General features: G+C 40.6%; 4 protein-coding genes across 5 annotated transcripts; 3 read left to right on the top strand and 1 right to left on the bottom strand.

Annotated features, from left to right (window-relative positions):
• Positions 1-17480: 17480 nt before the first annotated feature.
• Positions 17481-52758, bottom strand: TRAPPC3L (trafficking protein particle complex subunit 3L). The gene is made up of 5 exons (XM_026489218.3): positions 52717-52758; positions 49561-49658; positions 46346-46445; positions 20821-21006; positions 17481-17615 (listed from the first exon to the last, which is right to left on the bottom strand). The coding sequence occupies exons 1-5, from the start codon at positions 52756-52758 to the stop codon at positions 17496-17498; spliced, it is 546 nt and encodes a 181-aa protein (XP_026345003.1). The 3' UTR covers positions 17481-17495.
• Positions 21956-30207, top strand: CALHM5 (calcium homeostasis modulator family member 5). Its single transcript, XM_026489217.4, has 2 exons — positions 21956-22579; positions 26088-30207. The coding sequence occupies exons 1-2, from the start codon at positions 22040-22042 to the stop codon at positions 26475-26477; spliced, it is 930 nt and encodes a 309-aa protein (XP_026345002.1). The 5' UTR covers positions 21956-22039; the 3' UTR covers positions 26478-30207.
• A 5774-nt stretch (positions 52759-58532) lies between the features above and the next one.
• Positions 58533-65430, top strand: CALHM4 (calcium homeostasis modulator family member 4). The gene is made up of 2 exons (XM_026489256.4): positions 58533-61112; positions 64503-65430. The coding sequence occupies exons 1-2, from the start codon at positions 60516-60518 to the stop codon at positions 64884-64886; spliced, it is 981 nt and encodes a 326-aa protein (XP_026345041.2). The 5' UTR covers positions 58533-60515; the 3' UTR covers positions 64887-65430.
• A 10561-nt stretch (positions 65431-75991) lies between these two features.
• On the top strand, positions 75992-99151 carry RWDD1 (RWD domain containing 1). 2 transcript variants are annotated; one of them, XM_044380341.3, is made up of 8 exons: positions 75999-76096; positions 82741-82840; positions 83741-83806; positions 89626-89756; positions 93987-94130; positions 94221-94353; positions 94889-94951; positions 97305-99151. In XM_044380341.3, the coding sequence occupies exons 5-8, from the start codon at positions 94005-94007 to the stop codon at positions 97424-97426; spliced, it is 444 nt and encodes a 147-aa protein (XP_044236276.1). In that variant the 5' UTR covers positions 75999-76096; positions 82741-82840; positions 83741-83806; positions 89626-89756; positions 93987-94004; the 3' UTR covers positions 97427-99151. The 2 variants fall into 2 exon arrangements, with proteins under 2 accessions (XP_026345033.1, XP_044236276.1); XM_026489248.4 differs by lacking the exon at positions 82741-82840 and having other exon boundaries at positions 75992-76096.
• Positions 99152-110150: the final 10999 nt, after the last annotated feature.

Below are 110150 nucleotides of genomic sequence, written 5' to 3'. Positions count from 1 at the left end.
GAGAGTTTTAGACTGTACTCATGTGTAAAAAGAACTGTAATTTTGACGGGTTAAGGAAATGGGATTTGCACGTGACCAGTGACCGGTGGTGAGCATCTCTTTGTCCTTCCCAACGTGCAGTTCTCAGCAATATCAAGATCTTAGTTGTTGATATTGGACTGTAATAGCTAAGCAGCAAGACAACATCAGAAGGCTTGAGACTTCTTTAAGAAGATAAATTGATAGAAAATGTAATGGATTTGAAAATACTGAGAGAAGATGCATGCAAGTCAAGAATTTGAAGATTAATGATTAGAATAGAGAAAGCTAAGAAAATATGAAAATGTTCTATTGTTAACTCCATGGAAAACCAAAAGTTGTGGAGGAAAGGAAATCTCCTCTTAGGGTGCTACACGGTCCCGTGGTCTATAGTGTTTACACAGCCATGGCAGTGGAACCACTGCTATTGGTCTAAGTTCAATTCCGCCATAATAGGAGGGGTGAGGGTAAGGAAGTTTGCCTATATGTGTGGTTAGGATGAAGGCTGTGTGTGAGAAAGCCTTTTATTTCTATGTGGAAGTCAAAAAAATGATGTCTCCCACTGAGAAATGAAGAAAGTTATATAAGAATATTATGTGAAAAAAAAAGGTAGATGCCAGAAGAATCGGTTGACAGGAGTAGAAAGGAGGTGCTGATGTGACTCAGGAAATGGTGGAAGGTAGAAGTGGTGGAGGTCAAGGAGGGGAGGTAGGAAATAGTTTATACTCTTATCTAACTTTAAATTATTTGTGTGAATACATTTTTAAAAAGGACACTTAAAAGAGAAACAAGGGAATTACTAAAACGATCATTGAAACGTATGGAGAGAATCTGCAAATGTCACCAATGTTCCTAATCGGCACTTTCCAATGCCAAAGTCTCTTTCAGGGGTCCTCCAAATATGGTTCTTACATCTACAGAGAGAAATATGTACATGACCTTAGCTTCCACGTAAGATCTTCCTGTGTTTTCTGAAGTGATTAAAAATAATTTTATGACTGGAGCCATTATGATCTGCCCGTTGAGAAGAATTTTTTTGTGTGTCCTGAGTTGACACAAAATCTTTAGTGACCTCTTTAGTTAGTTCTGGTGACTGTTTTGTTTTCTCTATTGATTTAGACTATGAAAAACAATACTCTGGTTATTGAATAGGTTTTGTTCATTTTAGCCTTTCCTCCTCAGAAATTTGTGCAATGTCACTCAGAAATTTTTGAAGCAGGAGCCAGGTTGATTTAATAAATATTTATCTCGCATGCACTGTATGATCAGAGCCTAGTGAGGGGGCCCCATAATCAAATAATTATAATGCCATGAAATTTGTGTGAAGATTCATGCTTGTACATGTCAGAGAAATAGTAGAGTGATAATTTGCCTGGGAGCTGCCTCAGATATTTATGGAATGAGGCAAGAGATATACTGATTAAGGAGTTGAGAGAGGTGAGAAGGGGAGGTTTTAGAGAACCTGAGCCCTGAAGAGGTTTTTGGAAGATGAATTGCTTGCCAGGTGTCCAAGCAGAAGAGCATTGCAGGAACACGGAGGACCACATGAAAAGGCAGAGACACCAACAGCACTGTGTATTTAGGAACAAAATTCCGTTAACGTTGCCCTGAAGGCAAGGGCTGGAGAGCAGAGCAGAGGGCCGGTCACAGACAGCCGTATTTGTCATCACAGGGAACTTACACTTTGCCCTGTAGACGATGGAGTTAGTAAGGAAATTGGTGATACCATTGGGTATAGATGGTCATTCTGGTCATTTTTTTAACTTGGCATTATGAAAATTATATAAACACAGAGAAAAAGAGAATAGTATAATGAACCACTATAAACATAGATATCAGAATTATAAACATTTTAAAAATGTGTTTGTTATGGGGAAGTTTCAAGAATAAACATAAGTAGAGAAAATAATGCAAGGAAGCCTCTTGTACCCATAAGTCAGTTTCAACAATTACCAACTCATTACCCATCTTATCTACATTCCACCACACTTCCCTCCATTCCCAGATTGTTTTGAGGCACATCCCAAATGTCTAAATATATAAGTATGTATCTTAGAAAATAGTACTTACAATGCCTACAGAATGTATACTACTGAGTGTGAACAATGATGTGAACTGCGGACTCTGGGTGATTATGATGTGTCAGCAGACGTTCATCAGTTGTGACAAATGTACCACTCTGGTGGAGGAGGTTAGTAATGGGGGAGGCTGTGCATGTGTGTGTGTGTGGGGGGGGTAAATGGGAAAGCTCTGTACCTTCCCCTTAATTTTACTGTGAACCTAATACTGCTCCAAAAAAAACAAAGTCTTTTTTTTTAAGATCTTATTTATTTATTTGAAAGAGAGAGAGAGCCCAAGCAGGGGGAGGGGCAGAGGGACAAGCAGACTCCCCACTGAGCAGGGAGCCCAATGTGGGGCTCCATCCTGGGACCCCAGGATCATGACCTGAGCCAAAGGCAGACACTTAACCGACTGAGCCACCCAGGTGCCCCTAAAAAAACAAAGTCTTAATTAAAACAAAAACTAAAACAAAACAAAAACCGCCCCAAAAAGAAAGTCCACGATACCATTATTACACCTAAAAAACAATAATTCCTTCATATCATTAAATATCCAGTCAGTATTTAAGTTCCCACATCCCTCATAAAGGTATTACTTCATTCTTTTTTTTTAAGTTTGTTTATGTTCTAGTAATTTCTTTTTTTTTTTTTTAAAGATTTTATTTATTTATTTGACAGAGAGACAGCCAGCAAGAGAGGGAACACAAGCAGTGGGAGTGTGAGATGGAGAAGCAGGCTTCCCGCAGAGCGGGGAGCCCAATGTGGGGCTTGATCCCAGGACCCCGGGATCACGACCTGAGCCGAAGGCAGATGCTTAATGACTGAGCCACCCAGGAGCCCCTATGTTCTAGTAATTTCTACACCCGAAGTGGGGTTCACGCTCAAGACCCTGAGATCAAAAGTCACACGCTCTTCCAACTGAGCCAGCCAGGTGCCCCTAAGGTGTTACTTGTCTGAATTGGGATTCAAATAAGGTCCATAAACTACAAATTGGTGTGTCCCTTAAATGTCTTTTTAAAATATCAATTCTTTTTTTTTTTTTTTAGATTTTATTTATTTATTTGACAGAGAGAGAGAGTACAAGCAGGGGGAGCGGCAGGCAGAAGGAGAGGGAGAAGCAGGCTACCCGCTGAGCAGGGAGTGCAGGGAACCCAACTCAGGGCTCCATCCTAGGTCCCTGAGATCATGACCTGAGCCGAAGGCAGATGCTTAACCGACTGAGCCACCCAGGTGCCCCTAAAATATCAATTCTTTATTGTAGCCATTTGATTCATTATTTTTAAAATTGTTAGTTATGGTAAAATATACATAACATAAAATTTACCGTCTTAGCCATTTTTAAGCGTACAATTCAGTAGTACTAAGTATTTCCCATTGTTGTGCAACCATCACCGCTAACCATTTCCTGAACTCTCTGCATCTTGCAGTACTGAACTCCGTACTCATTAACCAATGTCTCCCCAAGCCCCTTTTCCCCCAGCCCCTGGCAACCTCCATTCTATCTTCTGTTTCAAGCCTTTGACTGCTCTAGGAACCTCACGTAAGTCGGATCATGCGCTATCTATCTGTTTGGCATCGGCTTAATGTGTTCAAGGTTCATACACGTTGTAGCTTCTGTCAGAATTTCCTTCCTTTTTAAGGTTGAATAACATCCTTTTTGGTGGACGCTTGGGCTGTTTCTACTTTTTGGTTATTGTGAATAATGCTGCAATGAACATGGGTGTACAGACATCTCTTTGAGACTCTGCTTTTGATTCTTTTGGGTATATACCCAGAAGTGGAAATACTGAATCATGTTTTTAGATCAATTTTTAATTTTTTGAGGAACCGCCACACTGTTTTCCATGGAGGCTGCGCCATTTCACATTCCCACTAACACGGCACAAGGATTCCAATTTCTCCACATCCTCAACACACTTGTTTAAAAAAAATACTTCTGTTTTGTTTGTTTTTTGGTAATAGCCATCCTAATGGGTGTGAGGTGGTTATCTCATTGTGGTTTTAATTTGCATTACCCTGATGGTTCGATGTTGCGCATCTTTGCATGTGGCCATTTGTATATCTTTTTTGGAAAAATCTTCAATGATTTGCCCATTTTTTTCACGAGTTATTTTTTGTTGTTGAGTGGTAGGAGTTCTTTATCCATTCTGGATGTTACCTGTTATCAGATATATTATTTGAAAATATTTTCTACTACTTCACAGGGTGACTTTTCACGGTTGTGTTCTTCAATGCACAGACTTTTTAATTTTTTTAAAAGATTTTATTTTTTTGACAGAGAGGCAGGGAAAGAGGAAATACAAGCAGGGGGAGTGGGAGAGGGAGAAGCAGGCTTCCTGCTGAGCAGGGAGCCTGATACGGGGCTCGATACCAGGACCCTGGGATTACGACCTGAGCCGAAGGCAGATGCTTGCTTAACTGACTGAGCCACCCAGGCGCTCCCAGAATTTTTAATTTTGATGTACTACAATTTATCTATTTTTTTCTTTTGTTGCCTGTGTTTTTGGTATCATATCTGGATTTCTTAAGATTAAGATACATTATATAGATAGTTTCCAACTCAAATTCTAGACTAAATGGCTTTTTTTTTTAAGATTTTATTTATTTGTCAGATTGAAAGAGAGAGTACAAACATGGTGAGCAACAGGCAGAGGGAGAAGGAGAAACAGGCTCCCTGCTGAGCAAGGAGCCCTATGTGATGTAGGACTTGATCTCAGGACCCTGGGATCATGACCTGAGCTGAAGGCAGATGCTTAGCCAACTGAGCCACCCAGGTGTCACCTCAAAGAGGAGATTTCTTTTTTTTTTTTTTTAAAGATTTTATTTATTTATTTGACAGAGATAGAGACAGCCAGCGAGAGAGGGAACACAAGCAGGGGGAGTGGGAGAGGAAGAAGCAGGCTCATAGCGGAGGAGCCTGATGTGGGGCTCGATCCCATAACGCCGGGATCACGCCCTGAGCCGAAGGCAGGCGCTTAACCGCTGTGCCACCCAGGTGCCCCAAAGAGGAGATTTCTTTTAAAAAATATTAAAAAAAATTTTTTTTAATCTTTTAAAAAAAATTTTTTTTTAATTAAATTTAACTCTATCAAACTGACTTTTGTCTCATTCTTTTCATCCCCCAAATCCCAGGTCCTAATAGCCACATGATTACTACATTTCTTAATACCCCAATATATATCCAAAAGACTCAAAATAATGATACCAACACTACTGTAGACAATTTGATTTCTGAGAGAAGTTTAGGATTTTTATTTTTATTGTTTTTCTGCTCCTTTTTGTCCTTAAGGTATATCCTTCTAAGGTTGTACAATCAGATTACCTTGTTTAAAATCACCTGAATTAGTTCTTCTATGCCACTAACTCAATATGTAGTTAGTTTCATTTATTTAATTTTGCTTTCATTTGTTAAGAACTGCTTTTTTTTTTAATTTAAAGATTTTATTTACTTATTTGACAGAGACAGCCAGCGAGAGAGGGAACACAAGCAGGGGGAGTGGGAGAGGAAGAAGCAGGCTCCCAGCAGAGGAGCCTGATGTGGGGCTCGAACCCAGAACGCTGGCATCACACCCTGAGCCGAAGGCAAACGCTTAATGACTGCGCCACCCAGGCGCCCCAAGAACTGCTTTTAATTTAAAATATTTGTTGTATGAAGTGATTCTATGGTTACAAAACTGAATCACCTAAAGAGGTGTATTTTGAGAAATCTAGCTTTCATCCTTATTGCTTCTATACTGTTCCCTCTCTCAATGGCATCCTTTTAAAAAATGCTTTTGATTGGGATGCCTGGTTGGCTCCGTCAGTTAAGCCTCTGATTCTTGGTTTCAGCTCAGGTCATGATCTCAAGGTCCTGAGAGCTACCTGCGTTGGGCTCCCACTCAGCAGGGAGTCGGTGTGAAATTCTTTCCCCCATCCTCTCCCTCCCTCTCTGCTCCTCCCCTTGCTTGCACTTGCATGCACGCTCTCTTTTGCTCTGTAAAATAAATAAATAAATGAATAAGTAAATAAATAAATAAAATCTTCTAAAAATAAAAAACGTTTTTGATTAACCTTCCATTAAAAAATATATATACGTACACTCTTTTCCACTCCCCTTTTTATTACTTGACAATATAGTCTAGAGGTCATCATGCCGTACAGTAAATAAGATAGTACTCATTTCTTTTTGATAGCAGTATAGTACTCCATTATGTGAATGTACTATAGTTTATTCAATCAGCCCTTTATGGGTAGACATTTGATTTTTATTTTTTAGTTAATACAAATGAATAACCTTGTACAGACATCTACAATTAATATTTTGCCATATTTGATTAATTTTTTTTGTGAATTAGTTTAAACAAAAATACAAATATGCTGTCTTTTCCCAAAGTTGTCTAACATATGTCTGTAAAGAGACGACAATATCCTAAATAACTACCACACCAGTCTCCCACATAACATAATGAAGAAAATAGTGGTGGGCTTCCAGGGAGAGCAGGATGAGAGAATCATGGCTGTGGTGATAAGGCTGAAAACTAAGGCAGTGGCAGTGTGTAGGGAAAACAGGAACTTGATTCAAGAGATGTTTAGAGAAGGGACGGAGGTGTTATTTAGCAAGACTTGGTGATACAATGAGCACTTTTACTTGGCTTTTTTAAGATTACTTCAATTTACCTATGAGGGTGAATAAAATCTCTTTTGATAATGTGTGCACTTTCATTCTATTATAGCCCCTACGGTTTTTAATTTTAGAGCATGTGCCTTGAGGAAAATGAACCCTTGAGGGAGCTAAAGGACAAGTAGAATAAAGAACATTCACCCTATTTGTCATGGAGCCTCTGGCCACACCAGAAAATTAAGGGGCAGAGCAAATATGCAGTGAAGTTGTGATCTCCTGCCTAATATGCTCCTTCTTAAGCAAAGCACAGTCCATGGTTCCGGGTGTGATCAGTCAAGGCACCTAGGAATCCTCGTGGCCAAAAGAGTCTGTAATTACACAGACACATGCCACGTGCTTTATATTGGTATTTCAGAGAACCTTTCCCTAAAAGCTTGACATTAGCAGTAGAAGGCCACACGAAGAAGGCAAAATGGAGGACAATCTTCCAAAGTGGGCCAGTAAGTCCTATAAGTTATCATCTCATTCATTCATTCATTCATTCACTCATTCACTCTGTACATTTGCCACTCAAAAAATATTAGTAAGCATTGATTGTCAGGGACTGTGCCAGGTTCTGGGAACACAAAGATAAATAAGATGTAATCTTTGCCAAAGGAGAACCCACAGACTAATTGGAGAAAAAAGCCATGTGAGAAAATACTCGGCTTATAGGGTAGAGATATGTAAAATGTACTACAGAGACTAGAAATTAGTGGGTAACTCACTCAGTCTGGGGGATGGGGTGAGGAGATGGGCCACTTAGGATAGTCTTCACTGAGTAGCAGACATATGTGGGAGGTGGAACTGGACTTCACTTGATGGATAAGGACTATAGTATGTTCTAGAAGCTATATCCTGTAGACAGGAACACAGAGGTTTGCAGCGTGGCTGCACCAGTATCTGGTTTGTACATTACAGAGAGCACTTGATTCTGGAGTGGAGAGAAAGAGACATGAAAAACCACATCAGGAAGCAACTTAGAGTAGAGACGAGGCCCTAAACTAAGGGGAAAAGACAGATCAAGAGGAGGTTAGGATGTAGAATTAAAAGAGCTTGGTGACAGATTAGATGTAAGGGTAAGAGGAAAAGAGGAGTCAGAAATTAATATGAGACTTCTAGTTTTAGCAATGGGACAGTTATCTAGGGCACTGAGCTTGGAGGAAAAAGAGGTTTTGCAGGGAGGGAGAGGACATGATGAGCTGGCTTCGGGACGCACCAAATATGTGCTTCTGGAACGTGTAGGTAGAGTAGGGAAAAAGAGCAGCTGGGTGAAGAGGCTAAAGAGGAGACGTTTTCTCCTGGCACGACCAGAGAGAATGTCTGCCTCGAGCACAGTGCCAACCATGGAGCCTGCATATAGCAAAATTTGGGGAAGGAAGAGGAGCTGGAGAGGAATGAGAGAGACTTATAATCAATAGCCAGCTGAAATACAAGAGAAGAGTCAGGATAGAGAAATTTGAGGTAAGCACTGGAAAGCGTTTTGACACAGAATTAGACACTTTCAAAGCTGGCTGCCTTTCTTAGGCAATTTGGGCTGCCTTAACTAAACTCCACAGACTTGGCAGCTTACACAACAGCAGACATTTCTTTCTCACAGTTCTGGAGGCTGGGACGTTCAAGACCAAGATGCTAGCAGATTCGGTGTCTGGTGAGGACCCTCTCCTTGGTGGCTGTTCTGTCATATCCTCACATCTCAGGGGGGTGGAGGTGGGGAGAGGTCATGGGTCTCATTCTCTTTTTCTAAGACCATTAACCCCATGATGAGGGCCCCACTCTCAAGACCTAATCTAACTCCAATCACACTCCAAAGATCCCACCTCTAAAAACCATCATGCTGGGAATGAGGACTTCAACATATGAAATTTGGGGGGAGGCAAACATTCAGGCCATAGAACATTTTCTTACTATATCATATTTTCTTCAAGTTTGCCAGTAGAAGAAGGGAAACAGTGTCAAGAGAATTTTTTTTTTCTAGGACGGTAGAGTCTTGAGTATCATTTTAGGCTTATGAGAAGGAATCAAGTGGAGATGGGACAGAGTAAGGTCCCTGATGAGACAGTGGGAACTCGACTATGCCTGTGTCTGTATCAGAATAAGCAATTGCACAGCTAGTATTTATTTATTAATTTGCTTTTACCTGGGGTCTCTCTTGTGACATCATTATCACCTTTCAGGTCTCAGTAACCTTATTAATCTAAAAAAGTAGTACACTTTAGATACCTCCAAGACCATGTTTGGTCCTAAAATTTTATCTTTATAGCTTTTTCTAGAAGGTCCACCAGCCCCGCACTGAAGAGAACTTTCTGAGTTATTGTACATCTCTCTCCCTGCCTCCAAGTCAAATCTGCTGCAACTGTTTCTGCCTCCAGAAGGTAGCTACCAGACACATCATCGAGACGTAGTTCAACTGTGTCCAACTATATTTAACTTTAGATTATAGAGTACGAATCTTTGCCAAGAGACAGTAGGCCCAGTCCACGCACAGAAACCCCATCTTAATCAACTGCTGGGCCTGGAGTAGTTGAATTCTTGGCAAAGAATTGCCTCTTGAGTTGTCTAAACTCAAGCAACTGATTTTGGGGCTCCTTTCCTCCCATTCATTCACTTAGATTTGACATCCTTGTGAGGGACTCCATCCAGCAGGTGTTTGGAAAAGCTTAAAGGCCAGTTTTTCACCTCGAAAGGTGGTTGAAAAGTATATTGTTTAGACCTGGAGCTTTTCCTCACCATCAGACATGCCCCAGGCGGCCAGAAGACAGTCACAGGTTACACTTGTCAGGGACTACTGACGGTGGGGGAGGGGATTTGCTTCTTCCTGTTGGTTGTAAGTGTCTGCAGCAGCAAAAATTATGTCTATGGGCACTTTCACTTACTAGTTCCAGCTTTCATGCTGCTTTCCCTGGGGTGGTTTTATTTTTCCCAAGAGTGGCATCTGCTAGATTCTCTATGAACCCATGGAAAATCTTCCCCGAAGGGAAACAATGTCATTTCTTTTACATCTTCGGGAACATCACCTGACAAGTCTTGGTAGTCCGCTTTTGGGGCTTTCTGTGGTTTTCCTGAGGGGTCATTTCTCAGCGTGGACCATCAGCAGTTTCAGAACCCAGGAGTAGCGGGGACAACTTTGAAGCCACAAATCGACTTGCTGCATGAAGAGCTCTCTAAGAGGGCCAGCAACCAAATCTCTCGCTTTCCTTTGGAGGCGGAGGAAATCCTGCTTGTGATCCAGGTGAGTCTCAGGTAAGCGCCTCCCGTCACCATATTATCCCTCTTGTGTTGGTGTGAGGGTGAAGAACGGTTCATTGGGGCACAGAAGTAGAGGTGATCTGTGTTTTCTCCCCAGGCATGTGTATGCTCACTCAACTGGAAGGCTGGGCTGTTTTCTATTTAGGGTGTGAGTGGGAGAGCATGAGCCAGGGCCTACAGTAGAAGGTATCCTCATCCAGCTTCCCTCCACCTCCATCTCCACAAAGACCCTGCTTCACAGGGAAGCTTGAGGCCATGGTCATAAGCTCTGTCAAGGTCTTCTCCTAACATCTCCCATCCCATCCCCAACCATGCCCCCTCTCACCTTCTTTGTTTTTTTCTTAGGGGATGGGGGAGTCTTTTGTGCCCTTCAGAGCCAAACTTGTTTGATCTGGATCCTGACCCCTTCGACCTCCCCAGAGCCTTGCCTCCTCAGTCATTCCCTCTCTCCTGTATCTTCAAATGCCTGCATTCTTAAAAAAATAAAGATAAAAGAGCAAACAGCCACCCAACTTTACACAAGTATCCTCCATCTCTTTCCACTTATAGTCAAGTTCCAAGAATCATCTTGAAATAATCACATGGTCTCTCTCCCCCTGCTGACTCTTCAGTCCACTCCAACGAGTCTGCTGCCTCCATCTTGCCCTGAAATTGCTCGGAGGCAGAGACCCTCTCCTTACCAAACCCAGTGTCCCTTCTCTGGCCTTTCTTGGCTTTTCTGCAGCATCTAATGCCTCTGACCACCCCGCTCTCCTTGAGACTCTCTTAGCGTTCGCGTCACCAAGTTCTCCCATCTCCGTCTGTGACAGAAAGGTCAGCCTCACCTGTGCTCTTCTTTCCCTGCTGCCTCTTGAATGGTGGTTTGTCGACACTCTTTGTTCCTCGTATTGCTTGAAGTCCATGCTCTCCCCAGATGTTGCTGTCCACATCCACTGCTTTGACTATTATCCATGGACTGATGACTCCAAAGCCCATCTTCAGTCCCGGCCTCTTCTGAGCTTCTGAGGTTGTTGGGAGGTTTCAAAGGCACCTCAAACTCAAAATATTCATGGATTATTAGCTTCTTTCCTAAGCTGTCTCCTCTTTTTGTGGTTCCTCACTCAGCCTCTCAAGGGAGACAGGAGACACAGGGGAACCACTGCCCCCTCCCTCCACTCACCAGCCTGGTCTTCACGCACTTACAGCACCAACAAATTTAGCTCCTTGGTAATTTCATATCCAATGCTTTGTCTTTGTTATCAATATAATTCCTCACAGATTGTTATGAAAATTAAGTGACACACCACACAATGTGCCTAGCACCAGATAAAAATCTTAATTGAATCCAAAACCAAGAAAGCAGCATTTCCAGGTGCTTCTACTGTTTGGTATATACAGACCACAGGGAATTAGCCTTTCCTCCTTTAAGTCATTAAAATCTATGTGATTTACACGCTGCTTGGAAACACCAAGTCATTAAGAAGTCTGCCGGCTTGAAAGATTTAGGCCACTGGGAGTTTCCAGAAATCAGGATTGTTCTGACTTTGGAATCCTCGGGTGACTCCTGATGGGATTTAAGTTTCTAGTAAAAATAGTTGAAGTACGTGAAATGTATGAGTTTTGTTTGTTTTTAAAGTGCTACGACTGATTGAAAATGTCTTCTCCTTACGGGGTCTCCCTTTCCTGGGACTTGTGTGCCGGGTAGGCGCACACCATCACACATGGTTTCTAGCCTCTCTCTCCTGTGACCCTCTCCTTTCGTGAGGGGAGAGCCATTGCAAAGCCAAATTTATTTCACTGAGCACTCAACCATGTGAAAAATGTAATAAAAAAGCTGATTCTTTTTGGTATTCTCCAATACGTTGCAAATTATCTAGACCTTTCCCCTATTCATCAGGCAGTGAACTTTGTCGCAGGACTATAACAGAAGCACAGCTCTACTTGCTCAAAGAATGCAGTACATTTATTAGCTTGTGTAATAGGCAGACTTTTCTTCTTTCAGTCCGTTCACCCTTGACCTCTACCCTGCCCTACGTCAGCAGCAATGATTGTGGTCTGGGGAATGCCATGTCCTGACCGGCTTAGCTCTGACTGGCAAAGAGGTAATTTTCACCTGGGAAAGAGCCACTGTGTCCAGGGGATAGCAATGGAGCAGGGGATAGTGATGAATTCCTGAAGGATGGGTTGCCTGATAAAATGGTGAGCAGCTGAAGAGAAAAATAGTCATCTATTAGCGGAGATACAGGCAGCCAACCAACACCTGTTACATGAAGCAGGATGAAAGTACAGGAAGCGGAAGGGGGAATAAAGGAGGAAAGAAAGGAGCTGCAGGAAGAATCTTTGGGAAGAAGAAAAAGAATCATTCGTAGTGGCAACAGAGCTCCTTGAAGAAAAAACGGAAGACAAAAGAAACTGAAGGAAGAAAAACAAAGATTTAATTGGGAAAGATGGAGTTTGAGCTTGAAGGGGAACGAGGAATCATCCTAGGACATTTATTTCTTACCTGTTTTTAGTAAAGGATTTCCAACCTTTGATGTGTTTTGTTTAGCTCCTCCTTTTTTAAAAGATTATTTATTTATTTACTTATTTATTTGACAGAGCAGGAGAGCACAAGCAGTGGGAATGGCAGAGGGAGAGGGCAAAGCAGGTTCCCCGCTGAGCAGGGAGCCTGATGTGGGGCTGGATCCTGGGACCCTGGGATCATGACCTGAGCCGAAGGCAGTCGCCCAACCGAGCCCCCAGTGCCCTAGCTCCTCCTTTCTTAGTGAAACGCTTGAAAAAGAAAGTTTTACTAATGATTGCTGTGGTTATGCCTTACTCTCAGTTGTAGGGTGACTACGGCTGATTGAATAAAAACTGGGTGTCTCTTCAGGTTATAGACCGTATATTATACTGCCGCATCGCCTTTCCTTCTGTCTGCTTAGTTGCCATAGCCACTGTTGGTCAACCACTGGTCATGTCCAGCTAAAGTTCGGGAAGGTTTACCGGAATGAAGAAATACAACAACTGGACAGATTTTTTTCTTTTTTTTTTTTTTAAATATGCAACCAAGCAGAATAAACAAGGCTTGGCTCTCCCCTTTCTTTTCTTTTCTTTCTTTCTTTTTTTTTTAAAGATTTTATTTGTTTATTTGAGAGGGAAAGAGAGAGAGTTCTCAAGGGAGAACAAGCAGGGGGAGGGGCAGAAGGAGAGGGAGAAGCAGACTCCCCACTGAGCGGGGATTCCCAACGTGGGGCTCAATCCCAGGACCCTGAGATCATGATCTGAGCCCAAGGCAGACGTTTAACCGACTGAGCCACCCAGTCACCCTGCTTGGCTCTCTTTTTAAAGAAGAAACTGTTTGTCCCACCAAGTTTCCAGGGCTGGGAAGGTACCTATCATGGACTTTGGTGTGACTGAGGAAGAATTAATTAGCCTCCATAGCTGGTGGAGGAGGCCGTGACATATAACAACCTCTCAGTCTACCATCCCAACTGACAGCCCCTTAACAACGACTCGGGTTATCTCTTTGGACATTTACTGTGTTAGTTAACATCTAGCAGAACTTAATTAAAGTGGCCTCTTTGGTTACAAGAGTTTTAATGTCATTCTCTCGCTTCACGCATCTGGTTTTCCATATTTCTACTTTGGTCCTTCATAAACAGAGAGGAAAGGGAACTTCCCACTTATTCGTAATAATCCATTCCAACTGCTAAAGAGATCCAGGCTTCCAATAACTAATGGACAAACCTAAGAGATTTGAGAAGACAATAAACAAGTATGCAGGCTGCTGAGGGAAGGATTTCTGATTCCTGGCGACTTTACACAGTGAAAAGGCCACCACAGCAGGTCTCTCCAGCAAACAGCTCAGGCAGCAATCTGGTGACGTCATTTGAATAGCCATAAACTCTCTCTCTGCTCCAGACTTTTCTTCTCTTTTGGCTTTGCCAAGATGATAAATATCTCTGCAATGGTCAAGATTTCGGGTTCAGAGTGAAGGCTTTTAGGAGATAAAAATACTGTATAACTCTGTAGTTACACTGTGCAACTTCCACAAGGCCTTTATTAGAAAGACTCAGCTTCACACAAAGGGGGTGAAAATACACTTGGAACCAGAGGATGGTGTGCAACCTGTCTTTAGTATGAAACCTTCATATAGAAACTTTCCTGTTTTTACGGGTCACCACTCAGCATTTCATTGATCTCTGATGGTCTTTCTTACCTTTTCCTTTCTGTCTCCTTTCTCCCTCTCTATTAACTTGGATCCCCCCATTAATTCTTTGTGTCCAAGGTCAAGGCAACCCGATAATAGATCGTTGACTGGGAATTACAGACCTGTGCTGTACAGTAGAGTAGCCTCTAGCCACATATGGCTATTGAACACTTAAAATGTGCCTAGTGTGGCTGAGGAAATGAATTTTTAATTTAACTTTAGATCATTTAACTTTAAAAATTGAAGCTATTAAACAACACTAAACACAATTTTATTGTTTTCATAGGACTACATTTTACTGGGAGCTTTGAAAATTTAGCATTGAATTGAGATGTGTTAACAGTATAAAACACTACAGTTTGAAGACATTTTAAGAAAAGGATGTGATATGGGGTTCCTGGGTGGCACAGTCATTAAGCATCTGCCTTCAGCTCAGGGTGTGATCCCAGCATTCTGGGATCGAGCCCCACATCAGGCTCCTCCCGTAGGAAGCCTGCTTCTTCCTCTCCCACTCCCCCTGCTTGTGTTCCCTCTCTCGCTGGCTGTCTCTCTCTCTCTCAAATAAATAAATAAATAAAATCTTTAAAAAAAAAGGATGTGACATAAATGGTCTCAATTTTTATATTGACTAAATGTTGAAATAATAATATTTTGGATAACTAGTCTATTTTTAAAATTTTGGATACTTAGTCTAAATAAAGTATATTATTAAAATGAAAGTTCTCTGCTCCTTTTTACTTTTTAAAGATTTTATTTATTTATGTGAGAGAGAGAGAGAGCACACACAGGGGGAGGGGTAGAGGGAGAGAAAGAGAATCTTCAGGAGACTTCACGCTGAGCACAGAGCCCAACGCAGGGCTAGATCCCACGACCCCTAGATCATGACCTGAGCCGAAATCAAGAGGCAGACACTCCACCCAGGCTCCACTCCTTTTTACTTTTTGAATATGGCTATTAGAAAATGTATATATGTGACTCTACTTCTAATAAACAGCACTTTTTAGATTCTCACATTCTTCAGAAGAGAGCACCTACTGAATACAGCTGTCTCTGCTTACCTGCGGTTTTGCTTTCCACAGCCAACCAGTCCCGAAGCAGATGGTCCTCCTGACTTCTGGTCAGAAGATCCATAGTAACCTAAGTGTCCCTCCCAACGCCTGCATCAGCGACCTCACTTTGTCTCATCACATTTTTCATCATTTTGTCATCTCACCTCATCACAGAAAGGTGAATAAAGTACAGTAAGACATTTTGAGAAAGAGAAAGCCCACATTTATATAACTTTTATTATAGTATGTTGTAGTAATTGTTTTATTTTATTATTATTGTTATAAATATCTTACTGTGCCTAATTTATAAATTAAGCTTTATCACAGGTATGCATATATTGGAAAAACATAGTATATATAGGGTTCAGTACTATCCGTGGCTTCAGGCATCCACTGGGGGTTTGGGAACATTTCCCTGTGCATAAGAGGGGACTACTGCACAGACAGTCTTCTCTCTTGGTTAAATAGGTGACTGTCCATATGACAAAGTCAATCCAAAAGACTGATCTCCCTCTCTAAGGTGAGGGGGAAAAAAGGGTAGAGAACAAGACTTCTCCTGAAGCCATCACTGGCTTCAGGAGATCAGCTGTCTTCAGGTAGCTGAGCAATGAAGACAGCGGGCCAAGGAAGTTTGGATGGCTGGGTGGGGAGAGAAAGGAGAGCAAGGTATAGTCGGTAAGAGAATACTCCAGAGCAGGGAATATTTACAAGAGGGCTAGTTGAGTACTGATTTAAGAGAAAGGCCCTTAGACATGAGTCTTTGGGGTTCCTGGAGGGGTGAGTGTACTATAAAGGAGAAAGAGGAAACAGAGCAGAAGAAGGAAACATCCCAAAAGGAAGCTTTGGGATGGATGGCAGGCACACATTCTTTTGGAAGCATTGCCTTAAAATACATGGCATTGTGATATCCCTTTACTCGTCTTCCCGATTCTACTCCTGGTCTTCTGTGGAACTGGCTTGAAGTTCTTTCCATGGTTCTTGCAGCTGCCCCAGGGACCCTATTTGGTCCTTAATACCGACCTCGATGTCCTTCTGAAGAGACAGGTAGGAAACGAACCGTTTCTTCATAGTCTTCAGAATCCCAAAATGTGGAATTTCGGTGGTTCTTGATGTCATTTAAACTCATTTATATAATTTAAGATAGTTATCATGTTCAATTGTGCCATTTTATGCATGGGAGACAGAGAGTGTGCTTGAGAGATAAGGTACCTCACCCAAGATGAGCCACTAGTTAGGATCAGCAGAATGCACTAGAAACAGACCTGGGACCGTGTCTTCAGGCTCCTCAGGTCTAGTTGAGGTCTACCACAATCGTATCATTTACACCAGTTTTAACCGATGAGTCCACACTAATCGTAACTTGGAAGTTCGGTTCTCTGCAGAGCCCAGGACAGTCTGGACCGCCATTGAGACTACCTGCATATGCTGATGGTCTGGGAAAGATTACTGTTTCTTTAATCCAGTACATTTTGAATTTTAAATACGTTCTGGTCACAGATAAAGTATGCTTTGTAAGGTTTTTTAGGAGATAAAAATGACAGCAAAAAATTCTACCTGAAAAATCTCTGGGGTAAGAAAGAATTTTTAAAAAAACATTATTTACCTTTCATTTTAGAGGTTTCCCGGCCTGACCATCAGCAATGTTTCATGAGAATAGGAAGACATTTGATTAATACTATCCAAAAATTACATGAATTAAAACTAAATGCTATTTAAAAATATTTCGGAATTAGCATGCAAATAAACAGCTTGCCTTGGTAATTATAAATCAAGAGAGAGCAGCTTCGGGAAGCTGAAGTAATCAATCAAGCCAATATATGAGAGAAATCATATCCATATGGAAAAGTGTTATAAATGGCACTGTTTCTATACGGAATGCAGTATACAGTATCTAGAAATTGAACTCTATATTGTATCATTTCATCTATTTTTTCCAATGAGAATGGATAAATACACCAACTGTGTATTTTTTATCCATTACCATAAATAAATGAAATCAGTGGGCTCTGTTAGGATGGACGATGTCATCTGTGAATTCATGTATGCTATCTTATAAGGAGTTGTTTGTATATGAAATCTTATGGACATAAGATTGAAAATGTATACTTTATCAGCAAAGAAAAAAAACAGCTTTAAATCCTAGTGTCCCACACTTCAAATTTCTGGCTGATGTATAAGCCTTTTAAAGCCCATGCTCTTATGAAACAATTCAAAATTTCTATGGCTCTGTATGTTTAGATAATAGTAATTTAGTTTAGATAATATTAATTCCTCAACTGGCTACCCTGTGGCATTGTGCAAGCAAGGCTTCACTTTTTCCGTCTGCATTTTTTCTCATCTAGCTTTTTCAGAAATGTTATTCCTATTTCTGTCACACGGTCGCCTTTCAGTCTGTCTTGCAAGAATGTAACATCAGCAGCCAAATGAACCTAGGAAAGGGGAAAAAAAGGCCTGCGTCATTTTGGTTCAAAAAAAAATATCTAAATTTTTCTCTGTTTTCAGCCTTATTTACCCTATAAGGGGCTGACTTTCCTTATGGAATGATAAAAAGGAGCTTGCTCTGGGGATGAAGGGCTCTTTACTGCATGTCCTCCAGAGATGGTCTGGCAGTGTGTCAGCTCTGTGGTGTGAGTCTGCAAAGAGAAGGATGGTCCAGGCCACAGCCAGCCCTGATGATTCTGGGGCAAGCCCAGAGATAATGGCCCACTCTTGCTCACAGTGCACAGCTGAACTATGGGTCCATCTCAAGAAGAACACAAATTCCCAACTCAAAGATAGCCTTGACCCAATGTACCTTGTCAAGCAGAACTTCCAAGGATAAATGGATTCTTAAGCGATTTCTTTCCAACTGACTTGCATTCAGTCATTCTGTCATCAGCTAAATAACATAATCACTTGTCCTAACAACATTGAGCAATCACTTATGGCTTTGAGAGCTTTGAAAAAGTATCAACTAAATAAATTATAAATATAAAATTAAAGATTGAAATTACAGACATGAATATTTGATATCCAGCCCTTCTTTTCCACTGTAAAGCATTTCCCACTTCCCATACATTGAAGTAATCCCACGGGGCTTACTTCTCTATTTATTAAAATGTATTCACATAAGAGCAGCATATTGCTGACCTACTACCCTCAACAGAGTGTCCATTCAGCTATTTTAAGTCATTGGGATAAATAAGATAACTAAGCAAAAGTACTGGGTTGGTAAAAGCAAATAATAAGTGAAAAAGCCTGGGTCTAGTAGGCAATTGAAATATAGAAGCTATATTCATCCTCATTTCCCCTCCAGGAGATCTTTTTTGTCTTTGTCAAAATTTAACAGAAGGTCAAGTAAATTAAGCAAGGAGGCTACGTGGAAGCTATTTGGATATTTGAGGCCACATGAGGTCTGATACCTGTTCGTCCTATAGCACTAGAATCAACCGTTATCCATGAAAGCTGGCGAACACTTTATCCTATTTTTTATGGTTCATCCCTTTTGCTTATAGGCTCCCAGAACATTTCCTTTCCCCTTTGTTGATTTCTGGATTATAGGGCAAACCTAAAAAGTTGGTAAGATAGAAGCATGGAAGATCTGTGTGAATAATACATTATTTTGATTGTTTTACTCTTCTGGATTACCTGTTGTTATATCCTTCCTCTAATTGTCACCATAATTGAAAATTACATGAATGCCTCATGATTGCATAGGTCAACACATATCTCATCTTTGGCTACTGTCTGGTCCCACCACTCTTAACAGCTGAGCTTCTGGAAAAATGAGACTTTGTGGACTATTACCTCTTTCTAAGCTGAGCCCCCAAGGGGCTCAAGAGTCTTTGCCAGATTATCTTCTTCTTCCTCCACTTTCCCAAACCAGCTTTTCCTAAGGTCCTTCCTGACTTTTCGGTCCCTACGTGTTTTGACTGTTTTGCAGGTCTTGTTTTACTTAGCCCCTCTGCTGTCCTTGATCTTGTGAATCACTTCCTCTTCTTGAAATACACTCTTCCTTTGTTTCTGGCTCCATTTTGTCCCAGTATTTTCCCCACCTCTGGTTCTTCCTTCTTGGTATCCTTTGCAGCCTTTGTATTCTCTCTTCAACGTACTCATCACGTGGTATTGCTTCCTAGAATTCCACCTGTGACTCCTTTTCCTTCTTTTCCCACACCCCCCCCATCCTTTGATATTTCCAATGCCTTTTCGGTCCACATCTCTCTGTGGCTTTCAGACATGTACAACAACTGCTCGCTGGGTATCATCACTTGCCTGTGTGTTAGGCACCTCAACTCCAGAACCTCCCAAGCTGAACTCCTCCCTTTTTGCCTCTCCTAACCCCCACCGTACCCCTCCTTGGTTTGAACTCTCTTGGTTAACAGTACAACCATCCTTACAGGTTGTTCAGACCCTGAAAAATTCCTGACTCTTTTGCCCCAACTTACTTCTTTCAGGTAACTGATAGCCTCGTCTCAGTCTAATTGATTACTAATCTGCCTTCTTAGTGTTGTTCAAATTGGTCTTCTCCCCACCACTCCTATTGTCAGGGCTTTATTCTGGTTTTTCTTGAGGTTACCATCACAGCTTCCCAATTGCCCTCTTCTTCCCTCCAGCATCGTACCCTCCTGTACACTTTCACTTTGATGACAAAGGAATGAAATTCCTAAACCACAAATTTCAAAATATCATTCCCTTTTTTATCAACCTATAATGGGTCTCTGCTGCTTTCATTTCAAAAGTCTAAATTCCCAAGCTCTGATTATATAAATGTCTCCCACCACTTTTTAAAAATCAGGCCTCTGTAAAGTGAAGCCTCCTTTTTCATGACAATACCTCTCTCAAGCTACATGTCACCCATACTGAACTAATTCAAGTTCCTTGTTCCTTGAATGAAACATTCTTTTTGTGCCTTTGGACATGCTGCTCCTTTTACCGGGAATATTATTTTCCCCTGCTCCCCTCCCCCTAAGGCCCTCCTTCCCCTAACTCCTATTTATCCTTCACATGCCAGCCCAGAGTTTCTCTAGGAAGTCATCCCTGCCCCACCACCCAGCCCAACCCGGCTCCTCCCGTAGCCATTGTCCACACTTCTTTACACATCTGGCTTCTCTGCTGGACAGAAACTCTTAAAGGGCAGTGACTATGTCTTGCTCATCTTGTATGCTCAGTGCCTTTTAACAGATGCTGATCACTGCCTTTGTTAAGGCAATGAATAATTCAGGTGTGGAAGTCAACCTCCAAAACAGACTGCAATGATCTCGGCCTCCTGTTATTCACACCCGCAGGTAGTGCCCTCCCACACTGTACAAGGGTTGGCAGCACCTGTTGTGACTGGATCTTGGTGAAGCCTCTAGCCAACTGGCAGCCAGGCACCTAGGCCATGTGAGTAAGCGTGGAGGCGGATTCTCTAGCCTGTGTCAACTCCTCACCACTGCGGCCCTGACCAACAGCTAGACTGTGTGGGTATTAAGCTCGGAAAGACTCTTAGCCACAAGAGCTAAAGGCTCTTTATCAAAACTCTTCCCAGATTTCTGATTCTTAGAAACTGTGTGAGATAATAAGTACTTGTTGTTTTAAGCAGTTGTATTTGGGGGGTCATTTGTTACACAGCACTAGCTAGCAAATATACCTGGCAAAATGAAATACGTGCTTTACCATTTCCAGGGCACCTCTGATAATCCCACAGAGCAAATTGCAGTAGCACAGAGAGGATCGCCCGGCGGGGAGCTCTTCCACAAACTCCACCAGCGGATTCTTGTCTAGGATCAGGGAAAATTCAGTCCTGCTTGAATTGTTACAGGTCACACTTGGTGTAATCCCCAAGTACATCTTAAAGGCAACCTGATAAAGAGGGAAAAAAAGATTCTACTAAAACTTGGTCTAGAACAAATATCTGTTAGCAGAGCACCCAAATATTCTGTTCTAGACAGTGCAGCACGATAGTTAAGCATGTGGAGTTTGTAATCGGAAAGTCTGGGTTCATACTCAGCTTTGAAATATACTGACCCTATGACCTGCACAAGTCTTAAACCCTTTCATTTTTACGGAATATCCTAAGGGACTAGTTTTCTATGAAAACAAGATGCTTTATGAAAGAGTTAAGCATTATTTCTCAAAAAATCGTTTTCAAAAATAAATATCGTTCAGGAGGGTAAGTAATTAAAGTACTAGTTATCATTAGGGTTGAGGGTAGGGGCGGGCATGAGGTCAAAGTTAGAGATGGTAATTGAGAAGTTGCTATGATCACCTGCGAAAGGAACGATGAGGGCCCTTCTCATTTTGTCTTTCATTCAAAACTCAAATGCTCCCTAAACTTTTCCATCTAAATTTCAAATAGCCCAAATCCTACAATTTGGCTCAAATCTCTGATGCTCGTCAGTTTAAGAGGATACAAAAGGAATCTTTCAGGTCTCAAGGCAAAGGAGCTAAAGTAGCAGCTCTTAAGCAGCAAGAGAAAAGCCATCATCTAACTCCCGGCTTGGAGACGTGATTTGGCTCCCGGTGCACTGGCTGAAACCTCTCTCTGCTCATGTTGATTCCTCTGGCTGGAAAATTCCTAGACTATTATTGCTATGCTTGGGAACCCAAGCCATGTGAAAATAACATAAAACAGAAGTGGTGCCCTTTGAATCTACCCCGATTCTCAGGGTTTTGGCCCCGGTTCCACAGCGCAAATCCACCAGTAGGAGGCATTATCTGAACATGGTTGGGAAATACATTCCTAGGGAATGACATTGTTTCCTTATCTGGCTGAATTCAGTCTGAGAAGGAGGACTGTTGTTTCTGATGAAGAAAGAGCTCCACCCTCGGTCACGGCCACAGCTGCTCTGACAATAAATAAGGGCAAAGCCTTTTCCCTTGGTCTAGCTACACCATGGATGCTTTTCAGGGGATTTTAAAATTCTTCCTTAACCAGAAGACTGTTATTGGCTACAGCTTCATGGCTCTGCTGACCGTGGGGAGTGAGCGTCTCTTTTCACTGGTGGCTTTTAAGTGTCCCTGCAGCACTGAGAATGTGGTGTATGGGCTGGTTTTCCTGTTCGCTCCTGCTTGGGTGTTACTGATCCTGGGATTCTTTCTGAATAGCAGGTCTTGGAGGCTTTTCACAGGCTGCTGTGTGAATCCCAGGAAAATCTTCCCCAAAGGCCACAGTTGCCGCTTTTTCTATGTCCTCGGCCAGATCACTCTGAGTTCATTGGTGGCTCCGATGATGTGGCTTTCTGTGGCTCTGCTCAATGGGACTTTTTATGAATGTGCCATGAGCGGGACCAAAAGTTCAAGTCTCCTGGGACTGATTTGCAAGGGCAAGCCCCAGGAGTGCTGGGATGAACTTCACAAAGTCTCTTGCGGCAAAACCGGCATGACGCCCGCGGACAACGAAGAAGTGAAGCTGTCCCTTCAAGCCCAGTCGCAGGTAAGGAAGGACGAACTGGCCTTTTTCTCCCAGCAGGAGCTTGAAGGATTCCCTCGGGTACTCCTTTCAGGCCGAGCTGAGTCTGAATCCTGCTAGGATGTTTTGAAACTAAAGGAAAATTGGAACGCGATGCAGCATGAGGACAATCTTGGGAAAAGCTTTTTAGAGGTTGGTGGCTCAGTAAAATTGCTGATTGGATTGTCTTTTCCACTTCCGAAAAGAAAATATCCTCTGGGTTATGCATATGTAAATACTTAAGTGCTTTCAAAACAATCTGTCGGGGTTGACTTGGTAAATAATGCATGACGCTAACTCATAATTGAGTGTTAGTGGCAGAGCTGTAATTAGAAATTGCTGCCTCCTTTCAATTATTTATTTTCAAACTGGTTTCTCAGAAAAAACACGTGCAGATAGCATTCATCTATTAAAATATAGCTGAACCCATTGGGCGCATGTTTTTCAAAGCAGCATGTAATATAATTAGTGTAGAGATTCCCTCAAATGATTTCTGGCAACTGTTATCTCTGTGTATAAAGGTTGTGAAGATTGAGAAAAATTTCCTGTGTATAGTGGGCGTTGGCAGTCTTTAAATAGCCGCTAGTGAAAAGGGACCGTATTCTCTAGGGAGGTTACGTTCTCTGCTCTTTGTGAATCAGACGAAGAAATTCTTACAGTACTTTAGAAGCTCAAGACTTGGGACATTGCTTTTTTTTTAACAGAAGGACACTGTAGCTTTATCTAATTGACACAGGGAAGTAGCTTGTCATCCTTCCAGGTACCTGAGCACAAATCCAGATGTGAAGCCTTGCCCTGGCCTCAGGAGAAGACCGAATTCCTCCTCGTGAGTGTGAGTCGTAGGGTTACATTCCCCAAACCAAAGCAGCTAATAAGAGTAGATAAACAGATCCACGGTTTGCCAGGAATGCCATTTGTTTCCGAAGAAATGCACTGAAAGGGGTATAATTTTGCTTTTTCAACAAGGACTTGCCTTTTCAACAATACATCCGGGCAGTCTGGTTTTAAAATCATCCTTTCTAAAGCTGGTCCGCAGCAGAGTCACACCGTCATTTACGTAAACTGATAAGATTGAAAATGTCCCCAGACAAAATCTTTTGTTTAATGCATAAAGCACATCCTAGATAAAAACATGCCAGGATCTCAAATGCCTTCCTTCTTTTGTTGAAGGAAGGCATTAGTTACAAATGTTCTGATACAACGAGTGATTGATGATATACGTCCTCAGGCACCAGACTGTATTCAGTTAGTGCCAGATCCAAACACTTCTCACTGTGTGAGCTTTTCTTCTCTAAACACAGGCATAAGGAAGTCATGAGTATCCTGTCATTGCTTAGCCTGGGCATACTACCTGTTTACTTTTCAGCAGAATGAGAAGGACCTGGGGCTGATCTCTAGGGGAGGAGGCATGTGGGATGTGGACAAGGGGAGCTCTATCAATGGCAGGTGCTGACCACAGCGGTTCAGCCCCGCAGAAGCAACAAACAGTCCAGATCAATAGCTGGGTATGTGGGTGGGGGTGGAAAAAGTGCCCCATCCATGGGTGGGGCAAAGAAACAGGAAATCCAGCTGGGCAGCTCTCTATTCTTAAGGAAGGCAAGTGGACTAGTGGCCAGAGCTTGGTCTTAGAGTTGGCCAGCCTTGGGTTTGAATCCGGATTCTACCATTTACCAGCTCTGTGACCCAGAGCTCATGGCATGGCCCCTCTGAGCTCTTGTTTCCTCATAGTTGGGACTAATAACATCTACCTTGGGGGGTTGCTGGGAGGTGTAGAGATGATGGACGTATAGGGGCATAAAGCTGCTGACACACAGTACGGGCTCTAAATTGATGAGAAAACTGCCAGGGTTTGAGAGAGAGGAGTCATGCAGAATGGAAATATTGAGGGACGTGGTGGGGCCATCCACCATGTCTACTTAGAGTCTGGGTGCTATGAATTGGGGAAGAACAAGAGGGCTCAGTGCTCGGCACTCAGGTGAGAGCAAGGTGACGCTAAGATCATGCAATGTGGGAAGAGGTGTCTGTAGGTGATCAAATAGATCAAACAGTATAACTCAAGCAGAATTGGCTCAGATATTGAGGTGAGATGGACTACTGGCCTTCACGAGGCCCGGTTGTGTGGAAAGAGGAAGGTGGAAGATGAAGAGAAGAGGAAGATCTGAAGTAGCCAACCACAAGTGATTCAAGGTCACTATGAGGACTTTCACATGATAGAAGCTGTGCCTCATTCATAAATCATGCCAGAAAGATCCCATGGGTTCAGTAATGCTTTTACGTAAACATCTGTGTGTTTGAAAAATAGCGGCATGTGATAGAAGCTAACACTCGCTGAAAGCATATGTATGTCTACGTCCTCTTATTTGAATCCCCCAAACTCCCCTCTGAGGTGGGTAACCCCCATGTTACAATGGAGGAAATGGGGCACCCATAGGAAATGAGAATGCCCATAGGGAGAGGAAGGCTGAGATTTAAACCCACCTAGTGCCAGTCCAGAGCTGGCATTCACGTGGAGTCCGGGGCCCTCATGACACGCCACAGGCCGAGCCTGGCTGCGGGAGCTCCCAGTTTAAAGCATCGGAGTGTGTTTGCAGTTCTGTCATGGTCTGAATGGGTTCATTTGCAGATTATTGCTTCTATTTTCAAATAGGCCCATTTGCTGAGAAATACTGAGTCATTAAATGAAAATGTCAAGAGACACTGTGAAAGGGCTCTGTTAGTTGTCCAAATAGGAGATTAATTCCGATTGTGACAGATGTAATTAAGAACAACAAGAAAGTTTAGAAGGTCAGTTGAGCTATTTAGAGTTTTGCCTTTAAAATTCAGAAAAAAATGCCAGTTTGTACTCAAAAAGGAATTTTTTTTTTCCAATTACCAAAATTCAAAACCAATAATCCTGAAGGTTTAGAATGATTCTAATTTTTTTCCCTTGGCTTTTATGCGTCCTTTCAATTCTTCTAGCTTCAGTTTCCCCATTGTATTATGTCTCTCTCACTTTATCATGGATGATGAATAATGAGATTTCTCTCAGAGAGGATCTGTTGTTCTCCGCAAATAACTTAACGTGGAAAAATCAGTCACTAGCCATGAATATGCATTTATCAATGCCTGAAGACTGGCTGAGGAAACGTTCATTTGCTCCAACGATCACATTCACTCATGCATGGAATTCTTTCCTTTAATAACTGATACTAGTTGAGGGCTTGCGTTAGCTGATTCTTGGATAATTTATATTTTTGCCCTTTTCCATTTGTCTGCCCTCTGGTTATTTCTTTGCCTACCAGCAATGGTGGGTGGGATGGATGCTAAGGATGAAACCCCCACTTTACTTTGACTGTTAAAAAAGTATTGTTAAAAAATTAATGTGAAAGATATGCACTGAGCCATGGCAATGACTGTGGTATTAATTCAGCCATACGCTTCCCCGTAACACCACCTCCACTCCCTGGGAAGTGGCTTTGTTTTTGCACATCCTCAATATTTCTTTCTTTCTAAGATTCTAGGATGGTGCCTGATTTGTTCAGCATCTTTCTTCTCTCTGCTCACCACTTGTTACGCTCGCTGCCGATCTAAAGTTAGCTACCTTCAGCTGAATTTTTGGAAGACGTATGCGCAGAAGGAGAAGGAGCAGTTGGAAAACACATTCCTGGAGTATGCCAACAAGCTGAGTGAGAGAAACCTGAAATGCTTTTTTGAAAACAAGCGGCCAGATGTCTTCCCCATGCCCACCTTTGCAGCCTGGGAAGCGGCTTCGGAGCTGCATTCTTTCCAGCAAAGCCAGCAACATTACAGCACCCTGCACAGGGTGGTGGAGGACGGTCTGGAACTTAGCCCCGAGGATGATGAGACCACAATGGTGCTTGTGGGTACTGCCCACAGTGCGTAGTGCTTCCACCCCCACTGACTCGTGGCGTTCAGGGCTACACGCGTTCCGACATTTTCGGCTGCATCAGTAGCAACCGGTGTATCTCTGTGTGTTCTCACAGTATTTTCTTGAAGACAAGAACCCAAAGGGAAGGAGCTTTGCGGCTCCCAAGGGCAGGCAGTGTCAGGATGTGCTCCAACTGGTGCTGCGTGAGTGGTCAAGGATGGAGAGAAAGGTGCTCTTCTGTGGATGGGGGGTTGGGGTTCAGTGGCTTCAAGTTCTTTTCTTTTCTTTTTTTTTAATATAAATTGCATTTATTCATTTGAGAGAGAGAGAGCACACACAAGCGGGGGGTGGTGGAGAGGGACGGGCAAAGTGAGAGAGGGAGAAGCAGACTCTCCGCTGAGCGGGGAGCACAGCGATGATGCAGGGCTCGATTCCAGGACTCCAGGATCATGACCTGAGCCAAAGGCAGATGCTTAATGGACTGAGCCACCAAGGTGCCCCAGTGGCTTCAAGTTCTAAGATTTTATGGTTTGACAGCAAGACTCATGCCAGGAGTTCAGCCATTCTGTGTAAATATTGGTCATGGCATGTGCGGGCAGAAGTGATGACTTGTGAGTAAGCGAGACACTCTTAACAGACGGCTGTAGACAGTGGGATCTGCAGTGTAGTCAGAGGAAATCCTTGTCCTGCAAATCTATTCTACTGCTTTTCAAGGACGTACGAAATTCTACCATTTGGAATTCATTTCCTTGGAATCTGAAGACAGCAATTCTCAAGAAAAACACATTGAAAAGATATGATGCCTGAAATTTAGAGCTTTTCACATGTTTCTACTGTGCACTGAAAGTACTTCCTTACAGGCAGGGCTGTATTATGGCTTTTGGGAGCCGTAAGCACTTCTGCCTTCATGGACCCCTTTCTACATTAACAAATACACACACACACACACACACATTTGTGATTGTGCTAATATAAAGACAAATATATTAATATTATATATTAAAACATTTTTTTCAACCCAAAAGTTCATTTATTTTCTTCTGATTTTAAAAGAAATTAAAAACACTTCCACAGCCCTTGGCATAGGACCCACTGTGCTGAATGGGTAAGTTAGTCCTGACTAGGGGTTTGGGGAAACTGTCAAAGCAGTGCTAGTGTAAAACTGTTTTGCAGTTTTATGTTTATCAGAAATAATGCAAATTTTGCATTCTACTATGTAATATCCCCATGTTAAGTTAAATATATATATACATATATGTATAGTTTAAATATATACATATTTACTAACATATATGTTAGTTTAAATATACACATACACATATTATATATTATATATAACATATATAATATATACAATATATGTATATATTTATGTACATTATGTACATTTATGTATATGCAATATATACACAGTGTGTATATACTATATATAATATGTATATGTACATATTTAAGTTCCCCCTAAATCCCTTAGTGGCGTTAATGTGTAAGGAAGAGGCACTACATTTTATGCTATGGCTCACACCTTGTATCACTAAGAGTCCTGGCCCCCTAGCTGGAGAAGCCGGGGAATGAACCCTTTATGACCACGGAACATTATCCCCAATGGCAGAAAGGATCCTAAAGGTGTTAAGACCCGAAACATATACTTGGGAATTTAGAGCAGGCTCACGTATGTGTGTGTGTTTAGGTGGGAGAGTAGAAAGTGGAGGATATAAAGTTGCAATATATTTGATACATTACTTGGATTTTAAACATGGTGTATGATTAATATTTAACAACCGACTCTTAAAAAGAAATTCCTGATTTGAAGTGTTTGCCAATTTCTATGACACAAATTCAAGTTACCCAGATGAGATCACTGAAGGCAAAGTGAAGAAGAGATGCGAACCACAGGCTCTCTTTCTTGAATCTTTCGAAGGTCTTAAAGCGAGCATTTTTTTTTTTTTTTGCATTTACATTGATTCTAACCAAACCAACTTCACTGCATCTTTGCTGCATCTGGGTGTCACTTTAATAAAACCAAACCATGGTAATACAGCTCGATGGCTCCAACTGAGAGATGGAGTCTTAGCCTTCTCCCCTTACTGAACCAATAGCTTGTAGTGGAAGCGAATCCAGATTGTGCAAGTGCTACAGCTAATGCCTTGTCTTCGGCAAAGCTCAGCCTGGCAGAAGCCAGCCACTATACAAGAAATCCGACCACCCTGAAAGCTCCAAGCTCTGAAGAAGGCCACGCTAACCAGGAGAGAGACAGAGACAGAGAGAGGAGGCTGGTCAGCCCCAGCTGTCCCAGTCGTTCCAGCTTAGGTGTCAGACACATGAGTGAAGAAGCCATTCCAGACAGCTTCAGCAGACGTGACATGGAGAAGAACCAGGGAACCCAACCAACAGCCAGAACAAAGACCTCATGTCTGTGATCCTAGTGAAGCCTTTCCAGCCATCCAGACTTTTGAGCCACACTTCTGAGGCTGCAGACATTGTGGGGCACTCCCTATAGTGTCTTGCCTACATCCCTGACCCAGAAAATCATGAGCTTAAATAAATGTTTTGTTGTTTTCAACCACCAAATTTGGGGCACTATGAAGCAATGTTCTATGTAGAGCTCTTCAGAATTAGACAATAACCATTTTGCTCCCCCTAATGATATAATGGGTCTACACAAGGAATAATGAATTCTAAACTCCTAGGGGAAAGCACGGTGGGATGAAGACCACATCACTTGAAGCCACTCATGTTTCTTAGCATTCCTAAAAATGGGAGAGCCAGAGAGTCTGTGCCTCCTTCTGCTGCACGGTGCGAGAGGAAGTACACAGGATCACCTGTCAAATATTGTTTCCTGAAAAATTCAGTCTGAATCTAATCAAGTATTTAGACCCAATTACTACTTTACAGGAAATACAGGCCAAAGAAAGCAAGTTAATGAGGAAGCAACCCAGTAAATCCACAATACAGGACATTCTATTTGACCCATGACTCAGTTTTCTACAGACCAATAGCATGAAAAAAGGGGAAAAAGAGACAGAAGAGACCTAATGACCAGAAGCAACATATGAGCCTTATGTGTAATCTGTTTCAAACAGCCAACTATAATAAGATATCTTTGCAATATTGAGGGAAATATGAATGAGTATTAAATGGGTATTAGAGGGTATTATTAGAGGGTATTAGAGGGAAATATGAATGAGTATTAAATGGGTATTTCAGGGAATTATTTATAATGATATTATAAATTAAACACATGCATATAAAATATATACCATGTTATGTATAATAATAGCATGGTAGTTTATATTTTTTAAAAAGTCCTTACTAGTTACAGATGCATATTGAATGTTTCTGTGTAAATTAACATAATGTTTAGAATCTTCTTTAAGGGCACCTGGGTGGCTCAGTTGGTTAAGAGTCTGCCTTTGGCTCAGGTCATGATAGCAGTGTCCTGGGACTGAGTTGGGCTCCCTGCTCAGCAGGGAGTCTGCTTCTCCTTCTGCCCCTCCCACACCTTCCCCACTTGTGCTCTCTCTCTCTCTCTCAGATAAATAAATAAAATCTTAAAAATAAAATAAAATATTTCGGCACAAAAAAGGGGGGTTGCTGAAAGACGAAGCAAGATTGGCAAAAGATTGATAGTTATTGAACCTGGATAGGTGGTACGTGGGGTTTATAAAATATTCTCTTCACATTTGTGTATGCTTGAAAATTTTCATAATAGTTATGCAATGAAATAAATTTCATGTTCATCTCAGTTCTTCTGCGGAAGAGTTGTCAATCAGTTCCTGCTTGCCTGGATTGTATCCTCTAGCATCATTCTCAGAAAAGGTTCTTGGGAATACTAGTCCCTGAATTCTTTGATATTCAAATGTTGGCCTGTTCTCTACTTGAAGGACAGTTTAGCTGGTTCACACTTTCTCTACTTGAGTATATTTTAAGCGTTATTCCATTTTCTTTTGTTACTGGATGTTGCTGAGGAAAAATCCAATGCCATCCTGATTTCTTTCTTTTTTTTTTTTTTATAATGATTTTTTGTTATATTATGTTAGTCACCATACAGTACATCCCCGGTTTCCGATGTAAGGCTCGATGATTCATTAGTTGTGTATAACACCCAGTGCACCATGCAATACGTGCCCTCCTTACTACCCATCACAGGTCTATCCCATTCCCCCACCCCCCTCCCCTCTGAGGCCCTCAGTTTGTTTCTCATAGTCCATAGTCTCTCATGTTTCATTCCCCCTTCTGATTACCCCCCTTTCTTTATCCCTTTCTTCCCCTACCAATCATCCTAGTTCTTATGTTCCATAGATGAGTGAAACCATATGATAATTGTCTTTCTCTGCTTGACTTATTTCACTTAGCATTATCTCCTCCAGTGCCGTCTATGTTGTAGCAAATGTTGAGAACTCGTTCTTTCTGATAGCTGAGTAATATTCCATTGTATATATGGACCACAACTTCTTAATCCAGTCATCTGTTGAAGGGCATCTCGGCTCCTTCCACGATTTAGCTATTGTGGACATTGCTGCTATGAACATCATCCTGATTTATTTCTAACATGATGTTTTTGCCTGTATTTTCACATCTTTTTTTGTGTGTTTTTTTTAAGATTTTAGTATTTATTTGGGAGAGAGAGTGCAAGAGAGCATGAGCTGGGGTGGGTGGTGGGGGAGGTGCAGAGGGAGAAGGAGAAGCAGATTAGGCCCTAGTGCGGGGCTCAATCCCAGGACCCTGAGACCATGACCTGAGTCGAAGGCAGACACTTAACCAACCGAGCCGCCCAGGCGCACTGTAGTTTCACATCTTTAAAGTCTTTAAAGTCCAATAATGTTACTAGATCTGCCTTCGGATGGGTCTCTTGGATCAGTTTTCCCTGCTCCAAGTTACATTCTTATATTATGGAGAAACATTTTCTTTGTTTCAAGAAAGTAGGGCTTGTGAATTTCCTCTTCTTTTCCTTATTGCATTATATGATTTTCAAGAAACTTTATGGTTTTGGATTCAGAACTAAGCCACTGCTATGCTCTTATTGGAATTTCATTAATTTCATAATAATTGTTAAAAACTAAATTAATCTTGTGGTCTTGATTCTTATTTCATCTATTCCTCCCCTCTCTTTCCCTCTGCCTGCCCTGCAACCAGAATAGAGTCGCTTTGATTTTTTGACACTTGTAGCCCCTGACCTACAGGTAAGTAGCAAGGAGCAGGGGATCCACATAGTTACCTCTTAATGTGGTAGCTGCAAGGAGGAAGATTTCTCTCTCTGTGTGGCTGTGGCCTCGATTGTTACCATATATTCAACCCAATCCCATCATTGCCCAAAGTTCCCAAGGGAGCCTAGACTGCCCTGAGGTGCTGACGAGGGAAGGATCCGGCTCCGGTTCTAATCATTATAGCAGTGGCTTCTGACTATGCCTTAATGAAGCCCAACATGTGTACTGGGACATAATGAGATTTGAAGAGAGACAAAAGGGCAAGCTGAGCTGCTGAGGCTGGAGGCTGAGCATGGAGGGAAGCCCCAGAAAGAAGCCTTCAAGCAAGAGCAGTAGCGGCATTTTGTACTTACACCTATTTGAGTAGGATTTTGATCAAGAGCATTGAGTTAGTTTAATCCCTTTTGGGATTGGAACATATTTATTACATATATAAAATCTCCTATTTGAGTCTGGAAGGAAATCTGCTTTCAGGCAGCTTCAAATAATATTTTCTTTTTTTTAAAGATTTTATTTATTATTTGAGAGAGAGAGAGCACATGCGGAGGGAGAAGTAGGCTCCCTGTTGAGCAGGGACCCCCCCTACCCTAATGCGGGACTTGATCTCAGGACCCTGAGGTCATGACCTGAGCCGAAGACAGACGTTTAATGGACTGAGCCACCCAGGTGCCCCTCAAATAATATTTTCAATGTTCAGTTGGTTAAGGTTGAGTGATGCAGAAAGAACACTTGTGCAGCTGTAAGAGAGATCATATTCTAAATTTTGCTCTTCCACTAAGGAGGGAAGGAGAGTTAATGTTCATTGACAACCTACATGTGATGGAGACTTTACATATGGTTTATTTTTAAAATTTCCCAGGCTGGGGAGGAGGGATTACTGTTTTTACTTTTATGAATAACACTGAAGTTCAAAAAGGTCAAGGTTAAGCCACGGGTAAGAGAACAGAGCCTAAATTTGGACCTGGATTCATCTGACCTCTTAACTTCCACCACAGAAATGTTGTCTCCTGTTGGTGTATTCTCAAGTAATTATTTAAGCTTTAAAAACATGTTTCCTCATTGGTAGAATCAGAGTGTTGGATTAGTACATCTCCGAGTTTCAACTCTGTTGTCCTAAATCTTACAGCCAGTAGCACATGGATTCCATCAACGGGCTTCTTGGTGTATTCCTGGAATTTTATGTCTAGTTCTCAGGTTCCTGGCCTCTTTCCCATTCGGCACAGCTCTTCCACCTTGGGTTTCTAAATTATTTGGGATAGCTATGTCCAAACTATGCTTCTAGTTCCCTGTATCAATAAGGTCAACTTCCTAATATTTCCTTCAGTAAAAGTGATACTTGATAAAGAAGGGATCTCCAGCACTGGGAAGTTCACAGAAGATTTGGAGTAGTCTCCAGACTTTAATTTCTATATCGTACGAGCCCGTCTTTCTGTCTGTCCACATGACTAGCCGTCTTTTTACAGTTTCAGTTTTCCTGATCCTATAGCCACACCCATGTTAGAGAAAAATCTTTAAAAAGTTTTAAATTATAATGAAAACTGAGATGAAAATGGGGGAAATGCATTTATTATTTTATCTAGTCACATTCTCTAGATCATCTCCAGGAATAGGATTAAGTAAGAAAACTATGAACTCTGGTGATATGAGCAATTCTGCTTAAGAATGATACCTCAAAATATATACATCTCTGGCCAGAGTACCTAACCCATGATACAGTTACTAGTTGCACTGTAACAACATCTCATTCCTAGATTTTAACATGAACGGATATGCGTCTGCATTAATAGTGATTGCTGATGGTATCAACTTTCTCCCAGCGTTTTTTGTTTTTGTTTTTTGTATTTAAATCATGGGAGGAAACATGAGGGATAGTAATTAGTGTTTTAAAAAACTCGCTTCCTTAAACACCTGGGTGACTAGGAGTGGGTCTCACTGACCCTGTATAGGAAATACGCAGTTAAAAAAATATATAGTCACAAACCAACATTTGATCATTTTCCATCTTCTTTGGAGTGAATGTCCTAGGAGGATCAGCTTCTCTCCCTATCTCCTTCCCAAGAGATAAGTTAGTCATCCCAACCACTGGTGGGCTTGGTTTTTTTTCTTTCAATCAAGACTATTCAATTTTTTTTCAGTGACATTTTATTTTATTTGAAACACTTAAAAGAGATAAAAGGAGAGGTGGAGGAATTTGGACTAAGGATCTGGAGGAGTGGCCGTCCTCACACACCTCCGTCTGCCTTTACAGCAATCACCCTATAGCACCAACCAAGGAACACAGTTTGCAAACTCTTGCTTTAAAGCAGAGGAGACCCATGAAGATTGCTTGGGGAGCATTTTAAAAGTTCTGATGCCTGGTCTTATTTCCAGAGACCATCACTCAATTGGTCAAAAGAAGAGCTTGGGCATCTGGAATTTTTTTTATTTTAAAGCTCTAGGTGATTCTATGGAGCATTAAGAATTGAGAACCCCCACCCTGGAGCATCACTGAGAGGGCAGGGCAAGTCTGAACAAAATCTTACTTCTGACATGCACTAAGAACCCTGAGCAAGGAGGCCCCAGAGTGTGGCTGTCTTCCCCATGTGTCTCTGAACCTTTAGGCCCAGCGGGACCTTGCTTCAGCCTTTGGAGTTTGGTTCCCCCAGAGTATTCCCTCAGCCGTTTTCATCTCCTGGGAAGGAATTTCCTTGTAAATAGTTAGAGTGACAAAATGCTCCCAACCCTATTGCTATTTTCGTTGCACACACTTTGGTTTGTTTCGTAACTCAGGCTCTCGTGAATCTCATTCAAATTAGTTAAATAGAAATAAAACTGAGACTCTCCAACGGAAAGTTAGGACAGCCTAGATCTTCGTGTGCCGACGTATCCGGAACATTAAAGGCTCTCCCCCGGGGCGTCTTTGGTAACAGTGCCGAGGAGATAAGACACCTAGATGAAGGCAGATGTCCTATGAGACCCGACCATACACAGAAAACTGGAAGATGGGCATTTGTAGGTAAGGGGGGATAACTTGCAGAATTTACTGACAACTGAGCCTTAAGAGACGCTTCTCTGTGACTAAAGGAAAATAATATTACACAAATGTCGTCATAATAACAGCTTACGGGTAATTTTCCCGCAGGTGCCCACTTTCATTTTGGAACTCTGCCGTGAGTAAGTGATGTGGTCTGCTGGGTTGGGCCGGAGCAGTCCGCAGATCCCCCAGACCTCGTGGCTATGCACACACATGCTTTTCCACAAAAGAAATCTTCCTACGCTTTTCTTCTTTCACCCCTCCCAGAGGTACAAAGGGGGAATAAATCAAGTATGTGTGGGTGTTTGTGTAAGGCAGTCCTTGCCCACTCAGAGGGGGGAATTAAGCCTAAATGGTTATACTTCTTCAAACGAGTTTCTTATTTTTAATAATCCATCTGCTATATTTCTGTCCCCAATGGGAAGATTTCTCAAAATACTCGATGAGTTCCTTTTGCTGTTAATATTCATCATTTTTTAAATATTGAGAATTTTATGACTATAAAGGGTTTTTCTTTCCATTTAATTTTTCCACTCCCTTCTTCCCTGCTCAAAAATGTTACTAAATAGGAAAATGGCCTGACATTCAACTAGCTGTGCGGCCAGCCTTCTCTGGAATGCTGTGTGGTGCTGGGCTGTGACTTCCATGGAATTCAATCCCTGTTTATCAAGGGCTCCCACTTATTTTAATATCATCTGTTGGAAAAAGTGGAAAAAGTAAAGCCATTCAATAGGCCCCTAATACTACATTGTGAGTTAGCCTCTGAAAAATAGTAATTAATAACAAAAGAAGATGTTCTGTCTAGGCTTAATCTGATCAGCTTCCATTGTTGGGGCAGGGAAGAAAGGAAGCGTGATCCTAGGACCGCATTGAGGGCATTGAGGGCATTGAGGGCAAGGTCAGACAGTGCTCTCCCCCTGGGATCCAGCCCACCTGCACCGCCCTGCAGGGTCGGGGAGAGGGGAGCAGCTCTCTGTGACCTGGTCTCCAGTGGCACGCCGTCACCTGTGAACATTCAGGCGCCACTTAGTCCAGACCCTTTGGATTAATGGCTGAGCCTTTCACTGATTTTCTCCCCACCTCTTCAGCTCCCCACACAGGTCACGTGGTGAGGAATGCCTGGGTCCCAAATCCAACCTAGACTCTGAGGACCCTGCTGTTCTAATACCTCAGTTTCCCACTTCAGTCTTCTGGGTGGGAATGGAAAGCACACGCAATAAAGGCCACATTCTCAAACATCTATTTACAGATTATTCTAGCATAAAACAGTGGCAAGACACCTAAATATTTTAGGATGGTTGTGTGTGTGGGGGTGTGGGGGGTCTCTGAGCTGACAGTCACAACTGTTGGCTGTCTGATGTACGTGAAATAAGTGGTCAGCCACCCTGTAACCTCTCCCCGCTTCTCACCCAGAATTACCTGGATTGCCTGAATGGAAGCTTCCCTCCATTAGCATCTGTGTGGGGAGCACAAAGCCTCCTCTCCGTGTCCTGGAAGGCAGCAGGCTGAGCCAGGGCATATCACCTGGTGATGCGGGCCAGGGGCAGTGAGGTGCTCCCATCCCTGGTGAGATGAGCCACCTTTTGAGAGGATCGTCAGGGAAGACCAGACCTCCGCCATCAGTGCGGGATTTTAACAAAGGGCAGGGGTTGCCTAGTGATAAAAACGTTCCAGCATTCCCTCTATTCTATGCCATCCAGGCTGCATTTCTTAGTCTATCCCTTCAAAGAAATTGTGCGTAAGGAGGAGGAGAGTGTGTGTGTGCGCGCGCGCGAGCGGATGAGTGGGGGTGGGGTGGGGGGGAGGATAGGGGCGGTCTGAAGGAAAGCAACTTGAGAATTGAGATTTAAATTTGCATCCTGGTTGAAAAAGTAATATTCAAAGGACAGAAAAAAGTCTCCCAATTTTGTGCATAGAATCAGGATGTGGACACAATTCAAGTGTTGTGCATCGTGCTGGGTGCGTTACACTTAGGCTTATACCCAGAATTGTGAAATACGATGCCTTTTAGGGAAAGTATTCCTTTTAAACATGTACATTGTTTAGAAAATGGAGGAAGACAAATATAATCAGAAAAAAAGAAAGAAGGGCACCTGAGTGGCTCAACTGGTTAAGTGTCTGACTCTTGATTTTTGGCTCAGGTCGTGATCTCGGGATTGTGAGATGGAGCCTTTATCAGGCTCCACGCTCAGGGGGGAGTCTGCTTGGGATTCTCTCTCTCCCTCTCTGGCCCCCTCCTTCCATGCACGCTCTCTCTCTCTTTCTAAAATAAATCTTTAAAAAAATTTAAAAAAAGAAAGGAGAGAAGTAAAATACAGAAGCATAAGGAACAAAGCCTGTTTTGCTTTGTTTTTAAGAGAAAGAAAAAAACCTAAGATATGCTGATGTCTCTGTCTTGAATGGCCTGGCTCAAGTTCATTTCACCTGGGCAGTTTTCCTAGTCCATAAAAAATCAGGTCATCTCTGGTAACATTCTCTGAAAAAAACAGAGAATGCCAAGAGAAGGGACTGAAAAAGATCTAGAAAAAGAGACAAAAACAAAAGCCCTATGGGATTAGAGGACCAGAACAAACTTTTATGATTGGTTCCTTTATAAAAAATTCAAAAGAAAACCCAATACTGTGGTAGCAACATCATTTTTCTCAAGAGAATTTGGCTGTCTCCCTTCCACAGAAGCATCCCTCAGAGTTTATCGTTCTGAGAAATGTCTGCCCTCCTCCGCCTAGCTAGTGGTCTAAAATATTTATTTTCAACAAATAATGTGGTTTGGCTTGGATTGCTTCCCAGAGGACGCTTTTTTTTTTTTTAAAAATTTCTTACTTGATTATTACCTGCAAAACACATAGCAAGGACAATTCTCTTGATTCCAATACCCTATAGTTAACATGTTACATGGAGCCCACTACTCTCTTCCACACGGGAATTCCAGCCTCTGGAACAAAGGAAAACACATGCCAGCATCAGTAAGACAAATAACAAGAGCAGATGGTTCATAGGTAAAGAAGACTCACAAACAATTTCCTAGACAGGAAGAATGAGGTCTTTGCCAGGTGCTTTGCCCAGTTTTGGGAGATCTCAGAATGTTTTTCATACCCGAATCCCCTTCCTGGGGGGCTCCCTGTGATGGCCAGGCTCTGCGTCTCATTCCGCTGCCATTGTGGCCATAGGTAATGGACAAGGATGGGCATTTGCGAGCCTGGGCAGTCAGGCCACAGCTTGGCTACGGGCCGGAAGATGCATGTCAGGGAAGCTCTACCCACGGAGGGCAAGTGATTGACTGGACAGGTCAGAGGGTCTTTTGGGGACTTTGAATATGAGACACAGAGAGTCACAGAAGACAAAAGACACCCAGAAAGAAGAGAGTAAAGGAGAGTAAGCAGAAGTCCTGAGGTGGCAGAGTCACGGGGGTGGAGAGCAGATAAAGAATAGGAAGATGTCAGCAGGTAGTTGCAAGAGCCAAGTAAGCAGAGAACAGTTGAGTCACCAAAATGACAAGGACCGAAGCCAGGAACCACAGATGCCTGCTCCTGACATGACAGCGTAGACTGAGGGATTTCCTGATTTCTGCTCTGCCCGGAGGCCTAGCTGTTGTGTCCCCAGAGCACCCTTACCATCAGCCACTCTGACCTGACCTAACCCACCAGCCAGCGGCGTGAAGGAGTCCACCCAACACAATCTGGCTCCATGATGAATTTTAGAACACATTTCAAATATTTTCTAGAGTAAATGGAAATGATTTATTTAATTGATCAATTTTATCTTTAATTAGCTTCCCTTGATAATGAAATCTTACCATAAATGGGTTTGGAAAGTATGAAATACATTTTTGTGCAGCTAAGGAGATGTTTTTCAGCTCTTAGACTAGAGAAAGGTATAATTGTATTTTCTATCTGCCCTTATAACAAACTGGAAGTGATAGATGCCTGTTGAGTAAGTTAAGTGTCATATCTAATGATTTGATTATCTATTTAATACTTGCATTTTTTTTTTTGTAATCACAATTGACCTCAGTGTAGGAAGACCAAATCTCCCTCTTCTCCTGAAACTTTCTACACTCATATAAATAGTGGTGAAAAAACCCCGAATGTTTCAATAAAATTAGCAAGATGAGTTCACTGTCCATTATTTAATGAGAATCAGCTCTTGTCCTGTCCAGGATCCTATTCAGTTCAAATCGTGTTATTGCAGATCAGCTATTGTGAGCCATCAGACACTTCTGGAGCACTGAATTTTCGATGTGGTAAATCTTGCTTAAAGTAAGGGAGCTCCTGCAGGTGCTGGGAGCCAGGGCGGGAGGGGCAGGCAGGCTTTGATTCGGAGATGAATGTGGACCACTGCCCTCTCCTGGACAGAAGAGGAGGAGAACCAGCGTGTGCTTGAGGGAAAAGATCTACAAATATTTTCCAAATTCACTTCAACAATTTTTAATGAATGTCTACAGTGTCCTGGTTTGCCATGGCACTGCGGGCCAAACCCCAAGAATGTTTGAAATTATCCATTCCTTTGAAAAGCTTACAGACGGGACAGGGCAATGAAATTTCCCAGAGATGAAAGATAACCTCACTCCAGAGTCAAATCAAAGAAACTCAAGAAAATTCTGTATTATTTCCATTCTTTGTACAGTACTTTGGCTGTAGTTAGATGGAGAACAGAAATATATACCCCCCAAAAAAGCTGGTCAACTGCAAATTTTTGGAAGATTAGCAGGCATAAAACCCAGTAAAATTCGATTTCGCAGACTAACACATTAAGCTAAAGTGCAGACTCATGTCACTCTTTTTTCACAATAAAAATGTTCTCAGTAAAGGTAATAATCATGGGTTCCCTTTCGTTTCAGAAGTTGTTCCGTCATGTTTGCTTACTCATCGTGACTGCAACTCCTGCCTCCTACAACGAAAACTTAAGTTTCACCCTTCGGCACATTTCAGAAAATGGACCTGGTCCATTTCAAGCTTACGAGCCCCTACCCCAGACGTGCGTCTAAGCCCCGCTCTACGTTTCAGCGGGCGGCCGCTTAGTGGCCAACGTACCATGGTCTTCTCAACTCACTCCTTTGGACTTCCAGGGAAGAGAACACAAGTCATTAGCCAGTCCTGTTCTGAGGTTCGTGGCCCATAATGTCAGTTAATGGCACTTGGAACAGTAATAAAATAGAGGAAATTTACTAGTCATGGGAGAGAACAGATTTGGTTATAGAGAAATCCATAAAGAGCCACTGGCTGGATTTAACAAATGTCAGCGTTTAACAGAAAGTTTTTGTTTCAGAAGTTTACACATTGAAAAGTGTGCTCTTTGGCCTGTTTGGTTTCTCCATTTGCAAGAAGGTGACACCATCCTGCTAAGAGAGGAGTGCAGCTTCCTTCCTCTCGTCTCCTGTCCCCTAGCCAGCTTGAGCGACCCTGAGAGGTGAGACTAGTTCCTGTGTGGGCCAGCAGCTTGGGTAGGGTCAAACACGAGGCCATCGAAGTCAAAAAAGGACCACAGAAATGTATGTGACAATCACACCGGCTCAGGTCTTCTGTGCTGCTTGTCTGATGATTGCTTCTCAGCTCCAGACTCTTCATGGCCTTGCTTGTGAGGCTAGACGTAGATCTTGCAAACATTTCTTCTTTGGCAGTAGAGGGTTCCGTAGGGATACAGCAGGAGGACAGACTTCTCTTCCTGCCCCAGGGGGCCTTTTCTTGGCTTACTCTTGCTGAAACTGGTGACTGGCCAGGCATGGGCCAGGCATGGCACTCCCTTCGGAGTTCTGGCTCCTTTCCCGTGGTTCCCTCACTGCCGGCCTCAGCCCACTTATACCCCTGTGGAGGGTTGCCGTTTACCAGTTTTAATCCACAATTCCCTACCCACCTATCTCAGCCTGACAACCCGGAGGCCTTTTCCAGCATCCATGGGCTGCAATCACATGTCTCCAAAGACATTTGAACCCCAGCCACGGGAAGAGGGTCCCTCTTCAAACTGTGGTTCTTCTTTGGGTATTTTCCCTCAGCACTAGGACATTCTTTAGCACTTTTTTCCCTTTCTTAGTAGCTAGTCCCATATAAATAGTTAATAATGCTTTCTAGTAAACCTTCTTGACTGAAATGATTGTGTGGTTTCCGTCTCTTGATGGGGCCCTCACTGATCCACCTTCCAGGCTGTGGCATTCCCCTCTAACAATGTCTAATCAAGTCAGATTCGGATGTCCTTGCAGAAGCATAAAGTCGGTGCTTCTGAGCACGAATCTCTTGCAGGTCGTCATTCTACGGCTATGCAGCTGCCACCATTCTGAAATGACTCGGGAGATTTATGCTTCAAAATATTCGAATTACTTGCATCAATCCAGCCATGGTAGTTTTATGCACTCGGGTCAGAAGCGAGATAAAAGAGGTAAGATCAGTATGATTTGCTGGAATCCTTCTGTGTAGCCTCAACGCTCATCTTAACTAGAACGATTTTTTTAAATAAAAATGATCATCCAGTTAAAAAATAACCCCTCTGCCATTCAAGTTCCTCTCTGGATTATATTCCTAAATCTTTGCCCTTGAGTTGATGCTTCTGACATTCACCATCTAGATTTCCTTCCTGCTGTAGGCATCCTTTCTTATATTGCCTCCTGTGAATACTTCCTTTCAATTATTTCATTGATTTTATATCACTCACCAAAAAAAAATATTGCTCCCGTTATTTAATTAAGGTAAAATTTCAATTTATACTATTAAAAGGAAAAGATCACATTTTTGCTTTTCAGAATTTCCAGGGACAATATCTTGGAGTCCACCTTTTTCATCTAAGGATGAGAATTTTGAGTTTTTACGAGTCTTTTTATACTTTTCATATACCATGTATTTTTCTCTAAAAATTTCATCTTACTGTGACAATAGCCCTGATGTGACATTTATACTGAAAAATTATACATTCCTTCTAACCCTTATAATGACATCATGATGACATTGACCTAATAGTAAAAAGCTTTCCCAGCTTTGATGAGCAGAATTTGTGCTAAGCCAAGCAGTTGTAAACAGCACCAGTAACTAGACGGTACGGATGCTCTGAGGGAGGCTTTGGAAACTACACCCATCACACTCAGCTCTTTATGAGGATAGTTCCATGTGCAGAGTTTGCCTAGGGAAAGCAAAGCCTGAAACTCAGAAAAACTACAGCTGAAAGAGGTCCCACCTGACAGACAGGGAAGCTGAGGTTCCGACAGGCGGCGTGACTTGCTCAGGGTCACACATTGGGAATGTGGCTGAGCAGCATGTGGACTCTTTTTTTTTTTTTTTTAAGATTTTATTTATTTATTTGAGAGAGAGAGATGGGGGTGGGGAGAGAGAGAATAAGTGGGGTGAGGGGCAGACGGAGAGGGAGAAGCAGGCTCCCTGCTGAACAGAGAGCCTGAGAGCCGGATGTGGGGCTCAGCCCAGGACCCTGGGATCATGACCTGAGCTAAAGGCAGTCACTTAACCTACTGAGCCACCCAGATGCTCCCGCAGGTACATTTTAAAAAAACAATTAATTTTGGGAAAAGCACTGGAATAAGATCAGAAAAAGTAAATTCTCAGCTGGCTTTTTTGATGATGTAACTGTGGTGACATCCTAAGACTAAACTATGTCATCAGTAAAATGAGGTTAATGATCGCTGTTGTTTTTACTTCACAAGACTCTTGAAAGGGAAAAAAATAATAGGTGGCAATTACTTTGAGCTTTTCTAAAGAAAGGCGCTGTATTACTAATAGTTTTTCAACATCATTTCTAATGCCGCTGACAATCTTTATAAATTATACATCTTATTTAAAATTTGAGGCAATCACCACAAAAGTAGACTTGCATATGACACAACCATAGTTTAAAAACGGATACATTTTAATGTCGCAGGTATATGACTTTAGAATTAGCCTGTCATCTCTTTTTTATATGAAATAAAAGACCTGATGACAAACTTTTTTTGAGCAGATTTGGCCTCTGTCATAGGATTTCTCTTCCGACCACTAGATGGCGCAATCTGAGGTCCAAAGCTCACCAAAATGCTGAGTACGCAAAGATGCTGCGGTGAGGGCCTGGTCTGAGGGGGTAGACAGGCAAAGTCACGACGTTTCGGTTCTGTTCCTGACCCTGCTATGCTCCAGGGGCAGCATGTGACTATGGTAAATTTCCTCTGACCTTGCTCCCCTCCCCCCTAAAACTGACTCTGTAACAGGAGAGTTTTATTAATGAGATAATGCTGCTGAAGGCCAGACCTCCTACTGAAAGCTGCCAATTATAAAGAAAGCATCAGCGGGTGAGTCTGCAGCTAAGGTCTGCCCCTTCCTCTGTGTTAAAATGCTTCTGAATTGGGTGACGTCATTCCCACACGTGAAAGAACATTTTGCTGGAGAAGTGAAAATGATTAAGTGGGAGGAAATCGGACCTCTGAAGGAAGTACAAAGGGAGACAACCCCTCTGCACGAGAGAAGGGTCAGGATGACAAAAAATTCTCTTCATTGGAGGAAGGAATCTTGCAAAGGAGTAGAAGTGGATTTTCTCCCAGTTTATAGAGGACAGGAGGAGCAGATAAGAATTTCCATGACATGAGAAAAATAAAAAAGACATAAAAATTTAGAGGAGAGATATTTGGAAAGTGAATGTTCTTAGTTTTATATCAAACAGACTTGTTTCTTTTAAGCTTTTTAAAAATTGGGATCAGAACACTTAACATGAGATCTACCCTCTTAACACTTTTATAAGTGTACAATATATTATTGTTGATGACCGGTGCAATGTTGGACCACAGACCTCTAAAGCGCATTCATCTTGCTTGACTGAAACTTTATGCCCATTGGTTAATAACTCCCCATTTCCTCCTCCCCACAGCCCCTGGCAACCACCATTCCCTTCTTCGATTCTATGAATTTGAATATTTTAGGTACCTTATCTAGGTGGAATCATGCAGTTATTTGTCTTTCTGTGTCTGGGTTCAGCCATGTTGTTTCACAATGCAGAATGTCCCTTTTTTAAAAGTATGCCATTGCATGTATATACCACATTTTCTTTATCTGTTCCTCTGTTGATTGCCTTTTAGGTTGTTTCCACATCTTGGCTGTTGCGCATAGTGGTGCAGTGAATATAGGGTGCTAATATCTCTTCAAGATCCTGATTTCAATTTTTTTGGATAAATACCCAGAAGTGGGATTGGTAGGTCTTAGATAATCCTATTTTTAATTTTTTGATGAACTTTCAAACTGTTTTCCATAGTGGCTGTACCATTTTGAATTCCTACCAACAGTGCGCCCTTAAGGGTTCCATTCTCTCCACATCTCCACCAAAACTTGTGTGTGTGTGTGTGTGTGTGTGTGTATCCCCAAGATTATGACTTGAGCTGAAACCAAGAGTTGGATGCTTAACTAACTGAGCCACCCAGGAGCCCCTCTTCTGGGAGTTTTACAGTTTTGGGTCTTATGGTTACATTTTAATCCACTTGAGTTCATTTTTGTATATGGTGTAAGAGTCTAATTCTATTCCTTTCCATGTGGACAGCCAGTTTTCCCAGCACCATTCATTGAAAAGACAATTCTTTCCCCATTGCCATACTCAATGGTAAGAAATGGAAAGATTTTTCTCTAAGATCAAGAGCAAGAAGGATGCTTCTTCTCACCGTTTCTACTCAACATAGTACTAGAAGTCCTAGCTAGAGTAGTTAGTCAAGAAAAAGAAATGAAAGGCATATCAATTGGCAAGAAAAAAGTAAAATTATCTCTTTCTACAGATGATACAATCTTATATATGGGAAACCCCTAAATGCTACACACACACACACACACACACACACACACACAAACCTGTTAGAACTAAGAAGTGATTTCAGTAAAGTTACAGGATACAAAATCGGTTGTGTTTCTATACACTAACAACGAACTGTCCAGAAAAGAAATTAAGAAAACAATACCATTGACAATATCAGTGAAAAAGGATAAAATACCAAGGAATAAACTTAAGCAAGAAGGTGAAAGACTTGTATATGGAAAACTACAAAACATTGACGAAAGAAATTAAACAAAACAAACAAATGGAATGACATCCCATGTTCATAGATTAGAAGATTAAACACTGTTACGATGTCCATAGACCCAAAGTGATCTACTAACGCAGTGCAACCAATCCTCATCAAAACCCCAATGACATTTGACAGAAATAGAACACAACCATCTACATTTATATATTTTAAATATTTCCCATTAAAACACCTAGTATTTTTATAGCATTGATCATAAACTTGGCTTAGTGAAAAATTATTTTATTTTTCAAACTACTGCTTCATTATTTTAGTTATATTCTACAAACAGGGAAAGAGAATTTTTTAACCTGTTGTGTGGTAAACTCATTACACTGAGACTAGAAGACCTGGATTTTGATTTCAACCACATTATTCATGAAATAATGAAATAATGAGAGATGAAATGAAATAATGAGAGTAATCATAACAAAAATTGGAAAAATCTTTCATTTGGATTGTGTTTTTGAAGGCATACTTTTTTTTAGGTATATACTAGTATTTAATTTTTATCATAGTCTTTCTGGGACTCAGTTTTCTTTTTTTTTCTTTTATTTTTTTAAAGATTTTATTTATTCATTTGACAGAGAGAGACAGCCAGCGAGAGAGGGAACACAAGCAGGGGGAGTGGGAGAGGAAGAAGCAGGCTCATAGCGGAGGAGCCTGATGTGGGGCTCGATCCCAGAACGCCGGGATCACGCCCTGAGCCGAAGGCAGATGCTTAACGACTGAGCCACCCAGGTGCCCCATGGGACTCAGTTTTCTTATCTGGAAAATGGGAACAACTCCTACTCTGCCTGCTTCAGGGATACTGCACAAGGGTAAAAGACAAAAGAATATGTAAAACTGCATTTGGAATCACAAAGCACTATGTAGAATGATTATTGCCACTCATGTGAAAAGTCAGTATGGAAATAGTAATATTAAGGATCAGGAGAGAAAAGAAGAATGAGAGCAACTTAATAGGTCTGTTGTGAGAATCTGGAGGCGGTATCCTGAACCTTATAAATATCTGATACTCATGTATACTTTCCAGGTTTGTCCCAAATGAACAACACTAGGTTAATAATCGCAGACCAGCGGACTGAAGGGATTCTGGCTAAGGATGCATTTCCCGATCTCATCTTCTACCTAAGATGTTTGAGTTGGTCTCAGATGATTCCAAGTTGTCTCTCGTATATGAGGACGGCGAAAGTTCTTAGAGCACATACTTTTACAGGAAGCTTTATTTTTCTCGGGAAACATTGCTCTGGGAATAAAATGGCCACAACAAGATTCTCTGAGACAGCCAAAGACCACAGCCTCCGTGTATAAGGTGATTATACAAAGAAACCCATTTGTGTCATCATGTTATGAGGCTGCCCTAGTACACTCCCTTTCTGTTTACCATCTCAAAACATTTTTCCCAGTGTGGGACATACACTCCACGCACACTGTGTGGTCAGAAAAATCTATAGATCCTTAAGTGCCTAAAAGCATTCATCTCTGTTCACAATAGCTTTATTCCTGTGCTGAAATAAAATGCTTTTCAATCAGAATCTCTTAGCACCTAATAATGAATACAGAAAGAACCTACCCAATCAGAGCAGAAAGCTACAGAACTGAGGACAAATAAAAGATTTTCAAAACATCTTGAAAGAGCTAAAAATGCATTTACCTGGGCAATTATGTCTGCAATTTCTGAATAACTGTGGCATCTTCTTACACAAGATCGAGCCAAGAAGTCTTCCACCAGCCGTGTTCCAATGCCGTATCCCCTGTGATTGAGGAAAGAGTATGGTCTGAAAATAATATTTGAGTAGTGAACGCTATCAGTGTTTAAGAACCGAGTCCTCTGTTTAGCACTTGCATGGATAGCAAAGTAAAGCAAATTGGACAAGTCCAATGGCTATGGGGCGGTAGGCACTTTATTTGTCTTACAGATACAGAAGCAGAGAGCAATTATCCGGGAAACACGAACTAGTTTTCTATGAGCAGAGAAGCCTGAGGAGGTAAGGCTGGCCCAAATCCGACAGTGTCTATTAAAGCTAAGGGAGGTTGGGGTGTGCAGCCTAATGTATCTTACTGACAGCTAACTTTCTCACCAGTAGCTGTTGATGGAAACAGAATGAGAATCTAGCTAACTTGTCTGCTGTAGGTGTGGTCCTTGGCTGCTCATTCTTCTCTTAGCAGAGTTCTCATGGTGAGAGGACAAACATGTCCAGGATGGGCTCCAGAAGGAGAGGAGGAAGGGAAAAGAAACATCAATTTTTGTTGCCAGTGTAGGTTTCTGCAGTTAGGACTCTGAAGTTTAGCGAAAAGAAAAAATAAAGTGACATTCAGAAAATTCATTTTTCATTCGAGGGGATCTGAATCTGTGGGACTTGGGAGAAAGTATTTGTACTATCTGTTAGCTCCACCCCACCACGAGTGGATCGGGCCGTTCCTGAAGTACAGCGTTAGGGCCTCTTACTGAGATGTCATAGCACAGCTGAGCTGCGGCGGCCACGGCTGAGCTGACACCTGCGACAAGACAGACCCAAGAACTTTCAGTCTAGTTGAACAAATGTGACCTGAATGGTGGAAATGAAAAGGAGCAAGACCGCCTTTGCTAAACAACTGGCACAAAATCGATCTTTTAATTTCACAACCGCGTGTACACAGACAAATGAAACCATGTGAACGGAGCAACAGAAGACCCACCAAGATAAAGACACCACCGTGTGCGGAGGGAAGGTCTAGCCCCCGGGGCCTACAAGGGGGCAGAAATTTGGTGGCTGGGTGGTTGGGGGGAGACAGATTTGATGTCAGAGTGCTCATTAATTCACTATATCTATGAGATAGTCTATTGATATTTCGGAGTAGGTAGAAATACTCAATTTGGCTTACTTGCCTTCTGAGAAAACTATTTTGTGAGTCTAGCTAGAAAGTTCACACTGAAAAGACCTTTGAAGAACAGAATGTATACTTTGCGGAAATAGTTGTACTGGGACTTAAAAATGTCCCCAGTGTTTTTTAATTTGTATGCACATTACAGCCCTGGACAGTGGGAAGTGATAGAAAGCCAGAATGGGGGGGCGTCCGAGTGCTTCAGTCATTTAAACGTCTGCCTTCGGCTCGGGTCGTGATCCTGGGGTCCTGGGATCGAGCCCTGAGTCAGGCTTCCTGCTCAAGTGGGGAGCCTGCTTCTCCCTCTCTCTCTGCCCCTCCCCCCTCACGTACGTGCGTGTGTGCATGCGTGTGTGTGTGTGCGTGTGTGTATGTGTACGCACGCACACGCTCTCTTGCTCGCTCTCTCTCTTGTTCTGCTCCCACTCAAATAAACAAATAAAATCTTAAAAAAAAAAGAAAGAAAGCTAGGGTGTTATGGTCAGTGCAGTGTGTGTGTGTGTATATACAAACACACAAATATATATATATACACCACACACACACACACACACACACATCTTGTTTCGGTCAAAGGGTATGTTTCTGTAAAGCAGGTAGTTTATATATCAGATTAAAAATGTAAGATGTTCTTAGCAGAAGCTATTAAAGAAATCCAAATGTGAATTATTGCTGTTCTTAAGGCAAGGCCTTTCTGTAGCCTTTCAAAATTTATTCTTTAATATTTCATTCTTATTTGTTAAAACGTGCACCCAAGTAGCTAACCAAGGTATGTTTTTTTCAGTCAAATAAATGAGTTTCTTCATTTTCTACAGCTGTTTTCAAAACAATGCAAATTTAACATGAGCTACATAAAATGATGTGTGTTCTGGAAATGCTCTACCACGTGTTCCAGTACAACCTAAGGGTAAGATAGGTTAAGCAGCTCTCACTATTACAGACAGTTTATCTTAGGAAGTACTCCTGCTAATGAAGAGGAAATGAAAAAGAAAAGTTACATGGGCCAAAATAAACACAGGACAATGAAAAAGAACTTTCTAGTAGAAAAAGAAGAAGCTTAGAAAGGGAGGAAACCAGGGTTCAAAAAAACCCTTTCAAGCTTTCCTTTATGTTGTCTTTTTCCTGTTTTCCAACTAAAAACACCATGAACCCTTTTTAAAAGCCCTAAAATGCTCAACTAGGCTGAAGTTCCCCTTCAACCTTTCTAACTAGATCTTCTAATTAGTATAGGCTTTCTGGTGATTGCCCTGTTAGAGTCCGTTTCAGGATCCATAATTAAGAGGCTCAAAAAATGTTGACAGATATTTTATTATTGAGCAATAATCTGATGCTCATATAATTATTCTGAGAAAATTAAAGGTTGAATTTGTGCAGAAGGAATCTCCATTAATAAAGACAAGGAGAATGGACTTTATTTTAAAAGGAAGGGGTGGGTTTCTCCCTTTAGTATATTTTTAAATAAATATGCACAGCAATGGTAAAAGCATTCAGACAATAAAAACACTACATAGGAAAAAGTAAATCTCTCTTCTACATGTAACCCCCTGTCTTCAAGTTCTCTCAGGCAACTGCCGTTAGTAATTTTTTGCATATCCTGCCACAAATGGTCTATACCTACGTAAGCATATATTTATATTAGAAGGAGTTATATTAGGAACAAAAGACTTCTGAAAAGAATCAAATTTGATGATCCATCACCTTGTTAAAAGAACAAGCTGTTTTTACCAGACTTTTGCTTATAAGTGACTAGCAAAGAAATGATTTCTACCTAAAAAGGATATGTTCCAAGCTTGATTTTCATAGAAAAAAAGTTTCCTTCCTCTTACCTTATAATTTACGACAGTCCAAATGGCAATTGTCAGAAAGGGTGTTCAGTTTTAAAATGTGATTCATTGAAATAATAGAAGAGCTTGTGAAGTGGAGCAAAATCATTAGAGTTGGACAAAATTTAGAGGAAGTTAACAAACAATATACATTCCATGAGAATAAAAGACTTCTACTTACATTTTATCTAAATATTTATTCACATCTTCATCTTTTTCATAATCTTTACATAGTTGGGCAACCAGAGCTCCATAGGTGAGGACAAAGAGATCTTTGTTCTAGAGAAAAAAGGATTAGTTTTACTTTCTAGGCAAAGCTATGGACAATGTGTTACTCTATTTTTTTAAACAAAATTTTCCAATTGCAGGCAGCCTTTGAGATCATCTGTTCATTTTTTCCCACACTCCAACTAATTATTGCAACAATTTTGACTTTTGAGAACAAGCCGTGGCCATATTTGGATCCGTCGCTGATGAGAAAAGAGCTGTGAAATGAAATAAATTTCTTAACAGGAGAAATCTTTCTATGTATTTGGTAATATTATATAGCTTGCAAGGTATTTTCATGGGGCAAGGTTTTTAAAAAAATAATTGCTAATAGAAATTTCTGTTGTTCTAGAATGGCCTTTGGTATTGGCCGACCATGTTTTAAGTTGGAAGGAATAATTGGTTGAGACTTCTCCTAAGTCTGCACAACCCCTAAGGGGTTCCAGATCTGCCAAGGAGACCGTCAGGATGAACCCAACTGTAGCAGCAAATTTGTGAGATGTTGTTTTCTCTATACTTAGTGAAAAAAGGAGAATTTGTACTTTCCTTATAGATCTCCAAAACATGGCCTATTTTCAGGGTGAACTGAATACGAAAACCACAACGAAGAATAATTTAGGTTTGGCTTAGTGTAGAGAGGTTGAAAGCATGGGAAATAGAACACACAAACTCAATCCATCCATTTGACAAAGTCTCTCTGTTTTGCTTCTGCTATTGAAAACTATCTGAGAAAGGGACGGAGATACTAGGGATAGTTTATTCCAGTCCTTTCCATCCTACAGAGGGAATGAGGCCTCAGGAGGAATGAGCGACTTGTCCAACTAGCAGTCAATTGGCAGAGCCAGGGCGGAGCCTGAGACTGCAGGCTGTGCTCTGACAGAGCAATTATCTCTGAGCTGCGCAAAAGAAGGCCCATTTGAAGTAGAGGTGGGTGGGAGAGGGAGGCAGGAAGGGGAACCACTGTTGAAAATAATCTTACTTCGTGCATAATCTTGCATTTACATGAAAAGCTAAGTGTGGATTCCAGGTTAGAAGAGGTGTCTTTACCTCTAGACCCAGGTATCTTGGGTAGCCTAACATGGAGGGTAAGATATGACCTGGTAAGATGCATTCTTTTTTTTTTTTTTAAGGCATGGGAAAAATGGTGAAACAAATCAATAAAATTGTTTATTCAACAAAGTAACTTCTGTAAATGTTATATAATTTTGATTTAAATACTTCTAAAATTTGCCCAATACCACCAGAGTCCACTTCCATATACATGGGTTTCTATCATGACAAATAGGTTTCTTTAATCAGATAGACTATTTGTTATAACTAAGCAAGATTTAAATGGATAGAATCTAAATAGTTATAGTTACAAAATTATGTCCATATGTGGACATCATTTATGTTGAAAATATAAATCAAAGTGTCGTAAGTGTGTGTAGAATACACATTAGATACACGAATTGACATCACATTAAGGACTAATCTGTATGAGTCAGGAATAGGAAAGTAGTAAGTACATTAATATTCCTACTAGAAAGCAAGAAATGTAAAGCAAGTGATTTTAACAAAAATATGGTTAAATCACTAAAGGGTCATGATGTATTCAATTTTAATTCTTTTCTTATTTAACTCAAAAAAGCCTAATCATACACTTTAACAAATGTCTGTAAATTATACATGAACTATCTTCTCAATATATACGGAGCCACCACGGAAGATAAATTACCGCTATGTGGTAAGAGCACAGCATAAAAACAAGCAACGGTTGAAGGAGAGAGACAGAAAGAATAATGTGCTTGTTGCCACGAGCAACAAAAACAGAAGAATTTGAAAAAGAGATGAAAGGAAATGAAATTATACTCTACTGAACAGGCCAGAGCCCCAGCTTTGTGCCATTTCTGATGTGACCAAACTGAAATCATGGCATTTTCTTCTTCCTCTCTTATTCTGTTGGGTGAATACTAACTACAGTGTACTTGTAGCTGAGTTTCAAGTTCAATACCCACGAGGGCCAGTATTTTCCATTCTGCGTCCTCGTAAAAGGTTGTACCTCGAACGACATGTCCAGTAGGTCTCAAATCTATACTACCGGTCACAGAGAATGTCAACGTAAAATTTATCTTCACAATTTATAAAACAATAGAAACAGTCATTTTCATGTTCGAGAAATAGAACACCGCTAGTTATTTGAGGCTTTGGATACATTAGGATAATAATGTGTTTTAACTGACACTTAAATGAAGTGATTTAGGTGCAGGATGAACTTTGCAATACCTTTTAGTATTTCCGAGCCCCACATAAAAATAAATCAAGATCCCAGAAAGCCAGAGGGGCCATCTGGAGGCACTCCCAACTGGGGTGCGACAGTTACTCACACAATTCCAAGTACCCATAACTGAAATTAATTTTCTTCAATGCTCATCAGTTTCCTGAAATAATGAAAAGAGCTTTAAACGTAACGATAAATTTTCACATCTGTAACTTCTAATGAGAGGATTAAAGAAGAATATTTATCCAAAGCTAATCTGCAAATAATTAAGCTTTGAAAATAACTCTGAGCTTGAAATATATAGAAAAGATAATAGCACATACCAAATTATAACAATAGATACTTATATTTAAGACAAGGAAATACATTTCTAAAGGCAATCTTTTAATGCTGAGTTTTTTGCTGACCTATTCCCATTAATTTAACACATAATCACTACTTTATATATATTTTATATACATTTCATTTTGTAGTTCGCGAAGTATGAAATACAAAGAATTGCTTGATCTTTTCATATTTTCTGTCAGACACAAGAGATAAATTTGACACTTTATGGATCTAATTAGTCACAAAAGAAAACCCTAAAATATGGATAAAGATGCAATTACTCTGTTACAGTGTGTCAGAGATATTGTACTATTCCCAGAAGTGTGATTTATGATCCGCTCCACTAAACACTCCCTTGCTCCACTGAAAAAAAGTCTGTGCGTAGTGTCACCTTTTGAAATAAATCAGAAATCACTCAAGAAAACATTTTCTTTGAAGTAGAAGAAAGGCCTCTTGGAGAATATGCTCATAAAAAGATCTTACGATTTTGTGGTATTCTGGCCTTCTGTGCACAGGGCGAGACATGGTGCTTGAGAGGCGAAGAATGCAGTCTTCGATTTTTCTTTTCTCAGGTTCCTTCTTGCTTTGAGACAAGAGTGCTACTTGTGCACTCTCCTGCTGTTGCTCTTAGCTGCGTCGAGGAGGAAACCGATTAGGAGCAGGACGGCCCTACGGGCACGTATTGCCACCGATCAAACACTGCTTCACTTGTGAGTACAAGTTGTAATCTAGAGGCATAAAAGCTGATAGTGGGAAGTCAGATCAGAAGCATCAGCTACTGAAAATTCTTTAGCCCAAGGGAGCATAAGAGTGGTGTTTTGCTCTCATGCCAAGGCATTGTTCTAAAATCACAAACAGAAACCTTCACAGTCCAAGATAGATCTAAACGTTAGCATTATTCGGTCTTTGTATTGATTGTTGCGTGAGTTCGAGACAGCATCAGCAATCTGTACGTACTACGTCTTGGGTTCAAACCTAATCAACAACTCTAATGGGATCACAGACCCCCATCTTGCATGATTACAGAATTCAAATATATCTGATACTTTTGTTTGCATAAGCAGCAGTTTTAAGGAGTGATGGATTTGGGGTGTTGGTATTTTTTTCATAAAATTATTGCTCAAAATGGGTGTTCTACAGTTTAATAATGTATAATGATTCTGGCAGAGAAAGCAAGCCCTTAGCTTTCTTTTGATCGTCCTGAGATGTTAGCTATTGAAGCCTCTCTTTATTTATGTAGGAGTATAGATATTTAAAGTTAAAACGAGAAACTCCCCCATCTTGACAGCTTGCAGGGTGTGGAAGATCAAAACTGTTCCAGAAATAGAAGCCTAAGACTCAATTTAAGAAAGTAGTTTCCTACTTCTTACCATCTGAGTCCATTAGCTCTGTGTGTTCTAGAAAATTCTTGCTATAAAGTGGCAGGCTACTCACTACTTTGAAAGAGTGTGGTGTACTTGAAAGAGCCTAGGAGAATTTGGAAGTCTCAGGCTGAGCTGCAGTTCTACCATTTACTGGCTGTGTGACTTTGGACAAGCCATTTTATTGCTCTGTGGCTCAGTTTCCACATTTGCAAACTGGCCATAATACTACCCACCTCACAGAGTAATTGTGAGTATCAAAGAGATAATGTGTGCTATAAAACACGTTATAATGCACTATAGAAACACTAATTACTGTAGATTTTTCTCGTACGTGAGTATATTGAATGGGGTTCTACAACATTTAAGGTATTCCTATTAGTGGCTGTGTTCCATGACTCTATTCCCAGAATAGGTCAGTTTTGCTGGGTGGTGGTGTGTGTGTGGGGAGTGCTTCTCAGTGGTGGATTAACAACACCTTATATTTATGTAAAGTTTACAATAGACAACATGGCTTTCATTTTATCTCATTTTAATGCAATTAGCATCTGTGAAATAGTACTGTAATCATTACCATTTTCTAGGATGAGGATCTAAAAGTCACGTTAAGAAATTTGTTTAAAGTCTCTGGATAGTGGGAAACAAAGAGGAATTTGGGCTCAAGTTGCTGACCCCAAATCAAACATTTTTTTCTATCGTACACACTCTATGTAAGATTTCAGAGGTAGACTCCCCATAGCTACTAAGGTATGGTGAGAGCGTGTTGCTGAGCCTAGTGTGAGGGCAATGCTGGGTTCTGAGAAAAACAGAGAAAAGGCCTGTGTGCTTGGTGGGTGGGGAGTGGTGGCATTGGAATCAATTTCACTCAACTCCAATGGCCGTGCCACAGTGACATCAGGGCCACCATGAGGATTCAAGACATCACGAGTACATTAGCAGAAGCCAGCTCTTCCACTGGACTGCCAGTCCTCCCCCTCTCTCCTGCCCCTTCTTCCAGGACCACGGGGCTTAAGGAAGGAGTCCCTGCCTGGCATTCCCTCTCAAGAGCACAGCCTGCGCGAACACGGCTGCAGCCAGGGGCACTGGGACACCTGTTGGCTGATTTTCAGACTGTGAAACCCACCAGCCTTCAGCTCTTGGGCCCCGGGCTCGCTCTTTTCTTCACTTTCTTCACTTAAATAGAAGAAAGTACAGAGGGAGGGTATGTTTCAAACAGGTAGCTGAGAGATAGTATCTGTCCTGGCAGCAAACCACGAAGAAGAACCATTTCAAAATAATGCAGAGGAGAAGTTTTTGCTCTTTTATGAAGAGTCCTTTTGGTAGCCTAGGCCAGAATTCGGAGCCGGGTTGGGGAGAATGATGCAATCCTCAGTGTCACCATAGTGCACTGCAAGGCGGCCAGCGACGGAAACGATGAACCGGGCCGCTCCCCGAGAGTGGTCACCTGGCAGGTACCTGGGCCGCACGTCCTCCGTGAATGAGCTGCTGGGTCTCTGCTGACGTATAGACATTTGATATGCTGGAGAGACAGGCGGCAGCAAGCTCTCTCTAACAAAAAGACCATTCAGTTACAAAGCCCCAAAGGAAACTGATCGTTCATAGATGTCATCCTTAAATCACTGGCAAGTGACACACAGGTACCCCTGAGAAATTCATTAGTTCTTTTGACTGTAAACAACACTAAAAACTTCAGAATTTGTCATCAGCAAATTCCTTTATGGCAAGACTCTGATGCCCCAGTAGTGACTTCTCCTTAGTCAGTGCTCCACCCTTTCCTGCCCCGTCCCCTGAGTGGTCTGCCATTTCTTTCTCTGCTTCCTCCCTTCCCGTGTGTTCCATGAAATGGACTTCTAAAATATGAAATTGAAACATAAGGAAGATGTGGTTCTTGCTACCAAACTCTACTGAAGACGCTGCGGGAGGTACTTCGGGCTCTGTTCAAAGCAATAAAGCGGTGCCCACACAGCTGAAATAGCCAGCACCCTCCTTAATTCAGTTCCGTCCTCCTCAGTGGTCACCGCTACGCAGACCTTGATATGTATCACTCCTGTTCCTGTTTTTAAATTCTACATATGTTAGTAGCCACAAAGACTATATAATATCATTTTGTTTCAAAACTTTACATAATTGATCATACTGTATATATCCCACTGCTTGCATTTTTCCTTCCCAGTTATTTGTTAAGATTTATCCATACGCATAGCTGTCACTCTCGCTAGTTTATTTTCACGGCCTCCATAGCTGAGGTCAACAGACTTCTGTAAAGGGCCAGAGAGTAGAGATTTTAAGTTTTACGGACATATGAACTCTGTCACAACCACTCAACTCTGCTGTTGTGGTGGGAAAGCAGCCATAGACAATCCAGGAACAGGTGTGTCTATGTGCCAATAAAACTTTATTTGTAAACATGGAGATTTGAGTTTCGTGTAACTTCACATGTTATAAAATACTGAACAATTTTTTTTTCCCCAACTGTGTTAAGATGGAAAAACCATTCTCAGCTCACGAGCCATAGAAACCAGGCTGCGGGCCAGTTTAGTCTAGGAGCCCTATATGGTCCACACCTAGTCTGTAACATTCTATTTCTGTGGTTTATTCATCTGTTTCTTTGTTACTGGATGTTACTAATGAAATGGAATGGAAATACTCATGGAATACTACATATACCTTAGATAAAGCTTGCTTTTGTTCACATCCTTTATATCCTAATGTTTACTTAATCATTGCTGATAAAGATATGGTTAAAATCTCTGATAATAAGAAGTCTCCTTATAACTTGATCAGTTTTTGCTTTATGTATTTCAAAGTTATGCAGTCACAGACATACAAGTTGACAATTGTTATGTCTTCATAATGGATTGTTCCTTTTATTATGATGGAGTGTCCCAAATTAGCCCTTCTGACACTTTTTGCCTTTAGTTCAGTTTTGCCTTATCTTAATATTCCCAGTTATATATATTTTAATACCTTTATTTTTCAAGCTTTGTGTGTGGTCTAGTTTTAGGTGTGTCCTTGTAAGCAGTATGACTCTGTTTTTTAATCACCATGGAGGTAAGTTTACTCCAGCTTTGGTGTGAGGGTGAAATGTGGATGCCAGACCACTGGGCTCCTAATCCTGATTTTTCCATCATCTCTGTATGACCCTGTGCAATTTCCTTAATCTTTTCATGCCTCAATTTTCTCATCTGCAAACAAGTTGAGGATAATATTAGTACCTCATCACCGTTCTTAGAATAGTGCCTGTCATGTCATAAGCCCATAGTATTTGTTAGGTATTTAAAATTTTGTGTGTGTGATTATTGATATGTTTGGTCTTATTTTTACCATTATTTTATGTTTTCTCTTTACCATCATTTTCCCTTTGTTTGCAATCTCTCTTCTGGTTAATATTCCCTCTTTCTTTCCTTTCTTTGAATGATCTATACACTATATTTCAATTATTTAATAATTATACCTAAAATATTACTGCTTAAATGAGATATGGATTGATTTATAATTTGATGAGTTTGGGTTATATGTATACACCCCCAAAACCATCAAATTAATCACTATAATTAACATTTCCATTACCCCTGTTTTAACTGTGTTATCTTAGATTCTTTGTCTAGTTGGCATCCATTAATTACAGGGCCACTAACAGCCAAAGCAGTTTGTATCTCCCATGCGATCCAGAGCCCATACCTGGAACCATCTTCTTATCTACCTCTTATACATCAGGTCAATATTTTCCCTGCTGTAGATCAACCCAAGACCAGGTACTAGAGCAGTAGTGATAGCCCGCATGCCCCAAACCCACCAGGATTCTTTAAACTAGCCAATCCTAAGCGGTTTCCCCTGCCTTACCTTGCCTTTACCATGGAAATCCCAATAAAAGTTCTGGCATCAGGTCTCCTGTCTTCCTTTCTGCCTCCTGACCAAACCCGGTGCTTCCCCGCATGGCCTGGCATGACCTCTTCTCTTGGTAAATGAAAGTAAGAAATCTTTCAATGGTTTTGGCACTCAGTGTCATCACTCAGTCATCTCTGTAAATTAAAATCTTATTGGTACACAGTGATACAACCCTTGAAAGTCTTTTCATGTCCCTTGGTAATCACGCTCTTCTTATTCCTCCTCCTCCATTCCTTAGGCAAGCACTGGCTTATTTTCTGTCAGTATTGATTAATTTGCATTTTTTAGAATTTTATGGAGTCATACATCATGTACTCCTTTGCTTAAATTCTTTAATTCAGAAAATTCTTTTGAATTCATTTTTCTTTCTTTCTTTCTTTCTTTCTTTCTTTCTTTCTTTCTTTCTTTCTTTCTTTCTTAAAGATTTTATTTATTTGACAGAGAGACAGCCAGCGAGAGAGGGAACACAAGCAGGGGGAGTGGGAGAGGAAGAAGCAGGCTCATAGCCGAAGAGCCTGACGTGGGGCTCGATCCCATAACGCCGGGATCACGCCCTGAGCTGAAGGCAGACGCTTAACGACTGAGCCACCCAGGCGCCCCTGAATTCATTTTTCTTATTGTATATATCAATAGTTTATTCCTTTTATCTTGCTGAGCAGTAACCATCATATGGATATATAACAATTTGTTGATCTACTCACCTGTTGATGGACATTTGTGTTGTTTCTGGTTTGCAGCTATTATAACAAACTACTGTGGACATTCAAGTACAAGTTTTCATGTGGACTTATGCTTTCATGTCTCTTGAGCGAGTAACTAGGAGATAAATGATTGTATTATATAGTGGGTACATAGTTGACTTTTAAAGAAACTGACAATTTTCCAAAGTGGTTATTCCATTTTACATTTCCCCCATCAGTGTATAAGAGTTCCAGTTACTCTGGGAGTGCCTGGGCGGCTCAGTTGGTTAAGCATAGAACTCTTGATTTCAGCTCAGGTCATGATCTCAGGGTGTTGAGATCAAACCCCATGTTGGGCTCTATGCTCAGTGTGGAGTCTGCTTGAGATCTCTCTCTCCTTCCTCTGCCCTTCCCTGCCATGCTCTCTCTCTCCCTCTAAAATAAATAAATCTTATTTAAAAGGCTTTATTTATTTGGGAGAGAGAGCGCAACAGAGAGAGCACAAGCAGGCAGGGGGCGGAGGGAGAGGGAGAAGCAGACTCCCCGCTGAACAAGGAGCCTGATGTGGGACTCGATCTCAGAACTCTGAAATCATGACCTGAGCCGAGGGCAGGTGCTTAACTGACTGAGCCACCCAGGTACCCTAAAATAAATAAATCTTAAAAAGAGAGAGAGAGAGAGTGTTCCAGTTACTCTGCAATCTTCACCACCATTTGGTATGGTCAATCTTCTTAATTTTAGCCATTTGCACAGTAATATCTTATTATAAGCATGTGTTGCCTTAGTTCTATCTCTTAAAGTAAAAAAAGCAATTCTTTCTACAAATAGTAATTAAAGAAAATAATTCAAAAATATCATATTTGTACTCATTATTTTTTGTCCTATGTCTTTCCTTAGAGTTCATTTTTCTCCTTGTTGAAATATAACCTTTAATAATGCTCTATATGAGATCCCATGAGTGGTAAATTCCCTTAGCCTTTATGTATCTCTTTAAAATTAACATGTGTATCTTTATTTCGTTCTGTCTTGAGTGATAGTGTATCTGGTACTAAGCATTCTGAAGATATTGCCTCTGGTCTCTAGTGTTGCTAACGAGAAATCTTTCGTTCCTCTAAGGTCATTCTTGTGTAGCTTATTTGTCTCTTCTTTCTGGTAGCTTTTAATAACATCTCTTCATGTTTCACACCCTGCAGTTTTACTATGGTCTGTTTATATGTGGATTTGTCTTTATTCACATTGCTCAGAACATCTTACACTCTTCTGATGTGAGAACTTTCTTTGATTCTGCAAAATTCTCAGTTACTTCTCTTCGAATATTGTTTCTCTGCCTATCCCTTTATTTTTTTTCCTCCTGGAACTCCTATTACGGAGTTGTTTAATCTGTCTTCTATTTCCTTGAATTGGTTTTAAAAATATATTATTTTATACTTCAATACTTTATACTGCACTTTGGGTGAATTCCTCAGCATTATGTTTCAATTCACTATTTATGTATTTAACCACACCCAGGTGAGAGTTTGAGAAGAGAAATTTGTATCTTATTCACTTTTTATTAGCCCAACCAAGCCTAGCTCAGTGCCTTTTATATAGAATTCATACAATAAATATTTTCTGATTAAATAAACATAGAAAACACCTGACATATTTGATCAGTTCATTTCTTTTTATAGATATATAATTTTACCAATACCTAAGTATCACATTTTCATGTAACAAAAAGGGCATATAAACAAATTTGCAACTTAACTTATAAAGCAACACATTATTATATTACATTCTGTCAATACAAATGCATTTTTATGCAAAGTTAGAATGTTTTTGCTGTGCTTTGGCTTTAGGGGTATGCAAGTCTTGTTCTTCTTTGGGGGAAAGCTTTTGGGATCTTCTGGCAGAACTCTCAGGTTATGGACGTTCCAGACAGCCCTGAAGTTTGGATTGCTCTATTATTTGATAATTTCTGTTATGCCTTATGTCATAATTTTAGGGTAACTAAATCCTGGTCTAGTACAGGGTAAGAATGTTCTCTGTTTTGCTCCCGGTGCTCTTTTGCCAGTGCTGAGCATGTCGTGTCCCACAGAGCAGCACATGGGATGACAGCAGCAGTCTGCTTTGCAGGCCATTCTCATTTCAGTGGAAAGATCGGCTGCAGCAGTTTCCCCCGTCACCCGTACCAGATGAATCTCTCCTCTAGCTTCTCCCAGCTGGAATCTGAAGTGCATTTATGAGCTCAGGATTCACAAAGTACACAAGGAAAGATGCTAGAATCCTTTAAACATATGAGGATGTTGGGTCGCTTGACACAGCCAGTTAAACCAGTAAGATCCCATAAAATGGTTATAGCTTGTGGAGTCTAATGATCAGAAAGGGCCATTTGTGTCAGAGCTTCCCAACCATGAGCCGGACTCTCAACAATATCGTCTCTTCCCTGCAGAGAAGTGGAACATTTATCAATTCTTTAATTGCTGCTTCGACCATTGGTGGGCAACAGCTTTTCTCTTCTCTCACATTCAGATGTCCCTGCCAGGTTGGAAAAAATTTCTCCTACGGTTCTGCTTTTCTAGTCATTCCAGCCTTCCTCCTCCTGGTTGCCGGCTATGCTCTGAGAAGCCAGCTGTGGACCATGACCAGCGAGCACTGCTGCAGCTGCGCCCCTCCGCAGCGGAGAATCAGCCCCCTGGAGCGCAAGCTGGCTTGTCTTCGGGTCTTCAGCATCACCGGGAGGGCGCTCGTTGCCCCCTTGACGTGGCTGGCCGTGACCCTGCTGACAGGCACCTACTATGAATGCGCGGCAAGCGAATTCGCCTCTGTGGACCATTACCCAGTGTTTGACAATGTCAGTGCCAGCAAACGGAAGGAGATCCTCGCTGGGTTTCCATGTGGCCGATCGGCTCCCTCCGACATGATCCGGGTGAGGGATGAAGTAGCTCTTCTGCACAGGTACCAGTCACAAGTAAGTTCTCGACTTTCTTTTTTTTTTCTTGCTATGCGATCCCGTCTTAACGGCAGCCACTGGAAACATTTCACATTCCTCCTGCTTCTCGTATTATCTGAATACAGAACACAAACTCGATGCCCTTCATCTCACTGAGCGACTGTATACATACGGTTAGGATGGTGGGCTTCGGAGGCAGGCAGACCTGTGTTTGACTCTTGCTTTGCCATTTATTAACCTGCAAAACCTTGAGCAAGTTATAGAACTTATCTATGCTTCACTTTTCTCTGCTGTAAAATGGAGCTATTAATAGGATCTACCACATAAGGTTGGGGTGAGTAATAAATGAGCTAATACATCTAAAGGGCTCAGTATCGTGTCCACAACCCATATTAAAAAATAAATTTTAGATATTGTTATTAAAATTATTATTACACTATAGTGTATTACTTCATCCCACCTTGCATATTCTGAAATAGTCATTCTTGTGTATTAAAATTTTATCTAAAATTATAGGAAGCTTAAATATGATTAAAATGAATTCTAGGGATGGCTTTAAATTTAATGTCCTTAGACAAGTTTATGTGAGAGGTTGGGATGGGCAGGGAAAAGGCCTGGATCTACTGCACTTAAATTTAAGAAGTGTTAAAGTGCATTTTTCAATACAGAAAGAGTCATTGGCATTCATCACTTTCTCCGAGGGATTTGGGGTAAAAAGCACATTTGCAAACCACTGCAATACAATAAAAATACATTATTTTTTAAACTATTTATTGAAAAGGCATACACATTTTTTTGACCCATCACTTTTTAGTTATTAAAATTTAGAAGTGCTAGTGCTATTTTGTTGAAAAAAATTACTATCAACACACAGAATACTCAAGTGTTGCATATGACCCTATTTAAGTTAGAAATCCCATTAAGGTAGTCTCCGTCTCAATCTTTTACACCAGCCCTAAAGTTCAGGCAGAGGGCTTATGTGAAGATAGGTGAAAAGTCAAATAATCAATGGGGCAATTCTAACTTTCAAAAGTGTTCTTGCTCAAAAAAAACCCCTTAAGATGTAATACACACTGGTAGGATTTTCTTAAAGTGAAAATAGAATATTTTATTTAATGCATACCCAGTCTTCTGTGAAGACAGTTTTATGGTTCAGAGTGCCATCAGCCAGTGAATGTTTTTGGATCAGGGACCACAAAGCTAGTATTTATTAAGATGTTTATCATTTACTGTATACATATTTCACATTTAATTCTAATCCTCAGACTCTTAAGACGGGGGTATAATCAACCCCATTTCACAGACAAGGAAACCAAAGCTTAAAGAGTTTGTGTAACTCTTGTAAGTTCGCAGAGCTAATAAATGGCTGATTGAGATATTCAAAGGTCATACTGTTTCCATTTCACCAGGCTGCCTTTCACAACCACCTTGAACTTCAATCTCACTTGAGGAATATACACTGTCTTTCTGTTCGATTTTCTGAGTTGACCACAGGATCATATTAAGTTCAAACCCCTTCTCCGCCCATACCTCAGTCTAAAATAAGTTTCTGACATTAGTTTTACCCAATTTCAAACAACCTTTCACAACCATGCCAAAATTATCTTTCTAAATGCAAATTGAACACTGAGCACCACCGCCCTCCCCAACCCCCATATAAAGATCTTCGATGATTTTCTACCAGCCCGATCACAAATCCAAACTCTTGTCATGGCATACAAGGTCCTTCAGTGCCTGGCTCCTGACCACTTTTCCACATGACTCCTCTGACCCTGTGAGTACAAACTTCTTGAGGTTCTCCAACTCTTCATGCTTTTATTTTTCTTCTTCTCTTATTAGAACTCTCCTCAATTTCTTGCCTCTGGTGAACTACTCTTTAAGTCTTAATATCATCTCTTCTGGGAAGTACTCCCTGATACTCCTCTTCCTTAATTGAGTTCATTTCTCTCCCATTGTGGTTACTGATATAAAAAACTGTCACATTTTACCATATTACTTGGCTTCCTATTTTGTCTCCCTCTTTAGGCTCAGAGACTCTGCAAAGAGTGAATGTATCTTAAATTATTCACATCTGAGTCCCCATAACCAACCACCATGTATAGAACATGATGGGAGGTCAACCCGGGACTCAATAAATGATGGCTGATGAATTAATGGGCATCTCAGATGGACTTTTCACCGTGCTGGCCTCTCTTAAATTAAATTGCCGTGAGTGTCACTCTGTAGATTTTAGTCTCCACTGAGTGCAGCTGTCCTGTTGTGCTAACACTGGTAATTCCAGGCCTGCTGGTGAATCACAAAAAGTGGGAGAGACCTTCACCTCCAAGAGTGTGGCTGCTGACTGCTGGCTTCCTTATACGCATGGAACTTACCTCTCTCATTTTACATAATAATTGCTAACTACTCAAAAAAGAATAATTAAAAAAAAAGAGTTCTAAGACTAAAAAAACAGCCATTTATGTCAGTCTTTCAAAGACGGCACTAATTGCAAATAAAATATAGCCAATTTTCCTTTCAAAGTATATTTCAAAAATGAATCATAAAAGTGGCCAGCAAGTAACTATTTGAAGGAGGGGGGAAATGAAAAGGAAAATGATAAGGTGCTTTCCACTTAAGGACATAAGGGTATTCTTTTGTCACAAAAAATAAAAGGAAAGAGCAACTCAGGAAGAAATATCAATGAATACGTGTTAGCACATTATTAAGAAGGTACTTAGGAGGCTACCATTATTATCTATCATATCATCATTTTCATCACCATCATTAACAAATAGTTATTAAGCTGGGAAAGGATGCTTGACCTGTACCTAATGGTTGGGGAGGAAATTTGAGCTAAAACCAAAGAATATAGTTTATGTATCCTACATGAGAGTAATTGGTGGGTTATAGCATCTGCCACTTCAAGGACAGTACTTCTAATCCATTCCAAGTTAACTGGTCAATATCCTTTGTAGCCCCCAAACCAAACTGAAATGCCTGCGCTTATTCTCTCCGACATGCCTGTATCCACATCAATTGATCAGCACCTTGTTATTATTTCGAAGACCAGAAAAACAAATTTCCTTTTTTTAAAAAAGATTTTATTTATTTATTTATTTATTTATTTATTTATTTATTTGACAGAAAGAGGGAGAGCGAGCACAACCAGGGGGAGTGGCAGGCAGAGGGAAAAGCAGGCTTCTGTCTGAGCAGGAAGCCTGATGCGGGGCTGGATCCCAGGAACCTGGGATCATGACCCTAGCGGAAGGCAGATGCTTAACCGACTGAGCCGCCCAGGCGCCCCAGAAACACACGTTTCTTACGCACAGTTTCCTTCTCAGTTTCATAGGAATCCCTCTTACTGTGTCTGTTCCTTTGATAGTCACTATATTGATGTTTTCTGCTTTTCTTTTAAATAATTACGTCAAGATGCTGGGCTGGGTTTTGATCACCTTGGCCACCATCGCTGCGCTCGTCTCCCGCTGCCTGGCGAGGTGCTGCTCCCCCCTCACCTCTCTGCAGCACTGCTACTGGACCAGCCACCTCCACAACGAGAGGGAGCTCTTCGAACGCGCTGCGGAGCAGCATTCCCGGCTCCTCGTCTTGCAGCGCATAAAGAAGCTCTTCGGCTTCGTTCCTGGAGAGGAAGATGTCAGACACATCCGTATTCCTTCGTGCCAGGACTGGAGAGATATTGCAGCACCCAACCTTCTCTGCATGGGTGATGACTTGCAAGGTCACTATAGCTTCCTGAGAGACAGGGTGGATGAGAATGAGGAAGGCAAATCCGAAGGTATTGAATTAAAACCTTGAGTAGAGCTCCTCTCCCCATTCAGGGGCTTAACAGATACTTTGTTTTTATGATGATGGCATTTCAATGTAATCTCTTCATCTTTTTCTGTCTCTTCTGATATTTGTTTAAATAAGTCCATGCAAGATGCTATTTCCAAGAGCGGCTTATCTGATCACTGTGCCAGTCTCTGCTTTTGAAATGCCCTTGGTGGTCTGGTAATGCCTATGTTGGTTTGATTAAAACAATATGGATTTTGAAGTCGTATCAGAATTGGAATCTTGGTTCTGTTACTCAGTTATCTGTGTAAGAACTAATATTTTTGGGTGCCATCTTGTTATCTGCACGTAATGACTACTTCATGGAGCTGTTAGGAGGATTAAAGGTGATAATATAAGCAAAGTGCTCAGCACAGTGCCTTTCCTCAAATAAGCGCCAACATGTTACTGTCTCCCTTTCTCTTTCTGTTCCTTGTCTTCCATCACTATTCCCCTGTCTCTGATTTCTGGTTTTCTTTATTTCTACCTTTTTATAATTTCCAGGAACTTTTCACATGCTTCTGTCTTTTCCTTTGATCTTAAATATCTGACCTTTTGGGAACTAGACTAAAAAGCCCCCCCCCTTTTTTTTTTAAAGATTTTATTTATTTATTTGACAGAGATAGAGACAGCCAGTGAGAGAGGGAACACAAGCAGGGGGAGTGGGAGAGGAAGAAGCAGGCTCACAGCAGAGGAGCCCGATGTGGGGCTCGATCCCGGAACGCCGGGATCACGCCCTGAGCCGAAGGCAGACGCTCAACCGCTGTGCCACCCAGGCGCCCCTAAAAAGCCCTTTCTAAACTGGTAACATGTAAGGGAGGAGCCCTATGCAAGAAGGTCTTGAGTCATTTTGCCATAACCAGGCAAAACGCTGCATTTTTCTATCAACATTAGTCTCATAAATGTTATTTGTAGACCTCCGCCTTAGGAGTATTTTTATGGCCACAACATATAAAGTTTATTCTAGAAAGCTTCCCTTCTGTGCTTAACTGCAGAGACACTCTCTGTGCCTTTTCATGATCAATTTGCACCCTTGCACTCACAATCCATTGGGGGAAGTGAGAATGCCATCTACAGTTGTATATCCTTTATCTAAAACTCCAAAAGGGGAGACCTGCCTGACTCTTCTCTGTGATTTTACACTCTCATGTGTGACAGTTTGCTAATTTATCCTGATTATTTCTGATATATGTAGTGTCTTGTGCCTGATGTTTGTCACATTCACTCAAGCAGCTGGTTCGTTGGCCAAAATAAGCAAAATGAGGGCTTTTGCTTATTTTTTAAACCAAAACCATGGCTGCTTACTGGGTAACGGATCAACTGCCAATCGTCAAGCTGACCTTCAAGATTCACTTTCAAGGAGACCAGAGAACTTGAGTAACTAAAATGCAATCAATTACTTAGTAATTTCCTTTTACGCAGTTGTGTAAGAAAGAGTCTATTCTGTGTGAAATTATGGGTTCCACAAACTTAATGGAAAAAATAGAAAATGAATTTGAAGATATTAAAAAAAGACTCTCTAAGAGATGCATAGTCTAGTACTTTGCTACAACAGGAGACCTGTCCCTCCCTCCCATTACTTAGTGGGCAGGTCAGTTAGTATCTCTGGGACTCCGTTGTTTCATCTAAAAAATATAGATAATGATACCTTACCTGTGGTAGGGCAAGGAACTAAAGCAATTGCTATTTTTGAGGTTCCTTTTAAATTTGATAAGATTTTGATGTTCATGTTCAAATGTATACAGGTCCATATGTATACAATCTTCTGGAATAGTAGGAGGCCTAGATTATCTCCATTAGAAGGAAAAGATCACTGAGTTCAAGTCTTCTTCTAAAGACCTTTGCTGGCATTCCACTTTCAAAAGAACCTTAATGTACTGAACTTTTTTTAAGTGGCCAAGGAAAGGTATTCCACTTTGTCACCTAAATCCATACACAAGACTGACTGACATGGCATTACAAGAAGGACTTTAAAAAAGCAGAAGCTGTAGAAGGTAATTAGGGTCCTCATTTGGCTCTGATGTAAAAGAGCTGTGTAAATATGGAAGGTCATGTCCACTTTGTTCTCCACAGTCTCTTCCAGCACTAAAATTCTATCATTCTGTTTATCTGGGAATTTCTGAAACTCTACTGTATTGGGACAGAACAGTTAAATCAACACTTAACACCATGCTCAGAATTATTTTATTAGTTTTGGGGGATTATATCACAGTACATACTCTCCAGTAAGGTTTTCAGTTAACAGAAGGATCAAAGAGCATATAAAGTTAAAGCATTACATCATCAGAAAGAAGATAATAGCTATTTATACACACTAACACCAGGAAATGTTCTTTTTACTAGATTCTGGAAGCCCTTTCTACATCAAACTCCTTCAGAGTATGACATACACCGTTTATATTTTAAATCATGTAGTCACGATCTTCCACTAGAGCTTTCTAGCAAAGGATGAAAGTATTCTTTGTCTTCTCTACAGGGCTTCAAAGGGCTTTATAGCAACTATCTGAACATTTGAAGGGTAGTTCACATCCCTGATATTTCATTGTATACTATCCATTTCCAATTAAATAAATCAAATTCCCATTCATGTGTCTGTGTGTACATGTGTGTTTGTGTGTACATGTGTGTTTTTTCAGAATATTCTTTTGTTCCACAGTCAGTTAGACAAGACTTTTCCATTAGGAATACTGTACTTCCTCCCCTGCATGCCTAATGGATTTATGTAATTTTAAGACATATAATTAAAATCAATTATATGCTAATACTACCTTATATTTTGTTACCAAATGCTTTTGGCTACTACATCAAATGCTGTGGCTTGGCATATATATAGACTTGCTCATTTCTTCAGTTCGACTCTGTCAGCTTCCCCACTTCCCATCACAATCTAAGCTGCCTCCTTTCTAGAAGACAAATACAACCTCAATGTTTAGATGTGTTTTACTCAGCTTTATGTTTCTGAAAGCTGATTTGCAGAATCATACTTACATTTATCTTCTTTGTCTCCTTTCTCTGTTCTCAATCTCCCATTCCATCAAAAAAATTAAAATGCAGGATTGCAATAAGAAACAACAATGTGAATTTCCAAGTGCTTTTTTCCATCTTGTTTAGCACAAAGGAAAATCACATTAACCTTAAAACTTTGAAATATCACAGTCAACCAAAGGCCTTCCAAATGCAAGACTAGGTAGTTATTTGCTACCTCAAAGTATTAAGTGTAGCGATATAATGTTAGCTTCTAAATAATCTACCAAAATTTAGCCCTGGTCACGAAAGAACAGATACTGGCAGACTGTCCTCAGCTACCCAGCTACACAACTAGCTCCTTTAGCTGTGGGGCACACATCTATAAATGGGACTAGTGGACCAAAGAGCAATGAACAGTGTTTCCAGAGAGGCAAACTATATCATTCCTGAATGGAATTATTTTTCTGCACTAACCACCAGGTACGATTAAATTTATTTAATCTCAGTACACCAGAACCTTAGACAGAAATGGAAGTGTTGTTTCCTCTGCTGCCCCCCAGTGGCCAAGACAAGTATCTGCACCCATCTGTAGTAGGGAATAGTAGTAAAAATAATATGTAGTGTTTACTGTATGCCAGCTACCTTAAACAAATATATCCCATTTACTCTTTGCAACAAAGTGGTAAACAGAATAATATATTCTGATATGACTTGCTGAAATGGCATAAATAACATAGAGAATGTGAAGCAATTTTGTGTATGTACAGTTCTATACATATGAAATGCTTTCTCACTGACATATGAGGTAACTGGTGAACCATGGAACCATTCATAATTGGAACCCAAGCCTATCTTACCCCAATAAAATAAGTTCCCCCATTTTACTGATGAAGCAACTGAGATACAGAGAAGTCAAGCAATTTGCCAAAGGACACAGACTTGTAATGATAGAGCCCAAATCCGGCCCAAGCAGGCTGACTTCCGATCCTGCCCTCCATAGAACTGGGCTGGAATATATCCTCAGTAGACAGCTTATCAACCTTCCAAGGCCTTGCAGGTGTCAGGAGGATTCTCCTACATCTGACAATGAATAACTGAAACACCCTGAGCTCCGACAATAAGGTGCTCTATCACATCTGAGTCCCTCTCTGTCCACTTCCACTGTACCTGCAGATAGAAGGGCTCAGCTTCGAGGCACTGTGCTTCTTACCAAAGTGAGATGTGCGCTCTCACTGGGGCATCCCTTTGGATCTGAGCTCCCCTGCAGCCAGTGACAGTGATTCTGTTAGCCCCAGACTAACTGCAAGCTTCCCAGGAGGCTCAGGTATTCTTTCTGTGTGGGGAATGGGCAGGACACTGCTATAATCTGCCAATTTGTTTTCAGTAGGCTATAGTTATGAAGGGTCAAAAATGGGGGCCAGGGAAACATCTCTCATCATTCACGTGGTTTTGTATAAGTCAATCTCTCTGGGATTTTAGTGTTCCTTTATATGAGACAGGGGAGGGTGACAAAATTGTGGGAGTGATTAAACTATATCAAGTCACAGATGTCTTTGAAAAGCCATTATGGGGAGAGCTATTTTGAAGAAATATCTAGAAAAACTGTGCATGCACATGGAGATAGGCTCATAGGCCTCAGAGTTTACATACTGTGGTAGACTAAATAGTGGCCTCCCCAAAGATGTTACTGATGTAATCCTGGACTTTGTGAACGTTACTCTATGCTTTACATGGCAAAAGAGACATTGCTGATGTGATCAAGGTAGGTATCTTGAAATGGGGACATTATCCCAGATTATCCTGGGGTGGCCCAAGGTAATCATAAGGTTCCTTATAAGAGGGGCATAGGAAGAATCACAGTCAGAGAGAAGGCAAAGTGGCAATCCAAAGGAGTGTCAGGGAGCACCAGAGTGACACCTGACAAATTAGCCATTGCTGGCTCTGGAGATGGAGGGGGTCATGAGCTCAGTAAGGAAGACAGCCTCTAGAAGCTGCAAAACACAAGTAAATGGATTTTTCCCCAGAGCCTCTGGAAGGAACACAGCCCTGATAATACTGTGACTTTAGCCTACTGAGACCTGTGTAACGAGTGTCAAGACAGTCAGAAATATATACTGTTCTGGGGCGCTGGGTGGCTCAATTGTTAAGCGTCTGCCTTGGGCTCAGGCCCTGATCCCAGGGTCCCGGGATCAAGCCCCACATCAGGCTCCTCTGCTGGGAGCCTGCTTCTTCCTCTCCCACTCCCCCTGCTTGTGTTCTCTCTCTCTCTCTCGCTGGCTGTCTTTATCTCTATCAAATAAATAGATAAAAATCTTAAAAAAAAAAGAAATATATACTGTTCTTCTAGTTACAGAACTATAATAAATTTGCACTGTGTAAAGCCATGAAGTTTGTGGTAATTTGTTTCAGGGGAAGTATGAACGAATACACATACCAACACATTTCAGGAAATTTATGAACCCACAAGTGGTCATGAATGACATGTCCTGGGTTAGGACCTCTTCAAGGTAATTCCTAGCACAAGCATCCTATGATTCTGTATGCACTGATGCTCTGCCCTAGGCAAAACTTGCTCCTGGTAAATAAATAATCTATAATAGGATACATTATAAATACATATAATATAATGTGTTCTAATTGAAGGTATTCTAAAGTGCAGAAAGAACAGCTGTATATAGCTTTTTTTTTTTTTTTAGGTATCAATAGATGTTTCAGCCTAAACTACAAATAAAAAACATTTAAATATATTTTTCTTCTCTAGCTGTCAGTGAGTGACTTCAACAGAACTATATACTGTAAATTGTTTCATAACATGGACATATTCAACATCTGAAATATGAGAAAACAAATGCCAAAGGGGGAAAAAAAAGCTAACCTGGATCTATGTGGTGCTTTTTGAGTCTATAAATTTAATAGCTCAACAAAAATCGGCTTAGTATTTAGTTTACACTTACCATTCTGTCACTTTGAGATAGCCTGACTTTGAGAAAGCTGCGTACAAAATAAGCATCTTTACTCCAAAAATGATTTTATAGATCCTACGAGGTCCTATTGGACCAGAGAAAGGTCTGTATTTTGTGGGGATGATAAAGCCAAAGGCAAAACTGTCCAAGTGGGGGAGCAAGAAATAGTAAAATTCGGTATGCAATTCGGTACTACTTGCCATCAGGGCGACGGACACTTTGAGCTCCTTCTGGGACATTCTCTGGAACCCACTCGCATGGGGCTCTCGGAGCCGGACCTCATCGCTTGGACCCAGGTCTTTCCTTTCTGGAGCGTGGCGAGCCCGGGGTATTCCCCGGTACGTCTACGCACCCGAAGGGGGTTGGTGGTGGGCCCCTTACTCAGAGTGCTGCGCCTCTGACACCCAGGGTGGGCACCAGTGCAACCTGCGCGCCTCCCATCAGGCAGACCACTGGGGTGGCGGGTCAAATCCTCTGAGGCTTACACCTGGCCCCTCAGATCGCTGTCCTCCCCAGGCCCCGATCACGTGGTGACTTGGTGCTGTCCCGTGCCATTGAGGCGCGTTCCTCGCGGGCCAAGGCAACTGAAGAACGGGATCCACCCACCTGGTCGGGTGCAGCCGACACTGGAAGAGATCCCGTTCTAGGGATGCGGTGATCCTGGCCTGAAGAAATCAAGAAAAGACACGGTTGCAAGATGTGTAGTAAGTTTTGCGTGACTGTTAGAAGACAAATGATCACTCACATTTTCCTGCATACTTTGGGTAAGACTTGCATTTGCGGACATCAACAAGAGAGCACATTCTTTGAGAAAATCACTGGAAGCCAGTATTCAGTAGCAACATGATGGATGATGGAACGTAACGAGCAATGAGATGACCAACATTACCTTAATGGCATTAGAATACTGCAGAAGCAAGAACTATATTGTTTCAGTAGAAGTTACAAAGAGTCATGGCATTGGGAGTAATAACAGCACTGCTACTGTCCCCCCACCCCCACCGTGGGAGAGAGGCAGACAGGAGCAGTGCATCTGATGGTAAACAACATGAAGAGATGGTGCGTGGACACTACAGACTCTTCATGCTCGCTGATTAGACAATCACAAATGCATATGTGTCTCTACTATTTTAAATCTTTATCAGTAAGTCACTGTATCTTACTTGGCCATGAGTTTTTAAAATACATCTTTTAATAAAATTGCTTGTACAGACAGGCACCCCACAAAACATGTTTGCCCAGGAAACTACACACCCTTAGGGGCACCCTGACTCAACCCTTCACTCTATTTTCTCACAAGAAGCCCAAAAATGATTTGACTTCAATGCTTTTTAACTCTCAAGTTCATTTTCCTTCTACATTTTAAGTAATTTATATTGCATTTCACTAACCCTAGCTTCTATATTTCTGCTCCTTCATTTTTTCTCCTCCTTCTCCACCCAGTCTCTTTCAAATCCAAAGCAAAGGGGTGTGTGTGTGTGTGTGAGAGAGAGAGAGAGAAAGGGGGAGAATAATACTAATAAAAAATTCTAGGCAATTTTAACATGCCATGAAAACAATAAAATTAGGTAAAGAGGACAGGGCATACTGAGAAGAGTAGTTGTAATTTTAAGCAGGGTAATCAGGGCAGCCTCATCAAGAAAGTCACATTTGAGGAAAGACTTGAAGGAGGTGAAGGAGTGAGCCATGTAGGTACGGGAGGAAGAGCATGCCAAGCTGAGGCAAAGGAAGTGCAAAGACTGCAGGAAGAGAACCCGCATTGCATGTTGGAGGAACCCTAAGGAGGCTAGTGTGGCAGGAGCGGTAGGAGATAAGGTCAGAGGTAACAAGATGTGCAGGTGAGGGTTGCGGAGCCAGATAGGCCTTCCATTTGAGGGGGGCAGTCAGTTACGAGGACAGTGACGACCTGATCTATAGTGACTGCTATGTCAGGTCAGAGCAGATTGTAAATGAGGGGGGAAGCGGGGAGGTCAGTTAGGCTAGATGTGATACTGAGATCACTACCCTTCAAGGGAACTCTTCGGAGTATACAGAATTAGAATTTCATATGGCTATTTGCATTTGGGACACCTGACTGAACTAAGAGAATGAAGACTAACCTTTAAATAGGGAATCTGAAATTCTGTGCCAGAGTAGTGAGATCGCCTAGAGAATTCATAGGCACAGACAAGTAAAAATAAACACCAAAACCATTTTTAAAGATGGATAATATTAGGAAATAGCAACTGGGAGTTTGCATTACTTGCAAAGAAACTTAGATGAATACAAGTAAGACAAGTATCTTAGGGACGTTATTCTTTAGTAATGAAGATGAATGGAGAACAGCAACAGAGAGAAGTGCTTCAGAAGATATTATATATTCAAAATTATGAATAACACTAATATCCTATTTCTGATTTTGCAATGTGCTTTTATATACATTATTTCATGTTCTCTGAAGGATCTTATAAGCTTATGTAGCTTATAAATAGCTAAGGCTGGGCTTCCCTACACCATTTGCCTATATCTGCAGAGCCTGAAACACTCCTGTCCTCTAACATCTTTATAAATTAAAAACAAAACACTAAAAGAAAGCCAATTTGCCTCATAACAATTCCTCCCTTTCAGGGAGTAAAGGGTCTTCCTGTGTCTGTAAAGTGTCTCTGTCATTGTCAAAATGAAATTAGAGATCAACCAAAAAATTCTTTTTTTTTTTAAAGATTTTATTTATCTATTTGACAGAGAGAGACAGCCAGCGAGAGAGGGAACACAAGCAGGGGGAGTGGGAGAGGAAGAAACAGGCTCATAGCGGAGGAGCCTGATGTGGGGCTCGATCCCAGAACGCCGGGATCACGCCCTGAGCCGAAGGCAGACGCTTAACGACTGCGCCACCCAGGCGCCCCCAACCAAAAAATTCTTAATGTCCATGTAGGTGTGATAAAAATTTGGGGGGTGGTGTTCTCTTGATTACTTTAGCACTGGAACTCTCTTAGGGAGTCATCTGCAGTATTAAGAAACAGAACAAAACCACCACGTGAGCATTCTGAAATATGAAGGCTTTACAGTGAATATATGTAACAGGCTTGAAAAGGATATTTTACCAAAAATTCTGTTAATAGTAAACAAATAAAGGAGCACTTCATTTACTAAATTGAAACTTGCAACCAACATTAATCTTTTTCTAAATATAAACCTTAAATTGGTTGTTTTGCTGCAGCTCATCTATTTTGATAGGTTGTTTTTATTATCAGTTAGGAAAAGTTTTAAAATTTTACCTTTTTCTTTGATCCGTTATTTAAGGGTGTTATCAACTTCTGTGCCAAACTCATCCTGTCTTCACTACTTGTCATTTTGGTTACCAGAACTTCATCTTTCCTATTGTTCTAGCCAAAAACAATTTTGACTTCTCTTTCTTACAACCCACATCAAATCCTGATCCTACAGGATCTGCAAATTCCTTCTCATCTCCCAGTTCACTGTGCCTCGCCACACTGGCTTCCAAAATACCAAGTGGGCTCTCACCTTAGGACCTTTGCACTGACTGCTCTTCTGTAAAGCTCTTTCCCCCAACAAATCATTGCTTTCTGTGAACTGAGGATATCTGGAAAAATAAGCACCTTATATTTGCAAAGTTACTTCATGTAATTTATTTGATTCTCACCACCATCAGTAGAGTTCTCAATTTTTCCCTCAAAGTTTAAAAGAATGTCTCAAATCAACCCTTAAGAGTCAGAATCAGTACCAAAGTGTACTTGAATACGTTTGTTTTAACATATTCCTCTGCTGTAAGTAATATTTCCCAATAGATCAAGATGTTTTCTGGTCCATAGAACATGATCATTTTAACAAGAGAAAACTTCTGAGACTTTACCATCGGGGAATTTATTTAAACAGTGTTACTTTTAAGTAAAAAGTGTTACCCACTACACGAGTGAAATCAGCTTTAATACAGAAAACGAAGGAAAATACAAAAGAATGTGAAAAATCATTTAATGTGTTGGGAGTATTTTCTTACATTTCTCCATGTTCCTTTTCGACTTAACATATCCACGTTCCTTTATTATAAACATAAAATATACATAGTTCGTTAATTGTCTTCTCTTAAAAGCACCATACTCATGTAGCCACTTTCTTAGCTTGCGCCATTACGGATCTCTGAAAATTTTAACTGCTGCGATGAACTTGGAGACAACAGATGGGTACATCTTAACTACTACCTCCTCAATTTTATTCTCCCAAATCAAAAATTCTGAACATTTTCCGGACTACTGATACTTAACTTTTACATTGCTTACCAAAACTGTTAACTGAAATCTACACCCCCTTTATCAGTTCACAGAAACAAATCACACACTTAGAACTATGTCCAGCCGCGTTCACTTTACAAAATCAATAGGGAAGCCCAGGGATCTAGAACCCAGATCTTGAACCCAAATCTCCGGTCTTCCAGTCATTTCTTCCCGGATTCACCCTAACTGGCTATTCAGCAGCTAGGCCGACCCCCCCGACGCACCAGCAGAGCTTCTGCTTCTCTGCCCACTGGTGTCTACCCTGGTCGGTCTCTCGCCCAACTCCCCTGGGATGCCAAGGAACTGGGACACTCGACAAGCGCAGAAATCACCTGGACCCCGCCGTTAGCGGACAGAAGCGCCCCATCGGTCAGCCCCGCTGGGGCTGCAGGGTCGCAAACCGGAAACCGGAAGCGACGAAGTTCGCGGACGCTCCCCGCGTCCCGCCCGGAGGCACCTCGTCCCGCCCGGAGGCACCTCCTCCCACCCGCAGCGACACCTTCCCGCCTCGGTACTCAAGGCCAGCTTTCAGTCTAGACCCATCGAGCGAGGATGTCGCGCTGAGTGGCTTCTCAGGCTCAGGCCCTGAAAAGCCCAGGAACCGGCCCCAGGTGTCCGTAGCGAATGCCAGACCGGGTGCCTTCACCCTCTCAGCAAATCCCAAGAGGCGGTGGGACCGGCAGCTACTCAGCGCTCCGCTGGCCAGGCCTAATGAGTCGAACGCGGAACTAGAGAGCCGGCGCAGGCCCGTGCGGGGCTGTTGCTCAGCAGGCCCGGCCTGGCTTTGGGCCCCGGGCCTCCCAGCCGGGGACTCTGCGCCTGCGCCCGTCCGGCCCCTGCCCGCTCTCCCGGCGCGGCCGCGGTCCCAGCTGCAGCGCGCCGCCTGGGTGGCTGGACGGTCCATGGGCAGCAGTGAGGGCCACGATGACAGATTACGGCGAGGAGCAGCGCAACGAGCTGGAGGCTCTGGAGTCCATCTACCCCGACTCCTTCACAGGTGACTTCTGCGGCTGCGGGCCCGGAGCGGCCCGGGGGTGGAGTGGGATGGGCCGGAGCCCTCGGCCTCCCGGGCGAGGATGAAGAAGGGGACAGCGAGGCCGCGTGGCCACCTCGCCCGCTACTCCCTCTTCACCTTCTCCCGACGTGTTCAGGCACATAGGAGTAACCCCACAGCTTTTCCCGTTCTCCGCTTATTCCCTCAAATCTGAAAGTCCGGGAGAGGCTGGCGAGGTCCCTGGAGAGTGTCAGGCCTGGAATTGAGTTGGGTGCACTTTGGTTTCTGTGAAACTTACAGGGACCCGAGGTTTAATGAGAAAACACGAAAACAGATACTCCAAGTGGGAGTAGTTTTTCTAGAGCTGCAGAGGTGTCGATTTTCACCTTTACTCGGGTCGAAGCTGTTTTTCATACGTTGGTGTTTTAAAGTTTATGGGATTCAGAGTGCTGTTCTCAGAGTTACCAGAATCAGTTTTGAGAGTCCCTGGGATTTGTCGTTTTTCTTTTTCTTTATATTCTGCGAATGCCCAGTGAATGATGTGGCACAAATTTCAGTTCCACTGCAGATTCACATGTTGTTAGGGAGGGATATTAGACATTATCCGGCCTGGACGCGTCTTGCTCGAAGCAAGGTAATGGAGGCGCAGGAAAGGTAAGTGGCTTGCTTTGGGTCTGGCCAGCAAGTTAGCGGAGGAACTGGTTCTGAGAGTTAGGTCTGGACTCCCTTTCTGTTCCTTCACTTTGCAAACATGTGGAGATCTAGCTCCAGCTGGGATGAAGGGGAGCAGAAGATTACTTGATAGGTTGGGCTAATGTAAAATATTATTGAGAAGCTCATTCGGTATGTCTTAAAAGGAGAGATTTTTTCTGTATTAAGCCATGCTTCAGGTGATTTTGAAAGTGCCTCAAGATAACCCTATCAATATGGCTTTTCTGGAATTACACTCAGTGTTTGAGAAATGATCAAGTAAAGCCAATATGAGTGAGTAGAACCTACCTAGGTTTGTGGGATTTACAGCCCTTATCCCTTCCTTTGTTGTCCATCACTGATTGTCAGAATTCAGAATGTAAGGTACGTTCAACTCCAGTCCCTCTCCTTATCATCGTTGTTTAGCTTAGTTTTCTGAGCTCCACCTTTTGACCACTGCTTGCAATGGTAGCAAATTTTGTTCTGCTTTGCCAACAGGCAGATGTCTCTCAGCTACCCCTGTATAGCTCCAGTCCTGTTCATGTTCTCTCTCACCAGCAGTACAGCTGTGCTGTGAGGATGTTAAGGGGATGAGTGAAGAGGGGTTTGAGAGTGTCATTAACTGGGTGAGTGTGTATGGAGTCTGGCTCCCTTCTCTATCCTTGCTTATATGTCAATGTCTAAATAAAAGAGAAATATAGGGTCAGTTGTTGGATATATTCTTAATCATGAGGTTTGGTCATTTCTAGTACATTGGAAATGTAATTGGCACTGTGTAGGTAGAGTTAGAAAGCATACGGTGTGCTAGTCTTTTCTGTGGACGTAAGGTATCCCTCATTAAATACCGTACATATAAGCATTTAAAAAAGTGATACATTTTTAATCCTAAACCAGTCTTATGGTTCTTTCAAATCGTACTAAGCTCCGATATAGTTCAGTATGTGAAATTCTTGTCAAATGCAAAAGTGCTTGAGGATTCTGAGCCAGGGTAATAAAAGACAATTTGTGAATCTTTGATGCATTCAGGTATTCTGCAGTATCAGCTGAGCCCATCCGTCTCTAATTCCTACCAGCATTCCTATACACTTTGCAATAAATAAATTAAAATAAGATGTCTTTAGAAACTTTAGTTCTTTAGGAACTTTGCCTTACTCATGATTGTGTTGTTTATGAAACCTCTCAGGGAAAAAGCAGAGGAATTTGGAATAAAACCCTTCCATGTTTGGCCTTTTGAAATCATGAGGATTTGCAAGGTTTACTGTTTTACAGCCTTCTTTTGTGTTGATGATTTCATACTTTCCTATTTTCATACCAGCTTTAAGAAGAGAGCTTGCTTGTGTCTGTTTGCCAAGGAACACTAATTGGCAGTTTTCTAATTTCATTTTGAATCACATTTAATATTAGTTTTGGTAAATGCTCAATGCTCTTGATGAAGGAAGTAGATATACTTAAAAAAAAAAAAAGATAGCTTGGTGCTTGACAGAGAAGCCTTTGTTAAGCACATCATGACCCCCCTGTGGATGCTGTAAGAGGCACCATCCAGCTGGCCCATAGTTCTAGCCACAGAGACCTATCCTAACCTCAGAATTGATTGCTTGACTATCTGCAAAGAACTTTTGGTCCACTGTTGAATTTGCTATGAATTATAACAAGTCATAATACAGTTTCTTCTTTTTGCCTGTTCTGTAGCTTGATTGCACATTGATCCAATCCTCCTAACAACTAGTCTTCCAAAATATAAATGGACCCTCCTGATACCACATTCTTCTTCAGTAGTGCTTCACTTGACAAGGCCTTGCTAAGGTAGTAGAATTTGGTTATTTCCATTTCTGTATCAATATCTCTGACTATGGGGAGTTTTGTGGAAACATATTGGTGGTCTTCGGGCTAACCAAAAGTCAGGTTCCCTTAATTCTGTTTGGTCTTACAAAGAGGGGTACATAATTCTGTTTTTGCTTGTGTCAGCACCTCTAAGCAGCATCCATGAGCATGGAACAGTTATAATTGCATCTTAGAGATGGGGCAGAAGTCATCTTTTAAAAGTAGTTTTTCTAAGACACTCCCTATGAACTGTAGGGACTTATTTTAATATGGGTTGTCTGGTTCTTTGTGAAAACCTTGATGTCATTCATGTGTCCCTTTAGTGTACCTTTTAGCTAGTACCTCCATTATGTCTGTCCTTAATTCTGTCCAGTTTACCATCATCTGCCCCTCTATTACTTCACAGTTCTCTTGCTCATCCACTGGTTCCTTCTACTATGCCCAACAGCCTTATTCTTCTTCTCAAAAGTATTTTGATCTACTTAGAGTGGTGGAAATCTGGCATCTTCAGTGAAGGCTAATTTTATCCCAACTCACAGTAATGCATTGGAATGGAATTATTCCTTTATCAGAGTGCTGATGAATCATTCATCTTTGCAAGTCCAATTAAATAACTTTCCCGTCCCCTATGTTAGTCTCCTCCAAGTTTTGGAATATTCTTTCTTTTTTCTTTTCTCTTCTTTTCCTTTCCTTTCTCCTTTCCTTTCCTCTTCCTTCCCCTTCCCCCTTCCTTTCCCCCTTCCCCTTTCCCCTTCCCTCTTCCCTTTCCCTTCCCCCTACCCTTCCCCCTTCCCTTCCCCATTCCCCCTTCTCTTTCCCCTTCCCTTTTCCCCCTTCCTCTTTCCCTTTCCTTTCTTTCGTTTCCTTGGATTAGGTTTGGCTGTGACAGAAAACCCCAAAAGCAATGGTTTTAAAAAGCTAAAAGTTTAGGAGCGCCGGGGTGGCTCAGTTGATTAAGCGTCTGACTCTTGATTTTGGCTCAGGTCATGATCTCAGGGTCGGGGGATCTAGCCCTACGTTGGGCTCCACACTAAGCTCTGAGTCTGCTTGAAATTCTTTCTCCCTCTGCCCTCCATTCTCCCCATCCCCCCCGCTCACACACTCTCTCTAAATAAATCAGATAAAAAAAGGTAAAAGTTTATTGCTTTTGCACGTGAAAAGATAGTTGTGTAGCTCTAGTCCAATAATTCGTCAGGTACCCAGGCTGCTTCTTAGTTCCTTGTCATTCCTAAGATGTAGTCTCTACCTCATGGTAAAGATGGCAGCATTCCTTTCCAGGCAGTAGGGTAGATAAAGGAATGGGGGGAGGGGGAGGAAGAAGCCAAAGACAGCAGTTTCTTAAGTAAATTTCCTGGAAACTGCCAAGGGACTTATTTGCTTCTGTCTCATTAGCTGGAACTTAGTCATTTGGTGAGACCTAACTGGAAGGGAGGCTGGGAAATGTAGTCTTTATTCTAGGTGGTTAACATGCTCAGTTAAAAGCGGTGTAACTAGAAGATGGGGTGAGTAGATAGTAGGGGATATAAGTAGTGTTCTCCAGTATCCTTTTTGTTGTTGTTGTTGTTCCTGGCTCACATTTTTTTCTCTATAATGCCAGCTTAGTTCAGTGGATATAAGCTCTATGTCTTTGGCCAACTCATGTAACCTCTTCAAGCTTCAGTTTCCATATGTGTTTAATGAGGAATAATACAAAGTATGTAAATACTTTATAACTGTTAAATAGAAGATATTCTTTACTAGAAATTTACCATCTTAGTTGCTGATTCTTCTAATAATATAGCTTCATAACTCCTTGTCTCTATCAATGAACAGTTTTGATTTCCATTTCCTTCAACTGCATGAAGGCATAGCCACACCTTGTAAATGCCATCTTTAGAATTTTGCTCTCTGAAAGTCGTCTTTCTGTCCGTAAACTTTGTAGCCCCACCGTTCTACATTCCACTTCTTTTGCTGAACATGCCTCTCATCATGATTTCTCGTGGATTAAGAGTTTATCAACTTCTTTCTTGTCTGTCTTGCCTCCCTATTCTGTATGTTTCCCAAGGTCAGACAATTCAGTGATGTTCTTGCTAGCATCCCAAGTCCTCATTTACCAAATATTTATTATATACATTGTTAGAATCTCACTCTATTGGGAAAAGACATCAGATAAGTAATTTACAACATGGTGTGATGATTCTTTCATGGGGGAATGTATAGGGTGCTGCCGGAGCATAGGAAAAGGGGAGGGTCTTGGCTGTTTTGGAGCACCGAGGGATGAGGAGGAGCTAACAAGTAAATGAGACTGGGGGAAGGGACCCAGCATGTGCAGAAGCAGGACTGTCTGAAATGTGTATTTCCCATTTCCCCCTGACAGAGCGATGCAGACCCATATAGTACACATTGTACACAGTGCCGTACCAGACCTGGATCTCGATAGTTGGGATGGCTTCACAAATAAAATAGGCTTCTCTTGAGTTTGTTTTGACCTCTCATGGCTTCTGCTTTTCTTTTTCTCTCTGGCACTTTTTCTCCTTGTACTTTTGTTTCCCAAATTTAGGATTCCTTACAAAGCCGGTGTTGGCCCTATTTCTCTATTTTTTTCCCTGGTGATCTCATTTAGTCTAATAGCTTTAGCTCCATTTACACATTTCTGATTGCATATTGCATACACAGTATCTCCAACTGAAAGTTCCTTGTGTCATTTAAATGTATCATCTCGGATTTTTCTTTTGTATTTTTCTTTTGGATTTTTCTGTTGTATTTTTTGTTTTTGTTAGTGGCGCTACCATCCTCTCCCTGCAAATTTGGAATGTAGAGTTGTCCCTGTTCCCTGCTATTCCCATGGCTGCTAACCTAGTTCAGAACCTCATTAACCTTGTTGGGATGATTTTAATAGCTGTCTAGTTTCATCCTGCGTCTAGTCTTGTTTCTTTCCTTCCGAATTTATGCTCTGTTGCTAGACTTACCTTCCTATGTTAAGAAATAAAATTCTGCCCATACTGCTGTTGCTAAAAAAACTATCATTGTCTGCAGCTAAACTTTCAGCAGTATTTTCAACTAGTTTTCTTCACCCACATATACATCCACCAAACGGAATAATTTCTTCTTGCCTCTATATTCCTTGAACTTTTCCACGATTATGCCCTTGCTGCCGTGTTTCTGTTGCCTACATTTCTTTTCTCCATCTTTATTTACCAGTAGCTCAAATGACTTTGCTGGAATTTCTCAGCTGGAAAAAAACATTGTCTTTTTACATGAAACTCAATATAGTTTATTCAGTTCTTACAGTCACTAGCTGAATAACCTTGGGCAAATTATTTAAGAACTCTTTTATCTCAGTTCCCACATCTATGATATTGGGATAATACCATATTTAATTGTTTCTAAGACGTTTCTATGTTTTAACATCTCTGAAATAGGAATTTGTCTTATAATCAATTACATATTGAAGTTTAATTGGCAGATTTTTTTTTTCTTTCTTAGTACATAAAGTAGAGTGCATCTCATACTTGATAGTGTCTTAAATTTGGTGTAATATGGTAACAGTATAAAATCATGGTCTTGGTGTAAGAATTAAAGGATCTTTGTATAAATGCATAGTACAACACAGGCCCAAAGTAGTGCTCAATAAATGTTTGCTGTTGTTATTAGGTGTAGGCGACCCTTAAATTATGGCCTCACGGAGTCTTAAAAGTGGTAATCAGTTGGAATGTCATTGAGTTGAACCCTTATTTCTGTAGTTGCTAGTTTACATTTTATGACATGTAAATGCTAAAGCTGGTCATGAAAAGAAGTAGAAATGAAATGCATCAAATATATTTTATACACATTTATCGAAAAAAGGGTCAATCATATTTTAAAAGCTTTATTATAATTACCTTTCAGGGACTTTTTTTCTAGCGTGGGCTGTACTCTCTGACGCCTATTAAAATATGAGTCCAGTGAGTCTTATCTTCTTGACAAATACTTTAATAGTAATCATCGATGTTCATCATGCTTCAAGTACTTTTAGACTTCAATTAAAATGAAGGTATATGTCTTGAAAATTTTATTGATAATGAATATTTATGAAGGCTTCAGAAGTTCTTGAGTAGGAAAAGCTGAGTATTTTCCTTGGTGACTTCTTCAGAGATCTCCTTGCCCTTTCATTTCAGAAAGAGGTTGCTGAGCTGCTGCCAACCTGAACAGGGGCCAGTGCTTCCCAGGGCTGGAGTGAGGCACAGGCTTTTCTCAGGGGCTCAGCAGCAATCACAGGTGGCCTGCATTTTTCTTGTTTACTCTTCTAATGGTTCTGAATATAAGTTTAATTTGTTTTTGTTTTTCTACTTTCATTCCATTGTTTTAGCTCTGCCATTTAGCCAGAATTTATTGAATTTCTAGATGCTGCCAGGCACTGGTCTAGGAGCTCTCATAATTTTTATAGTATTCTAGTGGGGGAAGAGATATAAACATATATACTATCAGATATGGTATTTTTATATTTATATAAATGTTGGTTTTTATATTTATATAAATGTTGATAAATTTATAGAAGTGTTGATTCATGTCTTACTTGCTTAACAAATTGTAAGCGATTTGATGTTTGGATTTATGGCTAATTTTATAATTCCATGAAATATGGTAGAGACTCAATAATTGGTGAAAGAGTAAAGTTTGGTTCTAGGAATAGTTAGAAGATACAAACTCTCACAAATTAATATTTACTGTTTGTCGTGGAGATTCTGAAGTATACCTTAGAATATATAAGTTTAAAAATTAGTGATAATACTGAGTATCAGTGGATAGTTTCTGATGAAACATCAAACCTTTTTTGTTATTCTGTTTGGGAATTTTTTAGAATGTAGTTTTCTGTATATAGATGGAAATTTTGAATTAAAAGGTAAATTACTTAATTATTTTAATTGATTTGATAAAACTCCCAAGAGTGTTTCTACTATAGGTATGTTTTTTTCCAAATTAAAGATAACCCTAGATTTAAATAGAGAACTGATGAGTGTTTTATCATTTGTATGTTTGGTTCAGTCTGTATTTGTGGAAATGGAAATACAGACTAGGCATCGGTTTCCAGGACTGGGTAGTTGATAGTTTGCTAATAAAAGCATTTGCCTTAGGAAACATCTTAATAACTTAATCTCTGTGTGTATTTTCTTACAGTATTATCAGAAAATCCACCCAGTTTCACCATTACTGTGACATCTGAGGCTGGAGAAAATGATGAAAGTAAGTAAGTCCAATCAAAAAGACTTGTGGTTTTCCTAAGTCGCTCTCAGGAGTGTTACTCCTTCTGCAGCCATTATGTTGGGCATTGAAGATGTGGAGGTGCTCAGTAAGGTGCTGTTAGGAATCTAGCAGGAATGTTATGTGTCTCTAATTAGCATTTACTATGTAAACATCACTTACAGAGAAACAGAGAGGAAGTCAATGAGATATATTCTGACACAATGAACTTAGTTTTAAAAAGTGAAAAAGAAACAACAATATAGCAGATGGAGACTTTGAATGCATGACTATGTAGTATTCCATTGTGTAACTGTTATTTTTCCATGATTGTTTTTGCTCTTTGGGCATTTAGATTGCTTGTTGGACATTTGCTGTTATTTATAAATTAAGCTGGATAAATGTCTGTCTTTATGATTTTTCTCTCTCTCTTTAGAATGGATATTGTACTGTTGTTTAAATATATTTATACATAAGACAAGATAAAAGCCCCTATTATACAACTGTAGAGCTAAGATAACTATGCTGATGGAAATAAAACAGCTATAAAACCCATAATTTAAAATTAAATAGATTGATTTAAATGTGGCAGGTGTTGGGGGTGGATCTGAAGTTCATTTCCACCATTAGTCCAGTTCAGTTAATTTTAGAATTTGATAAAAATGTTACGTAAGTTGGTGTTAACCCCAAGGATTTTTTTTTTTTTAGCGTTAAGCTAGTCAACTAAAATTTTGCTATGAGTAGTCAGTTATGCAAATTTTAGTGGTTTATCACTTGATAACTCTAAATCTGTCTTGTACAACTGAAAATGAGATTAGCACAGAGAAGTTACTAAAATCTGAATTAAAAAGAGGTTGGACACAATCATTTACTTATCCTTTACATATATATATATATATATATATGTAGTTTTTATACATAGAGTCTCAAATACAACCTGAGTATCCTTTTATACTTTGTTTGAAATGTAAATAAATGTACAGAAGATACTTTAAAATATCCTTTAAAAATACTTTTATGATACTTTAAATATCCCAAAATGGTAATGATGATCTTTTCCTGATGGTGGGATTATTACTGATTTTGTTTTCCCCTTAATGTATTTCTAAATTTTCTATAATGAATGTCTGTCTATTACATCAAATAGTAAAATCAATGAATGTATTAAAAAATTCTTGTTCTAGCAATAAAATTGGAAATATATTAATTAAAAAAGAAAGAAAGTGCCAAAAGACACTGTATATCCTTATTGGCCTAACAGTCTTTTTTTTTTTTTTTCATTTAAATTTTACTTAGTTAACATACAGTGCAATATTGGTTTTAGGAGTAGAATTCCGTGGTTCATCACTTACATACAACACCCAGTACTCATCATAACAAGTGCCTTCTTTAATACCCATCATTCATCTAACCGCCCCCCCCCCACCTTCCTCCATAGTTAAGAGTTTCTTATGGCTTGTTTCCCTCCTTTTTTTTCTTTTCCCCCTTCTCATATGTTCGTCTGTATTCTTTCTTAAGTTCCACATATGAGTGAGTTCATATATTTGTCTTTCTCTGACTGACTTATTTCACTTAGCATAATACTCTAGCTCCATCCACATCATTGTGAATGGGAAGATTTCAATTTTTTTGATGGCTGAGTAATATTCCATTGTGTATATATACCACATCTTTATCCATTCATCATTCGATGGACATTTGGGCTCTCTCCAGAATTTCACTATTGTTGATAATGCTGCTATAAACATCAGGGTGCATGTACCCCTTCGAATCTGTATTTTTGTATCTTTTGGGTGAATACTGCCTAGTAGTGCAATTGCTGGATCATAGGGTAGTTCTATTTCTTTCTTTCTTTTTTTTTTTTAAGATTTATTTATTTATTTTAGAGAGAGAGAAAAAGAGAGTGCATGTGTGTGTGTTGGGGAGAGAGGCAGAGAGAGAGGAGAAAGAATTCCAAGCAGGCTCCACACTGAGCACTGAGCACAGAGCCTGATGTAGGACTCTATCCCATAATCCATGAGATCTTGACCTGAGCCCAAACCAAGAGGATGCTCAAACAACTGAGGCTTGTAGGCACCCCTATTTTTAACTTTTTGAGGAATCTCCAAACTGTTCTCCAGAATGGCTGTGCCAGTTTGTATTCCTATCAGCAGTGCAAGAGTGTTCCCCTTTCTCTGCATCCTCACCAACATCTGTTGTTTCTTATGTTGTTAATTTTAGCCATCCTGACAGGTGTGAGGTGGTATCTCATTGCGGTTTTGATGTGTAATTTCCCTGGTGATGAGTGATATTAAGCATCTTTTCATGTGTCTGTTAGCCATCTGTATGTTGTCTTTAGAAAAGTGTCTATTCATGTCTAATGCCCATTTTTTAACTGGATTATTTGTTTTTTGGGTGTTAAGTTTGATAAGTTCTTTATATATTTTGGATACTAACCCTTTATCAGGTATGTCATTTGCAAATATCTTCTCCCATTCCATAGGCTGCCGTTTAGTTTTGTGATTGTTTCCTTCATTATGCAGAAGCTTTTTGTATTGATGAAGTCCCAGTAGTTCATTTTTGCTTTTGTTTCCCTTGCCCCCAGCAGTGTGTCTAATAAGTTGCTACAGCTGAGGTCAAAGAGGTTGCTGCCTGTGTTTTCCTCTAGGATTTTGATGTTTCCTGTCTCACATTAGGTCTTTCATCCATTTTGCATTTATTTTTGTGTATGGTATAATAAGTGGTCCAGTTTCATTCTTCTGCATGTGGCTCTCCAGTTTTCCCAACACCATTTGTTGAAGAGATTATCTTTTTTTCCATTGGATATTCTTTCCTGCTTTGTCAGATTAGTTAACCATATAGTTGTGGGTCCATTTCTGGGTTTTCTGTTCTGTTCCTTTGATCAGTGTGTCTGTTTTTGTGCCAGTGCCTTACTGTCTTGATGACTATAGCTTTGTAATACAGCTTGAAGTCCAGAATTGTGATGCCTCCAGTTTTGTTTTTCTTTTTCAAGATTGCTTTGGCTATTCGGGGTCTTTTGTGGTTCCATATAAATTTTAGGATTGTTAGGTCAATCTCTGTGAAAAATGCTGGTTGTATTTTGATAGGATTGTATTGAATGTGTAGATTGCTTTGGGTAGTAAAGATGTTTAAACTCTGTTCTTCCAATCCGTGAATCTGGAATATTTTTCCATTTCTTTGTGCCCTTTGCAATTTCTTTTATAAGTGTTCTATAGTTTTCAGAGTATAAATCTTTTGCCTCTTTAGTTAGGTTTATTCCTTGGTATCTTATTGTTTTTTTGGTGCAATTGCAAATGGGATCGATTCCTTGATTTCTTTTTCTGCTGCTTCATTATTGGTGTATAGAAATGCAACAGATTTCTGCACGTTGATTTTATATCCTGCAACTTTGCTGAATTCATGTATTAGTTCTAGCAATTTTTTGGTGGAGTCTTTCAGATTTTCTACATAGAGTATCGTGTTGTCTGCAAATAGTGAAAGTTTGACTTCTTCCTTGTCAATTTGGATTCCTTTTATTTCTTTTTTTTTTTTAAAGATTTTATTTATTTATTTGACAGAGACAGCCAGCGAGAGAGGGAACACAAGCAGGGGGAGTGGGAGAGGAAGAAGCAGGCTGATAGCGGAGGAGCCTGATGTGGGGCTCGATCCCAGAACGCCGAGATCACGCCCTGAGCCAAAGACAGACGCTTAACCGCTGTGCCACCCAGGCGCCCCTGGATTCCTTCTATTTCTTACTGTTGTATGATTGCTGAGGCTAAGTACTGTGTTAAATAGTAATGGTGAGCATAGACATCCTTGTCTTGTTCCTGACTGTAGGGGAAAGGCTCTCAGTTTTTCCCCATTGAGGGTGATACTAGCTGTGGGTCTTTTCGTATATGACCTTTATGATGTTGAGGTATGTTTCCTCTATCCCTACTTCGTTGAAGGTTTTTATCAAAAATAGATGCTGTATTTTGTCACTTTTTCTGCATCTATTGAGAGGATCATATGGTTCTTGTCCTTTCTTTTATTAATGTGATTGATTGATTTACGAATATTGAACCACTCTTGTAGTCCAGGAATAAATCCCACTTGGTCATGGTGGATGATTCCTTTAATGTACTGTTGGATTTGATTTTCTAGTATTTTGTTGAGAATTTTTGCATCCATCTTCGTCAAAGGTACTGGCCTGTAATTCTCCTTTTTAGTGGGATCTTTGTCTGGTTTTGGAATCAAGGTAGTGCTGGCTTCATAGAATGAGTTTGGAAGTTTTCCTTCCATTTCTGTTTTTGGAACAGTTTGAGGAGAATAAGTATTAACTCTTCTTTAAATGTCTCGTAGAATTCCCCTGGTGAACTTTTATTTGTTGGGAGATTTTTGATTATTGATTTAATTTCTTTGCTGGTTATGGGTCTGTTCAAATTTTCTATTTTTTCCTCTTTCAGGTTTCGTAGTTTGTAGATGTGTAGGAATTTATTCATTTGCTTCTGGGTTGCCCAATTTGTTGGCATATAATTTTTCGTAGTATTCTCTTATAATTGTATTTCTGTGATGCTGGTTGTGGTCTCTCCTCTTTTATTCATGATTTTATCTATTTGGGTTAACAGTCTTATATCCATTGACTCATAAAATTCCTTATTGATATCATACACAAAAATTAAAATATATCAAACTGGCACATTTTAAGGTTTTTTTTTTTTTCCTTTCTTTTATGGGGAGGAATCTAGATTTGAGTTAAAATTATCAAAATCAGGGGGCGCCTGGGTGGCGCAGTCATTAAGCGTCTGCCTTTGGCTCAGGGCGTGATCCCGGCGTTCTGGGATCGAGCCCCACATCAGGCTCCTCCACTGGGAGCCTGCTTCTTCCTCTCCCACTCCCCCTGCTTGTGTTCCCTCTCTCACTGGCTGTCTCTCTGTCAAATAAATAAATAAAATCTTTAAAAAAAAATTATCATAATCAGGAGTTTTTAATAATTAAAATGTGAGTTTTTACAAAAAAGGCAAAGTCTAGACAAAGGATCATTGTGATTAATAAGTTTTATTTATTTATTTTTTTATTTTTTGTGAATAGTAAGGTTTAACAGCAGATGTTTAGCACTGCTGCTTAGTTGCAAATTGCCTGGTGGAATCGAGAATTCACCAGGTTGGTCTATAGAGAGATACCTTGCATTGATTTGCCTGAAAGGATCTCATTCCTATACAAGTGTCAGGTATATACACTGATACAGGCCAAAAGAGTGAGTGAGAGTGTATAAATGAGTCAGGTTAAAAGGTTATCAGACAACCTCTTAAACCCTATTTCAAAACGTGTCATCTAGCAACCCCTTAGCAGTGCCCTGCTGGCATTGTGCATATAGAAATACAGACTCCAGGGCCAATACCAGATCTTTCTCCCTGGGAACTGGCTCTGATACAGGCCTGAGAATAAGCCTAAGGTAGTATTTTTTCTATTTGTTATATTCTGTGCCTTTTGTTCATCTTAAGGAGGGTTTTAAAAAGAGTGGCTTTTATCCATCCTCTTTCTCAGACATGCAATATGGTAAAATACTCATAAGTAATAAATGTATTTCATGTGTTTGAGGTGATTTTTAGTCTTCCCATGGTTTGTTTTCACTTATCTTTGTGGTATGTGTTATTTATCTTAGTGATTATCTGTCTGATCTTATAGTAACCTTGTTTTTCTTCACAGGAAAGTCTGTTGTGCTACTTTTTTATTTGACACATTGTAAATAATTACTGACTCAGTAATTATTTAATTACTTTAATTATTTAAAAAAAAATGTTTACCTCTCTATACTTTACATTTTAAGATATTCATATCAAACTCCTTTCTTATGATTTTAGCTGTCCAGACTACCCTCAAGTTTACATACAGTGAAAAATACCCAGATGAAGCCCCTCTTTATGAAATATTTTCCCAGGAAAATCTAGAAGATAATGATGTCTCAGACATTTTAAAACTATTAGCATTACAGGTAAGGAAATAAGTTTTGTTGTGATATTTTTTATTGGCCTTAAATAGTATACATTAATTTCAAGAGTTGGAAAATGCTAGTAAATATATATAACCAGTACACTGAATGAGGAGAATTCATGATATCTCTCTCTATATATAGATAGATAAATAGATAGATATTCACAAAGCATCTTTATTTTTGTTTCTCATTGTACATTTAGAATTTGAGTAAGAGAAGTTATCCCTATATCCCTGCTTGAAACTCAGTCAGCCTCATGACTTTTAGTTAATAAAATGTCCGGTAAGTACTTTAAGTTTAAACACAGTTTTGATCTGGTTCTCAGAATGTCCAGCCTCATGTGCAGTTAAAAAGTCTGACTTTTAAAAAAATTAAAACTCCCAACCCCTCTGTCCTGTTTCAGGCTAGTTGCCTGCAATCTGTTAAGAAGACTGGTGATTGTTTTGTTTTTTTCTTACCTTTCTGTCTCCTGAAGTTTACAAGCAGCAACCAGAGTTTATGATCTCTCTGAGAGCAGGGGTTGTGAAGAAAAACATGGGTATTAGAAAATTCTTGGCTAGTTCTGTGGTAGGACAGGCTACCCATAGCCTGGGCTTAGCCAGAATTTAAAGCTCTGTCTTGCTTGGGTTGAGAGTTTTCATCGGTTCTTCAGAGTAGGGATTAGGGAGGACAAGTAAAATCTTTACCATGTTTTAAACAGAAGTCCTAGTTTTGCTTGTTTGTTCTAAGAAGAATTGACACCTTAAATGTGACTGGTATATTTCAAGGACTATTGGTCCTCTAAATGCTGATATTTTAAAAATATCTGGAGCTATTAGAGAATGAAGAGTGAAAGAAGATAGATCAAACATGAATTTTATGCTTATCTTGGGTCCTGTTCATTCTGCTACCCAGTATGAAATTATACGAATTCTAATATTTGACTTAAAATGCTTCATTTTAAAACATTGCAGAAAACCTGGGGCGATATGCTACATTCAGTCAGTCATTTATTAATGTAAGTTATTTGATCTGAGTGATTACTTTCTATGTGTTTTATATTTTATTTGTACTCAGGCTGCTTCCTTTCAGAAAAGTTTTGATTTCTTTCTCATACTTACACGAGATCAGATATATTGAGGGAATATTTGTACTTTTTCTTCCAAAGTAGTATTGATTTTCAATGTCAAAAAAATAAATTCATATTATAAAAAGCTCAGAAAGTACAGAAACTCATGAAGAAGAAAATTAAAATTACTCTTAATCTCACCAACCAGGTATAACTGCCTATTAACATTTTGGTATGATATAGTTCTAGACTTTTTCTTATGTTTATATTCATAGTATGTCTCTTCTACCCCAAGTTAGATCATTCTAAATATAATGTTTTATAACATCTTTTTTTTCACATAACGATATATGTGGGTATCTTTCCATTTTAGTAAACATGTATATGAATCATCATTTTTGATAACTGCATAGAATTTCACTGCATGTCTGTGTAATTACACATATCCTAATTATTTGTCATTTTTACCTGATTTAATATGTAAATCTTTGGACATGCTTCTTTTTTGGGGGGGGGGAGGGGCAGGGGCAGAGGGAGAGAGAGAATCCCAAGCAGGCTCCATACCCAGTGTGAGGCCCAACGCGGGGCCTGATCCCACAACCCTGAGATCACTCCTGAGCCAGATTCAAGAGTCAGACACTCAACCAACTGAGCCACTGAGGTGTCCCTTTGGACATTCTTATATATCACTATTTGTAAATCCTTAGAGCAGAGTCTTCATTGAATCCCTAGTGCCTGGCATATATAGTAGACACTCAGATATTTTTTTGAATAAATGAAGAAAAGTATATTATTGATGATTATACTAGCCCAGTGTTTTCTGTAAGTAAGATTACTGGGTTAAAGGTTATGCATACTTAATTTCATACACGTTGCCAAATGGACCTTCAAAATGATTGTGCCACGTTATGATCTTACTGTAGCCGTTGAGGTGTTTGCCCAGATCTGCTAACATTAGTTTTTTTTTTTTTTTTATTTAGAAAGACAAAAAATGATAACAACATGAAAATAGTATATAATCATAATTTGAAACTCTTTAAAAAAGTAGTATATGGAAATCTCTTGGAAATCTACTATGGAAATCTACTATGGAAAACGCTGCCTAGTTTCATATGAATGATTCTTTTTTTGCTTTTCTATTGGGATACTTAAGTTGTTAAAAAAGAGATCCTACTGGGATTTGTTTTTGAAATGTATCAAGCATTAAGTTAAGTGACCAAGACAGACACCATCCCTCCTTTCATAGATTTTATGTTCTTGGGAAGAATGTGGACTAGCAAATCGGAAGTTGTTATTCTGTGTGGAAAAATGCTGTGAATGGACATAGACTCGAGGCACTGGAGAAGCTTTCAAGAGGATGAGTTTGCCAGGCCATAAAGAGAAGAGTTTCAGGGCAGAGGAACAAGCTTATAAAGGGTCATGGGAACGAGAGGGGAGAAGAGATCAATATTTCCTTCCATGACTTCTAGTCACACTAAATTTCTTGAGCTTAGAATTTGAGGTCAGTGATCTTATATGACAAAACTAAAGAGGTTAATTCCCAAAGGATCTTCTGACTGTTTTAAAAGTCTGGTCTTGCTGCTTGTTGGTTTGGGAAGCTGTTGAAGAGTTTTAAGCAAGAGACTGACTAGATCAGTTATGTGTGTGTATTGAGTAGCTAGAGAAGTTGGTGTTAGGGGTGACAAGACCACAGGTTTTAAGAAAACCAGTTAGGAGTTTCTCGTAATATTTGAAGTTGAAGGTGATGGTGTCCTGGGTTAGGGTCATAATGTTGATAGAGAACAGTAGGCAGATTGAAATGACATTTAAGAACAGATTAGCCGCAGTGATCGAGCTTATGAGGGGATGTGAGTGTTTACGCTGGGTGGTTGGTGGTTTGGTTCTCTGAGTTGGGGAACATAGAAATAGGTTCTATGGAGAACATGGTGATTTTAGTGTTGATGTGCCTGTGCGACATGCTATTGCTGTCCACGGGGCAGTTTTAGTGTGGGTTTGGCACTCAGGAGATAGGGTTGTTTAGTCAGATTTAGAATGGTTAGCATGGAGACACCACACAGAAGCCCCCAAAAGAGAATCACAGGAGTTAGCTTGAAGCCAGCTCTCTGTATTCACAGAGGGCCCAGGAGATGAAATACGTACTCAAATGCCGCTGAGGCCAGCCCTGTCAAAGGAGTGGTTAGAAAGCTCTTCTGCTTCTAGAATGGAGATTCTGGCTTGTATATTTGGGACTTTTTTTTGGTTTTTTGGTCTGTTTCCTTCAAACTGTATCTTGTTTCTATGGATAAGCAAGACACCTTGTTTTACTTTAATCTGCTTTCAAATTACCAGCTTCCAAATAGCTTTTGAATTACAGTTGATCCTTGAACAACACAGAGGCTGAGGGACACTGACCTTCCACACAGTCGAAAATCTGTAACTTTTGACTACCCTAAAACTCCTACTAATTGGCAGGAATCTTTACACATAACGTAAACAGTTGATCACGGCATATTTTGTATGGTATATGTACTATATACTGTATTCTTAAAGTAAGCAGAGAAGATGTTATTAAAAAGTCGTAAGAAAGAGAAAATACATTTGCAGTACTATTCTGTATTTATTGAAAAAAAATGGATGTAGGTGGACCTGTGCAGTTCAAACCTATATTGTTTAAGGGTCAACTGTATATCCCTTTCATGAGTTGGAGAGCTTTTATATTTGATTTTAAGCCATTTCAAATTGAAGAAAAAAAAGTAAGTAAAGATAAATCACAGAAGTACGTACATTCTGTATCATTGTATATTAGAAAATCACTTTGGCCTCAAAGTTCAGTTCATTGTCACAGCTCTAAAAATCTAAATCATGAGAATATGGTGGAAAATTAATGTTACTAGCTGCTGTAGGAAAAGCTTTTCTGAATTCTGGTTATTAAGCCAAATTTAGTAAAATAGATACCAGTTTCAGGTTGGATGTAGCAAATTACATGTCTTTTTAAATTTAATACATAGTTATTCATATATATGTATGTATGTGCTCAATTCTTAAATGATCATTTATCCAGGTGTCTGAACTTACGGTGTAACTGAATTAGTAATCGTATTATAAATGTATGGAATTTAGTGATGATGAGGAAACACTTTTTCATTGGTTAGTTTTTTTGTTTTTCTGAGAAGTATGTTCCTCACCACGACCTTTCTCCATAGGCAGAAGAAAACCTCGGTATGGTGATGATCTTTACTTTAGTGACAGCTGTGCAAGAAAAATTAAATGAAATAGTAGATCAAATAAAAACTAGAAGAGAAGAAGAAAAGAAACAAAAAGAAAAAGAGGCAGAAGAAGCTGAAAAGGTATATTGTAAAGCTGGGTTTTCTTTCATTCTTTTTTACATCTGTTTTGTGTCTCATTTATCTAACCGCATGTCTTTTTTATTTTCTAAGCAATTATTTCATGGCACTCCTGTTACAATTGAGAATTTCTTAAGTTGGAAGGCCAAGTTTGATGCAGAACTCTTGGAAATTAAAAAGAAACGAATGAAAGAAGAAGAACAAGCAGGAAAAAATAAATTAAGTGGTATGACTCCCCTCCCCCCTGCCCAGGCTGTTCTGTATTCTTGCGCAGCAGGAGGGTCGTGTGGACAGATTTCTATAAAAAAATAACGTACGTGGGCATCTTGGACAAAAAGAGAAAGCATTCTGGCTACATGATGACATTTCTTCATTCGTAGTTATCGTTAATTTTTATGGCTTATCTCTGATTTAGATATCGCAATGGCTAGATCTTGAGATACAGCCACCATGACATTCAGAATCACAAGCGTTAGAAGTGGTAGAGTCAAGTGCATTGGTTTTTCTAGGACTCTAAAGCAGACTGGGTTTTCGCTTGTTCCATTTTAATGCAGATACATATCACCTGCATCTTAGCTACCTATGAATTGATGAATTTATTGAAATTGAAATTTATTGAAAAACAGGTTTTCAGACTTGTTTTCTTGGATTATTGTACTTCTTAAAGGATTGTAGGGAAGATGCAGGAAAACTGTGGAAAGGTGGGAAAGTGGAACATATAGGAAAAATACGTTTGAACTAAACATATTTGTTTCTTTTAGGGAAACAGCTCTTTGAAACAGATCATAATCTTGACACATCTGATATCCAGTTTTTGGAAGATGGTAAGATAATACTAAGATTCCACGGGTACAGAATGCACTGTTTTTAATAGTGTGCTAACCCATGAAAATCAGAGTGATAACTTAATGTGACATTTTCCTCCCAAAGCTATAAACAAATACATTTTGAAGAATAAATTGTAATGTTTGATTAATTTATCCACTAAACTATAGCAATATATTTTTAAAGTTTTCTGATAACTTAAACAACATCAAAGGTAGCAGTAAACAATTATGGTCACATTAGTCTCTAATAATTAGTAAACCAGGCCCCTGTAACTCAGGTGACCTGGTTCACTCAAATTTCTAGTATCAGAAATCTGTGGAAACTATTTCATGGTCATGGAACTTTATAAAGACCTCAAATCTGGAACTCTTCATGCCCCCTAACCAAAAATCTTATTTTTCATACTAGTCTTATGGTCCGGAACATCTCCTTCCTTATGCTTTCCTTCTCCTTTTTATCCTTAGCTTTATCCTCTTTCAGTCTTCTCTCCATCCAGTATTCATCCATCTGTAGATATTTATTGCACCCCTAGTATAAACCAGGCGTGGTCCTGGTTGCTGACAATACAGCAGCAGAGAGCAGTATAGACAGATTCCCTGCCCTTGTGGAGCTTGTGGCCCATGTGTGTTTCTTAAACTGAACTCCATGCTCAGTCACACTTCTGTTAGCACCCTAGAGTTAGGACCCTTCACTAGCTGCCTTCGTGCTCATCTTGCCAGTTGGGGATCCTGTAGCATCTGGCCTTTCAACTTTGTTCCTGGACTATCTCCTGAAAAAGGTTAAGAAGCCATGTTGATGTGGCCTCACTGCCAAATCATGCTTCTTAACTTGAGCTGGGCCCTTAGGGACACTCACCACTGTATTTCATATATCTTACTGCATTCTTGTTCCAAGACATTTATTAGTCCCAAACAAACAAAAACACCCCATACAAACAAACAAACCCAGCAAGGTTGTCCTCATGTATCCCCCTCTCACTTTACTAGCTTGTTTTTCTCCTATCTTATTGAGAAACTCTGGAACAAAAGCTGTGTCTCATTCTCTCTTGCACTTTAGAAGTTTCACTTGTCCTTGACTCCTTTCCCTGTCTGATGGATCAAGTACCTCTTCATATCCAGTAACTCACCACAAGCTCTCCGCTGATACTGCTTCAGAAGTGTCTTTTCCACACATTTTCAACTCTTTCCTCCTAACTTGAAGGTTTTATCATTTGTTTCCCTGGGTGTCTGCTGGCTTCTCACATTGTCTGCCTGCTTCAGTCTCTTCCTCTTTTTGGTTCCCTCAGTCACCGCCCCTGAGGTGGCGTTCCTGAAACTCATGTTGAATCATGATACTTCTCTCCTTAAAATCTTTTGATGGTTCTGTGTTGCTTGGAGAAAAAGGTTGACCTACACCGTCCTTCAGTTTGGCCTTCATCTGTGCTATCTCCAGATATTTTTCCTGAAGAATCTTGTGTTCCAGTGAGAAGTACTCAGTCTTATTTTTTCTTTCTGCCTTTGTATATACTACTACCTACAGTTGCTTCATCCTGCCCCCTTTTCTTCTTGGTGGATTAAAATTTATTGTAAAGATATTTTAGACGTCATCTGTTTCGGGAAGCCTTCCCTGCCTCTCCCAGAGACAGTGAGTTATTCTTTGGCCTGGACTTAGCAAAGGTGTGTTTTATTACTTAACTGCTCATAGGCAAGAAGGAAGACTCATTCTCATTGAACTGAATGCCAGTGGGCTGGAGTCTGCCAGGAAAGGCAGATGAACAATTTTTGGTGATTTAAGAGGACTGTACTATCCCACTTTTATGTACTTCAGACACACTGAAGAGTAAAGGTGTTTAATGCAAGGCCGAGGTATTCCTATAGTGCTCAGATATTTAGAATTTGAGAAAGGCATACCATTGGTTCTAAGGGGAACTAAGTGAGAGTGAAGACAAGTTATATCTGTCAATTAAATAACAAGTATAGTTGAGCTTTAATGATGTCCGTATCTGCCACTACTGGAAGAGAGAAACTCCTGGTTCGGGCCCCGTGGTCAGTGAAAATCAACTTTGTATAACCAGGATATACCTTCGTCTTCAACTTACAGCATGCCACATCATAAATAATTCCTTCCAGGAAAGCTTTTTTTATAACTGGATTTTTTTTTTAACTGGAAGCATGAGGTTGCTCTTAAAATGTGTGTCTCTGCTGACCAATACAGACCATTATTGCTGTGACTGTTGCTATGATAGTAGTTCAGGATTTCATCCCTGGCACCTCACTTGCACTTTTAGAGGGTTGTGTTTGGTGTTGCCATTGAGTTATGACTTTTATTCCCGAGTATGAGACTGAAGGTAAAATCTTTCGTCTCTTGCAGCTGGAAACAACGTGGAGGTAGATGAATCTCTGTTCCAGGAAATGGATGACCTGGAGCTAGAGGATGACGAGGATGATCCAGACTATACTCCTGCTGACCCAGAGAGTGATTTGACTGACTAATGGACCGGCCCCATCTGCAGAGAGGTGTGACTGCCACAGCATCTGTGGCTGTGCCGAGGTGTTGATTTTTCTTTCTTTTTTCTAAGAAAAAATAATTTTCAGGAGAATATTCTTCTGATAGCTTTCATCATTGAACTTAATAAACTGACCTTAAAGTTTCAAATATAAAATGTTCAGTTCCTCTTATTGGTAGGAATAAGGTCATATATTGAAAGTCACTTAGTGTTAGAGAGAGACCCAGCCTATAACACAAAGACTTGGAGATAGAATGCAGCTGTGCACAGGTGGGGGTTCCTATACAAGGAATTGTAATAACTTGGAATTCCTGTGCTGGAGACAGTGATGGCTTTTTGCTTCTGTGTGCTACCATGAATATAAAATATTAGAAGACAGAGGTGAAGAGAATAGTAAACCTTCTGAATTCTAGCCTTTGGGCATGATAAATTTAAGTCTTTACAAAACCAGAAACCTAAATTATATTCAGGATTAAAGCGGACTTTAGTCTTACGGTTGTATTTGAATCAGCATCCTCTGTGCAGTTATTAGAAGGTGTGCACTCCTAGGCTTTTCTCAGTTTAGGTTATTAAACACTGACCTTAATCTGAATTTTAAAACAGTGAAATCTCATGCCAGTTGACATATGTTATTCCGTTGCATACTCCTTATTCTGTAGTTGTGAAATATATATATACTTGTGATGTCCTCTTACTCTTCTAATTTAACCAGTCTGAAAAGATCTGAATTCTTGAGGTTGCACGCTGTCTGCAGGAGAACACGTATCCACATTACTGCACATATGAGACCTTTTCCGTAATAATTTGGAATGGTTGACTTGTAGGAGAGCCAGGCTTCATGCAAATCCAGTCACTGCAGTTTTAGAGAATTGAATCTTAATCCTAATAGGAAATTACTTGTACTATTGCAAATCACTGCCTCCTTTCAAAAATACACACACCACATATCCACGAGCACAAGCAGTGTCAATCCCATGCTTATTTGGGGGTTAGACCTCTGGCTAAAATCAAACCATTTAAGACAAAACTATCATTGAGGAATGTAATACTTTTTCAGTAGCTTTGGTTCTGACCAATAAAAGGGAATACCAGTAGTGCTCAGCATTTCTCTGCAGAGACACGTCTAAAAGTTTCTTTTGTGTGAGAATTAACTTTTTCTAAGGAGAGGTCCTTTCTGAAGCTGATCACCAGATGCATTAAGAACTCAAGAGCAGTTTCATTAAGGGTAGGACAAGCAGTGATGAACAGTGTAGTGCTGAGCCGATGAAGATTTGACCTTAAAGTGTCAAGAATGATTCCACCTCCTCCTCACACATGATTTTGTTTTAAAGTTGACGTTTTATACATTTTCTCTAGGTATTGGAGTGGATTCTGCCTTTGTCATTTCAGAATGTTAGGCAGAACCTAATGGTATGGAAATGAAGACAAAGAGTTTGTTCTAGTGCTACTCCCAAGTATTTTCATCCAGAGTAAATATTAATGTTAATATTTCTTTTGTTTTCTGGGAGTTAACTGAAGACTCTGCTTCTCAAACTGGAGCACACATAATCCCAGGATGTGCAGAAGCATGGCTGGTGATATTTGAAGCAATAATTGGCCATCTCAGATTATCAGTTTTGCTCTTGGATTTGGGATCATTTTTGCTTTTGTTTCTCTACTTATGCTAAATTGTATAAAATATTATAAGATTAAAAACAAGTACAAGTATGTGTATTCTTTGCTGTATCCCTGTGACAATGTCTGAATAGGCATCTAATATTCATTGAATGAGTGAATTACGGACTAGAATGAAAGACTGTCATGCATTTTAAAGGTAAAACATGACAGTTGAATGTTCTGTTTGCCATCTGCAGCTTTGCATAATGCTTCTGGATTCTGCATTACGTCATACTCTTCTGCCAGCAGGGGTGCCTTAGGAAAAAGGTGGATAAATACTGGTCTAAGGCGAACACATCTAAAAGGTTACATGAACATTTCCTAGTGGAGGTAAGATGAGGGAGAGGGACGGCTAACAGCTCTTCCGGAGGCACAGGATGAGTTGATGGATTGTACTGTCACAAACTCCGAAGATAGACGGGCCAAAAAGCAACGCGTTGCATTCTTGGATCCCGGGAGTTAGGCGAGTGTAGGTTTTCAGTATTTATGTGCTGGTGCATCGTTCGTGTTACAACACAAAGTAGGTAAACTACCTCAAGTGGCTCGCAGTGTTTGCTTTCAGGGAACGTACGCATCAGGCAGCAAAGGTAGACATTGTATGGTATATCAAAGTGGGTCGCACACTTCAGAACTGTAGAGAGTAATTTTAGAGAGACCATTGAGATCTCGTGATAGGGAAAGGTTTTCACAAGTGCTACATGGGGTATGAGTCCATACAAATACATAAATGGGAACGACATTAGGTTCTCCGCTGCTTTAGGACCTATGTCAGGGTGAGAGAGGCAGAATGCTGCCGAAAGGTACATTATGAAGTTGATGGCCTTCTGTTTCATGTCACTGTTGTTGGGCAAAGGACTTGGAAAGAAAAGGGGTGAGGTAGGTTGGGAATGCACAGTTCAGTGCACCTTCCATTAATAAAAAATGGAAAAATGCTGGAAAAGGTTCAAGAATATTGTAAGGGATATCAAACCAGAATTTTAAATAACTGCTGTGCAGAGCCATTTTGGCACCTGAGGTAAAAGGAAAAATCAGTAATTACTTAAAATTTGGATACTTTATTTGTTTTGAATTTTACATTAATCTTTATTTTTTTAAATACTGCATTAAATATTATTTATCTTAATAACTGAGTTTTTGGTGCCTCCTTAAATTTTGCAACCAATATCAGTGCCTCACTCACCTTAACCATAGTCCTTGATAGCTCCAAAAGGCTCTCAGGGTTCTCTGGTCTCCATCCTGAGAATATTGACCATGTGGAGGGGGGGCTCCCTTATGTAAATGAAGATGCTCAGGAGACAAAGAGCATGAGCCATACCAGCTTCAAGCAGATATTTCAGCTAAAGCAATTAAGGGCCTGGAAATTTCTAGAGTATGGGCTATTGCCACATGCCTAAGACATCAAAAAATAGGGTATAGCTGGGCGCCCGGGTGGCTCAGTTGGTTAAATGTCTGCCTTTGGCTCAGGTCATTGGTATCAAGCCCTGCATCAGGCTCCCTGCTCAGTGGGGAATCTGTTTCTCCCTCTTCTTCTGCCCTTCCCCATCGCTTGTGTTCTCTCTCTCTCTCAAGTAAATAAAATCTTAAAAAAAAAAAAAATGGGTTATAGCTTTGACCATACCAATCCAAACATACTTAGGTGTGATACAATCTTTAGTAAAATGAATTACACTCCAAATTTGGTGGTATCTTCAGTAGATTGATTCTTGTGGAACTCACTCTGTCTAGAAAGTATGGCTCTAGAACATTTTCCACCTAGACTTTTGGGATAATATTTTTTAAAGAACATCCTGATACTTGACGTATCTTCTGACATTTAAGTTTTGTTTTAAAGGTCAGACTGATTCATCTCTATTGTTTGCAATGGCCCTTAGCCATTAGGATCTGTTCCCAAGAGTGTTTGTTTTAAAATGTAAATATTGATGCTAAGGCCCTTGAAAAATGACATTAAAGGAGAATCTTAGGCACATTCTCTAAGGTATGCATTTGGTGTCCTTTATTTTTTGCTATTATCAAGTAATTTTCTTGGGTTTTATCTGAGACAGGAAGTGTCTTTGCGTCCATGTATTTTATGAAGGGAGGTTGAAATGTCTCCCTTCCTCACACAGGTGCTCAACTGGTAAAGAAACAGGACACTTTGAGCCAGTCCCACAGAGCTTGAACACATAGGGAAAAAGTGAAGATTTAATGTTTAATACTTAATATTTTGGTTCACCACTGAAAATTAATGCATGTGTAGTATGAAAATATATAACATGGCTCTGGTGGAAAGAGAGAATTGAATTAATAGGCTCTTCTAATAACTGAGAGTTTGCATATCATTAACATAATCTCTGATCCTGAATTTCTTCATCTGTAAGATAAGGATTATAATAATTTCTAAATATGAAAAAATTACTTAAAAATGACAACTAATAAACATGTTCAAATTGATGAGTTCACACTGCGGTGGTTCACGGGGCTTTGTCTCCAAATCGCCCCACATTTCCCACTCCACTTTGTCCCCCTGCCTCGCACGATGAAATTCGAGGGGAGGAGTGTATGACCCTGGGCTGAATGTGCGTGTCCCCAGAAATTCATGTGTTGAAATCCTAAGCCCCATGGTGAGGATGGGGGGGGTGGGCTTGGGGAGGTGGTGGTTGGGATGAGTGCGCTCATCAAAGCTGCCTTGAGCTCCCTTGCCATTTCTGCCACATGAGGTCACAGGGAGAAGACCACGAAGGAAGGAGATTCTCTCCAGACACGCAGGCCAGGTGGCATTATCTTGGACTTCCCAAACTCGAAACGGTGCTGAGTAAGTGTCTGTTGTTCGTAAGCCCAGTCTGTGCCGTCTTGTGACGGCCGCCGGAATGGAGTAAGACAAACACTCGTCCCTCTTCCTTTTGCCATTATTTCATCCAACACGCGAGTCGGGGAACAAACAGCACACGTAACAGAGCAGGTGGCACGTCCGTCAGCTGCGGGGGCACACCTGACACCCTGCATTCCGACTCCAGCAGGCAAACCGCTGCAAGTTAAAGCACCTTGCAGGGCAGCCCAGCTCCTTAGTGCCCTGTTTGATCCCTTGTGGGTGTTAGGGCTCTTTCACTGCAGTTCAGCTTCTCCCTCTGCCCAGAGTACCTGCCACCACTCCTCACGGGTGGTGCTGCCGACCGCCCTTCCCAGTCCCCCTGCAAATCTCAGTCTGTGTCCTCAGAAGGGCCCAAAGGAAAACACCCCCTGAAATGACTTCGGTGGAAGCAGGCTGGTGGCCCGACGGCAGAACAGCACCGAGCAGAGCCGGCCGAGCACAGCGTGGTGGCCTGGGTGCGGAGCCAGGGCCCTTGGCTACCCACAGAGCCCAAGTGGCGCTAGGAGACTGGCTCCGGGTGGGGCCCGGAACTATGTGGGAGCATGTCTGTTTGTCACAGCACATCAGGGTGGGAAGAAGCCGGGGATCCTAAGCACGTTGTGCCATGAGGACAGCCCCACACCTGGAAGAACTGTTGCGGGAACAAAAGGCACAAAAACAAAGAAACAGAAACCTGCAAACCTTATTCCTTTTACGGGCCGCTTGTTCAAGTTTTGCCTCCCGTGCGCTGGTATCTGTGGCTAGCTTGGGTAGTTGTCCAGAATTCACAGATGTGTGAAACATGGACCCGAGGGGCTTTGTGCCATTATCCTGCAACCAGAGCTAGAGGGATGGAGTTCGGATTCCAGGATAGTCAATGGTGCTTGGGCAACTGTGGTGTGTTTGAGGTTGCTCTGGGATGGACTAATCTCAAGATAAGCTCATGGTTTCCTGGAAGGTTCTCCCTGTTCCGGTATGAGTAATATATTTGTATGCTTGTCCTTGGAACCCGGCCTTTCTCAGGTTCTTTCCTACCCTTTCCTAGATATGCCTGGTTTTGCAGGTAACAGCTGTACTGCATTTCAAACTCGGCTCAGTCCTCACTGAGGAAAAACACCAGAAAGAAGAAATTCCTCAGTCAACATTTCTCATTCAGTCCTATTGAAATGAGAGTAAGTGGGGTGCCCTGGGCATCTTGGCAGTGGAAGTTGTTCGTTTTCTCTCCCCTTCCATTTACATGGAACTGGGCATCCCCGTTGGCATCTTGGCAGTGGAAGTTGTTTGTTTTCTCTCCCCTTCCATTTACATGGAACTGGGCATCCGTGCCCGAATGAAAGCACCTGTAGAGAGCGTGCAAGGACACAGAGATCCATCCAGCTGCATCCCAAAGTGGGGGGAGGGGGAGTCAGAGAGGCGATGGGGCCAAGAGAGGTGCAGCAGCCACAGGGGCAGTGCTGGTCCTAGCAGAGGAGGCAGCGGGGTAGGAAGCAAGGGGAAGTTCAAGGCCCCTGGCCGCTCAGCTGCACGGAGGGACCCGTTGCTCTTCAGCAGCCCCTGGATTTCTGAGGCGAGAGCTCTGTGACCGGCACAAGGGAAGGAGAGGGAAGAAGGCAGACTAAGAGAATTGAAGGAAGGTGTTTCCTGCTGTTGCCTTGGGATTTCCAGAAGTCTGGGACCACTGAGACCCCACCCGCCCATCCCACTGGCCTTGGGCACACCCATGACGCAAGTGCTAAAGCCCACAACTGCCCTGCCACTCTGCCACCAGCTTTTTTTTTTTTTAATGTCAGTTCTCACAGGTGTGCTCCTAATTTTAGTGGTGAGTCAGTTCCAGTAAGAGAAAGTGAAATATTGTGTGATATCACGACCTTCTGGGACACAAGGTTTCTGATTGCCAAGCTGCGTAACTGTTAGAATCAAAGTCAACAAAGCCTTCCCTAAATAAGAAAGATATTTGAAACTTCCAGTGAGATGACATCTGGTATGGAAAATTATAGTATGATGGTATCACAAAGAGAAAGTGACAATACTCCACCAACTAAATTCAAAGAGTATTGTGATCTTATTCATATATAATTAAAAACTTCTGAAGAAATTCAATGAGCTATAGAAAATTTAAAGGCAGTTCAGAGAACTCAGGCATAAAATTAATGAACAGGATTACTTTACCAAAGTGATTGAAATTATATAAAGGAACCAAAGAAATTCTGGATCAGTCATACTCAACAAGTGAGATGAAAAATGAATTAGAAAGCATTGGAATATAGCAGGTCAGATGGAAGAGAGAATAAGCCTTGTGGATGATAGAAATTTAGAAATGATTCAAGGGGAAGAGGAGAGAGACTAAAATTTTCAACATGAAAGAAACACTATGAGAGTTACCAGACTATTGGAAAAGCCAAAAGAAGAATAATGAGTATACCCGAAGGAAAAAAGTGGAAGGGCGCAACATTTATTTAAAGAAATAATTGCTGAGAGCTTCCCAAACCTGCAGAAGGAACTTAACATACAAGTCCACAGAGCTAATAGAACACTTCATTTTCTCAGTGCAAAAAAGTCTTTCTCAAAGACACATTTTAAATCTCTAAAACCAATGATAAAGAATTTTAGAGTTGGGGGGAAAAGAATAACCCACAAAGAACCACCCCCACCCCCACACTCCTTAGGTGATTGGGAGAGTTTTCAGCAGGAATTCTTCAGGGCAGGAGACAATGGAGTGACGGATTCAGAGCATTGAAAGATACAAATGGCAGTCATAAATACTCTGCACACCTAAGGTGTCAGGTATGAAGGAAAATCAGGGTTTTCCCGAACAGAAGCTGAGGGAGTTCGCCATACTAGACCTGTTCTGTAAGAGAGGCTGAAAGAGCTCTTCAAGCTGAAATGAAGACACTAGTGACACACAAAAAATGAAATCACACAAAACTCTGATAAAGGTGATATAGACCGTCAATATTGAAGATTCGCTCAGTTGAAGAACAGTTTGTTTAAAAATTGTAAAATAAAGGGTAAAGGAGGAGAGCATTGAAAAAAAAATGATAGGGATTACAACTGGTAACAATTTCACAGCATAATAGGTAATTTTGATACCGAAAACATAAAAGTGGAGGAGTCAAATGTGGAACCATTATAGCCAAATGAATATGAGTTCCTAGCCAAAGAAAAAGGACTAGCATTTTTATGTAAGGCTCAAAGAAACCACAAAGCAAAAATCTAGAGCAGACACAAAACAAAACAAAACAAAAAAGGAAACAGCAAATCATGACAAAGCCCACCACTTTACAAACGCAGATAGAAACAGAGTGAAAAAGAAACAATATAGATAGAAAATAACCAGAAAGCAAAATATAAAAGAAGACTAGAAAGTCCTTACATATTAATAATCACTCTAATTATATGGATGAACTCACCAAGTGTAATGCACACAGTGGCTGGAGTGATAAAAAAGCAAGACCTAACTATACGCTGCCTGCAAGAGACTTCTGTCAGCTCTAAAGACATACATAAGCGCAAAGGGAAGGGATGGAAGATAACTTCCCAAACAAGTGATCAAAAGAGGACAGCTGCAGGCACCCCTTTTATATCAAACGGAATGGATTTCACACCAAAAGTGGTAAAAAAGACAAGGTCATCATATGAACGTAAAGGGTCAATACATCAAGAAGGTATAAAACCACAAGTATGTCTACTCCCAGCATTCAAGCATTGAAATATATTAAGCAAATACTAACAGATTTTAAGGGTGAAATATACAGCAATCAGGTAATAGTAGGGGACTTCATCACTCCACTCTCAGTAGTAGATACATTATCCAGACAGAAAATCAACAAGGAAACACTGGAATGGAACCATACATTAGAAGAAATGGACCTATGGAATATTCGCAGATCATTCCATCCAATATCTGCAAAATACTCATTCATTATTCTGCAGGATGCATTATATAATAGGGCACAAAAGTCCTTTTCAGAAGATTAAATTTATATTATCTTTGCTGACTTTGTATGATACTGACAATAACAAAGTGAGAAGATCCACAAATATCTGAAAACTGAACAACACACTTCTGAATAGCCAATGGGTCAAAAATAAATCAAAAGGAAGAGAAAACATGATCTCAAGACAAATGAAATGGAAATACAACATATCAAATCTTTTTTAGAAATCATATCAAATCTTTTATAGAAATCATATCAAATCTTTTTATCATTCAAAATACTTTAATGAATAGAAAAGAGAAATATAGAGAAGTCAATCACATAAACAATTTTTATACACAATCAACTGTACCAATCCAACATTAACTGAGAATGTATTAAGACATATTATGTCTTATACATCATGACCCCTGAATGTAAACAACTCCTTCATCTGATTCCTACCCTAGTAAAAAGCTGTATTTCAAAACACATGAGGCACATGAGGAAAAGCTCACTGTGTTAAACTTATTAACTACATGTATTCTGTTGCTTTTGAGCGTTTGAAATGATTTTCCAAGATAATGTTGATTATACATGTGTTTACTCCATGTGCTCTCTTTAGAATATCACTCAATATTTCATTCTCAGAAACTTATTTTGTGATAAGCCAAATGTACCTGTAAACAGATGTTAAACGTAAATATTGGAGTTAAAGTAGTGATAAAGAACAGGGAAACACTGTTCTCTAATTTTATAGAATGTAGGAGGTTTTCTATTAAAATAGCCCAATGGTGAGATGATTAGGGCCACGCCAAGAAGAGGGAGGATGAAATATGCTAAAGCACACGATCAGGTCAAAATCAGCAGAGCACAATCAATTACGTAAACTGGGGATAATAGAAACAAGTTAAAAATAAAACCTTAGTTGATGTAGTAAGCACATATTTCACGAAGATTAAAACAGATACCTCAAAAGTATTAATTCCAAAAATGTTCAATATACTAATGATAACACCACTTCCCTGTATAAATCTCATTTTCTTTTTTTGTCTTAATGTAACTTTCAGTGGTAATACATGAACTTCTTTTTTTTTTAAATTATGTTATGTTAGCCACCATACAGTACATCATTAGTTTTTGATTTGGTGTTCCGTGATTCATTGTTTGGGTATATATAACACCCAGTGCTCATTGCAATACATGCCCTCCTTAATACCCATTATCAGGCTAACCCAACCCCTAAGCCCCCTCCCCTCTAAAACCTTCAGTTTGTTTCCTGGAGTCCATAGTCTCTCATGGTTCATCTTTCCCTCTGATTCCCCCCCCCCTTCACTCTTACCTTCCTTCTCCTAATGTCCTCCATGCTATTCCTTATGTTCCACATATGAGTGAAACCATATGATAATTGTCTTTCTCTGCTTGACTTATTTCACTTAGCAGAATCCCCTCCAGTTCCATCCATGTTGATGCAAATGGTGGGTATTCATCCTTTCTGATGGCTGAGTAATATTCCATTGTGTATACGGACCAGATCTTCTTTATCCATTCATCTGTTGAAGGACATCTTGGCTCCTTCCACAGTTTGGCTATTGTGGACATTGCTGCTATGAACATTGGGGTGCATGTGGCCCTTCTTTTCACTACATCTGTGTCTTTGGGGTAAATACCCAGTAGTGCAGTTGCTGGGTCATAGGGTAGCTCTATTTTTAACTTTTTGAGGAACCTCCACACTGTTTTCCAAAGTGGCTGCACCAACTTGCGTTCCCACCAACAGTGTAAGAGGGATCCCCTTTCTCCACATCCTCTCCAACATTTGTTGTTTCCTGCCTTGTCAATTTTTGCCATTCGAACTGGCATAAGGTGGTATCTCAATGTGGTTTTGATTTGAATTTCCCTGATGGCTAATGATGTTGAACATTTTTTCATGTGTTTGTTAGCCATTTGTATGTCCTCTTTGGAAAAGTGTCTGTATATGTCTTCTGCCCATTTTTTGACTTGATTATTTGTTTCTTGGGTGTTGAGTTTAAGAAGTTCTTTATAGATCTTGGATACCAGCCCTTTATCTGTAGTGTCATTTGCAAATGTCTTCTCCCATTCTGTGGGTGGCCTCTTTGTTCTGTTGACTGTTTCCTTTGCTGTGCAGAAAATTTTTATCTTGATGAAGTCCCAAAAGTTCATTTTCGCTTTTGTTTCCCTTGCCTTTGGGGACGAGTCTTGAAAGAAGTTGTTGTGGCTGATGTTGAAGGGGTTATTGCCTATGTTCTCCTCTAGGATTTTGATGGATTCCTGTCTCACATCGAGGTCTTTCATCCATTTAGAGCTTGTCTTTGTGTATGGTGTAAGGGAGTGGTCCAGTTTCATTCTTCTGTATGTAGCTGTCCAATTTTCCCAGCACCATTTATTGAAGAGACTGTCTTTTTTCCATTGGATATTTTTTCCTGCTTTGTAGATTAGTTGACCACAGAGTTGAGGGTCCCTATCTGGGCTCTCTATTCTGGTCCATTGGTCTGTGTGTCTGTTTTTACGCCAGCACCATGCTGTCTTGGTGATCACAGTTCGGTAATATAGCTTGAACTCAGGCAGTTTGATGCCCCTACCTTTGTTTTTCTTTTTCAACATTTCCTTGGCAATTCAGGGTCTTTCCTGGTTCCATACAAATTTTAGGATTGTTTGTTAGAGCTCTTTGAAAAATGTCATTGGTATTTTGATCGGGATGGCATTGAAAGTATAGATTGCTCTGGGCAGCCTAGACATTTTAACAATGTTTATTCTTCCAATCCACGAGCATGGAATGTTTTTCCATCTTTTTGTGTCTTCTTCAGTTGGTTAAAATTTTAAAAATTAACTGTGGGAAATGAATTCAAAGAAAGATAGAGACATAGTCATACACACACACACGAGATTACTATTCAGATCAATACAAGGAGGCCATCGATGAGTATCACTTGAAGTGTGGCTACCGACTACCCACAAATCTCAGACTTCTAGACCTTCCTGAAAGCCTGCAAAATCAGAATCTCTGTGGAGTGGGGCCATGAAATTTATACTTTAACACACAAACCAGGAAATTTCTATATGCTGAAAGTCCAAAAAACCACTGTTACAAGCAATGTGTATCTTGCTTGAAATAAAGGCTTCACCTCACCTCAAGGATGATCATTTGGGGAAAGGAAACTTGGGACGGAGCTATGTAAAAGGCAGTAGAAATATGTCCATGATGTGGACAGAAGCATCTACTTATACTGTGAAATAAGTCAACCTGTTAACACACTGAGCTATAATGAAAATTGTTTGCAGCTTACACATCAGAAATTTCAGTTCTCCCATTCATGAACTGAGGTTGGTAAGCTTCTCTCTCTTCCTAGAACACACAGTAGTTCAATAACGTAACATGCAAAGGGCTTTTATGGTCATCAGACAACTGGAGCACAGCCGGGGTAAGTGGTTCAGAGGAACGTTTTCTGGGATACGCCAGCATCAGGAATCGCTGGCACAACACCCGTGCCATCAATGGAGTCTTGTACCAGAACTACTTACTTTGCTTCAGACCCATGTTGCCCCGCAGATGTATTTAAGGGTAAAAGTACCGAGAGTGGAATTTCTACCAGAAAGTGTCAGTTGGCCTTGCTGCTACAACTGAAACACTGGACAGACTGAGCTTGTCACAACTGGCAGGAGGCCACCAAAACTGGTCATATTCTTGTCAAAACTGTGGCTAAGACTTCCTCCTCTCCTGAGTATGCAGGATGGAGTAGGTCCAGAGACCATATCTCCCCTGGCCAAAATTAAACAACTAAATCACAAAAATTAAAATTTTAAAAACCTTAGATCTCTGGAAACAATAGGAACTAGATCAACTAAAATTCCAGAGAGGGAAGAGCCTTTATAGGTGAAGTATCCTGGCTTTCTTTCCGGGGCGCATTTGCCAATTTGGGGCGTAGGCCAGATTTTGAAACTTTCAGGCAGGAGAAATGAGAGCTAAAATGCACACCGATGAAGGCAAGAGCCAAATGGTTCTATTTTAAGGGCTAAGGAGAAACAGACCTCCCCGTCTCTCAGTGGAATGGGGATGAAGCAGACAGACTTGAGTCACGTTAAACTGAAAACTCAGTTTCAAGCCAGTTCAATCCCTAATGGGAAACTAAAAGCTGAAAGAGGGGTGTTAAGGATTTTTCATTTCTAGAGCGAGACAGAGAGGTTCTAAATCACAGTGCCGACACTAAACGGTTGCCCGGGGGAAATTTCGTTTCCTCTCCACACTTCTTGTTTTCCCAGTTATGAAAGGGCACCTACCTCATCAGGGTTTT

The sequence above is a fragment of the Ursus arctos genome, unplaced genomic scaffold (assembly GCF_023065955.2).
Source record: "Ursus arctos isolate Adak ecotype North America unplaced genomic scaffold, UrsArc2.0 scaffold_13, whole genome shotgun sequence".
NCBI classification, from domain to species: Eukaryota; Metazoa; Chordata; class Mammalia; order Carnivora; family Ursidae; genus Ursus; species Ursus arctos.
This window is presented reverse-complemented; position numbering and strand designations above follow the sequence as displayed.

Coding starts and splice junctions, on each gene's coding strand:
- CALHM5 (XM_026489217.4), top strand. CDS start 22,040: ATGGATGCTTTTCAGGGGATTTTAAAATTCTTCCTTAACCAGAAGACT. Junction 22,580..26,087: donor CCCTTCAAGCCCAGTCGCAG/GTAAGGAAGGAC, acceptor TTTCTTTCTAAG/ATTCTAGGATGGTGCCTGAT.
- TRAPPC3L (XM_026489218.3), bottom strand. CDS start 52,758: ATGTCTCGCCCTGTGCACAGAAGGCCAGAATACCACAAAATC. Junction 46,446..49,560: donor AATAAATATTTAGATAAAAT/GTAAGTAGAAGT, acceptor CCTCAATCACAG/GGGATACGGCATTGGAACAC. Junction 17,616..20,820: donor TCAGAGGTGCCCTGGAAATG/GTAAAGCACGTA, acceptor CCCCTTTCCTAG/GTTCATTTGGCTGCTGATGT.
- CALHM4 (XM_026489256.4), top strand. CDS start 60,516: ATGATCAGAAAGGGCCATTTGTGTCAGAGCTTCCCAACCATGAGCCGG. Junction 61,113..64,502: donor TGCACAGGTACCAGTCACAA/GTAAGTTCTCGA, acceptor AATTACGTCAAG/ATGCTGGGCTGGGTTTTGAT.
- RWDD1 (XM_026489248.4), top strand. CDS start 76,024: ATGACAGATTACGGCGAGGAGCAGCGCAACGAGCTGGAGGCTCTGGAG. Junction 76,097..83,740: donor CTACCCCGACTCCTTCACAG/GTGACTTCTGCG, acceptor ATTTTCTTACAG/TATTATCAGAAAATCCACCC. Junction 94,952..97,304: donor TATCCAGTTTTTGGAAGATG/GTAAGATAATAC, acceptor CGTCTCTTGCAG/CTGGAAACAACGTGGAGGTA.